Source organism: Pyrgilauda ruficollis, unplaced genomic scaffold (assembly GCF_017590135.1).
Source record: "Pyrgilauda ruficollis isolate IOZ18807 unplaced genomic scaffold, ASM1759013v1 scaffold77, whole genome shotgun sequence".
In the NCBI taxonomy this organism is placed as follows: Eukaryota; Metazoa; Chordata; class Aves; order Passeriformes; family Passeridae; genus Pyrgilauda; species Pyrgilauda ruficollis.
The window spans coordinates 394,644-501,978 of record NW_024529599.1 but is presented as its reverse complement, the minus strand read 5'-3'; the positions used below and the strand labels follow the sequence as shown (position 1 = coordinate 501,978).

Below are 107,335 nucleotides of genomic sequence, written 5' to 3'. Positions count from 1 at the left end.
CTTTGGCCGAGCGAGGCGCAGCGCCGGGGAAACGCTGAGTGCTCTGGAGAGAACAAACCTCATCACATGAGCCCCATTAGCTGGGATTCGGGGAATCGTGGAGCTGCTGAGGCTGGAAAAGGCCTGGAAGGTCGCCGAGTTCCCTGTGCTGGAGAGGGCAGGGGAGCATCCCAGGGCTGCGCCCCGGACACGCAGAACCATGAGAAACGCCCCCAAAAAGGCTGGAGCCGGGAATCGGCCTCTTCTCCCGGGTGACAAGGGACACGATGACAGGCAACAGCCTCAAGTTTCTCCAGGGGTGGTTTAGGTGGGATATTGTGGAAAATTTCTTCTCCAAAAGTTTGCCCAGCCCTGGCACAGCCGCCCAGGGCGGTGGTGGAGTCACCGCGGCTGGGGGCATTTAAAGGACGCGTGGATGTGGCACCTGGGGACATGGGTTAGAGGTGGGCTCGGCAGGGCTGGGTTGACCATTGAGCTTCATGACTCTTGAGGTCTTTTCCAGCCTGGTGATTCCATGGCTGGATCCAAGCACAGCCCACGGTCCGGCTTCAGCCTCTGCTCGCCGCGGAACCAGCTCCGTGCAGCTCGGCCCCAGCACCCCCTGCCCTGCACCCCTGGGCAGAGCAGCCTCCAGCACACGGAACTCCCCCGACAGCAGCCCGGGACACGAAATCCACCTGGAATCGTGTCCAAGAAAAGAATTTTATAAAGGAACCCTCCAAAAAAAAAACAAAAACAAAAAAAAAACCGGGCCGGGGACGGGAGCGGCTCCCTGGCACCACCCTGTGGGGATACCGGGAATTGCAGCCGGGGACCCCTGCGACCCTGGCGACAGTGGGCTGCTGTCCCCACTGCCCCCTGCGACCCTGGCGACAGTGGGCTGCTGTCCCCACTGCCCCCTGAGACCCTGGCGACAGTGGGCTGCTGTCCCCACTGCCCCCTGAGACCCTGACGACAGTGGGCTCCTGTCACCACTGACCCCTGCGGCCACTGACTCCTGTGACCACCAATCCCTGGTACCACCGACCCCCGTGACCATCAATCCCCTGGGACCACCGAGCCGTGTGAGCACTGATCCTTGCGACCACCAGCCCCTCTGACCACCGACCCCTGTGACAATCAGACCCTCTGACCACTGACCCTTGGGACCACAGACCCCTGTGAGCACTGACCCCTGCAAACACCAGCCCCTCTGACCGATCCCTGTGACTGCCAGCCCCTCTGACCACTGACCCCTGTGGCCACTGACCCCTGTGAGCACTGACCCCTCTGACCACTGACCCCTGTGAGCACTGACCCCTCTGACCACTGACCCCTGTGAGCACTGACCCCTGTGAGCACTGACCCCTGTGAGCACTGACCCCTGTGGCCACTGACCCCTGTGAGCACTGACCCCTGTGGCCACCAGCCCAGCGTGCCTCAGGCATGGGGCCACTGCAGATTTCTTCCCTGGGCAGAACAGATTGCAGGAGCTCAGGGAACCACCCACTGCAGGGCTCCAAGTGTTTGCAAAGAGGATTTACAGTCCTTTGCCTTTTAATTGACAGCTCAAAGCTCAGCATGCTGAGCTTTGCTTGGCACAAAGGCTTTTTGAAATCAAGGGGCTCCAGTGAGGAGCCCCAGCTGCTCTGCAAACACCTGTGTTCATGCCCTGCATCCTTCAGAGGATCCAGCCTCATGGTCATGCCTTTATAGAGCAGGGCTGCTGCAGAAAATGAGAGGAAAAGTGGGGTTTGTTCCCCTGGCACAAAGCTGTGCCCTGGAAGGGCAGTGCCCCCTGAGCCCTGGAGGGCAGAGTGGCTCCTGGGGCTGGGCAACCAAAACCACAGGAATCTCCACTCCAAGCCCAGATTTCACTGCAGAGCTGATCTCCCCATCCTGGCTCTGGCCTTAATCCCAGGGCAGCAGAATCCAGCATTGTCTGTGCTGTAGAAGCCTGATGTCCCTCCTGCTGCAGCCTTGGACCCCACGGGAACATGCCAAGGTGCTGGTAACCATTTCTGGTTTTGCAGACCATGAACTTTCAGAGATTTCCGTGATAAATACGTAAAAGAAAAAACCAAAAAAGCAGAAGAGTTGATAAATGCTCTGATTTGGTATTTCTGCTCTCGGGTCCCACACAGGACAGCAGCTGGACACACAGCTGACCCCTCTGTGGTGACAATAAAACCAGCAGAGCACTTTTAAGAATGCATCAACTCTTGCCAGGGGAATGCTGCACTTTAGATGTCTCGTATTGACAAGAACTCTAGGAATAACCCCATTTGAAAAATTTGATATTTGGCCTCCTAACTTTGTTGAAGGTCCAAGTAGAAAAGGAGACTTCAACCAATTCCCTTTAGACTCACTTCAGAAAGTTTTCCTTTCTCATCTAAAGTGGTGCCCACGGTGGGTTCCAATGTCCTAGAATACCTGAATTCTCTAAATCAGATCAAAAATCAGTGTTTGAGCTGTAAAGGCATAAGGATCACTATCTCAGCTGTGGGATGTCTGTATTAGATGACACAACCTCTCATCTTTGTACTGGTCCTGTTATTTTTTAATACTTTTAATGCTTTTCCTTCTGTCCCACCCCAATTAAGGAGAGAAGCAAAATTACCTACACCGTGTCTTAAATTTTGTGTTATGAGGGTTTAGTGTTTTGTGCTTAACTTCCACTAAATAACAAAAAATACTTTTGTGCTGCAGACAGAGTTTTAAAGCTTTATGCTCCATTAAACCCAGTCTGAGTCCCTGAATGGCTGTGCCCAAAAGCAGCACCAGGGGCTGTCCAAAGATTGGTCCTAGGCTGCAGTCACTGCTGCTCCCAAGTGCCCAACTTTGTGTTTTGCATTTCAGAAGAGCCCCCAGAAAAGGGATTTTTTCCAAGAAAGGTGCTGAAGCAGCCTGGGGAAATGATTTTGAAACTACTCCCAGCTGTGCTCCCAGCCAGGTTACTGTGGAACCCCTAACTCTCAAACCAAGAGGCACAGAAAGCTGAGGAGCAAGAAATAAAGGACATGACAGTGAGCAGGACACAGCTCCAGAACCACCTCACTGCATGCTCGTGTTTACATGGTGGTGCTGTGGAGAAATGCATCACTGAGCCAACAGGGAAAGCAATTTTTTTGTTTTGTTTTGGGTTTTGTTGTTGTTGTTTTGGTTAGTTTTTTTTTTTTTGTTTGTTTTTTTTTTTTTTTTTTAATTTGAGTAATTTTTAGTTCTTTCAGAACTGACTCCCCTATAAATGAGGCAATCCCTGTGCAATTCCCTCCAGCCCTGTCCCTGGGCTCTCCACCCTCCCCACAGCAGCTCCATCCCCCCTTGGATGCTGCAGGCTCAGGCTGCTGGGGAAGTGTGCTGGGAAACACAATCCTGGCAGTTTTTGGGAAAATACTCATCAATAAAGGCATCCCAGGGTGATCAGAGCTATTTGCAGTCTTTTCCTTCAGGATCTGTGATTATCCCAGCAAAGACCCGAGGGCTGCTGAGCTGTGGGGGCTGATGTCTGTCCCCTCCTCTGTCTTTCAGGTATTTTCTGCTTCTGCTCAATCTCCCACTGGGATTACAGCTCTAATTAGGCAACTTCCAGACTTCACACAGGCAGAAGCTGCCGTTCTTTACCTGTGGAATAATCACCTCCTCTGCCTTTATCAGAAGTTCCCTGGCATCTGTAGGTTAGGGAAGAGATGGGAGGGACAGAGACAAGTGACAGGAAAAGGCAGAAAAAGTGGGTCCTGCTTGAAATGGGACAAAATAATGAAAAAAATGTGAGCTTTTCCTGCTCTTGTGGGATATTCCTGTGAGTAAAACATAATTGTAAAGCCTGAATATTGCAACCAAAACAAGGAGGCCTACTGCAAAAATGGAAAGAGGATCTGCTCTTTCCCAACACCACCGGTCACACAAGTCTGCAGCCTGCCTGAATATGTTTCCAGTATAAAGGAAGAATAAATTCAGATAAATTAAGAAGTGGGCAAAGGATCCAGGAGGTGGAACAACAGAAAAATGACAGAGGAATCTGCCACAGTTGTGAATATTATCAAGACCATGCCTTGAACAAAATGAACATTTAAAATCATGAAGTATAACTCAGGACAGGCAGGTGGGACACACACACCTCTCCCAGGAGTCAGCAGCCCCACAGGTAGCTCAAGGCAAAGCCCCTTGGCCAACAAGCACATTTACTGAAAGCAAAGCAGCTCGTCGTGTTTGATCCCATTTTAATAACCCTGACTGCACCGGGACCACGTCTTCGTTTACAAGCGACTCGTTCCAACGCGTGGCGCAGTAAAAAACGAACACGGGGGGCACACACAGGACAAAAATCACCCCAGAATCATCTCCTCTGGGTGGAACATCCTCCGGGAAGGAGCACCTGGAGCCGCCGGGGCCTCTCGGGCACACGGAGGGCAGCGGGGCTGGGGGCACCTCATGGAGGTGACACGAGGACGTGGCGGTGACAGTCCCGGCTCCGCAGGAGCTCCCGGAGCCGCGGGGGTTCCAGCGCTGCCGGGGCCACGGTGGCACCGAGAGGGTGGCACAGAGAGGGTGGCACAGAGAGAGTGACACCATGTGGGTGGCACTGAGAGGGTGGCACAGAGAGAGTGGCATCGTGCGGGTGGCACAGAGAGAGTGGCACAGAGTGACTCCATGCGGGTGGCACTGAGAGAGTGGCACTGAGAGGGTGGCACAGAGAGGGTGACACAGTGTGGGTGGCACTGTGCTGGTGACATCGTGCAGGTGGCATCATGCGGGTGGCATGCGGATGGCATAGAGAGGGTGGCACCATGTGTGTGGCATCGTGCGGGTGACACCGAGAGGGTGACACCATGCTGGTGACATCGTGCGGGTGGCACCATGTGGGTGGCATTGTGCGGGTGGCACAGAGAGGGTGACATCACTGGTGGCATCATGCGGGGGACGACGTGCTGGTGACATCGTGCGGGTGGCACCATGTGGGTGGCATTGTGCGGGTGGCACAGAGAGGGTGACATCACTGGTGGCATCATGCGGGGGACGACGTGCTGGTGACATCGTGCGGGTGGCACCATGTGGGTGGCATTGTGCGGGTGGCACAGAGAGGGTGACGCCGTGCGGGTGGCCCCGGTCGGGTGGCACACAGAGGGTGACACCGTGTGGGTGACATGGTGCAGGTGACATCGTTCGGGTGGCCCCGCGGCCCTGGAGCTCCGCGCCCAAATCCTAACGTGTTTTCCAATTCCGTTTCCAGACTCTTCCAGCTCCATGTAATTCTTAACACATACAGATAGCCATATACATTTTTTTTTGTTGTTTTTAATTAAAAAGTTCCTTCACATACACAATCATATATTGAATTAGCAAGAACAATAATATATTTATTGGAGAAAAGCAAAACATCTGCTCTGCCAGTGCCACCCACAAACTAGACAAAGAACTGAGAAATCTGACAGTTTCAGACCACTTAGGAAAGAGAAATTCTCTTGGCCTAGACAGGGAGCCATGCAGTGAAGGTGCCATGGAGGGTACAGCAAACGCAACATACAGAAAAACACAAAGTGTTAAAAATGTTTTCTTGTAAAGATTCTGCGGCCAGAGGGTGAATCCTGATCACCAGGAGCTTTCTTTACAATTTAAGAGATACTGGATAGCATTGAAGCAGAGGAATGACACTGAAAAAAATAGCTATGCAAACATTGAAAGATTGATTTTGGCCAGAAGCTGAAATTTCTTTTAATGTATCGGGGGAAGTTCTGAATTTTAAGAGTGCATCTGGTTTACAAAAAGTTGTTGCTGCCAACCTCATGGAAGAACAAAACGTTTGACTCCATAAGGGACCTCAATGTCTCGGCAACAAAGCCCAGAGACACCAAAACTGAAAGCCCTCCTTGCCAAGGACAAAATGCCCAAGGCAGGAAAGAATCAGAGAAGGAAAAGGCAACTCTTTTTTAAGTTTCATTATAAACACCTGGAAGAGGAAAAAAAAAAAAAAAAAAGAAAAAAAAAAAGGGGGGGGGGGGGGAAGCAGCTTCCAGTAAAAAAGAGCTGTGTGATTTTGGGGCCAGATCAATCCAATTGGCAGAACAGGCTCCAGACTGGGAGATTTTGCTGCTTCCATAACAGAAATTACCCCCTAAGCTGGATTTGAGTATTTTAACTGTATCATCTCTTCCAGCACAACTCAGACCCAACTGCCCACTGGGTCCTTCCTGGGAATTTGGCTCAGGGACAATCCCAGTGACAGTGTGGGTGGGTGGTGCTCCAGGGCTGGAAGAACTCTCAACAACCCAGCTGTCCATGCCAGATTCTCCTTCCCCAGTGGATGGGGGGAATGAGCTCCTCTGGCCAGACTCACACCCCTGAGACCCGGGCCAGCCCTGCTCAGCATCACCCCACACCAGTGGCCCCAGTGCTGGGGGCTCAGGGATTGGTTTGGGGGAGGCAGGAAAAGCCTGGGAATGGGGCAGGGCTGGGGTCTCTCCATGGACCCCCAGCCCTGCACCTCCTCAGGTTGGCATCTCTGGGGTAAAAGAACCTTCAAGTGGTGAACATCCTCTGACACTCAAACCCTGCAAGGCCAAACGTGAAAACATTTTGTTTTTCCTCTTTTTAGGGGCTATTGCTCACCTCAGGAAGATCAGATCTCTAAACTGGCAACTGGGGACATCCAGGGCCTGAAAGTGGGGGAGCCCAGCCTGGCTGGAGGGGGGAACAAACTCAGCTACTGTGTTACTGGAGACATGGAAAAATGAGAAAAAACAGAATCTGAAGGCAAAAATGGGTTCTGCTGCTCCTGGATGAGACGTGCAAAGCGTTGATGGAAAAGCTGATGAGTGTCACCAGCAGAGAGCACAGGGGTGACCACAACAGGAGGGGTCTGCCTGTCTGTACACGGAATTCTCATTCAAAATTAAACTCCTTCCATGAAATACCTTCACAGATTTAACAATATATATATATCTAGTATCCCCTGCATAAAAGAAAAGTACACATTATTTCAACAGCCAAGAAAAAACTGCAATTTATTAAGTTTCAAAGAATCTTCGTACTCTTGAAAGCAACTTTCGGTGCATGTTCTTTTAACAATCACATTCTATGAGGAGAATAAACATTAAAAGCCACAATTGTTGGTTTTCTTTTTAATCTCAGAGTTACAGACATCTTTAATTCAAAAGGAAAGGCAAAAAAAAAAAAAAAAAGCCCCTAAAAACAAAACCCACCCATTCCCACCCCAACCCCTCCAACAGAAATTTTCATTCCCAATTTGAAAATATCAGGAGTTTTTCTACAACTCAATGCTAAACTTCAGCATGGAAAATTGTATGTAAACACGCACATACACACATACATATTTTATATAAGTGTGTGTGTGTATATATATGTATATATAAAATATATATGTAGGAGGCGTGTAATGGCAATGAGATGCAATTACTCTGAGGAAAGGTTATTCAGCTAAATACACTACTAAAACTTGAGGAAAAAAAAAACAAAACAAAACAAGTCTTGAACCCAGTTTGTGCATAGTTCATGATCCTCTATAAAACCAGCTTTTGTTAATTTGCAATCTTGCAGGACCCTTTAAATCTGATAAAACCATTAAAAAGCTAATCTTCCAAAAAAAAAAAAAATGTAATGCACAAGTTTCCTGATCCAAGCAGGCAGGGAGCACAATGTTCATATAATTTTTAAAACATACTTGAAGTGTATGTTATTCCATTGTCTTTCTTCCTTTCAAAACAATCAAAAACATTGATCTTTTTTTTAAACATAAAGCGATTTTTTAATATATAAAGCACTCTTCAAACATCTATTTCTTTTGAGTCCATTATTTGGTAAATATGTAACTGCTACACATTAGATTAGGTATTTTTCTTCTTTCTTACTGTCTTTTTTTTTTTATTTTATTTTGTTTTTTAATAATATCTTCAGTGCTAGGAGTTGGGTTTTAAAAATACATGAAATGGTGTGGAGTTGCTCCTCGGGAAACCCGGCTTTCCTGAGACATCTTCCACCATGTGCAAGATAGTGATCACAAAGTTTTCGCCACTTTGACGAAGAGGAGGAAAACAACAACAAAAATAGTACACAGCAATGGCCAAAGAAAAGGATAATACAACAACACTGTTCAATCCCAGAGCTCTGAAGTAGCATATCTTCATTCTGAAAATAGTTTTCTTTACGATGGAAGTCTTTTTTTTTTTTGTTTGTTTTGTTTTTTCTCTTTTTTTTTTTTTTTTTTTTTAAATTCCTTTTTTTATAAAAAAGTTTGAAGGAGAAAAAAAGGTCTGTAAACAGGTGGGAGCCAAAACTCCTGGCTCCTCCAAAAGCAGTCAAAACTTATGTCCAAGTGCTTGTTTCTGTTCCTGCTTGCAAGGGAACTATCAACTCTTTACAATTATCTATGGCCACAGTTCAACAAGAGTATTTTTTTTTTTTAAACTTTATATTCCGAATGGAAAAATGGTGCAATACTCCGGTAATAATTTTCTTGCATTAGTCCACAATAAAAAGCCGCTAAAGGTAGATATACATATTATTCTCCAGAGATACACACTGTAATTTTAAAATGCAATAAGAGTCCTTGAGTAAACATTTACACGTGAATTGTCGCCGGCCCCTTCTATCAGTTTCTTTCCTTTTTTTTTTTCTTTTTCCTTTTTTTTTTTTTTCTTTTTTTGTTTTTTTGTGTGTTTTTACCATTACAGGATTAGCTACAAGAAGGGCTGCGGACACTCAGTGCAAAGTTAGAAGCTAATAACAATTAAACATTTGACCAATGAGCAAATAAAAAGCATATACTGAACCAAAGGAAAAAACTTCACACGTTGAGTTAAACCACACGTGGGCACACGCACACACAGGCACACACACACACACACTCACATCTGTCCCAACAAAAACATAGAGTCTGAACTTTTAAAAAACAAAATTCTTAGAGCCTGTTTTTTGTGTACTGATGCTGACCTGGAAGTGTAATAATTCAACTCAGAAAGTGTTCACATTTTGTTATTGGCCTGCTGGATTCAAGTATTTGCATGTTGATATGGTTTGTTGCTTTTTTTTTTTTAAGTATTTTTTTTTTTTGTTGATTTTTTTTATTCTTTTTTTTTTAACTTTTTCTATTTTTTGGGATTAAAAAAAATGACATGAAAAAGTAATGAAACAAGGGTAATGTGCATAGGCAGATCCATGGGAGTAGTGGACACAGAGATACCCCAACCCTGCCCTCCCTCCCCCACTCTCAACCTGTACAGTCCAGAGTTGCCACTCGGAATCGTCACTTTTCTGTACCAATGGTAAAATATCACACTTCACCCTTTCTGATTATTGGGTCCGCCTCTGTAATGTGCATAATAGTCACAGGCTCATTTAAATAGGCTTTCATTTCCCCTTCCCACCCCCCCCAGTTGATAAAATAACCCTTTCCAGCCCAAATTCTGAAAAGTGCCCTTCATGATAGACCTATTCTAAGCAGCTTTTATACTTGGTTTTGAAAAATCACCATACAAACATAAAAAGACGACATAAAACAAAAACAAAAAAAAGCCATGAAAAAAGTAAAACCTGTCATTAGCATGTGACACTGACCAAAGGAGCCCATACTGTTTCAGGAACAGTTCACAAGGACTTCTGCAGTTTCAGATTCAATATTGGACAGAGGTACTAAGGAGGGCTGCCAGTCTCATGGGTTAAAGCTGGATTCTTCATCAAGCCCGGGACTGGAAAGGGTTACCATTTTATTCATTTTTTTTTAATTTTTTTTTTTTTTTTTTTAATTCTCTGTTATCCTTTAGTGCTGATGATTGTTACTTCCACCGTGTCTCCTAGATGGACTCCCCGCTGAGCAGATCCCCCGGCAGGAGGGTGTTGAGGGGCGTGGGGCTCCCGATGACTCTGCCGTCGTCGGCGCTGGGGGGTCCCCAAAGGCTGCTGGAGTACTGGGGGACCCCTCCCCACAGCAGGTCGCTGCTGCCCTTGCCCCCCAGGCACGGGGGGTTCCAGTGGCCGGCGTCGGGGCGCACCAGCCCGTGGGAGCTGCCCGAGGAGCCCAGGCGGCCGGGCGTGGATCCAGTGTTGGACTGCCAGCTGGAGGTGGGCGGCAGCGCCTGCCCCTGCGCCAGGAAACGGTTCACTTCTTCCTCGCCAGCAAACTCCGCCAGGATGGTGGTGTTGCCCAGGACACACCTGAGATGTGGGGGGTAAAGGGTGTTTTCTGTCAGGAATGGATGGATGGCTGAGGGAATTGGGATTGGTCAGCCTGATCTGACTGCCTGAAGGAGCTCCAGGGAACACGGACAGACTATGGACAAAGGGGAATGGCTTCAGCCTGACACAGAGCAGGGTTGGATGGGCTATGAGGAACATATTCTTCCCTGTGAGGGTGGGCAGGCCCTGGCACAGGTGTCCAGAGAAGCTGCCCCTGGATCACTGGAAGGTCCAAGGCCAGGCTGGATGGGGCTTGGAGCAGCCTGGGACAGTGAAGGTGTCCCTGCCATGGCAGGGGTGGCACTGGGTGAGCTCTAACATCCCTCCCACCCCAAGCAACTCTGTGACAGGGATCCACCTCCCCCCAAGCTGAAATTAAGGTGAAAATTTCCACCACGTCCACTCTGAGCAACTCCTGTCTCTTCAACCCAGCCTGCTCTGTCCTATTTTCTATCCACCTTTCTATACCCACAAACACCAAAATCCACAAAGGTGGAGACCACCCCATCTAACTGACACATCCTGGAGCCTCAATCCTCTTCAGGAACAAGGACAGAAGCTCTCCAGCCACATGATGCTCCCACTGCCTCAGTACTTTCATTATGCTTTCATTATGTTGATAAAGAGAATTGCTTTCCAACTCTAAATACCCAAGTAATTCTCCTGAAACATCACTCTCTGTATTCTTCATCCTGCCTAATGGCACTGATTTTACCTCTTGTGCCCTTATGCCAATTAGTCCCACTGATTTTAAAACTCCTAAAAAGCAGATTTTGTTGTCTTACACTTCTCTCATAACTCCTTTAAAAAAAGGTGACCACCATGAACATATTGCTTATTCAGCATTTTTTTACCCTCTCTGTTTCTTTCCAAAGCTAAAACCTTGTCCTGTGCTCTCCTTGAGCTTCCTTTGGAATCCTTATCACATCCTACAATTTCTTTGTGGCCTTACAGGTGACAAGTCCTAACTGAGGATTTTATTTATGCTGAATAAAGTTTTCTAACACCCTCTTATTCAGCATCCACCCCCAATTAACTTTTTCCTCTCTCATTAGGTAACATTAAAAATGAAGTTGAAGCAACTAGTGATCGGTTACGCCTAAGAAAATCTTTCCCGAGCTGGAACCGGCTTTGTACAAAAGAAAGAGGGAGCAGGAACGTACATGTGCAGAGACTTCTGGGCCTTGGCTGCCTCCTCCTTGGAGCTGTATCGGACCACAGCGTTGCCTTGGGTCAGGTTCAGGTGGAATGTGATGAGAGGGCCGTGCTGCAGGCACAGCGTGCGCAGCGTGGAGCCATCGATCTGCCAGGGCCAAGGGCAAACCAGTTACTGCTGCTTCCTTTTTGTTTCTCTCAGGGTTGGATTGAAGGGCTTGAGATGGGTGTTTTGTGTTTAGGCTTGGGTGTTTGTTGTTTTTTATCCATATTGTAAGTTGTGAGTTCTATGGTATTTTATTAATAAGTGACGAAATGGTTAATTATTTTTCTATATAAGGTTTTTAAAGGTTAAATTATCTCGTTAAGAAATGATATTTAAATTATTTTTACTTTTAACTCAATAACTAATCCTTCGAAGTCCACAATGAGGACTTTTCTGTCTAATTACAAAATATTTCCCAAATCCATGGAGAAGAAGGTGAAGAAGAAGGATTAGTTATTATCCTAAAACTTCTATTTTGTTTTCTATATATTGCTATATTTTAAAACTTTTACGTTTTTTGTCCTGTGATATTACACACTTCTAATTAAACTACACACCCATAATCCCAGTGCTATTAATTAATTTTGGAGGCTTTTTTTATGACCTCAGGTCAAATATAGTATTTTCTTGCGGGTTTCTGCCTTTTAGTACAGAAAGTTTAAGATTCTTAGCATCCAGGGTTCCAACAGGTTACCTGTGGTATTGTCATCTTATCTTAAATGCTTCATTAACAAATGCTTAAAAGCTAAAGAGTGAGTACAAGTGAAAGGAAAGTACTTAATTACACACTTATTGCTCTCTTCATTGAGGGAGATATCCTGTGTTTTTAAGAATTTCCTACAGTCCAGAGCATGAATTTTCTCAATTTAGGTTATACAAATTATATTTATCATTAGACGTCCACAGAAATCCAGAAATACGTTAAAGGGAAAACACACTTCATAAATGTAATTAAATTTTCCCAAAGCTTAATTTGGATGTCTGCATCCAAGGCTCTGTGACTTATGTTCTGCCTTTGGAATGACACCGTGAAGGACAAGTAGAGGATGTGACAGACATATGAGAAGAACCCAAAAAAACCCATAGGAAAATCAGATTTTACATCTCTGTCTGTGCTTTACAACATCATTCACCTCCAAACTTGAAATGGTGCCCACTGAATGACTAATTACAGGCTTGAAAGTTCATACTTGATTTGACAGCACTTTGAACACTTAACAAATTCCCTGCAGAAGACAGATACTTGTAATAAATGCAGAATAATTATTCTTCTTTCAAATGAATCAAATGGCCAGGGCTGCTAAGTGTTGTTCTCATCATCTCTTAAATTCAAGTGTTTTTTCCTGGGCAGTTTTGTACAATTGCAGTTACCTGGGGGGTGAGGTTCCGAAGAACCAGCCAGCTGCTTGTTCTCCCTGAGCTGTCAGTACTCCATGCAGAACCTGCAACACAAATTCCACAACAAAACATTTGAGCACAGTCTCTGGAGAGCACCTTACAGGCAGATTTATCTGGAATCACAACACACTAACAAGCCTCAGTGCTGCTGAAAACAAATCCTACAGCATTTTCCTCACATCTTGATTTACTGCCTCCCTTGGAAGGAAAGGTTGCAGAATGAAAAGCTGCTCTTGTTACATTTCTAAGATCTGTGGCATTTTTCATACTCCCACAGTAACTATTAGGGAGCTAACAGATGCAGGCATGGCACAGCCACATACTGGATTCTCAGGATGCATTAGAATTAATCTGGAAGACACATTTTAAAAGCAGTTCTGATGTCCAAGCTCAGATTGCTGCCTGCTAATAAAGATTTTTATAGCACTGCAGCACTCTGCTCTCTTGCCAATGACAGATTAATGTGCATGACTTATTCAAAACAGGTATTTCTGCACTGACAATGTTCTGATTGAAGATACAAGGACATAACAAAAAACCCTGCCCTTAACAACCTCAGCCTGGTGCTTTACAGCTTGGTGCTTTGCAGGAAGAAGCTGTACAAGCTTGATATTTAGGAGTGGCATTTGAGAGTCACAGTGCATCCTGTGGGTGCTCCAGAGAGAATCCTGGGAGCAGCTTTATCTGCTCTTCCAGGTGGGGGTTTGGTGAAGGAACATTCAAAATGAATGCCAGGAAGAGGGAAGAACATTTAATTCTCAACTTAGTGTAAGCAGATTATTAAACCAGCTTTATAAAATAAATACATATATACATCTATGTTTATATTGATAGAGGTATCTAAATACAGATAGATATATTTAGCCAGATCCATGGCTTCTCCTATTTGTATTAAACCAAACAAAGGCATATAAAAGAAGGAGCCAGCATGAAAAAATTCAGCCATTCCCTGAGGGCCCTGTAATGCCATCAGGTCCTAAATGCTTCACATCCATGTGTTCCATATTAAATTCCACGGGCTCCTCTTGAAGTCTTAGATCACACCACAGAACAGGACACATGTTTGAAAGACATTTTTAGAAATCAAGGAACTGGGGGAAAAAAATCCTAGTTGGGAGTTAAAGAAATTGGGCAATTCCTATGTAAAATCACTACCATGACCAGCTGAAAGATGCTTCATTTACAACTTATTCGAAGTGAAATAATGAGACAGGAGATGCATCCCCAGCACAGAACATCCAGCTGTGTTAAAGCTCTGGTTTCTGGAGCCTCACAGGCAGAGGAGAAGCAAACAATGCTGAAAAGAAGGCAGAAAAGAGAGCTGTGAGTACCAGAGGAGTAAGAGCTGGTCCAGCCCAGGGGACTGGCACCCCACGTGGAGGATGGCTTGGTGTTGGTTAAGCCTGGAGGAGGTCTGGTTGGAGCTGTAGTGTTTCTGGGTACCTTCCAGAGTTCGTGGGACAGAGAGGCTTGGGTGTGAGAGATTGGGCCAGAGGACCACGTGGACTTGATGTCTGACAGTTTACCTGCAAGAGAAAAACAGTACATTTGGGTGTTCTTCACTAATGGGCATCGTGGGCTACATGCTCCCAGCTTCTCAGGAGGAAAAGAACATCTGTCTGCAGCATCCAGTGCTATACATCCTACATTAAATATATTGGAATAATCCTATATTTGAACCTGCTTAAACCACTGTTCACAATTTTCAGTACTGTTGTGTTTATTGAACCTCACATTACCTGCTACATACAGAAAAGTTCCCTTTTCAAAATCTATTGTTTTGTTTTCTTGTAAAAGATGATACATGGAAAGAAGTCCAGAAAATGGACATAGGTATTTGAAATCTGATTTCATCAAAATTATAATGAAACACTTCAAGACTGTCTCTCTCAAAGGTTTAACAGGACTTAAACACTTTTTCTTGCACAACTCATTTTACCTAATATAAAGAATTCAGTATATCCATATGTTCTTCTGATGCATTATTAAAATTCTAAAGATCAAAGACCAACAAAAACTTTTTTTCTGAACATTTGAAGTAACCTATACTATTTTTTCCAAGTATCTTTGAGAGAAACTAAGTCTTCAGAAGATCAGACCATACCACAATCCTTCAGCCTTTATAACTTTCTGCTGTTGCTTGTTCTTTCCCTGATCAGTTTTCAAACTCTTACTGCTGTAACTGCCAATTCAAAGTTTTATAAAATAACACAAACCCAAGAACAGCAGACACATTACAGCATTCAGAGGGGCAGACTGGATTGATTTAAATAATGGATAAGAAAACAAATCTTTATTCACCTTTAGCCTTTCCACCTGATACCAACATGTGCTGTGCAATCAGAGCCCAATTTCCCTGCCACAGCCCAGTCCTGCTGTTCCCAGCACTGGCAGCACATGGAGGGCTGGAATGGACTGAAAGGGACACAATCCTGCATCTTCTGCCCCAGCAAATGATGCTGTGACTGTTTTAATGCTTATTGCAGAGAATAAGAAAATATTTGATCTGATAAAGTCCAAGATGTAAAGAGCTTGTGAATTTTTATAAAACTAGAAGTGGCAGATTTAAGTTTCAGTGCTTTAAGACTTCAGGCAGGCACTGAGTAATTTTATGAGTCCCAAAGCCAAATTTACCAGTTGCAAAATCCCAGACTCAGTTACATGCACACACATTCCTCAAATTGCCTCCATTTATCTAAATCGTTTAACTCAATTATTTCATATTGAATCATAACAATTTAAGTGAAAGGGCAACCACTCTCCCATCTTCTGGCAAATTGTAGCAACAAAAACATTTTGACAATGACAATGAGGACATTAATGAGTGTAAAATGGGGAGAGGAGAGGAGGAAGTCTTGAGTTTGAGAGCTCAGAGCAGCCCAGCCAGTGATGGGGCACCCAAGACAGGCACAGCACCAGAGGCCAGGTGTTGCTATGTCACTGCTTCTCAAGGGGTAACACAAACATTAGATGACACTGCAAAAACAACAAAAAAAAGGCAGCAAAAAAAGCAAAAATGTATGGCAAATAAAGAAAAGCAAGCCACTCCTTTCTTTTCCTTTCACTGGAGGAAAACATCCCAAACAAGTCCTTTTTGTTTTGCATTCTGCAGCCTGATCCAGAGGCTGCACCCTCAGAGAAGTGGGGTGGATTTCAGTGGATCAGCATTTTCTTTTCCCATCCATCTATATAGCCCAACACAATTTTAGAATGGCACAAACTGCATATTTGGATAGCCAGTTTGCGTGCAAAATTTTTATGTTTTGCAAAAAGAAGCTCCAGAATTTAGAGCTCAGTAAAGAAAATGTGGTAATTATTTAGCTCAGCCATACAGGGGAGCATCAGGCTTTGGCTTGACTATTAAAAGACATTGAAAAGCCCCAAACCCAACCCCCCAGAGCCATGCAAAAAGCACCCCTTGGAGGCACTACTGAAGCTTTTTCTGAGCTGAAGGTGTTTCACTTTTAACAGTGAGTACTTTCACACAAATTTCACATCAGCTCTTCCTGGAAGGGTCTATTCCTGCTGAGGCCCTGGGCAGCGTTCCTCCCCCCAAAGATCTCGATGCCAGAGTGACACCAAGTGGAATAAATCCATTTTTCCTCAGCACAATCCCAGGCTCACCATCCACCACTCCCCACCGCAGAGCTGCCAGGAGAGCTGCCACCTAGCACAGGGCTCCAAACACACTTCTGCCTGGGGCAGCACTCCTGCAAGCACTGGCAGAGCACTCCCTAGGGCCTTTTCCTGGGAATGCAGAAGCTGTGGAAGCAGAAAGGCCGTACCTGCAATGCTAGGTGCAGATGCAATGCTGCTGAAAGAGCTACTGTAGCCGGAGGCACTAAGCGGCCAGGCACTCGATGAAGGCAGCGTGGCATTCTGAGATGATGTTGGGGATGACCCTGCAGAACCAGCAGAGAAGCAACTAAGAAAGATGGGCATAATGATGTTTGGTGTGACATAAGCAAATCTGTTATGTGCAAATACAAACCATGCAAGGCATTCTCCTTAATTAGCCTGGTCTCTGAAGTCTAGGAATGAAATGTTGCTGGAAGCGTGATAAAGTGAGGCAGAAGTCTTTAGGGGGAAAGAGAAGGAAGCTGGCACAGGAACAATTCTAGTGCAGAAGGTAAATTCTGCATTTCCTTTAAGATACATGACTCAGAAAGTCAGTGTTAAAGTGTTTAGTCTCACAGGAACAGGCTTCATTTATAAATGTCCTCTGCCAGCTGACTTAGGCAATGGCAACTGTAGATGAGCAGAGATGTGTATGATAAACTAACCTCTTACCACGGGTGATCTGTCCTAAATTATTCAAGGTAAACACTTCCCCTACATCCTAATGCCCACAAGTATCTTTAAATTTTTGCAGACTTTCAGTAAAAGCAAAGATATATTTCAGCAATTTCTTCTCAAACTGATAATATAAATGAAATAGCACAAAACCACCTCAGTAAATCATTTACAATCTGAGCATCTATCTAAGCACACATACAATCTCCTTACTGGCAGCAAATGAAAGAAACTGAACACAAAATCAAAAATCTTCATTGCAAAGATCAGGAGAGCTGGAAGTATTCTCTCTAGCCACCAACAAAATCAAGTGTGTATCCTGGGTGACTTATCATTCCTGACACACAGAGATGGGCTGTGATACTGAAACATCTTTAACTGACTAATAAAAATAGGTGAGCTGTGTAGCAAAGAGCACTGTGTTGGGGTAGAAGGGAGAAAGCAAAAAGACAATCTCATCCCTCACAGCTCAATAAAAACACAGGCTTTGTTTTCAACTGGAACAGCAACCAACCAAACTTCACCTTAACCAGACTCCCTGTGCTCCAAGGGACACTGACACAGACATCAGTTTAATGCAACAGAACTCTATCAGGCTCTGTCTGGAAATAATCTATTCCCCAGGCTATGGAATTATATATAACTATGGAATTATAGCAGATTCAAAGGCCCACAGAGCTGAAAATGGTCCTGAGTCCTCGTGGCTACAACTCTTAGCTCACAGAAGCTGACCCTCCAAAGCTTCATTAGCAAACAGGGCAAAGCAAAAATGGACCCAAAAGCTTAAGTTTGACCTGATTTTAAGTGCACAGGGCAAGGACAGCACACCTCACAGCGTGACCCTTTACCTGGGGAGCAGCTCTGTCTGTCAGCACAAGCTCTGTGCTTCAGGCTGCAGTTATACAAGCATAGAGGAACAGATTCTGCAACTACAGTTTTTATTAAAATTCTATTATTACCAAGCTAAAAAGCTAATGAGGAAAAGAAGCACACACAGACCCCCACAGGCACTGCTTTTCAGAAGGTCTGACCTCTTGAGGGCCTGTTTACTTCTGCTAAGACCATCTCTGCTGACCTTTCTAAGGAGAGGAGTTATTTCTTCATTCCCCAGGCAGATTATGCACCAACAGAGCTCATGCTCCTTCTCTACAGCAGCAAGACCTGTAGTGGATATCATCTGATTTTACAGGTAGAGCTCTGTAGCTTTAGGCTTCTGGCCTGAGGAGTATTTCTTGGGTGCACTCTATTTGAAGTGTCACTGAATTAAACATGTTACAGCTTTTCTTTTTATAACTTCAAACCTGCCCGTCCCCTTGGAAGCACTTTGGAGTCATTCAAGCTAATTCAACCTTACTCATTACCCAAATACTTCATGTTTCAGCTGAAAGGAAGGCTGCTTCTTGCTAAGAGACAACCAAAATCACTGCAGGCAATCAACACTCTGCATTCCTTTCCCTCACGTTTCACATCCCTTACCTGAGGTAACAATCCCAGAGCTGGACCCCCACTTCAAGAAGGTCACAATCTGTGCTGCTATCACAGATGTAACTGTTAAAACAAACCCCACATTTTTACTCCTGACAGGTCCTTCTGAACAGCCTGGTTATATTATTCCTGTGCCAATTGCAGTGCTCTGACAGAGTGCAGATAACTTTGCTATTTTGGCACTCAGATCACAATTAACCAAGCCACCTTTCCCTTGATCAACTTCCAGCACATGTAGCTAATAAGTAGCACAGTCCCAATGCGTTCTTGTTTTATAGAATTCCCTTTTTATTCTGAAGTAAGCACTGCCAAGACAAAAGGAAAGGAAATAGCACTGGGAAATACTAGTTTACTAGTCAATTCCCAATTTTTTTTCTTTTATGGTTTTGGAGATAAACCAGTTCTAATTTATTTTGCTTATTGATCCTCTAACAAAGCTACAGTTAATTAGTGTAGCAGAAGCCTGCTGTCTCAGCAACAACTGTGGAACTTTGTATTGAGTCTTTGAGAATTTCACAAAATATGGAGGAGGGTGGGCAGTGTGGAGAGCAAAATATTGTTCAAAACCTTGTGACACAGGTCAGAAAAACTTCCAGTGACCACAGAAGTTTAAATTACATCTCACAGCCTTTTCCAATATAAAAGTATTTACGTTCCCATGGAAAACAAGAAATTTCTTAATCCCTTCTTTTAAAACAATTATTTCTGGATATTCAGTGACAGTTCTGAGCAGAAGCATTATTACATTAGGAGCACATGCAAAAAATATGTTATATCTGTAACAAATGAGGTCAACCCTTTTTTGGAAGGGAAAATAAATTATGCAGAGAGGTGGAAGCAGTTTGTGTGCTTACCTCCACTCTTGAGCAGATAGCGATTCACATCCTGTATCGTGGTGTTTATGGTAGGCCCAGTTGGAACACTGCCAGGAGTAACATCGGGGTCATTTTCAGGATCAATATTCTGCAGTCCTTTCCATGGCACTCCTGGGTGAAACTCTGTTTCCAACACAATAAAAAGGGAAGTGTGTGAAGTCGTGATTCTCCACAGCTCCTGAGCATCAGGAGGACTCAAGAAAGTGTGTCCCTCAAACACACTCAAGAATGTGTTTGAGGGACACCAGCCCAACAGCAAGGCTTTGTGTCACTACAGGACATGAAATAACACGATGTGGACACGCATCTCCCAAGGCAAAAAGGGCACTTTTCATTTCTGACTCCAACATTTATAGATTTCCAGAAGTGACAGTGGACTGGAGGGTGACAGTGCCACCTCTCCAATGACACTGGACAAACCAGCAGTCTGTCAAATTTCTCTTCCTCCATAAAAGAATGTAAACCAGTAAGTTATTTAAAGAAAGTGTGTGAGAAAGTTTGTGACAAGAATGTAAACATCAGAAGGCTTAGAAAAACTTTAAAAATCAGGGTGACAGGCTTTGGATTGAGTTACCTGGTGGCCAGTTGATGCTGGAGCCATTGGAAATCTTATCACTATCGGATTTGGCACGTGACCAGCTGTGAGGAACAGCTACAGGTGGGCTGGCAGGAGACTCACTGTTCTGCATCAGATCATAGCGGCCGTAGGAGTCATCGAGGGAGGACTTTCCCGGAGGACCAATGCTCAAACCTCCAGGGATAGCACCTGCAAGGAGCCACAGGGGGTTGGGGGTTTGGGATTTCAGCAGGATTTCTTTTGGAATTATTTGCTTTTTTTGCCCTTTCTTTCTGTATTACAAAGGTAAAAAGAAAATTACAATGCAAACACAGTAAGCAAGCTTAATGGCATCTGAGGCCTTAGCAGGGGCTACAGCTGAGAGACACATTGCTGGTACAATCTAGACATTCAAGTTAAAGAACTCTGCATTAAATTCCTGCCAAAAAGAGACTAAGTAATTCAAATCATCACACTGTTGGTAAATAGGAACTTGCTGAGGCAGCATACCAAGGAATATCCCTCATCTCATCCTTCCCCAGGCATTCAGTGCTGACAGGATGGATGATTTGAAATGGCTGTTCTCATGTTTCTACAAACTATCAAACAACAATTTGGCTTCGGCAGTACAGCCACTTGCAGAATAAAAAACTGATGTAAATGAAGTAACTCATGCTGCTCAGAATAAAATCCAGGATATAATAAAGTTAACAGAGCCCCATGTTCTAACAGAATAAATCTGAGACGGGAAATAAAGGAATAACTGGCTCAGGATACTGGAGGCATTAGGGATAAAGGTCACTTCTAGAAAAGGAGGAAGTTTTTACCCTTAACTCTAGGCTGAGTAACTATGTAACCCATCATACACTTTTGTACAGGGAAAGGTTGATGATACTGGAAAAACTGTGGGAGAAAGCCAATGTAAAGTTTTTTTGGATTGAAGGTATGCAGGTCTGGAAGAAGGGGAAGATTGTGGGACTTGTTTTGCCAACACTAAAGGCTTGTTTTACTTGAACTCCCTGTTCTCAGCAACAAAATCCAACACATGAAAAATACATTCCTACACTGCATGCACGGAGTGACAGCTGCAAGCCCTTCATTGCAGAAATCATCTATAAAATCTCACGGGCTCAGAGGTGCTCAGTACCAACCATTTGTGAGCACTTACACAAAAAAAGGAACGCAAGATAAATAATTCCAATTGCACTGTGGCTGGAATCACCAAAAGCCAGGCTGGCAGGGGGTGCCAGGGGACATTACCGTGCTTGCTGGAGTTCTGGTCAAGAGAAGAAGCAGCACTAGACAGATTATCCATTGAGTTGGGGTGTGTCCACTGAGGAAGGCGAGACTGGGACTGAGAAGTGTCCTTCACTGACAAACCACCAGTAATGTCCATGTTATTTACATTCATGTTCGGGTTCAGTCCAGCTGCAGGGGAAAGAGATCCTTAGATATCCATCATACAATGAGGGATTGAAAACCAACATTGATTTTCAGGTATCTGTATGCATGTGTGGCATTTTCAATTCACATTTTCAAGAATTTTTGCTTTTATGGAACACCAACAGAACTCCCATGAATTCAGAAAAAGTTAAAACCTTGCTAAAAAGGGGGGGAAACAAGATGTAGGGATAATGTTTTAAAGCTGTCAGTGATTGTATTGCAGTCTCTTCACTTGTTTTGGAAGAATGCACTGGAATGTTGCATTTAAACCAGTTTGCACCATTCCATGGCTAAGCCAAAATCTTCCTAATGTCTCCCCAGCACCCCCCACCAATGTCTGCCACTTTGTTTTGCTAAAAATCCCCCAAAAAGGAACCAATTAAAGGTCAGACAAACAGCTGCTGTTTTTCATAGCAGGTTCTGCAGTAACTGGTTTCTATTTTGTATACACAGAACAGAATCACTCAGACTGTTATTAAGGGAATAATTTTGAAATGCTTCTGTGACATGAATCTGGGTATTTCTTGATATATAATCCTTAGCAGATCACAGAAAGCTGAGATATCATAAGAACCTCTCAGACTTAGGCCTTTAATTCACAAATTTTTTTTGCCTTCTGATGCTGCCAGCCACAACAGCTCACCACAGCAGTCAGAATTACCTTCTTAACTGCTGCATGGCAGATAAAGCTTGGCAATACTATTGTATTCAGCATAAAGAGAGTCACAAAGAGATTAAATTAATTCCTTTATGTCAGAAAGGAAGTCTGCAGCACACATCAAACAATCACATAGCAAACAGGTCTGAAAGGTTGCTCTGTTCCCTCTGTATCCAGGCCCAATCAATTATTTTGACTTCAATCATATCTGACAGATCTCTGCCTAACCTACCACAAAATGCTGGTGAAGATTTCAGGAACTTCCTAGATAATTTATTCCAGTACTCTACTCTGCTTAAGTGATTCTTAATGTCTAACTAGATCTTCTTTTATGCAACTAAAGTTTATTACCTCTTGCATTAGGATATGCAAGAAAATGTCTTCCTAGATCTCCTTTATGTTTTTGAAGATTCTTGCATGTCTCTTACATCTTCTCTTTAGACTACTGAGCAGAGTATTTAATATTAAATATTGTTTATTAAATAAACAATATTGTTTATTAAATATTGTTTATTTAATAAACAAACAAATATATATATATAATTTATATATTTTCATATATTTTCTATATTTTTATATATATATATTTCTCTTCCTCTTTGTATATACCTATATCTAGATATATCTTTAGCTCTATATATCAATATCTATGTATCTATATCTATCCACCAATATATCTATATATATTATATGCATATCTATATAGATATCTATCTATATCTATCTACCTAGATAGATAGATATACATATATATATATATATATATATATAGAGAGAGATATATATGTCTGTGTATATATATATATATATGTATGTACATAAATATATATATATATATATATATATATATATATATATATAGATAGATAGATATATATGTATGTGTATATATATATATATATGTATGTATGTATGTATGTATGTATGTATTTGTTATGTCAACAAATGTATTTGATGTATTTGTTACATCAACAAATCATCAGTGTGGAGCCAAATCTGGAGGTGTGAATTGAGGAGATGGCCTCCCTGTGTGGAGCTGCTGCAGGAGGACACTCACCAAGAGGGTAAGGAGCAAAGGTGTTCGGTGAAGACTGTTGCTCTTTGGTCTGCAGGTCAGGAAGGCCGGGAGCCTGGGGATGGGGTGAAAAGCTATCCATGGCTGATTTGCCTGCAGAGGGGTGCAAAGATAGATGTGGAGGGGGAGGCTGCTGCTTCATGAGCAGGGCCTGGGCCAGCTGGCGCTGGTGCTGCTGGATCTGCTGCTGCATGTTATTGATTGTACGTGCAACCTGCAGGGAGAGCCAACAAACACTGTCAGTGGGCAATGCACAGGAACACTGCATTTCTCTACAGAGAAACAACACACTGCATCTCCTTACAAATACAAACTGCCTGTGTAAAGGGCTGAAGAGCTTTCCTCCAGCAAGGTTGTGGATCAGCTTTATTTTTTATTTTATTTTTACTCAGCACCTTCCCAGCCCAGCACTGCATCCCTGATTTAAGGATGCTTTAGCTGCTTTGCTGTAATGTCACCGAGCCTCTCCAAGCTACTGAAACCAACCCCTGAAGCAGAGATGGAGCTGGCAGGGACACCTACTTGCTGCTCCTGTTGTCTCATGGGTCCGGAAACGTTACGCTGAGCCTGTAACATCTGCTGCTGGATTTGTAAACGTTGGTACGCCTGTGGGGACAGGGACAGTCAGACACAGCACACTCAGCAAGCTCAGCACGCTCCCTCCAGCTGCTCTGTGTGCCACAGCACAGACAAGGCCAGCTCTGCAGTGCTCTGAAAGCACTCCATGCAGCAACAGCAATAATCCTGTTGCAAATGCATTTTATAATGCATTTATTTAAGTCCTGTGTTCATTTATAAAACAAAAACAACTAATAAGTCCACATGGCAAAAAGTGGTCATTAAAGATAGGAAGCTATTTTTTTTTCTGATATAACTGTAACACAAAGCAAAAATTAAAATAGAAGTTTATGATATTATACAAACAGTATAAATACTGATTGTTGTTTTTGGTTTGGTCATTTTGAGTTCTGCCAACCCTTTCTTGTTAAATCACTTGTGCTGCTTTATTCCTGAAAAAATCCACAATTTTCAAGTAACTGGCTTGGCAGCAAATTCTTTTGCAAAGTAAGTTTCTCTGAAACACTTTGATGAATTCATCAACAGTTTCATGAATTCAAAATCCATAGGAATCCTGTACAGGTATTTTTCAAGTAGCTGGGTACTGTTCAATTATTATGAGAATAATGTTGTGCTCCTCAAAACTAGAGAAAATAATCAGAAATTAGTAATAGTATCAAACACTGAATAAAAGGGTTTGACTAGACACTGAGATCAGCAACTGAACTAATCTATCATCTGTAATTTTATGTTTAACCCTGGCCAATACTGAGTTCACAGTATCCGATTAAGTATTTTCATATGCATTAAAAACAGAGATGTTTTTCAAACACATTTTCAAACACAGCAAAAGTGTTCTTATCACATGATGTGTTTAATATACACTCCATTAATTAAAGGAAATTCATCCTACACTTTATTTTTCAGTGAGGCAAGTGAAGAAGTTACCCTGTAGGTAACTCAGGTGACCAGCACTGCCAAGATTTGTCTCATTCTGTTGTGACACATGTGTCCAGTTTAATCTTTCCACTGCCATGTAACACCCAGGCCAGTGCTGTTTGAGAACACACTGTGTTATTCACACCACTAGGAAGACAGCTGATTTTTAGTTCCACTGATCAGCTGTAAAGGATAATTATTCCACAAATGACTATTTATAAAGCCCGAGGCAAAAAAAAAAAAAAAAATATTACTGTGTTTCTTTAAAAAGAAACTTTACCAAAGAAATCAGCAGCTGATTGTTTTGAAGATCTGTCATGTCATTTAAAAATTTAGTCATTCTCCTATTTTATCTTCATGCTTTCAATTCTGATTTAGAGCTTATCTGCCATGTCTTTTAACTTACCAGCTGCAGCTGATAGAGCTGGTTCAACATCGTCATATGCTGAGGATTATTAATTGGCGAGGTTAACTGTGCAGGGCTGAGACCAATGTTTTTTGCTGCAAACTGCAAAAGCTGTGCTTGAACCTAAAGGAGAGAAGAGTGTTAAACATTGTACATTTACTTTTAACAGTGGCAACTGCGTGAGCCATCAATAAGAGTCACATCAGCTGGAAAATGTTATTATCACCATGAACCATCAAAAAAATTAGCAAGAGGCTCTAAAACAATCACAATAACCGTATTCAAGTGTTCATTTATAAAAAATGAGATGAGCACAAATGCCTCAGAAACATCACTGTGCAAAAAGGAGCACGAGAACGTGCTCTTAGAGGTAATTATATGACATGCATGTGGGAACACCTCAGCCATGCCACATCTTCCTGCCGAGGAAACAAACAAATAACACAGACACAGCCGGGCAGCAGCGGCTGCAAAGCCTCAGGAGCATGCCAGAGCGCATGGGAGGAGTTGCAGGGAAAGGGAAAGCATATGAGTGAGGTGTTGTCTGACCTGAGGGGATAGAAACTGAGGCACTTGAGCACGAAGACTAGGCTGGGATGAATTAAGAGGTTGCACTGGCGGTTGCTGCGGCTGTTGCATGGTCCTGGCTTGTGCTGCTCCGCTATTGCCAAACATACCCAGATTGCCACTCGGTATCTGCAGCAGGACAACAGTGACACAGGCACTTAGTGACACCTCCCAGCACAGAACCTGGGTGCTACTTGTCTCTGCAGGCTTTATTCTTAGTGATTCTGACAGGCACGAATCAAGAGACCAGCACATACAAAGTTCAGAATTGGGCAAGGCAAAGATTGCCGTGTACCCAACATCCCAAACCCCCAAAACTTTGTACAGTTGACTGAACAAAAGGCAGCTGAAGTTGAAGATGGCTTTTATAAGGATGCAGGACTCTAGAGGGTCACAAGATGAACAATCAAAAGTACTTGCCAAAAATGTTTGTATTTGTATAGCAAGGGACAGGAGAAAGGAGGCATTAAACTCACAGTAACCCCATCCTCCAGCTGGCTAAGCAGTTTTTTTACTTAGTCATTTTACAAAGCTACTGATAATGGACATCTATTAGTAGAGACTGCTTTGGAAAGATGTGCTTAATGGGCTGTAAGTGCTGGACAAGTATTGCCTTAAGAAAACTAACTAAAAGAATATACATAATAAAGAGCCACAACAGAATGATGAAGTTATTCTGTGTTGTTATTTCATATCTTTGCTGGGACTTCAGTTTGATGGCAAAAATAACCTTGTCATAATCAACAGTACTTAATGGCTTCTCACTCTCATGGTGGTTATCAGTTATCACCCCCTTCATCTCCTCTCCTTTTCTTTCCCTCTCAGCCTGTTCTACACAGGGGCCAAAACACCCCTGAACTCAATGCCCTACCTAACCCAGGTGCTGGAAGCACAGTTTCTTTCTTATCACCTGTTAAAACCATGAGATGCCTTGACACTTGGTGCAAGAATGGAATAAAAAAGCCCCCACCACATCACAGAATATTTATACCAGCCAGGAAAGATGAATTAGAGCTATCTCACTGCCTTACAAGTCTGGGACAATTAGTAATGCCTCAAAAAAAAGGAGGCATTTTCCATCAATGAAGGCAGAGCCAAACAGGGTTCAGGGGTGTAAATCCAAAACACTGCAGACTCTTCTGGATGGATATGTGTCATCAGCAAGCTAATTACAACGACACAGTGTTTTATGTCCTGTAAGGTGAAACATTTACACAGCAGGCAGCTCCTCCTCTGATATTTCACATGAACAAAGCTGTTGCACCTCCAGTTTAAACCCATTTTTCCTGGGGAAGAGGCTGACAGGCACTAGCAGCTACTCCAAGAGAGCCAAATTCCCCTCAGCATCTCCCCCAACAGCCTTACCTGTCTAGAAGAATTCAAGTTTTGCATGCCCAGCCCTGAGGCAATCCCGCCCAGGGTCTGATTAGGGAGTGCACTGTTTGAAAGGGGGAGCTTCAGGCTTGGTGAAGGCAAAAATGGTGAAGTAGTGGGCTCTTCCACTAGGCCGCCATCCTGATTGGAGAAAGAAAGGGTGAGCTGTGTGCGGTGCCAGGAGCACACAGCACAAACCAGAGTCCCATGGAGACAGAGAAGGGTGTGGATGAGTAAAAAGAGATAGATAAAAGAAGAGATGAGTAACAGGGAATGGAAAGCATGGAGTGAAGGGAGAAGAAAAAGAGAAACAGGATTAAGGTACTGGTTTTGGTAACTTTGTTGTACTTATTTCCCCAAATGCACAATCACCCTCACCCAGCTTTCCAGAGGAAAGGAAGGAATTTAGCAGCTGATTGCAGAGCTATCATGTGGCCATTGTCTCCTCCCCACTTAGGTTTTCTCCTTTCTTCTCCACCAGACTAAAAGGTGGAAGGGGAGAGGCCCAGCAGATTTCAGGGAAGCCCTCTGTCTGTCTGGAAAACTCCAGACATAACCCAGCACTTTAACAAACCCAAAACTTGGGAAAGGCCACATCAGCTTGTTTGACACCAGTCTGGATTTAGTTCCACATCACAGCTCTGCTCTTAAAAACGCATTTTTGCATGAATCCCCTTTCCTAAGTGAGACACATGAGCCTCTTTTAATATTCACATAGCGCTGAGTTATTAATACCCCACTCTGAAACATCACACTGCAAGGCAGCCAGTGAACACAAACCATCAAACCCAGTAATGACAATATCAGCTGGGCAGCCTTCCTGAACATCCCCAGGAGGAGGCAGATTTTAGCAAGGCAGGAGGAGCCCTCTCTGCTAACTGGGCTGTGAGGAACCACAGCTGAGCGGGGATCTGATGCACAGGAGGCAGCCCCCACGGGGGGCAAACAGCAAGGCAGAAAATAAAATAAATTAAGAGAACCCCCAATCAAACAGGTAGATCTCTGCTCGTGTTTCAGTGGGGCACTGAGTTCTATCTCAAACTGTGCTTTGATGTCTGGGAAGCCTGGGGTAAGCATGATCAAATAACACTGTGTACAAAGTAGGGTTCCAAAAAAGCAGGCAGAGAGAAGAAGCTTTAATTTGCAATGTGCTGGGTTGGTGTTTTTCAGGCAGTATGATCATTGTAAGGAAAGGCTTTTTAAAGAGGTGAGGAGCTTTATTTCAGCCAATAAATTCAATGCCCCAGAAGACTGTGAGATCCTGGTGAACCCTTTTTGTTGAAAAAGAAGCCCAGTCTGCTTACCACACACCCAAACAGATGACCTAATGCAGCAAGCATGCTCAGTGAATTATATGTTTTAAGTTAATCCTGAAAAATGCATTTTTTACAGCTCTCCTTTGATGCAAAGGAAAAGTTTCTTTACTACCAGGCAAAGTGACACTTGACATCCTATCTGACTATCCTGAGGGGGACACTGACATTTTCTAATGATATCCCCAAGGCCTTTCAGCTTGAGATATTTTACATTCTACTGGACATCAGTCACACTCCACAAACAACTGCAGCTTGCATGACAGTAACAGGTTCAAGGATTTCACTTTAGATCACAGACACATGTTTACAATTCTACCCTTCCCCCTTCAAAGTGAAAATAATTTCAAGCTTGGTGCTCGCTCTCCCCTTCAGATGCCATTGTTCCCTATGTGAACAGACCTACTGACCATGAAAAACCCTCCCTACCCCCCAAATTTATTCAAGTCTTGCCTTACTGACATTATTTTTTCTCAATTTGGAAACAGGCAGTGCCAAGGATGGTGAAGGACAAGCCACACTGGAGACTCAGGAATTTCATTTCCAGACTCCTTCACAAGTGTGTTCTTTGGCTGAATTGCAGCAAATGGCTTTGTGTGAGTTTATAACATTTTATTCAAATTGACCTGGTCTATTTTATTTAATTTGAACTTGTTGCACTGTGCTGCACAAATCTGTGCTCTATAACTGAACTAAAATCAATTCATTTAACATCAAGTATTTTAGTTGGTCAAACTAAAGCACCCTTTAGCATTTTCAAGCCAGACCAGAGGACAATTTTACTGCTCACAGTGGTTTCTGACCCATTATTTCTCAGGATCCTTCATGTAATAATTGTTTCCTGAAGAACAATCTTTTCTACCTAACCTGTCCTCTTCAGTGATTTTCTTACAAATTTATGTTACACTTCTTCCTCAGGCTACTCAATTAAAAATTGAATCATCACATTAATGCTCAATCCAGCACTGCTTTTAACTTTTTTGAAGGGATCTGACACACCCATAAAATCCTACTGCCACCAGTGTTTTAGTTATTCTAACACAAAGTACCACACTGGTGTTTTTTAGGATTTTGGGAAGTCCCTCACAACAGTCTCACACATCAAATGTGACAGAATGCAAGTGGGTTACTCAAAGGTTTTTAGTCCTTTGAGATATGGACAATTTAGCAGAGGATGCCTGGACACTTTGGCAGTCACCTGCCAACAAGTGCCACTTCATGAAACAAAATGTCTCAACAGGCAGAGGAGAGGCTGATGAATCTGCCAGAGGTCTTTGTGTAAAGTCAGTTACAGAAGTAGCTGGCAGAAAATACACACTGAATTCTTTAAAAAAAGATTGAAAAAAAATCCTTTCTTAAAAGAGGAAGTTAAAGTAATAAAATCTCATCTAAAATAAAGTTATCTTCAAATCAAACAGGAATTAGGCAAAAGAAACCTGGAGGAAATGCAATACTCAACATGGTTTCAGTCACTGGATCACAGGTGGCAGAGATAGAGCAAAGTAGAATTTAAAAGAAAACTTTAAAATCCTAGTGATCATTATCTAATTGTGACATCTGAAAAAGTTTCTCCATATTAACACAATATTCTCCTTATTGTCCCAAAGATGAAAACCAATCACAATCCCCAGAGATTACTGGGCTCAGAATGTGAAGGATGAGGCTGAAAAAAACCCAACAAACACTATGTTCAAATCAGAAACAAGGAACAGGTCTAGTCAGAAGATTTTTGGATGAACAGGATTGCAGCTAAGAAGCATCAAGGCTTGTAGACCTGGATTTTGCAGCAGTAGAGAAAAGGAGCTGATCACTGACTATGAGGATAGCAGAAAAGGACTCTTCCTTTGTAAGGTGAGAATTTGAGAGTCCCAAGCCAAACTCTATACTTGGGAAAAAAGATCCCTTCTCTAGGCTTATTTCTGGTATTTTAAGGATGTTTCCAGGAAAATCTGACATGTTTTTCTTCCAAATCTGATGGCTCCAGAAGGCACCAGGTAACATCTTCATACAAACCTGACACCTAAGCACAGCATGCCTGCCATCAAGTGTGACATAATGTGGTTGAGATCACGTACCAGGGCTGCATCTTTATTCCCTCAAGGCCACTGGATATTCTCCCTTGTCCTTTTATGGTGCTACAGGTCAAGATAACATCCTGAGAAATAATAAATTAACAAAGCACCGAGTGCTGAAGATTGACTTGGTGTGACAAGGAATAAAGAGCACCTGCAGCAAGCAGAGAAAGCAAACACTCAAAGGTGATGCTGAATTGCACAGACCATTCCTGATGCAGAGAGAACAGGGAGTTCACTGGGTCCAGAAGCAAATGTCAGGATTGGAAATTTTCCCTCCTCAAATGTATAAAGTTAAAAAAATATTAAGTGCTGGCTTTAGCTGTTTAGAGAAAAATGATGGTGTCTCAATTCAGGTGAGCTGAGAGTGGCAACAAGGAGACACCACCCCAAACTACAACTTGATGAAGAGGAACCTTGCAGAACTTACTGAAGACTCAGCAAAGCCAACAAAAGGATGATGAGTTGATAAAGCAGTAAGTAAAACAAGGAATGCTGGCTGGAGTGCTCTGTCCAGCTGTGTGGAGAGCTTGCTCCTCACCAAGGATGACCTAAGGAGAAACAAGACAGCTCCAGACTCAGGCCCTGAAACAGTACCTCAAAGGGCAAAAAGGTTTTGGAGGAATTGCTTAACTAGCATGAGCTGTAAATCTGGAAAGAATTTCTTTGGAGGAATAAAAACTCTGTGTTCTTAGAGTAGAAACTATATTTATTTAATTCACTTAGCAAGTTGCTCAACACTGCGATAGCTAACAAATACAGTGTGGGATTATTTCCTTTGTTAGAGCCAAGTCACTGTGACAGATTATGCCTAGACTGATAGATTTTACTTACTGTATGAATATTAATGATTTTAGTACTCCCTTCTCAATAGTTGTGTTTAACATATGTTTCCAGAATTATGCATCATGCTGCACATAATGCACCTCTCTCTGGCAAGAATTTTACTGCTGAAGATATTGTTATCCAAGAAAAGGAAAGGCTAACTGGCATGCATGCATCTTTTGTGGCCTTCAATTAACACATTCATTAAAGTCTGCCATGGCAAAGAATGAGCTTTATATGAGTGGATTTCATTACTGCCTCACACCCTGTACACAGCTCGTGTGAAATGAATTGCTTTCAGCACAGTTTGTCAAAAGCACTGATTTCTGTGGTCAGAATCCTCCAGCACCCATCTGTATGAACCTTTCAATAACCTGTGAAATGCAGAATGACATCTGAGATTCTTCTTTAATTATCAATAATTTTCAGGGGGATTCTTAGGTGATTTGGTAAGTTTCTGCAGGATTTTCTGTCAAGGCTGTAAATCTCATTTCCTACTGAAGATTTGGCTGCACTTTTCCATGTATTCTTTTCTTTAGTAACTTTGAATCCTGGACATCACAAACTTCTGACTTTTCCTCAGTTATTAAATAGTGCTGGAAAATTTGTCATATGTGATCACAGAAAGGGAAGCTCATTGGAGAAGGTATTTATGACTGTGCATGTCTGCTCTGAGACTTAAAAAAAATACCTGAACTCCTCCTTCGTATTTAGGTACTGAACTTTCACTGAAATTTCTAAGAAGCTGAAAACTAAAAGAAGAGAAATTAAGAGCCTAATTCTTGGAAGATTCTGGTCTTGGTCCTGCCTGATTGTGAATGTGGGCATGGATCACTGACTGCACTCTCACAGATTGCTGTGGTTAATTTTTTTCTCTTTTTTTCCCATTTCTAGTTCCTCTGTGTTACTGATTCCTTAGCAAGTTTTCAAGTGTAAAACTGGGGATGATCATTCTTTACTTCTATGTGAAAATCAAACCACTGCTCCTTTCCACAAGGACTGAATCCCCCACAAGACTGAAAAAATGCAAGAAAAGGAACAAAGCCATATCCATCGTATTTCTTCCTACACTTTCTAAGCAGACAGTGAAAATTAGCAGCATTTCTACACTGTGCACACTCTGACTTGTTCCTGCTGCTGAACTTACCTTGTCAAGGAAGGTGGGGCGGTCCATGGAAGACTCTTTGGAGATTGGTGGTGGGCGGCAGCCAAGGGGTTTGGTGACCATTCCATTATAGTCGGTCACTCCCATTCCACGCTTGTCCATTTCCACCTTCTTTTCCAGCAGAGCACCTGCACAGAAAAGGGAAATATATTGGAAAAGGTGAGGCAGAGGGAGTAAAGTTGCCAACAGCAGTTCAGAGAAATTCATCTTGCTTACAAAAGCAAGGCAAGAAAATAAATATTATCCAATTGGTCTGAGTATAATCAAATGCTTATAATCATGCAGGGTTCCTGTGTTGATTTAAAGACAAAAAAGTTACTTACACAGATACTTACTCATGGCCTGATCAAGATTCATACTGTTGCTCTTCAAGGCCTCTTCCGCTGGCTCTCTCTGTCAAAAACAGGAATTTATGTTAAGAGGAAAAGTAATCACATTCATGTGATTTCAAAGTAACCTGAGAAAACAGACACATCTCTTAAATACTGGGCTTAATGTTTACTCAGCAGCCTAAATAATGTCTGTGTGTGGTTTTTTTCTGCTTTCAGCAATTCTCACAATTCAGGTATTTCAGTTTGTCAAGGAAGTACTGGCTCTACGAGGTGACACACATTGTTCTCTTTAAGCATCTTCCTGTTTTCCATGAACAATTCAAAGATCACAATGATATGACTTTCTCTAAGAAACAACCAGGCTATACTCTCATTTTACCTGTTTAATGAAAAAAGAGGAATGGGAGGTGATTACTGCAGCTCAAAGTAATACCTGTTGTTATAAAAATAGGACTTCAAAATATATAAATGCCCTCAAGGAAAGAATATTCCCAGTTCATCTCAGAGCATGGAATAGGTTTACAACAGATTTCTGAAATCACAGTATGTGTTTAAATGCACATCGGGGCTACTTGCTGGCCTGGAGACTGAAGATCTTGGTGTAGCTACAGTCTGAAACAGCCACAGTCAGAAGTACAAGCTAAAAGCTAAGGCACAGTGTGCTGGCTGAGCACTACTCACAGGGAAGCCCATGTCTGTGAGCTGTTTTATCAGACGGTTCATGATCCAGGCCTCATCCTGCTTGCTAGATGTCTTCATGCCCTTAGTAAATAAATGGGAGATTCCATTAATGGGCTGGCTGCCACGTTCATTGTAGTGAGATGTACATAAAAGAAATGGTAAGTGGTTTTTATTAATAGCACATGCTACTGAAAGATGTATTAGTACATTAATTCAGAAAGTATTGAAGAACCCTCCGAGCAACGCGACTACGATTCTCTTCCCCCAAAAGTGTAAAAATTTATCTCAGCTGAATAGGTGCTCAGTGTACTATTTAGTATTTGATTTGCTGGCCACTGAATTAAAGCCACCTTTGAATTTACGTATTTCATTTTAATCCTTGGCAGAAAAATATAATGAAATAAAGCTGAAATAGTACAACACTTCCTGAAAAACATTCCCAAAAACAAGTTTGCAACCTTGAAGTTAAGAATGTTACTCAGTGTATTTTCTTAAAAACAAACAAGAGCGTCTAGATAAACACCTTTAAAAGATCTTTGTGCAGCTTTTCTATCACAATATCCTTAAGAAGTCTCTTCTTTTCAGTTCTCCAGAAAGTACCAAGGGACAAGCGCGGATTTGTTTTGGGCTGCGGACAGTACAAGAAACAACCATACTTGATCAAATCACCGGCCTAACTCTTGGCTAATGGATTAACAAACAAAGTGGCTAAATGCATTCCCAATTCCTTTAAGTTACAGCCTGGCCTTGTCCTGAAATAAAGACTGTGCAATGGAAAATTTCCTCACACAATTGTCTACGTTCTCGGTTGAGTGCAGCATTAACACAAGTTTGCTTTGTTCTCACACACACACACACCGTCCTCACAAACAGAAAACAGCTTTTTGTGTTAAACAACTCCATCACAAACTACTGTTTGCTTTTCCACCACCATGGGAAGTGCCTGAAAGCCCCCTTAACACCTTCTCCTCTTTCTGTTAATACATTATCATTTCTTTAGAATACATGGACGCTTATAAAACTTAGAGAAAACAAAGGCAACAACAACAAAACTCTCAAAGCATCTGACATGCCTAAATTCAAAGATCTCCCGTTTTCCCCTGGAAACAAGGTAGGCTGTACTTGAACCACTGTAGTGGCAAGCTGTGCTTGTGTTCAGGTGTCAGAGGTTTAATTTCAGGTATAATGCACCAGCAAATTTGTGACAACTTATTCTACAAATGTTACATTAATTCCACTCTTGCTGGAGAGTGTCTTTATTTTTGTCTTACCTTTTGAAGTCCTTTCTTCGGGGCATTCCCCCAGGAATTACAGGATGAGCTGCTCTCTTGTGAAGCAGTATTATTCCACATATCTCCTTCTTCATCTTCCCACTGACTAGTACTGAGATTCACATCATCCCCACCACTGCCCCAGCCTTCTTGCATAGATTTTGAAGCTGGAGGGAAAGTGGGAGAAGAAAAATCTTATTCAGTTTCCTGCAAATTTTACAGAAATAGCCTTTTGTGCCATATCCAGGTGTGCTAATGTAAGTATTTTCAAGAGATAAAGAGGTTCATCAAATAGCTTAATTGGCATTAAAATGATAAGAATGTCTTCTTTGAAGCTAGTAAAAAAAAGGGAGTTCTCTAAATACTCAAGAGAAGAAAACATCCCGCAACTGCAAGTCCTGCCTTTCCCAGAACCAGTAAGATCTGTGCTCATGGCCACTTTATTCCCCCAGGAACAAGGAACCAAAATACGAGCACACATTTGTTAAGTGCTATTTTGTTTCCAATGAATCTCACCATTTTACCTACCACATTCTTCCATGAACAAACCAAATTTCAAAGTCATTAACGCTCAGACACTCATTCCCATCCTGAAGAATGGAATCTGAAAGGAGCTTGTGGGCTGCAGGGAACGCTTCATATTCAGTGACAAGGCTGTGTCACCTCAGTCCATTTTATTCTGTTTACTCTCTTTAAAGCTGGGATTACTCATCTTAAGAGCTCTCACTCCCCCTTTTATGTTTTCTGGGACTTCTAACTACATCTCACTATGGCATTTTGAAGGAGTGAATCTCTAGGCAACCTCCACAGCCAAGAGGAGAGTCTAAAGCAATCAGTGGCCCTCAGGACATTCAGAGGTGGAGGATATTTATTAAATACCACGAGTTAGGAATCACGAAGCAGGAAATAGTTCAGGATGTTCCTGAACCTGGCAACAGTTTTAACATCTGAAGAAAACACCCACTCACTCAGATTAACCCAACATGAGGTTGTTATGATTATTGGTTCTCAGGTGTTGCTTTTCCTACCAGAATCAATTCTATCTTGACTGTTCTCCACTGCTTCTCATCCCAATACAGGTTTCTTTTAGACACCAAGGGTTTACGTCCTAGTCACGTTCTTCTGCAGTTTCACAGTTTCCTGCACCTCTGCTGTGCTGCTTTCCAAACACACAAAACTACTCTCCTTTAAATTTCCAGATGGATGCCCTATATTCATATTTTTGAATTAACTTGGTGTTTGGATTAGCGTGGCCTTGTGACAGCTAACATAGTTTTGAGAATGAAACCACGAAGGCCGCCTGTGACTGAAATGCAGAGAAAGCAGAAGTGGCAGAAGCAAACTCCTGTGACTGAAACACACAGAAAAGAAGAAGTGGCAGAAGCAAACCCCCTCCCCTGCCAGGACAGCGGCAGCCCTGTGTGTACCTGGTTTGCACAGTGCTGGGGCAGCAGCTGGAGCGTTTGTTCTTCCATAGGTCCCTGCTGGCTCGGCAGGATTCTCTCCCCACCCGGTCCCACTGCTGGGGGGCTTCCCCCACGCCGAAGTGCCATTGTCAACTGCAGCAGAAGGGGAGGAGGGCTCTCCCCAGGAAGCTTCGCTCTTGGTGTGGACAGCAGGCATCTCTCCCCAGCCTGCTGGAGCAAGGCAAGGAGAACAGCGATGAGAGGAAAGGTTTCTTTATCAAATAATTCCAAAAGACTTTAAATTTTGCTCATGAGTTTCTCTGGAAAGAGCATGAGCCAGTAAGTACATACAGTGATTGTAGTTAAATGTGCTTAAAAATCCCTTAAATTTGGTTTTTTAAGAGTTTTTTCTTAATTCTATGCTAATGTCAAGTTGTCAATACAGAAAGAGGGTTCTTTTCCACAGCCAGGAGCAACCAGGCTGCCAAGTGAGCACCAAGGAACAGCTGCCCAGGGCCAGGATTCCAAAGACCAGGACCCCAGTCTGAGTTGGGCCTTGATTCACTGAAAGATCTTAAACTCTGTTAATTCCTTTTCACTGTTTACAAACTATAAAATCTCTTTTCTCATGCCCTGGCAGTAAGATGCAGTTTGATTGTTCCCACTTTGAGTGAAGATTATCTGTGCTGAAAGTATTCCTTAAAGCTTTCATTACAGCTCATAGCTACCTACCTATCCTTCATCACTAACCCTCAACATTATAATAAATATTATTTTAAGGGGAATTAATCAAGACTGCAATTAGGATCTGTAATCACTCCATGGGGAATGGCAGGTGGAAGCCATTGTTTTCCACAGAGTATTACATGAACTCACTGGAAGACGTAAGCTACTCCAAAGAAACAGCCTGGGCTTGAATGTAATGCTCTTAAATCCACCTGACAGGATTTCAGCCCTGCAGCTGAACGTGGCAGCAACAGCCAAAGGGCTCCTGAGCCTACAGAGCAACCTGACCAACACAGCACAAGGGTAAACTGAATTTACAGCCATCGTTACCAGAGATTTTCTGGAGAGAGGACTTGGATCACAGATGGAGTTCAAGGTACTTTGTAAACAAGCACAAAGAGAGGCACAAAAAGCAAGAAAACAAATTTCTTACAGACACCTGCCACTAACCTATTTTTCTACAATTGTAAAAAAAATTACATCCCATTACACGACAGCTGAAATCTTCACAAATATTGTAGAATTCAGTCTGCTTAAGACTTCCACTGGTAATTAGGCTGCTAAATCAGGAATTTGTTCTCTTTTCATTGGAGATGAATGTTATTAAGATTAATATTTTGTAAGTGAATGATCAGATGCTGCTCTGCAACAACATTATTTCCTTTTTTTTGCTCCACAATGGTATCTGTAAAAATACTCTGGAAAGGTTTCACAAAGCAGGTGCAATATTTTCTCCATAAATTGACACCCAGAATAGGTAGGCAATGGCAAGGGAGTGCCTAAGAATACCTTGAAATACACTGGAATAACCAAACAATAGTGGTTATCTGAGCAACAAGTCCTTGCAGAACTCACTGAATTCCACAGAATTCCCCTATCCTGAACCTGCAGCAGCATCCATTGCCAATAACAATTCCAAAATTGCCTGGCAGAGAAAACAATCAAACAGATGGGCCCAGAGCCGTGCATTGCTCCTTTGTTCCTGCACTATATATTTATTTTTGGCTCTATTCCTTACAGCCAGTGCAGCTCTCTCAGACACTGATGCAAGTGCAGATGGCACAGTGAGTGTCAAACTCTCCACTCGTGTGTTGCAGCTTCAGAAAACTCCTTCTCTACCAGCAAAAGGCACTGAATTTAAAGCAAGCTCCTGAAACAACCCAAAATGTCACTCTTTTATTCAAGTTATTTCCATTTGAAACAAAAACACCACGGTTTAGGCTCGATCAACGTACCTTACAATTCTGGTTATTTTAAGGTGTGTAAAGAAGATAAACTGGCAGATCCACAGATGTACCTAAATGAACCTGTACTTAACATGACAGCTTCCTTGGTGTTGCACCTCAAATGCTTAATTCAAGGTTCCTGCTCGTATTTTCTAGCCAGCTTTATTTAAGGGAGGCTTTATTTGAGTTTCTGCCTCACTACTCAGGAGGCAACTGGCAGACAACTGCGTGTATTAAATCACACTGGCAGCTGAAAAAGATTAACTGCAGGCAAATGAAACAGAAAACAAAACATCTCCACAACACCACCCAGACTGCAAACAGGGACAGGGCAGAGTATTAACATCTCCCTGGCTTCATGCAACCTCTACTGGAAACTCTACCTAATTCAATTCATGAAATCATCCTTAAAACACAATTTATACATTAAAAAGCTGAAGTGTGCTGCGCTATAGAGTAAAAACCTCAAAAAAACCTGGTTCCTCTGTTGCTCTTAGAAATTAAACAACTTCAACTAAAGGCCACAGATGTGTCATGTCCAAATTATTTTAAGTGCTTTTAAATGCACTGAGCAGGAAATAATATGGGATTACAAATAACGGGGGAACCAGCCTTTACTAACAGAAAATAGTACAAGTATATAAAAGCAAACAAAATAAATCTACAGCAAGTTTTCCAAACTATCTTAACAGATAAAATTAAGTGCAGGAAATTAGTAAATAAAACCTGAAGGCTGCTGGAAAAATAACCTGTGCACTGCAAAAACTACACTGTGTAAATTCTGGAGCATTTCTCCATTGCAAACCTGTTTCCCCTCTGTGTAAATACTCCTGTCCCAATGCTACTGTCTCTGTGCTATCTTCCTATGACTCCAAATGATTCTGTTTTAGGAAGTTTAAAGATGAATAAAGTTACATTTTTGAATGAATGGTGCAAAACTCCCCGTGGCTGTTGGGAAGGCAAACCAAGACCTTTGAGTAGTCTCAAAACCTGAACCTGCCAAATGTTTTCAAAAGTTCTGCTTGGAGAAAACTTCCTATTTTCTGATGAAAATGATACAGATTTAGGCTCTCCTGGTAAAAAGCTCCTTAAAACCCCCAGATCTGCAGAAATGTTGTTTGGCAACAGAACGTGCTCCATTTAAAGGCTTCTTTGGCAAGAAAGTGAGGTTTTAGTACTGAAGTTTTTAAACATTAGAATTGCAAGAAATGAAAGGATCACAGTAAGTAATAAACATGGACACACTGGCAGAGCTTTGTTTTATAGAAATAAAAGCATAATTAACATTGGGCCACAGCCAACAGGAAATCCTCAAGGGAAAGTGAAATGTTAACTAAGCTGTGGCAGGATGCAGTTGTTTTCCCTCAAAATAACCCTATAGCTATTTGGATGGCAGAAATTGTTTTCCTTCAAGTTGTTGGTCCGTGATAAATACCAAAGCACATGAGCACAATACAGGCAAACCAAAATATTAGAACCTTATATAAATTAAAAAAATAAGATATTAGGCAGAAAAGAGGTTGTTCTCTAATTACACACTAGTTATTCTGGGTTTTATATATACATTTAAGAGCTACCTACAATCTTTAATCACTGAAATTCTCATTTTCTGACAGGGATTCCAGTTCAACACTGAGCATTCAGAAAGCTCTAATTTGGGTTTCAGAAGTGACATCACCCTTGTGTGAAAATCGAGGGCAGCTCTCTCAGCATCACTTGGCTGCCCCCCAAAACCTGGCTATTCATGGGCTGAGCACCCACCAGAGGGTTTTAGGTTTTCACATGAGCACCCTAAAGGAGCCCAAAGCTGAGCTGCTTTCAAATCCATTCTGATGGAAGTTCAAAGTAAGAAAAACACTGCCATGTGAGCTGCCACTTAGAGGCACAGGATTATAAAAGGAACAGAGACGTTTGGAGCTTTCAGAACTTAGATCCAGTTCAGGTTTTTAAAACTTAAGCTCCTCACTCTCTAGTAACCACAAAGACTTTAATTTGTGACCTACAACCCCCACAGGGAAGCCTGTGTTATCTTCTGTTGTTTCTTTCCTCAGCTGGAGGATGCTGGAACCCTGCCAGGCTCTCCTGATGTAATGAGCAGGAAAGCATCAAGCCCACTCCTCAGCACTTGGAGGGAGGATATGATGCTGTCTGTGATCCAAAAATCTCATTAAATCATTTCTGTTTGCAAAACCTTTTCTCACTTCTTATTCCCCTCATATCAAAGCTGCATGAGTTAGAAATGCTAGGAAGAATTATGCACAAGTAATTTAGATTAAACCCCAATCTAACTCAAACCCACCAGCTTTCTGATCCTTTTTCTAAGTAATTCACCAGTGCCTTGAGAACAAGCTCCTAGAACCAGCAAGGACTGTATCTATCACATTATCTATCTCTTTCCCCCCTCTTTTTTTCCTCTTCTTTTCCAATGGAAAATGAAACTCCTTAGAGCATTCTTCATTTTCACCAAGTGTTTACCAACATCTGCTTCCCATCAATGGCTTTTAAGTTCTGCCTTCAAAGGATCTGGAGAACTTCTGGGGATGGGTGACAACTTGAATAACAAGACTGTAACTTGGCCTCTATTTCCAAACTAATAAAGCATACACTTCAATCCCAAAAGGAACTGTTAATCCTTTGTGAACTCCTAACTAGGGCTGTGCAGCAAAATTAAAATCCATTTCTTTGCCTGCAGGACATATGACTGTGACAACTTCCATCTGCACCACTCCTCCTTAGTTACACAGGAATGGAATCCATGATTCCTAATTCATTATAATCCCTGAAAGTGACTGGCAGAGCACGTCATGACCCACGCAGGTGACAAAATGCCCACGGTAACTACAGAGTTCAAGAGTTGCAGGATTTTAGATGAGCACTTAACTGTGCCCTGTGGCACGGGCTCTAATGACACAATCATGCTTTGCATGGAAAAGAACTGCTGCTGGATGAACTTCGGTTGTGGACTGCAGAAGTCTCCTGGTGACAGGATTCTCTGCTGAGGCTGGAAATGCACAGCAAAGTGGAGAGGGAATTGGAGTAGGAAAAAGAGTTAAACAGCACAACTCCAAAGTGCAGGGCCCTATCTGCGTGGGAGGCAAGACATTCACCACTTGCTTCCCATGTTTTGGCTGTCCCAGATGGGAGATGATTTGTGGATGTTTCAGGTCTGTGTACATTTCCACCCAGAGCACGAGGATGCTGCTGTGCAGCTGCCATGTGCTGCCTGCCCTGGGAAAAGGGGCCCTCCTGCAGTCCTGCACTCCAGGAAGCCACGGGGATCCATCCCTTGGAGCTGCACTGCTGCTCTGTGTGAGAGACAAGCACAGAGAGGGTCCTCCTCTGGCACAGCCACAAGCAAACACAGCAGAGCTCAAGACTGCTCCTCGCTTCCATTCAGACAAAAATCCGTCCAAATATTTCCATGTTTGACCTTTATACTTGTACTATACCAAGAGTTTATAATATACCTTTATACTTGCACTATACCCAGAATTGCTGTACTACACCATGTATAAGGTTTAATTTATGCCTGCTACAACCTGATCTAAATTTTAATACCTGAACCATATTTTAAATTGTCTTCACTATTACCCATTTTGTACTTTCTTGCATGCTGACTTAAATATATTCTGAGAGCTGGCTTTGCTTTTCTTGGAAAATTAAAAAAAAAAAAAAAAGAAGATAAAAGGTTTGCTTATCCTAAAAGATCTTAGAATCTTTCTAGCTCACATTTTTCAAGAAGCCCAACACTCACTTGAACCTGGTCAGGGTTGGTTACTTGTTCATAGGCAGTTTCTGAATATGTAAACATACTGCTTCAAAGAAACCCTTCCTTTGCTGCTGTTCATGCTCCAAAGGAATCACTGCAGATTAACACCAGCTTTTAAATTCCATTTTCAAAATCTGAAGGGCTCAGGACCGTTAAGTTTTCCTCTATAAGGTGTTAATTACTTGAATAACATTAACAATGCATTGCTGTGTATGAACAGTTTCACAAGCACCAATGTAATCCTCCAAAAATCACCTTAATGAAAAACAAAACCTCACTCAAACCCAAGCAAAAATCCACTTTCATGATACTTCCATTACAATTCAGGAATCTGAATTCGTGTTTCATGGGTAAAGTTCTAAATATGGATTAAATAAGCTAGTCACATATGTTGGCTGACCAAGTACAAAGCCATTTAAAGACTTCTCCTTCTGGAGCATGTTATTTCATTAAAACAGGTACCCTCTACTGTTAACAAACTTGACCAGAGTGGGAAACGTAAGACTATTTTTATACAGACATTAAAACAAATTTGAAACATTCCAAAACATCAAAGAGAAAAAGGATGGGCATGAGAGAACAAATCCCACTTGGAGAAAAACATGGTTAAAAAGTCAGTACTTAGCCATGACCATGATGAAACAAAAACTTGGAAACAAAACTCAGGTGTAGAATTTGAAAGAGTACTGCATGATCAGATTTATTTTGGAGAGGTCTGTGTTCATGATATAGATATGGGCTGCTAGTGTAACTGTTATTTAAATACCTCTCTTTTAAGCATTTTCCCCATTTTTAATGCATTTTTATTCCTTGCTGCTTGTCTACAACAGCACCTTGCTTTTGATCAGAAAAATTCCTAAATACCTAAACTTTGTCTTTGAAACACAGGAAACCCTAAATATTAACACCTTGAATCAGTCCTGCTTTTTGAGAACCACACAAAATCCAGGATGCTGCCTGTGCCCGATCCCTGAGAAGGGAACCATTTCTTCATAAAAGACAACAAGCTGGACAGAGAAACAGCAGCAGCCTAAATTCATGCAATTGTTAACCAACATCTGTTGCCAAGAGATGTTTTGCAGAAAAGAAACAGATGCAGGCTGTCTAAACACACCGAGCCTGCGCAGTGGGGACAGCAGGCAAATAACAGAAGAAAGGTTTGCCAAAATCCCCCAGCCTCTCAAATGGCTGAATTAAAAGGTGTTAAATAACTGTGGAAGAGACGTTAAAATGAACATGGATCCACAACCTACCACGCTGTTGACCAAATATTGTTTCAAGTCTTTCTTACATTCATTTAGATTATGGAAATTTGTGTCAGGTTCCATGGATTCTGTCCTCAAGACAAGACAGTTTCAGAATAAAGGAACAATCATACTCTGGACATAAACACAGGATTTCTACCCAACACACCAACAGGACAGACAGCATTCAGCAACTAGTACTGGTATAAAGTATCTCTTAAAGCTGTTTTATGAAATATTTCACAAAACTGTTGCCATACCTGGGCCAAGCAGCGGGGACCGGTTCGGCTGGGCACTTGACTGGTGCGATGGCTGAGGTTCAACCATGTTGGTGTTGATAATGGTGCTAGTGGTGGTGGTGTTGGTTGTGGTACTGCTCTGAATTATAGGATTATTTCTATCCCACATGTTTACAGTCTTGTTGTTGTTGTAATTTGGGTCGCCCCAAGCTGAGGTACCATCATCGATTTCCATCTTGCGGCGAATGGACGGTGGAGATGGCTCTTCCCAGCCAGTTGCCTCACAGTTCTCTTTTTGTTTGGCTGGCACTGGCCCACCAACCCACCCTGACCCCGTCTGTTTTACAGAAGCAGCTCCTCCCCAGTTACTCACATTGTTGTCCTGGGGTTTATTAGCCCAATTTTGTTGGGGGCCTGGCTTTAAAGATTCCCCCCAACTTGTACCTGTATTAGCCTTGCTGTTTGTGCCATTCCCCCACCCACTGGTCCCAGACTTTGTGGAATCATTCCAGCCAGACCCCGATCTATTGTCAGAATCCCATCCAGATCCATTCTTCTTCCCATCACCCAAGTGTCCAGGAACAGATGATGAATCTGTCCAGTCTCCACCTCCTGAAGTCCAGCTTGGATTTGATTTCTGTCCATCTCCCCAGTTTTGAGATTTGGGTTTCTGAGGTTCACCCCAGGTAGGTGATTTGTCCTCCTGATTTGCGGTCCCACTCCAAGTGTGGCCGCTTTTGGCAGCAGCAGCATTATTAACAGTAGTAGAGCTTGCTGACTCTCCCCACCCCCCTGGGCCATTTGGTGCTTTGTTGTTATTGTCTCCCCAACCTGTATTTGTTGGAACAGCTGCCGGTGGAGAGTTGACCCACCCAGATACTGAAGAGGTATTTGTACTGTTCATGATGGACCCATCGTTCTTCCCCCCTGAGTTTGAAGATTGAGTAGCTGCACAACCCCAGGCCTCAGTTCCATTGTCATTCTTCCGTTCAGACCTTGGGGACTCTTCAAATTCCCAGGCAGTGTTTTGCTTCACAGGGGTCTGTCCCCACCCCGTATTGGACAGGACCCTGGGGTCAAGGTCATTTCTTGGCAACTGAACTTGCCCTTGGTCTATCATCCCTTTGTCTCTCCTCCTGCCCTCTCCAGCCCCCTCCCTCCCAGTACTGCCTTCATTTTGACTCCCACCGCTGTCGTTGCTTCCTTCACTAGCCGTGGTGCCAGATGCCGCAGCTTTGGCCCAAGAGTTCATTTGTTCATTGCCCTGCTGCATGGCAGGATTCGGACTGGTAACACTCGAGCTATCCCACCCTGTTGATCCTTTCCCATTGATGTCGCTATTGGAATGCTGGTTTGGGGGCTTGCCCCACTCCCCGTTGACACCGTTGCTGGCGCCGCGGTTGGGGTGGCCCCAGGCTCCAGAATGCACACTGCCAACCCCGCCACCGCCCCTGCCCCAAGCCAGGACCCCGGGGCCAGAGGGAGGCCCCGAGTCCCACGCGTTCGCTCCGTTTCCTTCCTTTTGCACAGCACTGCTGGATCCGTTTTGTTTAGCACTTAATGCTGAGTTCACAGTGTCTCCATTCCCCTGACTGAACCCAGAATTGCTGTTTCCTGTGGCAGGATTACCTGGGGACATCCCCCATACTGAACTGCCCATTCCTTCACCACTGCCCCCGCTGACTTGAGAAACCGCTGTTCCGTTAGCACCAGGAAGGCCTTGCAGGTGGGGCGGGATGATGGCCCCCATGCCCACGGCCATCCCCCAGTTCGGCAGTCCGTTTGTCTGCATTGCATTGATAGGGTTTGGTGAAGAGTTCATGGGGTTAGTGTTATTTGGTCCATCAGTGTTAAGGTTCTGAGGTTGTACGCTGAAAGACACATTCTGAGAAGTGGACGTTTGTGGTTCTGTGCTCTCTTGCGGCAGCAAGTTTCCCCAAGCACCTAAGGTGCCTGTTGGGTTCCCATTCTGGTTGCCCATGTTCTGACCTATGGCACTGACTGGACTGCAAATACTGGAAGGGTTGCCTGCTCCCACAGTTCCTTCATGTCCAAGTACAGGCCAGGCAGCTGGATTGGCATTAGGGTTAAGGTTAAGATTAATGCCAGCATTCGAGTTGGAAGCACCCCAGCAGTTCTGACTTCTACCGTCTCCCATCATGTTGTCCATCTTTCCATCCCCACCACTGGCAGAGCAGTGAGCTAGGCCAGAGCTGGAGCCTGCAGCCACCCCCCACACCCTGGCCGAGCTGCCGTTGCCGTTGGCTCCACCAGCTCCAAGGGCACTCTGGTTAGAAGTGCTTTGGACGAGTGCTCCGTTGGCGCCATTATTGCCATTAGTTTTCTTTGTATGTCCAGTGAAGTTGCCTTGGGCACTCCCTGTAGCCATGCTACTGTTCTCTGAGCCACAGTTGGAGGCAGAGTCAGTGTCTGTAGTACATTCTGAGGCAGACTCAGTCTCAGCTCCGGTAATGGAAGGCCACGCTTCCTTGTCAGTCCTGTCTATTATCACTTTATCCCAGCTGCAGTTGCCTTCACTCCTGAAAGCGGGCTGCTGTCCCCAGTGGGAATTCTCATAATGGTCTCCCAATCCACTGTGGCTGAGATCTGAAAGGATCCAAGGTTAAAAATGAGTCCACTGTTCAAGCACTGCAAAAGCCCTGTATTAAAAGCACTGCTTTACATCACTACTTACAACACTACATTCTGCTAAAATTTAGAGTGCATTCTCTAACATAATACAGCAATTTTCCTCACTACAATGGAGCACGATGCTCACATTAACTTGTTTGGTTTTTTTTTTAATCTGACAAAACTCTCAATTAAAATAACTGAACAAATTTATTTTAGAACAGAGCAAGTGTTTTGTAGGCCCCAGTGTACCAGTAAAAATAATAAGCAGGCAATAAATAAGAAGAGTGTGTGAAAAGTCTAAAAAAGCAAATTTGGAAAAAACACAGAAGAGTACCTAGCAGACTCTTACCATTTATTTTGACTCAATTTTCATTCTTCAGAGAAACACAATGAAAGTGCATCCAATAAAAAAATGTAAAATGTCAGCCTGCCTTGAGATATTACATACACACCCACATCACAACACACCAAACTGATACTGCATTTAGGTTTGCAACCCTTCCTGGAAACAAAGAAACAAATACAGACAGCAACCTTTACTGTTAGGTGCCAATTATAAACACCACCAATGTATATTTTAGCAGAGAACTTGGGCATCTCTAAATAACTGACAGTTTTGTCAGCAAACTTACCTCTCACATGCTTTACTCGTGGTTTATACATCATTTGGGATTTGTACACACAATCCCCTGTGTTCCCAAGCCTATGAAAAGTGATGCTGTGTCTTTTCAGCACTGTCACATCCTCAAACACAGACACTAACCCAAAAAATTAACCAAAAGCTCTTGAGCATCTGCTTGCTCACCAGGGTGTGACGATAAACCGGAAGGCACAACACATCTCATGTTAAGAACTCAAGTTTGGTCAAGGTTTTGCATTTCCTTTCCATCCCAATTGCTCTGTACAAGATTATTTCTCTTAGTTTCTTTTGACAGGAATTTGATAACAAGTATTTCAGTCTGATACAAGAGAGCTGTATGGGAGACAATCTGCAGAAGAGCTCCTCTAACTGCTTGCACATATCAAAGTAACCAATTCTGGATGTCAATTATTTTTACTTGCTTTCAATCTGCTGAAACATGGCTTCTACTCTTTTTGTGAATAGAATGAATATTTTTGTGGGGGAGATTGATGTAACAAATCTCCCAAACAAGTTGTTAACAATGAATGCCTAATATGAATTAATTTAAATCACAAGTATGTTGGTGCGATTAGCTCCTCTAATTAGAGGTGTTCTGATACTGTAAAGTTTACTCCCAAGATGAGAAAAAGCTCTCTCTCTCTCTCTCTCTGACAAAGTCTTGTTCACACATTTCACCTGTAGCTTTTTAAGGTGGTTGCTTAGTTGCCTTATGGAGATTTTGCAAGATGAAGAAATAACATGCTAAACCAACCCAGATTGCTTTAAAAAAATTAATTGAAGCAGAAGAAAGGATTTTAGAGAAAGAAAAGAAAAACAGTCTTAGTTCATCACCCATATTCTCATGATACCAGGAAAATACCTAAATAATCAGAAAAAATAGAATTGTTTGGGTTTGAAGGGACCTTAAAAGTAATCTCATTCCACCCCCTGCCATGGGCAGGGACACCTCCCACTATCCCAGGTTGCTTCAAACCCTGTCCAGCCTGGCCTTGGACACTGCCAGGGATCCAGGGGCAGCCACAGCTTCTCTGTGCCTTACCACCCTCACAGGGAAGAACTTCTTCCATAATAATTGACAAGCACATGACAAATCTGAAAGAATGTGAACAGAACCACTCGGATTTACCTGGATTCCTTCCTCTGCATGCAATGGCTGGAGAGGAAGAAAGCATCCTGTTATTCCTGGATACAGCCACTGCTACAGCACAGAGCTGAGGAAACACGTTGAACATTTACCTGATGATCTAGATTTGCTACACAGGTGTTAAACAGAGACCAGAATCCCAGATAAGACATGGAAGGGGAAGGCAGGCTGTGCAAGGACTTAAAAAGGGTCAGCAGGGTCAGAGAAATGAGCCGAGGAACATTCTTAGCAGAGCAAGAACGAACAAAGGGAAAAAAGCAGCAGCAGGCCAGGCCAGAAGATAAGAAGTTGAGGCAACCAAGGAATCAGATAAGAGGAGTTATAGGAGATTTTTTTTCAACCCTGTGGGTGGTGCGACTCAGGGCTGCCTTTGAGCCTCGACAGGATTTGAAAGGGCCTGGAAATACATTGTTCCAATGAAAGGTCTCCTCAAAGCTGAAAGCTCAGCTCTGTGGGCTGGTGCTGCCCGAGCAGAGCCCTGCAGGGCAGGCTGGGGAAGGAGGATCAGGAGGGCGCCCAGGACGTCTCCACACTCACAGGAACAGCACCATGGCTGATGAGATGAAAGGGAGCTGCTTGTTTAATCAGTTCCTTTCTCCTTTCCCCCCAAAGATGGTGGTTAAAGCGGTGCTCAAATTTGAGAGCACTTAGGAGACAAAATAAAGGGAATGGGTGGGATTGAAGATGAAAAAATAGCTTAGAATGATTGCTGAGAGTAGGGAGCAAAACATTTCGTTAAATACGAGACCAGATCTTCAGGAGCAGTAAGAGAAACCAAGAAAAAAAGAAAATGATGATGAGAAGAACTATAAAATCCAACAGATGTCCATATTAAGAGCAGAAAATGGCCAAATGCCTGGGCTTGGTTGGCCAAGCACAGCTCAGCAGGACCCCGCCAGGAACGTGCAGCTCCAACCCTGGGCTTCCCAAGGCTTTACAAATCCAGGTGCTCCCCTTCCTGTCCCACAGTCACGCTTCCCGAGGTTCAGATGATTCCCTGAACAATACCCATGGGCTAATCAGGCAGTGAGGCTTTGGTAGGGGTTCCAGTGATTCTGTGTAGGGCTGTGAAATCTGCGATCCCCGCTGGAGCAGCGGGCGCTGTGCCGCGCCTTCCCCGCTCCGCTGGCAGCGGGATCCCGCTGGCACCTTCCACAAGCCACGGTTCAAAAATGACAGAAAAAAACGATGCAATAAGCTCAGAGTGTCCAACACCCACTGGAACAATCGGGTGAAACACCAAGGCTGCTGCCACAAAGCTCATAGGAAAAGGACAGATGAAGAAAATGGGAAAAAAAAATTCACAACATGAACAGAAACCTGCAAAAACTGGGGCTCAGCTGCAGACAAACCAAGAGTTTGAATACAGATCTTGAATAAAGTTTGATATTCTTGTCTCTAGAAGCAAATAACAAAAAGGCATTTTTCCACTTTCTTTTAACTAAAAGGGGCTTGCTGCTATGAAATGAATTATGAGTAGCACAGTCTCACTTAATCTGTAACGTCCTTAAACATTTGGGAAAAATGCAAAATATTTTCTATTGTTAAATCCAGAGAACTCTTCTGTTTGTTTGGGCCTGGTGTTTTTTTTTTTTTTTTTAAAATGCATATTTCCTCCAACTTTCTAGGAAACTAACTCTTCACAGAAATTCACAATATTTTCTTTTCTTTTCAAAGTTGTTAAGATCGAAATGTGAAAACCATTTTAAAAATTCTTAAGAATCGGTTCCTCTTTATTTATGCAAATATGTGAAATAAAAGCACTGAGTGCACCAGAAGCATTTCTATCCCTCCTCTGTGAGGTGAGCAAAGACTGTAAACAAGGCACAAGGAACAGGAACCACAGGTATTCCATGTTAGCAAATCCTAGTGCTGGGACACCACAAAGTGAAAACTATTTTTAAATTAATACTTTGTGTTTCAGTATCTTAATTATGCATCTTTTATAAAATATCATTCCCCTGATCAACAAAATTTCTTCAGCCATCAGGAAGGAAATATTAATTTGAGGATAATGGCTTAAATTTGTTTTAAACAAGCACAGAACTTCTGTCCAACTGCAACCATACACATGACCTGGAAAATACACAGCTCTCATCAGTATAACCAATAGCATGAGGGGGTTGTTTTGTTTTGGATTGCTGGTTTTTTTTTTTAAATAATATCCTTAATGGGGTGGGAGGAGATTGCTGGTGTTATTACATACTGTAGCCAACATACTTGACCAGCTTCAATTCAGTACTTATTAAAAACAGAAAACATTTTTGGCTGTGTTGGGTAATGAATAATTAGTTGCAAAATCAGTTTAGTGTTTACATAGATTACAAATGCAAAATATGAGTAGAGTGAAATGGGAGAAGCTGTTGCATGCATTTCTTAGAAATGCAAAATACGTCGCATGCACAAGCAACTGACCCCAAACATCCCCCTTCCTCTGAAAATTTCATTTACAATCCTATTTAGTATTTTTTATTCAGGTGAGTTAAAAGTAACTGTATCTTCATAGCTTCTGTTGCAATAATTTGTTCAAATGCTATCTCCCCAACTATAACACAACATTCAGCTGACTTTGGAACCAAAGTACCAAAGGATACAAAATGGCAAAGCCTGGGACAAACTTTTAATGGAACATTATTAATAAATTGAGCTCACCCCATTTTAAATCAGATCTAGCAGTGACTCCTCTCTTATTACTCGTGTTATTTTTCAGCCCACGTTCGTCACGTAACAACAACCAGACCCCCTGGCTCGCCCTGTGCTGCCCAAAGGACAGATGACAGACGGTGCTCCCTGCTCTGACACGCAGAACACAGAAAAATCCCAAGGGCCACTGACAGTCCCACTGGAGATTTTCCTTGGCACACACAAAGGTTAGTGATCCTGAGTCAGAATATGAGAAAAAAAGGGCAAATTACTTTCTATCCTCCCATCAAAATACACTTTTCAATTCAACATGAGCAGATCTTTAAAATACTATAAATGAGTTTTTCCAAATCTGAATTAGACAGAAATCACCAGAACATTTTAAGTGCTAAATCAAATGTAGCCTAATTTAATAAAGAAAACATGACATAAGCATCTGTTCTGAAGCACAAGATATAATAAAGCAGAAATTTGGGCATTGTAGTGCTAACATTTCAGGTTACCTGCTGCATCCAGCTCTAGGCATAGAGACAGATTTGAAAACTGGCATCTATCTGAAGCCCCTAAAAAGCTCACTCACAAGTCTCATGGATTGAGGAAGCTGAAATCTTGCACAGCACACATAATGTGGAAAGGCAGAAAAAGAGATGGAAGCATTGAATAAAGCAGCTTTATTTATTTTAAAACTAAACCATAGCTAAGCCCACACGGGGGAAAGCCTGTTATCCCCTTTTCATTTTCTGCACTACGACATTCAAACGTAGTTCCTTCCCTCTGATGCTGAAAGCTTTCAAATGCATTAAGAAAACAAGCAAAAATAAACAAGATTTTTCATTATTAGTAGAGATTCCACTAAATGCTACCTCTCCGACACAAAAGCAGCAGTAGAAAACACCAAATCATTGCATTTTTCTGCTCAGTGCAACATATCTTTACAGGCAGCTCGCTGCGAAGACGCCATTTTATCAAACCTGAAACGCAGCCAAAAGCTCAGGACGCTGTGCTGCTGCTCTCTCGCTGAAATGTTATGTAATAAATTGATTTAACAGAAGCAGATGCTATTTTCTCAGGGTTAGGGTTACTTTCTCTCTTTTTTTGGCTCTAAAAAGGGCTGATGGGTAATAAAATACCTGAAGAAAGGAGCCGCCCAACCATCCTAGGAGACGCTACATTGTGTGCAGAGCTGTTTCTACTCCTGCCTCTACGTTCTCCAGGGCTCCCGGCTTCAATATGTCGGCTGTGTACAGTGTAAGCCTCATCCTGTAGAGCTGCCAAGAAAATCTCTCTGTGCGAGCGCGCGCCCAGACAACCTGCGAGCTCGGCCGGGCCTCGGCTGCACTGGCTATGGAAATGCCCTTTCCACGCACAGCCCTCCTCCCCCTTCCCCGAGCTCCGCTCCCCGGCTCTAGGTGAAGGTATCAACAGAGCAGGATTTTTAAGCTTTGATTATCTAATTGCAGCTGACACTAAACCGATCTTCCTTCCTCTTTAAATTCTTTCAACTGTCACAAAACATTTTCACTTCGGGACCCGGCTACAATTAGCGCCCGTAGCTGCTTTTCTGCCGCTTTTGAAAGTCAGCCAAGAGAAGACGCGGGCGCTGCCGAACGCCTGCCCCTGCTCGGAGTCCTCCTCCTTCCTCCTGCCCCTGCTCGGAGTCCTCCTCCTTCCTCCTGCCCCTGCTCAGAGTCCTCCTCCTTCCTCCTGCCCCAGCTCCTGCCCAGTGCCCTCTTCCTTCCTCCTGCCTGGCATCCTCCTGCCCAGTGTCCTCCTCCCTCTCCCAGCCCCATCTGTGTCTCCTGCCCAGTGTCCTCCTCCTTTTCCCAGCCCCATTTGTGCCTCCTGCCCAGTGTCCTCCTCCCTCTCCCAGCCCCATCTCCTGCCCATCGCCCTCCTCCCTGCTCCAGTACCAGCTCCTGCCTCATTGCTCTCCTCCCTGCCCCAGCTCCTTCCTGTTCCAAGCGTCCTCTCCCCTGCCCCAGCTCCCGCCCGCCGCCCTCCTCCCTGCCCCAGCGGCAGCTCCCAAGTCCCAGATGTACCCTGGACTGCTGCCAAGCCCTTAATGACTTCCCTGCCTCTATCTAAACCAGCTCTAAGTGGCAAATGCGAGCGCATTAATCAGCGGCGCGGTTGTTTATAGAGGCAGGGAAGAGCTGCCCGAACAATGCGGCAGGAGCGGGCGCTGGCTGCGCCTGCACAGCGGGACCGACCATCTTGGAACACCCTGGGCTGGGAGCCTCGGCTCCCTCCAAGGCACAGGAACACTCAGAATGGGGTCAGCTTTACATTTTTAGGGCCTAAAGATCGTCATAAATGCCAAGATTGCACGTAAAGGGCTTTTATCCGTGCCCACACGCTAATCTCGAAGGCTAATTCAAACGAACTTCCAGCATGCCCAATACTCTCCTTCACGATTATTTCCCCTCCTACCTGCCCCAAATACATATTAATGACGTGGTAAATGGGGCATGTTTCAACTGTGCTGTTTCAGTTCCTGCCAGGGGCTCATCGGAGCGGTGTTGCCCCTCTGTCCTGGATCTCACCACCACCACAGCTCTTTAAAGCTTTGGCCACACTCTCGGGGTCGCTGCCACTCCAACACCGAGGCACAATCGCTGCTGCTATTCTTGGCTTGAGAACTGCTCCACTGAAGGACTCCTGAAAATAGTCGGTTTCCTCCTGAAGACATTTTTTCTCTGTTTCTCTGCAATAGTCTCTGAATACTGGTTGGGTTCAATCTCATTTCAGAAACAACAGATAAATGGAAATCAAATCTGTTTGGTTTTTTTTCTATTCAGAAAATGATTTCAAATGCACCCAGGAACTAGGCTTGAGAGTTAATTTTGCAAGAACAGTTTTAAGTGGAACTATTGTTGTGGTACATTACATTCCTTTAAAACTAACTATACATGATGGAAATTTCCATTAGTTAAAATGATTTGTCAAAACTGGGCTCCTTGTATTTTTCCTATAAATAACACAAACTTCCTATAATCAACTTCAATTTATGAATGCAAGTACTTATATAGGGCACCTATTGAAGGGAACTGTTTTTGCCAGTCAGGGTACACAGACACGCAAAGAAGAACCCCAAGAAATGAGTCACAACCCAATAAAAAGCTTGGGAGCAAAAATGAAGTGCAGCTTCCAACTAACTGTGCTGGCAGAGCACATCTGTTCCCTTCCTATCTTGGACCAACTTTGATGGGGAATGTGTCTCATAAATTTGAAATTTGTAATTATTAATTACAAATGAAGACTAAAAATGGGGATTTGAGAGGCGATGCAGGCTGCTCACCTGGTCAAAGGAACTATTCCTGATACACACAAGGTGACATTAGCCCAGCCCAGCAAGGAAGGCCTCCAGCAATGGAGCCTGCACATTTCCCAAGTGTTTTATCTCACTTCTCAAGATAGCTTTCATACCAGCATGATTTTCCTAATGTCCCCCCTCAATCTTCCCTGCTGAAATTTTAGCCCATAATTTCTTATCTGATCCATCACAGGCACATAGAAAGTATAATTTCCTTCCCTGCAGCAGCCATTCAGGTATCTCAGCATTTATAATTCCAATCTTCCTTTCACTCAGGAGCTCAGATTCCTTCCCTCTTTGCAAGGCTTTTCTCCAAGATCTCTACTCATTCCTGTTGCATTTCTCTGCTTCTTCCAAGTGGTTCCTTCTGAAGCACAGTGCCTCCAGCTGGAAAGTTCAGAGGCCTTACCCACATGTCCCCCAGGAACAGTGCTGCCTCTATCCCTCAGTGTCTGATCTCCTTTTAACACATTAATCAAGTTTACGGTGTGACCAGACCCCATTTTGCACTGTGAGACCCACACATCTGTATTTGGGTACAGAGCTGCTCTGGTCAAAATAAAAGAAACTTTCGTATTTCTTTATTTCTTACCCAATTACACAGTTGTGTCACCAGTATTCCATACTGGAATTTTGCCTTTCTGTTGCCTAGCACTCTTCTCCGGTCTGTCTCAACCAAAAATTTATTGAAGGCTGCTGTTTAACTAACCCCTTTGGCACAATCTGCTCTCCACAAATCCCAGTGACTCTGCATTTCTCTCCTGAAAAGTTCAACATGCACAGAAATGGCTGCTTTGGTTTTCCCCCCCTGCCCAGGATCATTGTAACAGTTACTCTGACTGATTTACACCTCCTCAGTTCTAACTTTCTCACCTATTAACATTGGTTGGCTTTTTTCTCTTTTGTAGTTTTCATACTCTTGAAGTGACCACATTGCTCCAATCCATCCTCTGCTTAGTCTGCTACATGATGAACAATGCACATGATGACATGTCAGCATTTCCAGACAACTGGAAACTATTTCCTGAAGGCTCTATCTCACTGTAGCTTTAGTTCTAAGTTTACAGATGATGGGGGAAAGTATTTAAAATATTCCTGATGCCACCCATCAGTGGTTCCCTCTGTCCCACTGACCTTGCTCTTACTAATGACTCACTTATGAAAGATTTAGCTTTTTGTTCTTTGGGGCATTTTTCCCTCAAAACTGCTACAGATGTCTTTATTTCTTTCTAGTAGCATTATATATAATTCCTGAGCTGTACAAATTCAGCTTTCCTGTAGTTTTCACATAACCTGAGTGTGCATCTGAGCCTTTCTCCTCTTCCCAAGGACTAAACTCCTACCTATCCCTGGTCACTTTGACCTTAGTTGTGTTGTACCTTTTACTTCACCACCACCAGAAAGGGTCCTGCTAACTTGGTCTCTTCACACACTTTGTCAGCAACTGCCACCTGCACATTTGACCACCTTGCCAGGCTGTTTCCTGACCTTTCCTTCCTCACAGACACCTGACCAGGGCAGTTCCTGTCCCTGCAGCACAGCCACCCACAGTGAAGCTGGAGAAGAGCTGCAGCTCCTGAAGCAAAAGCAGACACCCTTGAGCCATCAAGCTTTTGCACAGCCCCACTCTCTGAAAGTGAAGACAGTAAAACTACAAAAGCACCTCCGTTATTTATCCTTCCACAGATTTCTATTTTTCTTTCTCCCTATGCAAAATTCTAATCACTGTCAAAGAGATTTGAAGCAGCAGATTTATTTTTCATGCTCTGCTGCCTGATGTCAGATAACATCCACAATACAGAAAAATTTGTTCCAAAGATTAGTTTACTGATGAGTTTTTACCATAATTTTTCATTCCTAATGTCCATATTTGGGCTACACAGAGATTGCCACTTCCTTATATTCAAAGCATTATAAGGAGTTTTTGAAAATTTTGATGGGAGACAAACTCTAAACCAGCTGAGACTCACTTTCCACAAATTTCCTGTCACTGCAGTTCAGAAATTGTTCCTCACCCAGGAGACAGAACCATGGGTTAGATCCCTTCTCTGTCTTATCTGCTACATTTATTTTTGGCTTTGTGTGATGTTTTAACTTCCTTTTGTCTGAACCTACCCGTGGCACCTTTGGGAACACTGCCTGATTTCAGGGCCACAGATCACACATCAAATGCCACCAAATGCTGAACAAAGCCCTGAGAAACAACATGAGAAGACAGAAACACAATCACCTCTTATACCTGAACAGCGCTAACTGAGACTAGTGGCAAAAAATGGAATAAAGTAAAATACTTGATTCTGGTAATTCTTCAAATTTCTGGTAATTTTTCACATTTTTCCCATGTTTTGATCCCAGTAGTAGGAAAACTTTTCCACAGCCACGTTACAGAATTGTGTGTACAGTGATGAGCTGTACAGTGGCCTGCTCTGCAAATCATGGCAAACAGAGGAGTGTAAGGACTGAAGCTGCCAGGAGTTTCTTGCAGGACGGAATGGTGTGTTTGTCATACACAGTCACCTTCCACTGAAGCAGCATGAAGAGCCAGTTCCTGTGTTTCCAAAGAAACATCTCCATGCTGCCTTCTTCATTTGAGATCAACAGCCATGATACCATGAAGCACATCATCCAGGTATTATGGAGCACTTTTTTTTTAAAAGTGTATTTTCTATATAAAGTGTGAAATTATATACATAGGAAGTGTGCAAACACAATGAATGGATATTACCTAATTTCTACTTTAAAGCTTTTAGTGTTTTAACTATTACATATTAAAAACTCTGCTCTGGGAGATCCAGAATAAATCCATTTTTAAAGTCTCTGGTTTTAATTGTGTAACTTTCCAACTAAAAGCAAAAACACAGTAATGTTTTGCCAGCAAAGATATACTGCTAATGGAATTGCAGAATATGAACCCAAAGAGGTGAAGTTCAGCAAATCATTTCCATAAAAGCACTTCTCACATGTGCTTTGTTTGTCAAGGCTCAGTCTGTTTGCAATGCCTCCAGGAGATCAAGCTAAATCTTATTTCAGACTTTGGAAATTAAACTTTATTAATACATTTCAGAACTGCTTTGGCACGTGCATGCCTTACCTACAGCCATCACAAATCACAATGAGCTGAACTGCTCAGGCTGAATTCTTCAAGCATGACTTTAGCAGAAAGGTCTCTATCACTTTGCTGGATCTGATGAAACAACTGTATGCCAAAGCTTATCAGTGTTTTCCAACTCTGTTGACTGAAGGTATGATAATGTCTCTCTAAAACTTTTCTCCAAATTTGACTTTACAACCATATAAAATTCTGAGGGAATTCTGAAGTAACTGCAGTTAAAGGATTGGATGTTTGGAATGAGTAGTGTCAGACATGATTTTAACAGTAACCAGCATATTTTAATCTTGCTTCCTAAAAAAATCATCAAAATAAAAGTTAATACAAAGAGATTATAAGAAGAGTTAACCTGTCACAGAAGAGCACTCGGCAACTTCCAGCTGCCACTTCAAGGTGCACACCACACCATGCCATGGGCATGAATCTCTCAACTGCAGCTAAAGAAATCTTCAAACACAAAATAAACCTTCCAGCTCCAGAGAAAAGAAGAACAAAGTTCAGCATAAAATCTGGCATCAGCCCACACATGGAAAATAAATCTCTGTTTCTAACTGCTGTCAAATTTTCAATTCACAACAAACAACAGATAGAACAAATTAAGAGTGTAACTCGAGTTCCCACAACACTGGTGTGTTTACTCATTCTGATTTACTGCAGGAGTTACTTGCTCTCATTTCCTTCTGGACTTTGGAAACAGATAATATGGATCTGTTCTGCAAAATATTCTACTTGCCAATAGAAAGATGGGCACCAGTTCCACCCTGACTCCTGCAGGACGTGGTAGGTTGCTTTTGAGTTGACAGATGGTGATTTCACATTGCTGAACTTCAGGGAAGTCAAATCTTGGAGGAGAACTGATTATTTCTTTTGATCTCTGCTCTAACAATCATCAAACACACTGGTTGCCTGGAAACTCCTATATGAAATTCATCATTTGTAAAGAAACCAAGAAATCTCTCTTACTTGTTATTTTTAATCTCCCACGGTAGCTTCCAGAAATGATCCTAATTCTTTTAGATTATGTGGCAAAGGATCATTCCAATAATTCAATTAATTGGAAAATGGCTCACACCTTAATGAGGGGAAGTTAACGACTCACCTGTTTACTGAGTTAGATGACAAAGTGGGGAGGGAACAGATAAAAAGTCCCAACTTTAAAAATAACAAACTAGACTAGATAATAGAATACTGCTCATAAATTAGAGATACAGCTTTCCTTCAGTGTAATCCTGGAAAGGATTACAGAGGGGGCAGGTCAAGAACAAGCTCTGTAGCTCAAGACAGACATTCCAGACAAATAACTATTCTACTCTTAAAGTACTTCAGAAAACAGTTCCATAATTGTTAATAATGAATAAAAGACTTTTTCAAGGGGTAAAATTTTTAAAATATTCTATGCAATTCAAATTGTTTTAATTTCATAACAGTTTGTCTGGTTAATGTTTAAGAGATTACCTTATGAGAGAAACAAAAAATCCCTACTCTCATCCACTTCACTGATACTTCTAGGTGATAAACCTGACAAAGAATATATTAGTGGCCATTAATTCCCACTTGCCTTACATTGGCAGAACATCCTTTTTAATTCATGACATTGCAGTAAAGTTCTGATAAGTGTTTTGGATAGGCCAAGGCAGTAGATAACAGGGGCTGCCGATAAGAGAATAAAGAGATAAAATAGTGTGATTTTTAGGGTGGAGAGACTGGCAGTGACTCTCTAACAGTATTCCTTGTACCTGGGTAGTTATAAATAAGGCCTGAAAGGAGCATGGAGGCATAATTACAAATTAACTCTCAAGGGATATGATGCTGTGAGAAGAAATGCTACAGACTTGATGAACTCACATCAAGAATCTTCTGGGTACAAGGTGCTCATGTAGGGCAACCCTGACTCTTTGATTACACCAGATCATCCATAAAAAGGAGCTGCTGAGGTTCATGATGAGCCTAAAGAAGCCAGCCCGGGTCTGAGGGGCTCTGGGCAGGGCAGGACAGGGAGGGAGCCCCGAGCACAGCTCCACCTCTGCCTTTGCACCCTGGGGATGTCCAGCAATGCCCCTGCAGGGATCCCTCTCCTACATTGCAGGTGCTGTTCAGGCAGACAAAATTCCACGTCACACATGGCTCAGGCACCTACACTGACTCTTCTGGACAAGTTTGACTTTTTGTTCCTTCCCATCATTCCCCCAGAGAACTTTTACCTGCAAAGACTCTTCAGTAAATGAAATACCCAGGGAGGCAGAGACAGACGTTTAAAGGAAAACAGTTCCTACTGACGCTAAGAGGAGGATGGGAAAAAAGCTGCCTTTCAATAAAGTATTTCTTAGTGAGAATTCTCCTGTTTAAAATTCTTCCTTTTCATATTCACAAAAACACACCAGTTGAAGATTTCTGGGGAAATTCTCATGTTTACAGGACACAGAATTCCCTATTTTTTTCTAAATCTAACAGTCACTCAAATCCCAACAGCTGAGATGAAAAGGCTTTGGCCTTCCCTGGATACTCTCCCTACTTCTTTGCTCTTTATGCTTGACAAGATGAAAACAAAAGCCTGTATGAGAGACTGAGTAAGACTGTGGATATGTGCAATTCATGGCTACAAAGGTCTCTCAGGAGAGAGATACTCCTCCCTTGGCCTCCCAGGGCAGCCAGGCACAGAGCTGCTGTCGTTATAAGCTGAGCTGGACATTTCTTTTTTTCCTCCTGTGCCTGCAGTCAGTACATGAGCTGATGCTCCACCTACTGGAAAGAACTACGTGTGCTCCAGAATTCAGCAAGTTCTTTCTGTGTGCAAAAGGTCATCACTGAAATCTCCAAACACCACCTTGTGTCAGCAGACAAAAAGGTAGCCAAGATTTGGCTTGTTTAAGATCCTGTTCCAAGGGGTCTGTTCAGTGTGCAGATTTTGTGGTGCCTTTGAAACCTTCTGTTTTGACTTTACAGAGTAAAGAGCAACAGGACAACTGTGACTCTATGGATAAACTGCTACTGAGCAATTAAAATTGCAGCTTTAGATTTGAAGTGAGGAAGAAATTATTTACTCAGAGAGTAGTAAGGCCAGGAGGCCAGGGAAATGCTCCAAGGGCTGGAGCCCCTCTGCTCTGGAGCCAGGCTGAGAGTGCTGGGAATGCCCAGCCTGGAGAAGAACAGACTCCAGGGAGAGCTCAGAGCCCCGTCCAGAGTCTGAAGGGACTCCAGGAGAGCTGGAGAGGGACTGGGGACAACGGATGGAGGGACAGGACACAGGGAATGGCTCTAAGCTGAAGAAGGGTAGGATTAGGTGAAATATTTGAAAGAAATTCTCCACTCTAAAGGTGGTGGGACATTGGTGCCAGGTTGGACAGTGCTGGGAGCAACCTGGTCTGGTGGAAGGTGTCCCAGCCTGTGGCAGGGGGTGGAGTGAGATGAGCTTTAAGGTTACTTCAGCCCAAACCATTCCATGATTCTGATGCCAAGTAACATTTTTACAAGAGTTTGATCTGTGTTAACTTGTTTGGGGCAAGAATATAAAATGAAGCTGAAAAGCTGCTGCACTGTTTCTTTTCCTCTCATTTCTACAAACCTTACTGTCCTCTGAATTTTTCCAATGCTAACATAAAAGAAGCAAAAAAACAAAAACCCCTGAATGAATTCAACAGTGTAAAACATCTGCTGGGGGCTGCCAATACTACACATACAGCAAGTTAAAATAGGAATTGGGAAAAAATAAAGCCTCAAGGTAGAAATGCATCTGGCAAGATCAAAGTCAGACAGCTCGTACTACACTCTTACAAGGAAAGTTCTTTTATGAGTTATGTTATGATTTACAGTGGCCTTTGTTTCATTAAACTCAAACACAGATGCTTCAGATCCATCTACAAGGATGCCTGGAAGAAACCTCCTGACCCTCAGGCAGCCTGAGCCACTGCAGTTGGCTGCTCTGTGTGTGCCACATAAATAATGATGAGAGGGGCAGCTCCCATCTCTGCTCCCCAGGACCTGAGGGAACGGCTGGGGCTGTGCCAGGGGAGGTTTGGGCTGCACACAGGGAAAGGTTCTCCCCCCAGAGGGTGCTGGGCACTGCCCAGGCCCCCAGGGAATGGGCACTGCCCCGAGGCTGCCAGGGGTGGCCAGGGTGGGGTTGTTGGGGTGCCTGGGCAGGGCCAGGGGCTGCACTGGGTGATGCTTGTGGGACCTTTCCAGCTCAGAATATGCTATGATTTCTATGGTTCCAGAAGTCTGAAAATAAAATAATAAACATATCTCTGACACAGAACATTAGTCTGACAGTTAGCAAACATTTCCCAGTCCAGAAGAAGCCAAGAATGTCAGAACCATCCCTGATGAATTGGGATTTGCAAAGAAGATTGCTGTTAGAAAAGTTAGAGAACTGCTGGGAAATTATTACTTTCCGTCTCACTAAAGCCAAATACTTGAGAATACAGAAGCAGAACCTCTTCCCTTCCCAAAAAAGAACCACTTTAATAAATAATAAATGGTTTCATTTTGTCTGTTCAGTTTTAAGTTTCTAGGGAGTAGCTGAGTGATATTTTCAAATGTATTTCGATAACCATAGAAGCTGTAATTTCAGAGACAGATTATTCTCTTATCTAACTACAACTTCTAAGGACAACACCAAAGAATTTTCTCTGTTGTAGTTCTTCTCAGCAGCAAAAAATAGTGAAAGATTCGCTAATGCCCAAAGGGAAAAACTGCAGACAGTTCAGATCCAAATTTTGTGATGTTTGACAGTGCTAATGAGTGATAATGAGCAACACTTGAGATCACACAGAAATGACTAATATTCAAGTTATCAAACCCCTCCTTTATGATTTAGTCCAGATAACTTTTTCAAGCCATGGATAACTGTATGCCAGAACAGTCCGTGCTTTGCCTGACATCCACACAAAGCAGAGATGGAAAAGGGGATGTGCACCATTGAGTCCATCTCCACTGCAAAGCTCACACCACTGACGAGAGCTGCTTATTTCCCATCAGCAGCTTCAGGAAAACAAAGTTAGCAAGAGACTTATTCCTCAACATCTTATTTCCAACAGCCAAAGAAAGGCCTGTGTGTCTGTCTGAGAGCCCACCTCAGTGCTGTGTCCAGCTCTGGGGCTCCCAACATCCAGAAGGATGGAGAGCAGAGAGAGTCCAGCAGGAGAGAGTCCAGAGGAGGCCATGGATGCTCCAAGGGCTGGAACCCCTCTGCTCTGGAGCCAGGCTGGGAGAGCTGGGGGAGCTCACCTGGAGAGGAGAAGGCTCCAGGGAGAGCTCAGAGCCCCTGCAGGGCCTGAAGGGGCTCCAGGAGAGCTGGAGAGGGACTGGGGACAAGGATGGAGGGACAGGACACAGGGAATGGCTTCTCACTGGCACACGGCAGCATTAAATGGGATATTGGGATTAAATTCTTCCCTGTAGGGTGGGCAGGCCCTGGCACAGGTGCCCAGAGCAGCTGTGGCTGCCCCTGGATCCCTGGCAGTGCCCAAGGCCAGGCTGGACAGGGTTTGGAGCAACCTGGGACAGTGGGAGGTGTCCCTGCCATGGCAGGGGCTGGAAATAGCTGTTCCCTAAAGTCCCTTCCAACTCAAACCATTTGTGACCTGCAAAGGACAGAATGATGTGGTAAAAAGGCCTAAGACACTCAGCTACTTATCCCAAACTATTCTTTTCCTAAGGTGAAAATAACAACTGAAAGTATAAACAGGCAAAGGTATAAAAATGTCACAACAGAAAATAAGCGAAGTTACTATTCCTTATTTACAAACTTACAAAACATTGTTCAAGGAACATTAAAATTATCAGGATAGATATAACCTGTAAATATACAAACTACCAATGCTTCTGTAACAATCACCACTAAATATTTACACTTCCTAAAGATTCATTATAGCTACCAAAGAAACACAAAAGGGGAAAAAAAACAAAGCAGAGGAAGACCCCACAGCTCTGAGCAAGAGAACAAACAGTAAAATCTTTTACAAGTGCATGCCAGAAGTGGCACATTGTGTCAGAATATGAGTATATAGCCAGGGATTACAAGTAATCCTCAAATAGGAGGATATTACGAGTAAGAATACGAGTAATAGGCGAGGATCGAAATTTTTAAATGGCATTTTGAAACTAAATTTTAAAATGGCATTTAAAACCAGAATTTTAAAATGGCATTTGAAAACTAGAATTTTATAATGGCATTTGAAAACCAGAATTTTTAGATGACATTAAAAAAAACAGAATTTTAAAATGGCGTTTTGAAACGAAATTTTTAAATGGCATTTTGAAATGAAATTTCAAAATGGCATTTTAAAACGAAATTTCAAAATGGCATTTTAAACCAAAGTTTTCAAATGTCATTTTAAAACTAAATTCTAAAATGGCATTTGAAAACAAAATTTGAAAACGGCATTTTTAAAGCGAAGTTTTAAAATGGCATTTAAAACCAGAATTTTAAAATAGCATTTAAAACCAGAATTTTAAAATGGCATTGTTAACGAAATTTTAAAATAGCATTTCAAAACGGCATTTTGAAATGGCAATTTTAAAACATCATTTTAAAATGGCAATTTTAAAACGGCATTTAAAGACCACAATTTTCCAAAATTTTAAAAATGGCATTTTAAAACGGCATTTTGATATGGCAATTTTAAAACATCATTTTAAAATGGCAATTTTAAAACGGCATTTAAAGACCACAATTTTCCAATGGCATTTTAAACCAAAATTTTCCAATGGCATTTTAAACCAAATTTTTAAAATGGCATTTAGACCAGAATTTTAAAATAGCATTTCAATCCAGAATTTTAAAATGGCATTTTAAAACAAAATTTTAAAATGGCATTTTTAAAACGGCATTTAAAGACCACAATTTTCCAATGGCATTTTAAACCAAAATTTTCCGATGGCATTTTAAAGCAAAATTTACAATGGCATTTAGACCAGAATTTTCAAGTGGCATTTAAACCAACCCCACCAGCGGAGCAGCCGCTCCCCCGGGCACCGCTCTTGGGTACCGCTCTTACCTGGCTGCGCCTTGCCGGGATGCTGCTGTGCTGCTGCTCCCTGCTGAGGAGGAGGAGGAGGAGGAGGAGGGCTGGCTCCCGCTGCTGCTGCCGTGCCCGGCGCCGGGCCGGGGGCACTCAGAGCCCCGGCGGGCAGTGGCTGCCCCCGCTTTAGGAGCTGCTTCTGTTCCTGCTGGCGGAAGCGGGGAGGCACCTCTCGGGGCAGGTATCGGGACGCCGCAGGCTGCTGCCCGTTGGCAGACGCGCGCTTGCCATTGCTGCTGTTGGTGAGAGTGCTGGTGGAAGTACTGGTACCGGTACCGGCAGGTTGGGGCTGGCTTAAACTGGTCTTAATAGGTTCTGGCACTAGGGTGAAAGAAAATAATCATCGTTGGTTTAAGATCTGGAAAGTTATCGGGTTTTTTTTTTTTTAACTGTAACGGGTAAACTGATGGTTTGCAGCCTCTGAGAAGTTGGCGGTGTGTTAATTTTTGTGTAGGTTTACTTTGTGTGATGGTACTGGAAGCTTCTATACCCTACTGAAACAAATCATCTGTATGGTTTAAAACAGGGAGGAGGACAAAAGAAAGCTTTGACAATTCAGTATTGAACAGAATGCTCATTTCTGCTGCACCCACCTTGAGCCCCCACTGCTTTTACAGTTCAGCAGTTTTGGAGGCGACCTTGCCAATATTAACATCAAATCCCAGGGCCTACAGCCATGAAAACAAACATTTTCAGGCTCCTAACAAGCTCCCAAAAAAACAAGCTAAAAGACCTGATCCACCAGCTTATTCAGCACTCACACAAACTTTGGGTTTCTTGTGGTCTTTATCCAAACCTTTGCATCAAACACTTAGGACATCCCAGCCACCAACATCTGCACTCCGGGCATGGATGTGATACCTCCCTGAACAAGCCAGGCCACCCTGGAATGTGCCTGCACACCTGGCACCACTGACCAAAAGTGCCAGGTCCTTTGGGCCAGGCAGGAGGGAGTGGGCATGGCGCTGGAGGATGGCAGCCCTGGCTCAGCTCACCTGGCAGCAGCTGCCAGAGCTCTTCGGTCACCCAGAGAAACTCTTGGAGCTTCTGGGATGAACAGAAGCAAGCACTGCTCCAGCTCATCACAAGCCATGTTGAACAAGTGCAAAATTGCAGCTCTTCAGTCACAGAATATGCTGAGTGGGAAGGGACACACAAGGATCATCCCCCAAATGCTGGCCCCGCACAGGACCCTCCCCAGGAGTGCCACCTTCTGCCCAAGGACACTGTTCAGATGTAGCCTGAACTCTGTCAGTGCCACTACAAACCCACAGTCAGCTCTCTCCAGGCTCTGACACACCTAGAAAACAACAACTTCTACAGCTGCAGCAGTGAACAGCGCCAAGGGAATGCCGAGGGTGGCTTCAAAACAAGCAGGGACTTGACCAAGCAGAAATATGCCAAAACATCTGACAGAACCATCAGCACTTCACTTCTCCAAGCTATTTGTTTTGGAAGCCTAAATAATTTCACCTGTGATTCTGTCTGCACAAAAAAGGAACTCTAAGTATATAAAAAAATATGAAGTACCACTAATACCTGAAGAGCAGAGAACAAACCTTCCTTAGCTTTTCAAAGTACACAATCACCTTTGGAAACAAACAGTTTATCCTTATTCTGAAATTTAAAAAGTAGATAGAAAGTATCGTGGAATGCAGAGTAATTATTTTCAAATACCAAATCCACATATGCATGTGAAAACTATTCTGTTTCCACAATACAAATAGATCATTCACCTGATAGAAAATAAGTCTGATTTCATTGTACTGTGTTTATTTTAGCTCCTACTGCTTTTGCTACTACTGGTACAGCAGTGTAAGCATTTACCTCTACTACCACTAGCATCACAGAGATGCAAACATTTACAAACAGTGAGATCTGAAGGACTCAGGATTTCTGCAAAGTCATTTACCACAAGGTTCACCCAGAGCACTGCAGACACCGGCTGATCAACCAAAAATAACCCAGCATGGCAGCCAGGGAGCTTCTCCAGCTCGGCTGACAGACCAGGCACACACCCCCTGGTGCCAGCAGATCAGAGGGAATGCCAGGGAGGAGGAGGAAAAGGACAAGAGAATGGAAACCACTCACTGGCACGATGCCAGCAGAGCTGGGATTTGTCTGGCCCCAAGATTTTCATAAGGAATATTAATTAATTGGAAACATATTTTAGAGAGCAAGACAGGCAGCTTTTTAAACAACATTATATTCTCAATATTGTGTATATATAAATCACATCTGATATTCCCAAAGAGGTGTGCATATATCTATATTTTTTTTAAATCACTAATGCAAGTCATAGAATAGACAACACTTTTCACTTCATTGTAAACTAACAAACGTGTTTCATCACAAAGGTGAGGCCAGAGAAACCCATTTTCCCAGCGTTAGAGACAATGTTCCCTCTACATATCTGAATCACAAATGAGAGAAAAGAACAAAGAAAATCAAAATATCACTGTGCTTTAGAATTAAAATATTTCTGCATATTCATGCTACTGTTTTTTCTCTAATCAACACAGCAAAGTAATTTTGATTTTGTCCATCAAAATCTCTTTAAAGAGTACCTAAATGGAAGCTCTTGCAAGAATACTATGTCTGCAAATCATGGTAGCTGGAAAAGAACTGTTTAATTACAAAATGACAGTGACAAAGCAAGAAGAGCGAACAACATCACACAAATGGGCTTGAGCCCTAAATTCCAGTTTCATACCAGGCTGGAATTCAGACTTCAAACACAGCAACAATACTTTGAGAATACACATTACAAAGACAATATGATTGTGTTCTAAAAGCCATCCTCAGCAATGTTTAACCAGCAATTTTCACTTGATATGCACTGTGAGAAATACCAAATGTTCCAAGTGTCTGCCCTGGATGTCCTAATCCTGCATTGCTGTGTGATATTGGCAGTAACAGCATCTTTCTACAGCCTTGAGCCATTCCCTCTCCCTGCAGGGCTGCCCCCTGAGATGATGGGTGCCCCTTGCAGCACCCACAAAGGTTTTTCCCCGCTGTGGGCACAAGGGCAGGGCAGCAGGAGCCTCTCCCACTGGGAGCTCTGCTCTCATCAGCCCACAGAGAGCCCTGGCAGCCCCAGGAGCAGCCTGCCCACCCTTCCACCTGCAAGGAATCCACTGTCACTGCTAATGGCATGTGGGCAGCTGCTGGAAAGCCGGGAATTAAAACACAGAATTTAGCCATTTTATGGCTAAATTTGCCCGAATGCAAAAAATGTTGTTTAAATTGTGTGGGGGAAAGGATTTAACAGCCAGTGATTTTCATAACCAGCACGTGATTAAAGAGCTAAAGCAAAAACATTTAAGTGGAAAGGCTCTTGCAAAAATACAATTAAAGGCGTAAAATGAAAGCCTTGAGATTGCTTGCTCTTAAGATGTTTGTGATGGGTATCTGCTTACTCTCCATTCCGAGCTGTACACACACTAAACAATGAGCTTGCTTGTAATAATTATCAGTACTTAATGGTATCTAAACTTCTTAATCCAATTTTACCCAAACAAATCCAATAATTACTCCATATGCTTTTTGATGATTACAATCTCGGGAATCCCAACTGCATAAAAAAGTGTTACGAGCAATTGTAGGTGGATTTTATTAATATAATGAATAGGATCAGTCTAACAGATTTCAATTACAACAATAGCTTTTAAGTACATTTCTATGACATAAGGAAAGAACATGCATAAATGAAAGAAACTGGTTAAGCCACATAATACTGATTTATGGCAGCTTTTTCCTTTCATTCACCTCATTAACATTTCTCTGTATTTCAGAATCCCCCACTCCAGCTCTACAAAACTTGCATTTCTAAAGCCTTCGAGGACCAGACATTCCAGAAGAGAAACAGTTAAACCCAGAAATGCATTCTTGGCTGCTACTGTGACAGGATTTATTTACAGCTTCTATTAAACACAGCAGCTCCATTACAAAGTGCTGGATGTGAGGAGAATTTTTGATTATACAATGCCAATGCCTCACTGCGTTAAACATATCATGCCAGTGTATTATTTTTTTCCTTCAGCAATTCGTTCAGGTCATTGTTTGATGGGTTTATGAATTCATTACAGGAAACAGATGGATCCCATAATTCAGAGCTATTCTCCCAGCCAATCATTTGGGCAATTTTTTTCCTCATCTTGCTCCCCCCTCCAAATCAACCTTAATGAAGCCACTTCCTCCACGGCCAGTTCACACACACACACACACACTGCAGCACATCACTGCTGGTTTCACCTCCCTCCAAACACTAAAGGCTTTCCAAATAAAGCTGAGCAGGAGCACAATCCCACAGACACCCCCTCCGAGGTCACACAGAGCACCAGGAACTTACCCAAGTCGGGTGAAGGCAGCCACCAAACACGGCATTAGAGTGGGCAAAACCACAAGTCCTCATTAGTGAGAAACCCATTTTTATTTGCTCACAGAAGTCTGTTGCTGGGAAAATATTCTTGCCTCCCCCCCCGGTCTACTTTCAAAGGCTGAATTTTCATTTAGCAAATTACCTCCTTTGTCTCCCAAGTGCTGGGATTTGCTATCCACAGTGACATCTGCTGGCAACAGCAAAGGTGCTCAGAACTATTGCATAAAGCCCACTTCTGATGTTTTTACACATAAAATGCCAAATTTTCTGCCTGGATCATCCCTTCCCCCAATATCATGAACTTCTGGGGAGAAAAAAACTGCAGTGTAATGACGAGATAATCCCAAAACTTATAACAGCTTTAATAATGTAACCAGAAGCTGCTGTTTGACATCAACGCCCACACTGAATAATAAAAGTAAAAATACACGAGTTATTGTGCCTTTAGAACTTTGTCACCATTTATTTAAAGAAATGCCTTGACCTTGGGCCAATTCCTGATGATATCATTTATCTAATACCCAGAACAAATAAAGTCTTTTCTATGTTTAACTTCATTTCCCCCCTCACAGTTGACCACAGTGCAGCTTCTTCTGCTTCCTCTTCCAGACGTTTCCTCTCCACTTTCTTCTCTTGTCCTTTACAACACTTCCTTCCTTAGTCTTTCACCACCCCAGTTTGAAAATCTTATCTAAAACCCACTTCTCTTGACAGACTTCTCACTTCTACCAACTTGGACCCTATACAGAACTTGATTTTTTTTTTTTTCTTTTTCTTTTTCCAGGCAACTGGAAGTCAGAGTAGGAATTAAAAGAAAGCTGCAAAGTTCATGGAAAACTTCTAAATCAGTTACTGGAATTTCTCAACAATAGAAGGTCTTATGTTCTTAAGTGCTGGCTTTATGCAAAAGTATGAAATAGAGAAGCATTGAGGATGTCATTCCCCACCTCCACTTTGACCCTAAAGCAATGTATCCACAAATCCAGCTGACCCCAGACACTCCTTTGTTCCTCCTTCCCCCCAGACCTGTCATTCACCTCAGCTCAAACAAGTTCTGTCTGTTTGCTCACATTTCCCACCCATGTCCCACCAGCCAAAGCTTGCTCTACGTATCTTAACTATGTCATGGCTGCTGAAATGACATTCTTACTTGATATTGTCATAAGCAAAGTGGGGAAATGTGAGTAAAATGTGAAATTGGTTGAAATGTTCTCTGGGAGAATCAATGGCTTGCTGTCAAAACAGAAGATGTTTCAGAAGAGATTCCATGGGGACTTGATCCGAGCCTACGCTGTTCAATATTTCGTTAACAGCTCGATGATGGACTAGAGAATATCCTTATTAAATCTGCAAATGACACCAAGATGGGAGAAGGAAGATGGGGGTGGTCAGATCGCTGTGTGACACGATCAGAGCTCAGCAGTGAGGAACTGGAGAAGGGATGTGACAAAACTACTACAATTCAGTAAGGAAAATCACATCATTAGCAGGAGGAATTAAATGCAGAACAGCAAACAACTCGCCCCACAGCAGTTCTGCAGAAAAAGAAGCAATGTTTTAGCAGATCATAAACCAAAGAGGAGGAAAAGATATTCAAGAAGATTATAAAAAATCCAATTTGGAAATATTCCAATCGGTGGAATGGGATAAACACCCAGCAACCCATCTACCTGAGCCTGGCATCACAAAGCCTTCCCTGGTTGTACCCACAGCTCTTCCAGATGGAGCTGGACCACCTGAAAAGGGCACAAAGGAAATGGGAATCTGGAAAAGGGAACTACCACAGCAGGCAGAGGTAAGGGAGTAGTCAGTCTACAAGGCACTGGGTATACAAATTTAAAAAATACAAAGAAAGAGGAGGAAATAATTAGCTCCACCCCACAGCGAATAAGGCAAGACTTGCTGGGTTTAAATGGCAGTCAGGGAGATTTGGACTTACATTTCCAACAATAAGGATGATTAAGGATTATCTGCAGACATGATACAGGTTTGGTGATCTTGTCTTGGGGCAAGAGGATGGAATAAATGACCTCTCAAGAACCTTTAGAGCACATTTTCTACCACTCTATATGTAAAACAGAGCTCCAAATCCATCTTACTCCGTTCTCCCACTTCCCTCAGCCATGACAAAGAAATCCTCTTCCCCTCTGGTTGATAGTCACAGCACTCTCACCAGCTTCTGCTGGTTTTTAAATAAGTTTCAGATGTGGCCTTTCTTCACTAGCCCTGCTTGCAGATCCTCTCCATTTTGTTCTTGATTAATGTGAATTTGAAATTGTATCAATCCTGAGTGACATTTTATCCCTTCATCACCACAGTGAATCCTCTGTGTAAGGCCAGCCCAGCCCACCCTGAGGCAGAACTTCTGTGCAGCAAAGGGTCAGAGCCCAACTCTATTCACAAATGGAACTTTTTTCTTAAGAGCTGGACAAGCTCCTGACAAAAACACAGATTCTTGAGTACTTCAGAGCTCAGACACAGGATTTTGTTTCCCTTTCTGGAACAGCATCTACATTTTTTTCTTTCAGATCTGTCAGCAGAGATGGTGACAAACACTTCTTTTGACAGAAAGATACAAAACCTGTTTTCGGTGACTCAACATGTATTTTTAAGGTTTTTTTCAATCCTATTCTACATTATTCAGGTTGGTGTCACATGCAGCAATCTTGTGAAGAATACTTATACTTTTAACAGTTTTAATATTTTCCTCACTGCTCTCCTCCATGTTAGCACTGATTATAATTTTAATTTTAAATTCACAATTAATTAGCTGTGCCATTAAAAATGGTACAGCTAATTAGGTTGATAGGTTGTCATCAACAATAGATTGATAATCCAAAGTAAATATGATGCTCTCCCACTGCAAGCCAAACTCCCTCATGTTTATTGAAAGCTCTGAGTGCACACACATGGGGTTTGCCATCAGCTAATTGATGAGCAGAAATTGGACTGTACACACCAGGCCTCAAGCTCAGCAGCCCAAGCTAGGAACCAGGACTGTGGGCAATGGAACAGTTAAATTCTCAGAGCAGCATTCCTGCAGGACGTGAACTGATAACAGATGGTAACTTTCAGGAATTAACAATTCATCTGCTGCCTTTCAAGAGAGAGTGCTCCAATACCAGCATTAATCATGGACATCTCTGCACACAGACCTGCCCAAATGCCACCCCCTGAAAAGCAACAGATAAATAAATGAATTCACCTAACTAGAAGCTGCTCTCTGTCCTGAAGCCTCTGACATCTCAGCACAGGAGTATTTCCTTTAACACACCATCACATTCAACTTGGAATTCAGACTCCTGCAAACCCAACTCCCACCTCCAGAGCAGGGCAATACAAGCGAACTTGGCTATTTTAAAGGAAAATAATGAAGCTATTAGAAGTTTTTAATCACTCATATTAATAAAATCAAGAAACAACAGCATTAACAACTGTCTGAAAAGGACAGGAGGGAGATAAGAGTCATTGCTGAGACAAATTAACTGGTGCAGGAAATTACTACTGTAAAATTTAAGTGAGAGGGCAGCTCAGAATTAAGAGACGGATTCTTAGCAAGTGGTTAGAAATGCTGGCAGAATATTTTCAGGTTTCATAAGACTCCTATAGAGTGTTCAGAACTCTTCACAGAGAATTCACATTTTCCATTCCTTCCCAGAGTATTTAGGAACATCTGAACTCCACCAATTAATTGTATAAAGACCCACTAGGGAAAAATATATAAGTTCTATTCCACCAACAAGACATGAGAGCATCACAAACAGAATCCCAAACACAATCCCAACAATTCAGGAACACAGCAGAGGATGTCAGGAGCCAGCCACGGGCATGGGCTCCCCCCTTCACTCCAAACCCTCCTCAGTGATGCTCCAGGCAAGGTACCCCCAGCAGGAACCACACAATAAAAGAGTCAGAGAAGACAGGAAACAGCTTAAAGTGAAATTACACAAAACCAACACTGTCATCACTGTAAGTGCCAGTGGGAAAATTCAAGCATATAATAACAGATTAAATAACTTCATACAGAGTGTTTAAGTCTGTATACAGAACTGCAGGGGCTGGGGTGGAGGAAGAAAATACATTGAACTTTAAAATTGTATTTCAGTTCTTTTAATACTTCCTTTTAACCTAAACATGACATTTCATATGCAATAGTGTTTTTCTGAATGAGCTTCTCAATGCTGGTCTCTTTCCTGGAAGGTTTTTGTTTGGAACTCTGAGCTCATCTACCTGACAGTCAAACCTGGAGAGTCAGAAACAAACTCTTCATTTCTGATTCAACACCAAATCTGAAGCAAACTCTTCGTTAATTCAGTTATAGCTGAACAGATTTTTTATGTCTGCAGTGCCATTGTGCATTAATGCCACATATGAAAAACAGGATTTAAATTATTCAGAAACGTGAAGAAAGCACTCCCAGCAGTTTACACACCTTCTCCTACTCAGGTTCCTCAGGAAAATTCCTTAAAGAAAAGCAGACTAAAAGCTGGTGGGGGCTCAGCAATCGTTTCCCTGCAGATAAGGTGGGAGCAAAGAAAACTCCAAGTGAGTTCATTTGCTGAGCACACCCTGCAGGACAGCCCAGCCCTCCAGTGAGCAGGGCCAGGGAAGCTCTTCCTGAGATTCCAGCACCCACATGGAGCAGAAGAACAAGGCCAGAGGATCCATCCCGTGTTTCCAGCAGGGTTGTTGTCCCAGTGACAGCCCTGTGTCACCATAGCAACTTTCACCAAGAACTCACAATGCACCCAAACGAACTCCGAGCTAAATTAACTTATTGCATGTCACCAGTGAGAAATGACTGTTCAGAGGTAATTTTCTGTACTAATATGTAATAGAGTTAACTCTCTAAATTGAATTAAATTAATTAAATGCCACTCCCAGTAAATCAGATTCTATTACATGAATGTTAAAAGAAATTAAAGATGTTTTAATAAAGATTACTAATAATAACTTAATATTATTACTTCATTTTAATTCAAAAATTCTGCTCAGTTTATTTTAGACACATGTCTCCCCCTCACTAGGAAGGAATACCTAATTACTCCACATTCATTACACAGTTATTTCATAGAAATGGGCTTAGACTTAGCTAAAAGAAGTAACACCAGCACTTTAAGAAGAAATGCAGCTTGGTTGAATGAGTGACATCCTAAGATTCTTCCTCCCCACTCACACTTTGGCAAACTCCACATTTTCAATGAGTGTGTCCAGTTTCCAAAGAGTTTCATTTCTTCTTTTTGCAGAAGAAAATGAAAATGTCTTGCAGTAAAGCCAATTGCAAACAAAGAGGAAAATACTAGGTCTGCCTAGGCAAGGTATAAAAATAACAGCCCTTTAATGGCTTTGCAGATCTATCTAACAATGGGTTATTAAGTTTGTTTTTTAAAGTAGATTCTTGCACTTTGGAGGACAGACAGCTGGGAGGCAAATCTATAATGCTCCCAATTTCTCATGTAAATAAAATAAAATAAATTGCCAGCTGATGGTGTTTGTGCTGTCCCACCACCCTGACTTCAACTCATAACACACCAAGACACTTCGGGCAAAACCAGGGGCTATTTAACAATAATCACTTCCCAGAATGATGAACCACATGATTCAGTTTTATCCATTACTGAGGTTTCAGGAGGAAGCTGTGCTTGTGCTGAGAAGGCAGCTGGTGACAGCAGAGGGAGCACACGGAGCTGTCACATCTGCCACTGGCCACAGGGTGACAATGACGTCACCCCAGTCACCAGCCCAGCTCAACACCCAGAGGAAAGGCAGCACTGCCACTAAAAGAATAAATACGGTAAATAAGGAGTAAAACATTCCCTGAACCTCCAGCAAATGGGAGTTAAGGCTGTGACAACCCTGTGGGGTGGAACAAGATGAGCTTCAACATCCCACCTACATTGCAGGTATCAGTAAAATGGGATTATGGATTTAAGTGTTCAATGTTACTATGCATCTAAGTTATTGGCCACAGATTTTAAGTTAGTATTATATATTTTTAAGTCTTAGTAGCCATAATAAGGCACCAAATCACAGAGTCTTCTACAGATCTTTTCTGAGAAGGAATAGCTGAACTACTGAGGAGGCTGAAGACAACCTCTCACCTGATTTCCCAGAGTGATCACTGGACAAGACTGGAGATAACTATACAACAAAGGAAAAAAAAAAGAATTATTGCTCTTGGAAACTGGCAGGAAAATATGGAAGCTGTAGCAAGATATGAATTACGATGGAGCCTGTGTCAGAAAGGTGGCACTGAACACATTTTCTTCCTGTTTCACTCTGAAGACTTTCTCCTGTTTTGGAAGGAAATGCAGAACTGCCAGTGCAGGACAGGACAGCCTGACTCCCCCAGCACCTGCAGGAAGGGTTCTCATGGTTTGTCAATCAAGCCTAAACAAGTGCAGTGGAAACTTGGGGAAATTAAAGCAAGGAATATATTTAAATGTATACTTCAGGGAACTACTTGCAGGGGGAAAATGGGTAGTGATTAAACAGGAGAAATGGGGAGTGAAAAAGAAACTGCACATTATCAAATCAACATCTTTATGGGATAAGGTATCTGAAACTTGGGAGTTTTCATAGCAAGCTGAGTTTAGGGATAAAAAAGTGAAAGAGAAGAATTAGCACTGCCCTGAACAGCCTGGATTACAGAGCTTTGCAATGGGGTGAGCCTGAAAGGCACAGACAATAAACCATCCTTAGGTTTTACTTGTGAACAGCAGCAGGTTACTGCCCACAGATTAACTCAGGGGCTTCTTAATAACTCTCCAATGACAGTGTGCTGGTTTTGGCTGGCACAGAGTTAATTTTCTTACAGGAGCTGGTGTGGGGCTGTGGTTTGGATCTGTGCTGATAACCCAGGGTGTTTTTGTTACTGCTGAGTGGTGCTCACAGAGAGCCAAGGCTGCTCTGCTCCTCACCCCAGCCAGGAGCCTGGGGGGACACCAGGAGCTGGGAGGAGACACAGCCAGGGCAGCTGACCCCAGGGAATACTCCACAGCAGATGGTGCCATGATCACCACATACAGCTGGGGGAGAAGGAGGAAGATGGGGAAGTTTGCAGCGGTGGTGTTTGCCTTCCCCAGGCACTGCTCCCTGGGATGGAGCCCTGCTGTCAACCTGCCTGCCATGGGAGTGGGGAATCAGCTCCCTGCTTTGCTTTGCCTGTGTGTGTGACTTTTGCTTTACTGATTAAACTGTTTTCATCTCAACCCACGAGTTTTCTCACTTTTACTCCTCAAATTCTCTCCACATCCTGCCAGAGGGGAGTGAGCCCCAGCTCCTGCCTGGGGTTAAACCACAATACACAGATACTGCATTTATTAAAAGTAATTCTCCACTAACTGGAAGGACTTCCAAAGAAGAAAAACATAAATTAATATAGTTTGAAAAACAGTCTGAAAATGGTAGCACCAGGGAAAACTGGATGGGCTGTTCAGTAAAAAACAGGAGACACAAAGAGGCCTCTGCAGTGGAGGGGAAGATCAACTCTCCTGGGCAGAGCAGCCAAGAAAAAAGGGGCTTAAGTTATAACAAAGACAGACTGAATGTGAAGATGCCTTTCCAAGAATAATAAAAACATCTTTCAAGAACATCTGTTGGGCCTGTCTGAGAGAGGGGAGAGGGTTAAGACCATCCCTTTTTGCTCACTAAAGAGATATATCTAGTGGTGTGACAGTAAGACCTCAAAGTGGCATTTGAATTTTTAAGAGTTGAAGAATCATCAGTTCTCTCAATTAGTAACTCATGTGCTTCAAAACAGAAGTTCACGAGAGCCTGTCTGGCCTCCTAAAGGTGAAAAAAACTTGGTTTATGAAAAAAAGACAGTAACAGTAGCCAAATCAGAAATTATGCCTGAAATGTTAAGAACATCCTGGTTAACAGGAGGACAGGTCCTTCAGGAGACTATGCTAAAACAGAGAACAACTTCTGTTAACATGGGCTGAGGCCAGCAGGAGCCTGAGTCACACCAAGTTCAGCTGTTTCCACTGGGCAGGCGACAATGACAGCGGTGCCACGCCCTGGCAGGATTCCGTGGTGCTGTTAAACACTGGTCCCACAAGGAGCTGAGCATGAGCCACAGGGGCAGGATGCCTGCAGGGAAAATCACCTCCTCTCTGGATGCTAATGCACTCTGCACTGCCTGAACCAGTTCAGGAATAACCTGAAGGATCAGGTGCACATGCACACCTGAGCAGAAGCTTCGGAGCATTTACCAGAGTGTGAGCTGGTTAAACAGACATTTTAAGTAGTCCTGTAGGATTTGTAAAGCATGAGCTACCACCTTTAACAACTCAGGAAAAACATTAAAATAATCTAGCAAAACACAGGGAAGCCAAGGGTTCTCAGAGTAGAGGAATGTCAACACCAGACAGTCAACAAGAGAACACAAAGGTCCCTCAGGCCAAACGCTTCACACACAGCATAAAAAAATCAAAAACACGTTTTCATTCCCTTCCTTTTCCCAAGATAACCCTCTGCAGCATTTGTACAGTAACTATTCCAGGAGCACCTACTAGTGTTACAGTTCAAAGTGGATTTCATCCTTCCCAAGGAAGGGATCAGGTAACCTTAGAAACCCAGCATGTATCTCAAAACAATCATTACCAAAGAGAGCTAATGCATTTCCTGATGAACCTCTCCTCCAGCTCACAGTTTGCAGATCTTATCAACATTATATTTATATGCCTTACAAGCCTCCTCCAGGTAGCAAGATGATAATCTAATAATGGAAAGTGGTCAGCACGCTGCAGATAAATCAAAGCTGATAGGTCATTTTTTCATGAGAAACTGTTAGCTGCCCTCTCCATGAAAACTTGTGTGAGCCAGGCCTCAAGACAGAGCAGAAACTGCCTTCACAGACATGTTTCTCTAAAAGAACAATAAAAGTGAACAGCAGACTATAGTTCAGAAAGTAAAGGGAGAAAGAAGCACACTGATGAGCAGCATGCTTATATTTTTGCTATGAAATCACTTCCAAGGAAACAAATCTCAGGCTCTGCAGGGTGGGGAGGAGATGTGGGATGGGTGTTTGTTGCCATCAGTAGATACAAAAGTGGCATCTTACAAAGGAAATACTGGGGCATATATGCTCTGATGGAGGGCAAATATCAGACAACATTCTATTTATAACTGGAAAACAGTTACTTTACAAGCAGACTGACAGAAGAATAGAGCATTTGCCAATGCCTGAGCTGCTGCAATGCCAAAAGAGCAGCAGTTTGGCCATTTCACAACCCTCGTGCTCCCCACACTGCACTGGGGAACAGCAGCAGGCAGCAAAGCACCCACTGTGGGCAGATAAATACCCACAACCCAGCGTGCAGCTTGATCATAACCAACACCATTATCACTGTGAAGCTGGGTTAAAATTTATCTGTTAAAATACCCATTTGTCCACAACTGCATTGGCAGTTTTGCTGCTGGGAAAGCAAACTGGGATTTATCTGAGAGCATTTCCCACCAAGGGGCACCCTGAAAATTAGTCTAGACTAGAAAAGCCTAGCTGGTGTTACCCAGTCTGTGCTTGCTCTCTCTTCAAAAGGTATTCTGGGAGAGATAATGTTCTGGGCTAGAAATGCACCTGACAATGGACCATGTAAAGAGAAATCTGATGATGCACAGCTTGTCCTGCTGCCCTCAAGCAGGATATCAACCCTTACAATCTAGAGCACTTGAAAAGTGCTTTTAACCAACTGTGTCTAGTGTTGGAAAACTCCCATTTTTATCTAATTCTAGAACTAACTACTTACAGGTCAGGCTCTTGCAATCTTCAACCTGATAAACCCATCTCATTCCTAACTGAGGAACCAGAAAAAGCAATATTCTGCTGGTGTTTATATTATGAGCACATGCCTAAATTTGCAGAACAGCAAACTACAACAGACCATCTCTAAGGAGAATAAAAACTACCTCAGGAGCACTAGGAGTATCTACCTGAGCCCTTACCTGCTTTTCCATTCCCAGAAGAGGAATTTGCAAAGCTCACAAGGCAAGCACAGACCAGTGATGCATTAAGTTTTAGCTTTCACATTTTCCAGATTCTGTACTTAGTGTGTGACTTTGTGTGCCTTAGTGTGTGACTCCGAACTTCACATAAAGTGTTAGCAGGTTGTCTTCACAGTTCAGTCAGACAAAACAATACTTTTCCAGTCCCAGAACACTGCTGGAGCTTTTGGGCTGTTTCAGGCCCAGAAAGTGTAAACAACAGCAAACTGAGGAGAGAATCTGGGAGGATGGGACTGCATAACCTGGAGCTGTAATTGGACTATTAACCCCAATATGGAAATGGACCAAAACTTATAAAAGTGTGAAAACTCGTGACACGCTGTCCATCTTGGGTAGAGCCAAGGCCAAGAGGTGTATCCCCTGAAGGCCTTTTAATAAATCTCTATTTTATTCCTTTAATTCTGTCTAGCCTCTGTTCCAGGCAGCCTCTCCAGGCATCACCAGGACTGGAGGTGCTTCACTGGAGCAAAGCAGCAGCAACTCCAGGCAAGGACATCAAAGCACCTCTGAGGGAGCAGCTGTCCTGGAAATCCAGCTCAAGCTTGGAGTACCTTAGGAAGAATAAATTTCATGCTTACTTCTTTTATTTTCAAATAACCCCAGAGTTGTATGTTTGTTTGTTTTACTTTAGGAGTTAAATGCTTTTCCCCAAAAACCTGTACTAATTTTTTGTCTGAAAAGGGCATTTATTTGAAAGCTGGGGAATCTATAGATTCCCAGGAGCTACAGAAAATTTAAACCTTCTGAGATGTCAGTGCTTGCTTGCAGGGCTCAGGGTGTCCAGCCCTGACAAACGTCTCTCCTGCAAAAATTATCAATGCAAATCTCTCTTTGGGCACCTTTGACTTGTAAACCAGCAAGATGCACACAAAAAGAGCTACAAACTCAAATACAGTTTACCAAAGATTATTCATACATTTACTGTTTATCTTTTCTCCTTCACAAAGGCAACGTTGAAGGTGTTCATAATATTTCTTGCACTTGTAAGAGCAAAAAGCTTATTAAATACCTCTCAGTCACTCCACCTGAAAGAAAAGCAGGTAGGAAACCAAAGTATTTTTCTTTAGTATTTTAACTCCAATTCTCCCAGCTCATCCTTCTTGCTTTGTCTCCTTGACTATACAAATTGCTCCTCCTGTCTGCTTCACTCTTTTTGCATTTTCTACTCTTCTTCACCCAGTACTGGATCCACAAATTACCTCCATCCTCTGTTCTGTGCAGGCTGTAAAATGGTAATTACTCCTCTATCAGAGAAGTGATATCTCAGTGGGTTTTATGAACAAATTCATGTTTGTTTAGAGATACTTATAGTAGCAGAACACCCCCATGATAACGTTTATCAAAAAGAAAACATTTTTGTGTTACAAAGCCTTAACGTATGGCCACAGGTTATCATTAAGTTATCAAGTGACTGCATATTAAGATCTAATTGAAGAACTTATTGCAGGGCTCCCCCTCCTTCTGCAATGATGATTTATGGCACATTTTGTCACTACAATGTGCAGCAGTTCAGTACAAACACAGCACTTAACTAACAAGATGACAGAGGCAGATATTCAAGCACAAGCTATAAATACTCAAATGAGTCAGAGGTTGTAAATCTGTTGTAAATCATACCTGATTTGTAGGCTGGAACACATTTTCTAATCTTATGGAAAAAGCCTCTGCTGGTTCCTACAATAATATGACACGAACGAGAAAAACTCAAGACTTTTCTTTTTAAAAAAGACTGATTGTGTTACATACTGTCAGAATTCTACTTAAAATCCTGATGAGATTCTCTAAAAAATTTCATTTTCCCTTTTTTCCTATGGAACTACCACTAAACATCAGTAACATCCACCACAGCCAGAAGGAGCACATTAACAATATACACAAACTTCCTTTCTGTATGAGCAGAATGGAGGTTACACACACACAGGAGCACAGACAGAGAACATTCTAACAGCCCATTTGGGCAGGATAAGTAAAGAATCAACTTAAAAATATGCAATAATCTACAAGGCTGATTTAGAAATGAAAATAACCCAGCTTTGAAAACAGGTATGCTGCAACTTCTGTCATCCCAACAGAAATGACAGAACAGAGGATGGATCTCAGATAGTTTCATCCATTCTTTTTTTCCTTTTAACTCCATTTTCTAATAGAGCAGACCATGTTCCTCCAGGTAAAATATACAGCACTGCCTGTGGGATAACAGATAACCTGAAGGAAGTATGCCAACATTTGTGACACCACAATGGTTTACCCAGCAACCACACACTGTTAAATGTTTTCTGTTCAGTCCCCCAAAATCAAATGTATGAAAGCATAAACGTTGGCAGAGTAATCTCCCAGCCTGCAGACAACCTCCCTGACTCTGCGAGCTGCATATTAAAATCATCACAGCCCGAGGAGTCCCAAGGCACACAGCCCAGACAGCCTGGGGGAGGGGACAGCTCCTCACCAGACCACAGATGGAAGGGAATGATGCTCAGCTCAGGAGCCACTGCACCACTGGGACAGAGGACAGGCAGTGCTGGACAGGCTGCTGAGTCCCAGGATCACTGCAGCCATCCAGCTCCTGCAATCCTGCTTCATCATTGCCCAGCAGTGAGCTCAAATTCCTTTTTCCCCTTGGAAAGCCCAGCTCTCCCTGCCTGTCCCATGCCATGAACATGCCAGACAGACCTGCAGGGATCATGGAGGTCCAAGAGGCACAGACTGACCAGCTCTGCTTTACAGTAGAGGGATAAAAATATTTTCCAGCTAACATTTCTAATCAAAATATTTACCAAAATACTTTTTATGTTAGACTAACTGCAGAATATAGACTTAACTGTTTTTACTTCTCTGTTTGCAGATTTAGCACTTACCTTTATTGCATATAATGCTGGAGGGTTGGATGGATACTCTGCCTTTCAATTACCAGGGTGGATGTTTGAGTAACAAACCACTTAAGTTATTTTATATCAGCTTTAAACATGCACTCAGCTGAGGTGGGAGTGGAACAGGCAAGGAGCTGATCACCTGTGCTGACTAAACCTGCAGGAGGATGGCTAGAAGAGAAGCAGGCAGCAAAACCCACCCTGATAGTATTTATGACAAGCACAGCTCCCTTAAAGCCCCTGTAGTTATTAAATAACAGCCATTCCCATACTAGTGATCCTTCACCATACACAACAGAGCTCACAATTACAGCTGAAGGTTTTCATTAGAAAAGCCCTTATACACAAAGTTTCTTGATCAAGTGCACATAAACTGGCAAGAGTTTATACATGTAAAATAAACACTAATAGCCTGTGCTCAATAGTCCCGGTCTCAAAAAAATTACCATAAAAGAACAACAACTTGAATGTGCAATAAAAACCTGCTAATTTCCCACCTCATCTAATTCTGCAGTGCTTCTCTCCAGCTGAACAGGAAGACTACTTTCATTTGTTTTCAAGTAATTGAGAAACATTTCAGGTCTTTATCAGCTCTCCAATCTTTCTTCTTTTCACATTCCCTAGAATTGTTGCCAACAGGGTATTTATAAAAGATCCAGCCTCACAAAAATACTCAAGCAAACAACGTTGCAGGGGGAAAAAATAGAAACTGAAGGAGCTGTTAGGTAGAGAAGATTTAAAGGGTTGGACCATTGTTAAAAAAGAGAAAATAATTTGTTTCAGGGGATGCAAGAACTCTGTGAGAGAGCACTCCTAGCCCTGGGCTCCAGCAGCAGGCACATACCTTTCCCCCAAGGGTGGAAATACATGTTTATTTTGGAAGGGTTTGTGCTCCACATCACAAATGGAAACATTCAGCTGGGGCTGAGGCCTCAGAGCAAGACTGAACTGACAACAACCACAAACACACCCCCACAGGAAACCTCCTTCCTCTTGCTTCCCTTCTCTTTCCTGAGGCCTCAGACACTGAACCTGCAGCAGCCCAGATCAGCTCAGAGCTGCACGTACAAAACACGAGCTCATTACTGGCCAGGACAGCAGCTCCACACCTCTGTGACAGACAAATCCATGAAAAACTAACTAGTAATCAAAAAGAATCAGACCTTGGTCACAGGTTTCTAGCACAGAAGAAGCCAACCCAAAAGGCAACCCCTCCCTGTCAAGGCTCACCACCTGGCCCTTCCTGCCCACTTGAGCAAAGTGCCCTCTCCTCCACAAGCACTGCTGAGAGCAAACAAGGGGCTGCACAAACACCCTGCCCCAGGCAGCTGAAAAGCAAACTGAAAAACCCTTCCAGATCCCACCTGCACTTGGCTGATTTCTTTTTCTCCAATAGGACCCAACTAGTGCAAGCACCTCTCACTGCCATGGCAACCCAGTTGCAGAACTCAGTGACACACACATAAAATTAAGCAATTTTTTTTAAAGTTACCACAAAGAGCTCCATTAAGTCATATTTATAAAGATCTCACCTACTAAAAACTACATTTTGCAAAATGCCCAGCTCCAGTCCAAATCTCTGATTTAATATATCCTGTCCACTGGCATGCATTACCTGCTGCAGTCCATTCACTCAGTTTTACTGTGCCATCCTGTCATCACAACTAATTTAATTGCTGTGTCCCAGATAGGAAATAAATTAACTAAATTCAGTGATAATCCCTGTGCTGCCTTTTAGTTCTAGTAGCATGTGTCACTTATCCTTGAAAACGTATCCAAATAAAGCACTTGGTGCAGCACTGCAATAAAATTTACAGTCAACTCTGAATATTGTAGGGGAAAAGTTCAGATTTTTCCTCTCATTAATTTTGTATTAATATTTTATCTATATTAAGAAATTCCTCCTATCTCTCATAAACTCATGAACATCCCTCCTAAAGATAAATGTAAGGAACTGCACCACAAAGTGGAAATAAAACATTTCCACAGAGCAATCGGAAAAGCAATGAGTATTTGCCAGACAAGGGAAATTCAAAGAAGGGTCACTTACAGGACCATAAATAACCCCTGGCCCTTGCCCTGAGCATGAACAGCAGGTTTGGGCTCTCTGTAGGACAGGTCCCCCCTTCCAACATTGCTGAACCACAAAAGCTGCATCACTGCTTCTGACAGATGAAACAATAAATGCCAAAGCTGCTTAATCTCAAACAAAACTATCCTTATCCACTGCTGTCTTCTTGCTGATCCATATTTTATAGCAATAGAAGATGCCTAAATACATGGATAATGGAAAAAAATCCAACAGATGGAGAAATGCAGTCCCTAAATTTGAAAGAAACAAACTCACAAACATACCTGAAAAACTGAAGTTATTAACTAGAAACTTAAAATGTGGCAGCTTCAAGCAATTAAAAGCAAAGCTGTCACAACACAGACAGAAATAGTAACATCCCACAGAGGGAAAGCAGAAGGCTCTGTGTCTCACTCGTAACAGAAATGAAGAGCCACTGCATTACCACGTGAAAATGAATTTAGTTACCCTGACAGCAAAAACATCTGCTGCTGAATTGTGATATTAAAAAGTCATTATAATCCATTACAGAATAGTGAAACCTTTTCACACAGAAATGAGCTGATACAGAGAACAAAACAAGCAATACTGTGAGAACAGAAATATTCCATTTAGATAGAAATTGCTCTTATGTATCTTAATTCCAAGGTTTTTCATGTACCTAAGTTTTGGTGGGACTCACATACCTCTGCTCCCTTCTCCTGAAAGTAAAATTCAGTGTTATAATAAATGACATGAGATCTCACAGTGCAGGTGCTCCAGAATTCAAACTAAAACTTTCTGACCTCTCCCTTTCTAGACAGGAAAAACTTAGAAATAGAAGGACAGAGTTTCAATAAATTACTGTTACAGTACCTTCATCATGCAGTTATTACTTTATTTTTCTGAATTCATATTACTGAAGTAATATTTAATTTCTCCTGTATGTATAAATCATAAGAAGTGTTTGAAACATAAGTTTTTTAGTCCAGCCCTTATGTTAGCTCTTTTCTAATTCTCATTCTGTGGGTCTCTGGGAAGCTCCACTTGCGTGTCTGTCACCTAATTCCCCACCAAGAAATGACAATGCATTTGAGCTGGCTCACAACTGAGGCACACAAAGATCTGTAAGCCATCAGCTGCAGTAGACAGACATTCCCTTGCCTCTTTTCCTCACCTTTCTGAAAGCCACAGCTTCATTAACTTTTCTCCCAGGGAACCTGGCAGCCCACTGCCCCCAAAGGGGAAGGCATTCCTTACCTCTGCTGCTTCCTGACCCTGCTGCAAAGCAGCTCCACTCTTCCAAAGCAGAAAACCCACACAGAAAGAAAAACTGTGGCAGCAGGGGAAATAGTTTCTTCTAAGCTCCATGAATTGAGTTTACACATTAAATTGAGTTGAATTGTGCAAGGGGAAAGGGGCAATTACTTGTCTTTGAAACAGATAAATAACTACTAACAACTAAAAGGAAAACTGCATCTGTCTTGACAAAAGAGATGACACATGCTGTGTTATGGTTCACAGAAAATTAATCCATATATTCTTGTCAAAAGGCTGCCACAGAACACCCAGCAAGATAAGCCAAAGCTTATGCTGAGAATCCCAACAAAACTTTAGGAACATAACAATCCTAGTAAGATATACTCCCCTCATTAAACAGACACAATGAATAAAAAGTACAAGCAGGTATTTTAAACAAGCTTATAAAAATATCAAACATTTCACAGAGAATAAACATGAATTTACCTTTGGTTTTTTGTTCAGCAGCCTGAAAGAAGAGAAGAACAAAACAAATCAACTACTTGTCAATACTGCAAATGATACCTAATAATTACAGGGCTGCAGGCCTAACTTTTTGCAGAAACTACTTACATAAATCAGGCACTTGTTTCATTTAAGGACTGGAGACTCTTAGTTTAACTCCATGTGATAGAAATGTCTGCCTGAACCAGAAGCAGGTGCCAAAGAGAAGTGTAAAGAATGACAAGAGAGGGCAGCAGCCCCCTCCACCCACCCAGCCTTCCCTCTCCTGAGGGGCAGAGTCTTTCTGGACCCCCACTCTGTGTGTGAACCCTTGAGCACCCAACAGAATTAACTTCTGTGACTCTGTCCAGCATCCCTTTGAATCCACCCACACTATCAGCTTTCACAGAAGACCTGTTTATTTTATAATCTCTTTGGAATTTTTTATGATGCCTGATTTTTATACCAGAAAAGACAGCGATCAATTCTTATTTCAAATTAAATCCAACTGTGCAATGCAGAAAATTAGGGAGAATGCCCAGCAGTGAAAATGAGCCTGGGATCCCAGAGTGCCTCCAGCACCTGCTGGGCTGATCCAGGCAGGTGTGGCTGAGAAGGGCCCAGGTGTGGGAGCAGCCCCTGGCCAGCAGGGCATGGTGAGCACGGGCAGTGCCAAAGCCCTGGCACGGCTGCTTGGGCAGGATTCTGTGACCACAGCCTGTCCCCAAGCCAGTGGCAATGAGCCAGTGCCAGGCTCACTCCCAAGGTGAAGCTGCAGCACCAGTACCCACAGGCACATTTAAAAGTGAAGGGATCAATCACAACAGGAACATGAACAAACCTTTTTCTGAGCACCTTCCTTCTTTTTCTTTTCTTCCTGCTTTTTCTTTTTCTTTTCTTCCATCAAATGTTCCTCTTCTTGTGTTTCTTGTTCTTTCTCCCTGATAAAAACAAAAGTTAGGAAGAGCTTTTCAGTAAGATGAAGTTTCTCTAGGAAGGTGAATAATCCATATTTGCATTGCTAACTTTCTACATCTCGTGTCTAAAAAAGGCTGCTTCTAATGCTGCAATAAAAGTACTAAAAAAGAGCTGCTCCAAAATTGAAACCCACAACAAATAAAATAGCAGGCAGTGAGAATTCAGAAAGGATAGATTTTATTTGGAATCTCCTTCCACAATCACTCATAAGCACTGGTTAATATTAGCATATTCTAGGGAAAGAAAGTTTGAAACTGGAAAAAAAAGGAACAAACCCAAGTAATTAATGCAAGTTCTGCTGGCTTTCAGCAGCTGTGATTCACAATATACCTTGAAGATCATGAGCAAGTACATTACTTTGCAACTATTTTTCTCTTTTTGATCAAACACATGCTGCATTAATTTTCCATACGCATCGATTTTGTTCTCAAGAGTTGTAAACTAAGGCCAAGATGAATTCCAATAATCATATTTTGTGCTCATCCTATAAATTCTAGCTGAAGAATTTGCATTAATTCAAAACCAGACTGTTCCAGTATCATCCTGATTAAAAATTAACCTGGATCCTTCCAAATCAAGAAGAAAACCTATGTGAAACCTTCTTTCGCCTGCTTCCTCTGTCCATCACTGAAATAAATGGCTATAGCAATGACCCTCCCAACATCCCTTTCAATAAATACCAATGCAAATAATTCATTTACTTCTCTAGAACTGCTTTATCTTCCTTGACAGCTCTTCAGGTCCTGATCATTTATCAGCCTTACAGATCTTCTGAGAAGGCTGTTTCTGATGGGCTGAAGCCATTACCATCACTATTATTAGATTCAAAGCCTTCCAATTACTCCTCAAGACCACTTTTAGCCTAATTTACTATTGCTTTACATTTAACTTGCCAAAACCTGTAGCCCCCCCCTCCCTTTTCTTTGTTTTGATCTTTGTTGTTGTTTTAAAAAATAGTTTTTTAGTTACAAAACTCTTTGTTTTTGGTCACAATCCATCAGACTGCTCTTTACCTAAAGGAGAAAACAACCACTCTTCAGATTTTGCACATTGTGTCTTCAGACATTCCCCATGAAACGTTTTGCCTCTTAACAAGTTTGCATTTTCCTACATAGTTTCCCTTTGTTATAAAAAAAGGAACATTGTAGCCGTTTGATATTTTGGTGCTGAGGGGCATTCTGGGATTTGGCTTTTTCCCTCGTCTGAAAATACTGATCCTGGCCACTGCAGATGCTTTAATGCTTACACAGATCCTGTATGGAGCTCCAGACTAAATTAAAAGCAGATTCCCGTTCCTTGTGTCACCCCAAACTATAAACACTACAGAAAGCAATTCACAGCTCTAAACTGAGGTGTTAGTGCCTTTTTAAGGCACTTTACAGCACTCAGACTATTTACAGAAGTGAGAGATATGGCAAGAGCCAGGGTCTGGAATAGCAGCCAGAGGTTGGGCACATCTGGGAGCTCTTGGAGCACCACTGGAGGTCCAGACAGCTGAAATGGCATTAAATATCTGTTTTTTAACTACTGATTCACCTTCTGTCATGGCCAAAAATTCACCACCTGCTCAGCTTACGCCAGTTCCAAAGGGCCACCTTTTAAACCCTGTAGACTGAGATTTGGGAAACATCCGCCCTGAGGAACTGCAGGTGGGGTTTGCATGACCCTAAAAAAAATGTTAGCTCACACTTAAGACAGAGGTGCTTGAAACTGTACTTTTAAATGGCTTCTTCTAGGACTTTGCAAAAAGTGATGACTTAGGTTGCCAAAAGAAACTGAGTTGAAACTGTGATAGATTTGCCTTTATCCCCGTTAGCTCAGTGGAGAACAGAAGTCCCCAGGACCTCAGAAACTACAAAGAAACAACATCCAGTCCCTTCATTTGCAGCTCCCTACCCAAGTCACAGCAGACTCTACAAAGGCCCTGTTCCAGTGAACTCCCCCAAGCTCTCAGACTATTGCCAGAGGAAGTTCAGCTTTTCCTGGTTTTTGAAAGCAGGTGAATGAAACAAGTCCATGTAAAATGAGAAACTTTTTGGTTTCCTCTTGCTGGTACTTAAGAAACCCCATGCCATTACAGCAATTCCAGAACACCACAGTTACATTGAAATCCCCCTCAATACTCAGGGCAGTATTTAAAAACAAAAACAAAAAACCACACACAAAAACAAACCACCACCACTTTGCCTAACATGCAGAGTTTTCTTTAAGCTATAAAAGTACTTATTACCCAACTTCCTTGTTAGGCCTCTTTTTCAATATCAAGTTCTTTTCCTAAAATACCAGGTTGAAAGGGATTTTAAGGATCATCTGGGCTAACCTTTCTTGGTCCAGCCAAGCCTTTAAAGTGTCCAACCCTGGGGATCAACTTTCACCACTGCCGAAATCCTTCCTTACACTGGACTCCATTATCAGTCTTTGTTTCCAGGCAATGCATTGGAATTTCCAAATATTCCAAATTTCAGGCCAGTGGATTTTCCAAATCCAGGAAGAGCAAACATTTTGCTCCACTAAGAACACATCATATTTTATCACCATATTAGCACAGCAATTACAACATCAGAGGTAGAAGTGCCGCTCCTCACAAAAACCTGAGGTTTGGTTGTGGGGTTATTTTTTCATTTCTGAGATTAAAATAGCCTCGGATTAGCTCAGAAAATGATACTGCAATTTTTAATGGAGCTCAATTTTCAAAACTGATTTACATAATGACACTTCTGAATACATGTGCTTTAAATATGCTTAAAATAGAAATAAAGCTCCAAGCGGCCTCTCAGATGGCAACTCTTGCTGTCACTTTTAGGCAGAAATTAGTCATCTAAGAGCAAAACAAAAGGAAAACAATAAAAACATGGCTATATAAAGTTTGATTACGTTGTCAAAGGCACATGTTGCAGCTTTACTTCCTGAGCGACAATTTAATCTTTATTGCAGGAAATAGGCTAAAACATTTATGAATACAAAGCTCATGTTCTAAAGCAGGAGTGTCTCAGAATATCCCTGTAGGAGTTTGCCTTGTTCTTACATATGGATCTGAATGGGGAGGGATTTTTATGAGCAAGGAGTTTTACTACAGAATGAAGTGGTGTTTTCACAGATTGCAAATCGCTTATGAAATCCAAGCCTAACCCAAGGTTATCTTTAAAGTGCATGTGCTTGAGAGCCCTCAGAACAGGAAAGCAAGAGGAGCTCAGGTCACGGCCACAACAACTCCAGCACTGTGGCTCTGCTGAAAGGTTTATTAATCCCTTTAAAAAATTAACAAATCTAGGTTGATTTATTTATTAAGCTACGTAAGAACTTGAGTTTTCTAGCTGGATTGCTCCCACAGCTTAAGGCACAGCTGGTATTGTGGATCAGCACTGAGGGGACATTCTGGATGCATTCTGCAATATTCCTTTTGGGAACAGTGTTCTTCAACAACCTCCAGGTAGAGACTATTTGTATCATTGCCCATACATTGTTTTAGAGCTCAGAAGTTCCTGCAGTAATTGAGGGCTAAACACAGAATTGTCTCTCTTCTCATTCTATGTCACACTGCTCCTAACCTCAACAACCTATTAATTTTGTTGTATAAGCAAGATACTGAAGGTTTATTTAACAACATAGGAAAACTGCCTTTTCAGCACAGCATTCCTAATCTTTGCCTACAGATGCCTTTGTCTGGTTTAGCCACCACACTTTAATTCCAAGATACCTCTTGTACCTTAAATCCTACTTTATGCTGGAATAAACTCCCCTGACAGTGGTGGGAGTTGCTCTTACAGACAGAAATCCTACAACGTGCACACAGCTGCTCAAGCACTGCCCTGGTTTTCACTTCCCTCACCATACAAGAGGCCATCATGCTTTCCTGCACATTTTTCCTAGGCATTTTTCCTAACAGCGATGATGGGAGGGGAAAAAAGAAAATCTTATAACTAGAATTGTGAGGAACTGGCAAATAGTCATCCAAATGCAGGCTGTGGAGACTTTATGGAAGGAATTAACAGATTCATGCATTGTTACAGGTGATAACAGATAACAGAGGGTTTGGACAGCACAGACATGAGCTCTCAAAGACAAGTTCTCCAAATCTGGTATCATACAGTTTCAAACAGAAAGGAAGAAAATGACTACTTAGGAAATTCTTCAAGATCTGACTGTAAGAAAGAAGTGGCTGAAATCTTGGAGGCAGAAAAGAGCTTGAAGGGTGGTGATGAAATGGGATGAAAAATTAACATCAAAATAAGAACAACAAACTCTGGAAAGGCAGGCTTTGATTCCTTCAGGACACCTGAAATACTGTCCCATTTGAAGAGGCAGGTGCTGTTTGTTGGAAGTCACCAGGAATCTAAACAACAATGCAGACAGCCACACGTACAGCAGGAATCCTACACAAAGCAAGAGGTCACCAGAGCATCTGCAAACCTTGTTTTCACAAGTGCTGGAACAGATAAGCTAAAATTCTGTATTTGCCTATTGCTAATTTTGTTTCCTGCTTCATCTTTACATGGTCCAGCTCTGTGACCTTTGCAGAGTAAATATGGGTGAAGGGAAGGAGCTGGTGTGACTGTTAAAGTGCCAGCTTTGTTCCCTTGATATCCAGGCTCAGTCATTAATCAAAAAGAGTCAAGCTGGTCCCTAATTACAAGCTCTCCAATCACCTCAAAAAAGAAAGCAGCATGCAAAACTAGGTCAAACAAGTAAGAAGGAAATATGAAAAAAACCCAGCACAAACACACGGGGACAAACTGAGAAAAGCCAGAAAAATACGAGCACTGTGCCTGCAAAAAGCAACAACAAACCAACCTTTAAGTGCTCCATTAATACGCAGGAGGAAATATTAGTTTTGATTCTTGGTGGGGAAGGGGGAGCAGTGACAGATGACCCTGCGAGGGCTGAAGTGACAGTACTTTTCTTTCTGTTTCAGCCTCCCTAAAGAGGTCAGCGGGGAACAGATGGCCAACAACGGCCGGCGCTGGTGCGGAGCCCGCAGATGACGACACTGATTTCTCCCAGGGATTTCTCCCAGGGATTTCTCCAGGGATTTCTCCCAGGGATTTCATGGGGCTCTAGCCAAGCTGGTGCCAGGGGCAGCAAAGCACCCACAGCCAGGCTGCTCCAGCCCCACCTCCACCCCTGCAATGGTGCATTCTGGTTTCCTCCCCAGAGGGCTGATGAATACAGCTCCAGGATGTGGGAATTTAGGGTACAGGGAATATTTTTGTGTCTGCTCTATGGGGTTCTAACCCCCAGAGAAGTACCGTGGCACACTGCAACAGAAATTCAGCAGGTCCCTGCCTTGTGGGAGGAGTTTTGGGGGTTTTTATTGGAATTTTGCTACACTCCAAAGAGGAAATCAGGCCAGCAAAGGCAAGAACAGCTGACAGAAATGGGATGTTCCCCCCAGCTGGGCCTGCTGTCATTTGACCATGTCTAAGTCATTGCAGGTTACCTTAAAGCACGAGCAGGTGGATGGATGGCACTCTGGAAGAGCAGCAGATGGCAAAGACTGTTCACAAAACTTAAAAGGGAAAACAGAAAAACAACAAGAGCTAACAAGGATTTGTGGAGGAGAAAAAAAAGCCTGATTTCTTTTTTTTCCTACAGCACAGTTCCAGGTATTTTTGGAAAAGATGAAAGAGAAGCAACCAAACTGACTTTTCAATCCACATGGAGATTTTTGTTAGTAAGAATATGGTTGCTTTATTATTTAATAGTTTTTAGAACTACTATTTAATAATTTTAAGGTACACAACAAAATTCCAATAAAAACCCCCAAAACGCCTCCCACAAGGCAAGGACCTGATGAATTTCTGTTGCAGTGTGCCACACATCCAGCAGCAAAGTTTTTATCAACCGTTTTGCTGCTGGAAAAATGTGTCCACTTATTTAGTATCCAGAATATATCAAGTCATGGGGCTGGAAAACAATTAAGGAGGGACAATATTCAGGACACTGTGATGAACTCAAAATGCAGGGAAAAGGCAGAGAATTAGTGAGAAAAGCACAGGGTACCATGTTTGGCAGGAAAAATCCTATATAAATGCAGCATAGGGAACAAATGGCAGACCACCAGTTTTGGGGAGACAAAAAAGCAGGTGCTACACTGGATTCCACTCCAAAGACAAAGCAACAACATCAAGATGGTCAAAAGTTCTTTAGCTGATGTGCTGTGTCCAGCTTGGGACTTCTACAGGAAGAGAGACAAAGGTCAGCTGGAGAGAGCTCAGAAAACAGCACCAAGGAAATCAAAAAAGCACAGCCCCTCGGAAAACACTTCACTTAATCTGAAGAGATGGCAACCCTGTTATTCAAAAAGGTGTTAAAGACAGAGGTAGAGAAGCACAGAGTAAAATCTTTCTCCTTTAGCTGTGGTAAGTAGCACTGAATTTAAATTGCAACAAAGAAGATTTGGATTAGGTAAAGAAAAATCCTCCACACTGCAGCATTTTAAAAAAACCCAACATTAAAATGTATACAAAGTCTTTATAAATATACATTTGGAGAAGAAAAGAGGAAAAAACATAAAAAGAAAAGAGATTTATTTTTTTATGAAGCAACGCTGATACAAGGCCACACCAACTCCTAGACACAAAAACAATTAGACAGAGAACTGGAGGCCTCTACCCATTTACAAAGTGAAATCCTACAATCTCCTTTCCAGGGAATTAGTGGGGGAAAAGCCCCCAGTCACACCACTGTGCACAACATAAATCTATGGAGGAGTTACATGTACACTTGTGAGCACACAGCTTGAAACTACACCCTGTAATTTGAAAGTCTGGGTGCAAAATTTTTTCCTATGGGGAGTAATTAAAGTTCAATGAGAGTTTTTGTTTGACTTCAATTTATGATTTCTTGATCTCATGTTTTGGGGTTTCTCACTGTCCAATTATGTCCCTGTCCTGCAATCAACCCTGCAATTAATAATTATTTGCCTTGACAGGAGATTCCTTCCTCTGAAACATCAAGATATCATCCATTCTAACAGATGTGGGCTGGGACTTTGATACCTCCAGTTTCTGGTGAACTTATCTTGAAATGTGTAACAGAAAACTGATCTGAACAGGGGCAGCAGCCAGATTCCTGCAGCCACTCAGAAATTCCACCAAATCTGGAGTCTCTGCAGGAGCAGAATGTAGCTGCCATTCAAAACCAACCAAGAACATCACAGCATTAGCTGAGAATATGGTGTGAAAAGCAACACATTCAATTAAAATTGCTGAAACTAGAGGCAGATTTTAGGTTGTCCAAGAGATTAAATTAAAATCCTGCTCCTACAAAGTGTAAAACAGAAATTCCAGGATCAGAAAGAGTTTCTATGTTCCATGCTCTGTCTCAAGGCTGTGTTTCTAGCAGTAGCACACAGTGTTTCTCTAAGATGTCACTTTGGAATATTGGTTGAAGAGCAATAAAATCCTGGCAGGACCCCAAGGAGAGAAAAGGAGAATTCCAGCTGGTGTGTGCTGCAGGACCTGGGCTCCCACTGGAAGTTTCCAGCTCACCCAGTGTTAACTTACTGTGACCCTCCTTTGTGTACACATAAGGTAAATAACCACTCAAGCAGATTAGATTAGAACAAAAATAAAGCAGAACAGGTAGTTACTATCATTCAATTTGAGATATTTTTCAAAAGCACACCGACCTGGTCTTTTTTTAGCTTCTGCTGGTTATTACCAATGACTGGAAGAGGGGGAATTCCAGAGAAGGAAAAGTTTTATACACTAAAGATGCAGATGAACTATGACTGACAAACCAGAAGTTTGAAGAGCCAATATTTGAACACTGCCAAGTCCCAGTAAATGTTTGCAGGGCTTGGAGTTGGTTTTTGTTTTTGTTTTTTTTTTTTTTTTTATCTTCCTTTTGGTTTTGTTAAACACTCCAGTTTCTCCTGGTGTGTTAGCTGAGAGGGATGGGTACTGAGTAGAGCACTGGAGTAAAACCAGGAATGTTGCAGGTGTGTAGTTACCCCTTCATTACTGAGCAGTGCACACCAGAGTGATCTGCAGAGCAAAACTGTCACTGCAGAGGATTTCTTAACTCACACCATCCCTGCTTCAGGTGGAGCCTGGCTCCAGCCTGCTCCCATGCAGCAGGAAAGCATTAACTGCACCCTTGGAACTCATCACCCAGTGACATTTTATTTAAAAGGAATCTGATAACTGCACTCCAAGACACATGACGCCAATCAAAGCACAGCAAGTGGGGACAATCACCTGATCAGTCATGGAAGTTCCAATCCAAATGAAGAGATTCATGTAGATAATCCCACAGGGATGTCACCACACAGGTTCACCCCCTCTCCTGTGGAGGTGCTGCTCTCCACAGTGCAGGGACATTAGTGTACATACAAGCTCCAGCACGGGGCAGCTCAAGGAGTCAGGAGGTAAATGTGGCCGTGGGCTTGAACTGTACACCAAACCTCAGCCAATTTATGCATTTCAGGCATGAACTATATCAGAATTTACTCCCTCAGTCTGCTGAGTACTCCACCATGGGCACCACTCAGGCTATGCAAGGATCAAAAGAAAAAAAGCCCCACGCCCCCCCCAAAAAAAAAGCTTTCCTTAAATTCATCAACTCAAAGCAGGCTACAAACAGCAAGAAACATGCTATGAAAAACAACTCTCCTCCCCCAGCAAACACAGAGCGATGGAAAAATTAAGCTACACACTGTGAAGGGTGCAGATAACCAGATTTACATTCCCAGCACCCTCCCTCCCAGGCCTGATGATAGTTACCAGCAGTTGATCTGGCATGTGCTCCACAGCTCGTCCCCAATCTTCCTGGGACATAATGCACAAAGGAAAACAGCTTTGGAATCCAGCAGCTCAGCAAGAGCACAGCATGTTTGTCTCTCCAGATACTGCTGGCTATTTTGGTTTCTGGAATTACTTCAGAAGATGAGAGCCCTGTGCCAGTCCCCCTCACTGACCAAGTGTCACCCTTTAGCTGACCCAGGAGCAGAGCAACCCACAGACAAGATGCTGGCCCTCTTTAGCTGAACTCCAAGAACACTTTAGAGGAGCACTGCTCCCTGGGGCAGCTGCACAGGGATACTGCAGCGTAGGAGGCCAGGAAATTGGAACAGGAGCAGCAGCTCCACAGGATGTTTTGCCACGCAGGCTCAGAGCTGACCACTCCCAGGGACATAGGCTGGTGGAGCCAGTCAGCCACCTGTCATCCTGAAGGGACAACGGGGTCAGGAGGGACAGGCCACAGCTGGGAGCACTGTGCAGCAAACCCTCAGAGCCCTCCAGCAAGCAAAGCTAAGCCTTTATGCTCCTCTGCTGAAAAAAACTGAAAAGCAAGTTTGTGTAACTACAATGATGCACCATGTTGCCTGTAAGGATTTCCAACAGGCCTAATCCTCCTTTCCCCTTCCATCAGTTAGGTGCCAGTACTCAATTATTTCTGAGCCCAATCACTTTGTCAGCAGCAGGTGAAAGCACAGCAAACTTATTTATTGCCAGAGCTGAAGACCAGGTTGGTGCTGTCACACAAGTGGGGCCGGACAACACAACCTACAGCATCAAAAAAAGGAAACAGAATTTACCCCGAAGACAGGGTTTATGGTGCTGCCCTGATGCTTATTCTGGGAATAAGGTGGTGCTAACACCTTCAGCAAAAGACCCCCAGCTTACAGCAGCCACAGGCACACAGGTCCATTGGGTGTCCATGCTCATGAGTGGTTCCAGTGTGATTACACAGGCCCGAGAAGGTGAGCAACACCTCCCCTTAGGCAGAGTGGAAAAACGCACACACACTGCCCTCATTCCTAGCCACAGGCAGGGAAACTGTACCAGGCACGTCCAACAATAACACCAGCACACCAGCAGGACAGTGAGGAGCAGCAGTGACCTGACACACACGTGTCACCCAACCTGAACACTCATCTGCCCATCTGAGATGACCTAAGGTCCCCTGCAGCTTGGGCTGTCCTGTGCTATTAAAATCATTTCCTGCATGTGCGGCAGAAGCTGTAGAAGCCAATCTCTAGGAAGACAGGGGTGGGCCTCTGCTGCCTCAGCACTGAGATCTGCAGGTGTCACTTGGAGGCACAAGTGGGTGAGATGCAGGACCCAGCTGCTGCAGCCCCCAGGAAGCTCATGGAGAGACCTGGGTGGGGGAATCACAGGACAGCAGCCTCGAAGGGAAGGGCTGTCCCCAGATCCACCATCAGGAGAGAACAAGGACACTGCTCCTCATGCTGTAGAGCCCAGGGTGGGAAGGACGAGGTGCTCTCTCCCCACACTGCCTTGGGAAGATGAAGTCCCTCTGGGCTGTGTCACCTCATCATACCTGCTCCCACATGGACAGGTAATCTGAATGCACAGCTGCTGACACAACAAGGCAAAATGAGATGAAAAAGGGAAAAGAGATGTCAAAAGAATTCCTAGGCTTAAAAAACCAAAAGGGAAATACACTTAAAGCAAATATGATGATGGAGATCTAAGTTCTTGTAAGATGTTTATTCTTTTAGAAGATTTCAGAATACACAAACCCATAATTTCCTTCTCCTGCATTTTTAAATTTGCTGAGTGAGCTCATTGAACATTCAAGCTGTTGTCTTCAAGTTTTCCAAATACCATTCTATTTAAAGGCACTGTGAATAGGGAATTCAATTTATCAAATGAATGAAAGAAGAATTCTTAGCAGGAACCCTGGTGAGCTAATCAAGAGTCACAATAAAATGTCAGGGGTCCTGGAATTCTCGGCAGGAGGTTAACACCAAATTTGATCTGAGCCAAGGAAGACAAAACACACTATAGACTAATAAACTGTACTGAAAGTTGTGCACTGCAAATCTCTGAAAGTTTTAACACAAATGAAGAAAATCTGCTTGGTTTGTGCACTTTATACACTCCTAGTATTTCACTACAAAGATCAAAACACACTGATCCCCATAATCATGTCATTTAACTTACAGAAAATACTTTTTGAAGCTTTTAAGTTTTTGTTCCACTGCATCTTCAGCTGAGTGCTGAAAATTAAGATGGCAGCATAATTTGAGTAAGATAAGAAACAATTACTCTGTACTTATCTTTAGGCTGGAAACTGGATTCAGTTCAAGATTTATCCTATCATCCAAAATTAAGGTAACAGCATAATCCATCCACCTTTCCTTCCACAAACCTACCAGAGTTTAAAAGATTAGCTCTGCAGTGCTGAAAGGGTAATCCTTAAAACTTGAGCTTAATGGAAATAAACTTCTCAGCTCCTCTCCTCACTTTCCATAGTAAAAGCACAAATTAGAATATCAGACCCAGCATCAGAATGGGCCATCACCTATTTTTCAACTTAGCAAATGAATAGCAGCTCCATGGGGGAGGAGAGACAGGGTGGGGGAGAGATGGGGAAAGGAAACAGCCACAAATGATCTTCCAGGACAGGAAAACTAGTTGCAGTAAATACCACTTTGGAAATCAATTTATGGTCAATTATGATCTTAGTAGTAACTATTTTATGCCTTCATTTAGTGCACGAAATGCCCAGGGGAGCAAATATTCTCAGAAATATATCCAATATGTCTCCAAGTATGTTATCTGATCAGTAGATGCAGACAGAATTCCAGAAAGAGCAGCTCTTGCTTGTCTGGATGCTGAGGGGCTGGGGATGGGACAGGAGGGAAGCACAGTTTCAGTGCAGGTGGACTATCAGTGCTCCAATATCACCCAGATAAAAAAGATTATATCTATCAGTCTGGGCTGTTGGCTTCAAAAGCAATGAGTCTGTCATCACTGCAGTATTTCACCTGGAAATTTGTGAAGTACATTTCATTCTCACAAATACAAGAAAAAATTAAAGGGTGTTTTTTTTAAGGCAAATCATTATGTAAACATCCATCCACTAAGCCAAGCATTGCTTTATTCAATTATTACATGTAAATGTGGTAGCAGAGTATAAAGACTGACATCTCTAATGCACTATTGGTGTAATGAGACTTACTCGGACCATTCTTTTCTCAAGGAAAGGAATTGAGTTCTATGAGATTGATTAGAAGAATAGAAATAGTAAAAATTATACATTCACCAAGCTCCACTAAGTCCCAGAGAATAAATCTGTCACCCGAAACACTGCTATTTATACAGAGAACTCCTTAACAGCAGCAGTTCTATTACTGTGAGACACCAAATTTAGCTCCACACCTGGATCAGAAATATATTTTATTATGATCATACTAGAAAACATTAAATAGCATTTAGTTTGATACCACTAGGCTCTCCTCCCTCCTTATCAGAAGATGTTGCATCCCCCATATTAATTTATTTTTGAAAGATTCAAGATAAACATATACTTCATTATAGTTTACATCAGCAAAGAGAAACCAAATCATTTTACAGGCGTCAGAAGATGTTGCATCCCCCATATTAGTTTATTTCAAGATTCAAGATAAACATATACTTCATTATAGTTTACATCAGCAAAGAGAAACCAAATCATTTTACAGGCAGGAAGATGTGAACAGCACACAGTATGCCAACAGGTTATTTTTAACTAAAAGGAATTTCTTCTGCATCACAAAACAGGAATGAGTACTGGACACTTAGAGCATTCCACCATAAGGAGATAAGGATGATTAGATTTGCAGAGATGGAGCATCTTTTGTAAGAGAAAGAATTTCAAGCACAGCACCCATTTCAAAGCTGACGATGTGGTAACAATTCAAACACAAACACTGGAAGCAATTCTCCTCTGTTAAGTAAGTTTGTGCACTTGGTAAGTGCAACTAAAAACACTGAGGGAAGAGGAAAGTTGAGACCTGCGGATGGACAGAATGACGTTAGCAGAGGGATAATGAGGGATCCTGCTCCTGCCTTTGGTAACACACTCGTGTAAAGAGCAATTTGCTTGATTTACACACACACCCCCTTAGGTTATACTCGTGCTACTAAAGTTTTTAGCTTCATATTTCATGTGCAGGATCACCCTCAAGGCTACTGTGAACATACACTGAATTCAAATAAAAACATTACAAACACCACCAAGACCACCTTCCATGCTCTATTAATGACCTTGTAGGAACACAGGAAAATGGCAGTCGGCACGTTATGCATCTGTACAGCTGAATTATTTTTTTTTCCTTGGCATTCTCCCTGAACTGCTCCTTTTTTCTAGAATGGTTTGTGTTAAAGCACTGGGCTGATGCTCTTTTGTTTACCAGTAACTAGCTACTGTTTAAAAACAAGGATCTCCATTGTCAGCACCAATGAATGACGTGAGCATCAGCCATGAAAACACTTTGGAATTCTGAAGAACTAAAAGACCTGAGAGTCGGAGGCTTGAGCAGCACTGAAATCAAACTGACACAACACAGATATCTGGCTGAGCTTAAAATAGACTTGGCAGAAGTCAGCCTGGACTAACAATCGATCTGTGGACACACTGACCACCCAGAATGTGTTCAAGCCATGGATAAGCACTCCCTACCCCTCCACCAAAACAAACAACTCTCCCACTTCCCATCAGGAAGCTTTGGAAATGCAGGATGAGAGAGAAAACTGTAAATTCTGTGCATACAGGACACAGGAAGGGAAGAAAGGAATAGGAAGGAAAACAGCACATCTAAAAAAAAATCAGGTAATGCCACTCTAAGAGACAACACCTTAACAAAGGCAGCACCATCCCTTCAGAAAATCAGCATGGGAAAACATGCAGACCTCAGGAAGAAGAAGCTGGGGGAGAAAAGTAGAGGGAAGAATGGATCTCCCTCTGAAAAGACCCCTGGGCAGCAACTAAACATAGCCCAGGGTGGTTGTTTTCCTTGCGGTGGAAGGGGGGTGGCTGTTGTCTTTTCCTAAATGAGCCTATAGCTGGTAGCTGCATGATAACTATTTTGAGATATATAAACATATTTTTCTCTGGGGCTTAATTACCACAAAGGATGCCAACCGATTTGACAAGTCAATTTTTCTCTCAAAAAAAAAAAAAAAAAAAAAAAACCCACCTGAAAAATCTCATTGTCTAGCAATACAGAGCTCAAAAAACATCCCAAACATCTAAGGGATACATATTAGGTATTTTCAATACAAAGCAATAAGCAATTGTTATCATTTCTCATAACAGAGTTCCAAAAACACAGAAGTTCCGGACTGAAATCTAAGTAAATGTACATCTGCTTTGCAATTTTTTAAATGGCTGTACATTTCAAACCCCAGAAAAAGCAGGCTGCAGATAGCTGTTTATTACAAATGACTTCCACCTCCTCCACAGCCCTCAAAGGCAAACTATAAAGCTGTGTGCAAAGCCAGACAATCTGGGCACCCAGCCATAAAGCATCACTGCTGCAGCACAGATAACTGTTCTCGCTCTCAGCCATCCTTGGCTGCAAACCCACGGGGAAGGGCTCCAGAAACCAGACCTCAGGACCGTCAGGGCTTCTAATATTTTATGAACTTGAATTACAACTACGTTCAGGACCTCAGTGCTGAAAAATTACAGCGCAGATTCACACCCAGGGTTGAGACCAAAACTCACTCGGATTTGCTTGGTACCCTGAATCTTGAGGTGCAACAACAGCCAGTTATTTTACAGCTGCCTTCAGTGACAGAAGCCTTTTTATTGGGAGGAAGAGACAGACATGCTACTCTCTTCAAAAAAAAAAAAAAAAAAAAGACAGAAGAATCAGATGCATATTTGAGAGTATTGCTGCATTTTCCACCATCTTTGACACGACCTCAAAGAGCAGAGAGAGTGTTCTGTGCCAGAACAGGCAGTTTGCTCATCATCAAACCCAGACATTTGTATCTTGGGCGGGACATTTTAAAATATGTTGTGACAAGGTAGAAGGAGCACAAATGAAGTTTTGGAAAACATAGTTGTCACTGTATTTGGGAATCCACAGTGAAATTAACCATGATTAAGTAATGATAAAATAAGCCTAAGTACATCTCCTTCTGGCATTTAAGATGTACAACTTAGGCATGCTTTTGGTTCACAATTTTCCTAACTAGCACAGATTCCTAAAGGGAGATCAAATAATACTTTGATTCCTCTGCTTTCATACATTAAGAATAACCATCTTTCATTTTACCAACAGCATTTGCCAGTGAAGAGACGGCACAGAGCACATAGATCATTTAGTAATGCAATTTACTGTCACTTCTAGATCATCTCCTCCTTCAATAAAGTATACTTCTCTTCTAAACACTATTTGCCCTGGCTGATATCTTCATAATACAGCTGAAAACCTCAAGCCATTATCACTAGAAGGCATCAGCTGATCCTAAATTGGCTAGACTGCACCGTCACAGGCATTTAAAAGGTTTCCTTATCATTCATCTTTAATACTGAGGGATCGACACACTCCTACCTGCAGCTTCTAGGCCAAGGGGAAACCTAATGGTATTACCATTATCTTGTAATCTGAATTTTAAGCAATTAAAACAATAGCACTTTTGTGTTGCAGGTCTCTACTGTTACCAAAGATTAAACATATTTTATCAGTTGTCATGTTCAAAGTCTTACATAAAACACTGATTTTTTTTTTTTTAAAAGCAGAAATATGCACTCTGCATTGAAGCTTCTGAACCTCTAAAGAAAAGCAGCACCATAACAATGCACTTAAATTTAAGCCATCAAGAGAGACCATTTGGTTTACTCAGAAAAGGTTTGGTCATTTTATTTTAAATCTGCAGTTCTTTTAGTCAATACGATCTGGCAATTCTTTCCAAATGAAAGCCTCTTTTTACTGAAGCAGGGGATGGCTCCACCCCTGACCTCCTCCTTCAGCTTGTTTTGGAAAGGGGCCAGATGACAGCATTTGGAAAAGCGCATGTTTATCTCGGCGAGGCCAGCTGCTAAGTTAACATATTACCCGTTCCCACATCCCCCGCTCTTGGTTAAGTCTTCACAGCTAAAACTGAAAGTAAACGCTGCCATTGGGCTTTTAATAAATGTAACATGAAAGAGAAAAGGAGTCTCCATGGCGTGGAGCGTCTGAAGGGGCTGCAGAGGTCCAGGTCATTTTGAGTGAACAGCAGGCAGTGACTCTGTCAATAAAATTCCTGGCCTTTCTGAATGAAGTGAATGAAAAACTGAAAAATAAGCGGTTTTGCTTCTAGAATAATTTAAAGCTATGCTCTCTTATGAGACTGCCACTCAGCAACAGTTTGCTTGACTACACAAGGAGATTATAAACCCCCGCTTGACAAAACCTTTCACTTTATCTTGTTTTATTGTTAGTCCATACTTGGCAAGGTATGGAACATGTGAGCTTTGAGAACTTTAACAAAGAATCTTCAGATTAAAGGTAGTCATGCCCAATTATGTTTTTCTCATTTTAAGGAAATTCCATCTCATTTTCAAAGTCTTTAAAACCTCTTTAAAGCAAAAAGAATACAGAATTACCTTACTTCCCACAAACATCAGTGAAAATATCTCAACTTATCAAAACAAGAGTGTGTTATCTTGTTGGAAAAGACAAATCCTGGAGAAGAAACCAGACATTAAGGCGGAGGTGGGGTTTTCATTGATCCCAGCAAGGTCCAGCAGGCTTTGCAATGGGCAAACCCATCCACTCACAGGTGATCAGAGACAGATTTTGGAGGAAGCCAAGCTGCCATGGCTGAAGGTGAACCTCCAAATCCCCAAATGGTTTTTAGCCCAAGGGCAGTGCCCCAGAGCAAACTCCACTCTGCTGTGGCCAGCGGGGAAATGGCACAGCCCAAGGCTGCCCACAAGGACATTCCCAGGCACTGGGACTGACGTCCTGCACCACTGACAGCTCCAAAATAATCCATGTGCTGCAAAGCTGATGTACAGCACACACAAACCACCCGTGTGTAACACAACAGCTCTTAGTCTGACGGACACCAGACTTAAATCTGTCAATATGGGAATCCACACACAGAACAGGAGCATTAATATATCCGGCTGCAATCCAGAGCTCTCAATAAAAAGGTTTGTCTGTCTTGTTTGTTTCATTGCTACGAACAAAACCTTCAGACAAAAGTACAAAATACTGCCTAAAATTAGCCTCTACCGACAGCCATCCCTCCTGCCCTGGAGCAAGTCCTGGCTGCAGCAGTTTTCCCCAGGGCAGCACCTGTTCTCCGGGGGCTGGACTGTAATGAACCTTCCTCATCTCAGGGAGCCAGGCAGATCACTTCCAGACAGAAATGATCCGTTCCCCTTTGAAGATAAGGACAAAGCCACACAAGGCATTATTACACTACTGCTGCTGCCCTTAAGCATTCATTTTCCAAAAAAAAAAAAAAAAAAAAAAAAAAAAAAAAAAAAAAAAAAAAAAAGTTGAAATTAATCTGATTTACTACAGCTTTATTTTTGTCACAGACCGAGTCCCGGGCTCGGAAGCAGCCAGGTTAGGTTATCCACCAGCAATCTCAGCCAAAAAGCACCACAGGGCTCCCCAGAGCAGACCGAGCTTCCAGAGGCTGGAGCAGCTTCCTCACTGGGGTATCCAGGGCTGGCACTGATGCTTTCACGTTCTGGAAAGAATTCCAGAAGCCACAGCAGGGACGCCAGCGCATCCGGGGGCTGTTGCTCAGCACACCATCTTGAGCTCACAAATAACACACAGGAGCAGCAAGCCAGACATCCCAGGGATTCCTGAATCCCAGAAACTCTGTGATGTGCTAAGCACAGGTTGCACCCACTGCAAGTCACCTCCTATTTCCTTGCAAAACACCAGGGGAAGCAGTGAGAACCCGTGTGTAAATTCCCACTATCTTCTCGAAATTATTATTTTTTTTAAAAAATGTAATATCCGAGCGGAAACTCCATTTAAATTCTCGGTCGTGGGGAATCCAAAAAAAAAAAAAAAAAACCCAAAAAACCCACCCACGGCAGGGAAGGAGGGCAGGATTTGGAAGCCGTGCCCGGCTCCCCCAGCGCATCCAGCAGCAGTGCAGATGTTCCCCTGCTCCTCCGCTCTGGCATTGTCCTCAGGTCCACAGCACCACCGACACCCACCTGATTTAAAGCTCTGCACCACCGGCCAGCCCACTAACAGCGGGATTTATTGGAATTTTAATTACCTTAACCGGCCTAATGTCCACAGCAAATTTCTGTACATAAATTAGCATAATTCGCCAGATACATACATATGCAAACGAGAGGGAAAAAATATGCAACAGACACGGGTATGACGTCCCAAAGATTATTTCTAAATTTAAACTGGCTGTTAGAATAATTGAATAGACCTCTTCTCGCAGATACACTCGAGTTGTAGCAGAAAATAAACTAGTCACAAAGACCTGCAGTATTATTTTTAATGGGAAAAGAGAGGGGGAGAACCCAATTGAGTTCAATAAATCCCATAATTGAACCTTCAACTAATTACATATTAAGAAGATTAACCTTTGACACAAACTTGTGATACAAACAAAGAAGCCTCGAACAATTAATAAACTTCCAGTGTTTCAAGATTTCTCAGGTTAACAACTGAGCCCTCCCCATTTTCCTCCCCTTCTGCGTCGCAGTTAAAGGAATAAACTCTGTTTAATATTCTCTCTCCCCCTGGACATTCCAGGTTTAGACGAAGATCTCTCCGAGAATACTCAGGAGAAAATTACTGCGGATCCTCACAATCTCATTACGCGGGGGGGGAAGAGGAAAAATAACCCAAAGCCAGATATTTGAACTTTTAAGAGAATGCAGCCATGAAGGACAAAGCTGGAGCTCATGTGCTCGCCCACAGGGCAGCACTGCTGGCCATGCCCACAATTTTCCAGCCCTGGGATCATTTCCAAGCCGCTGTGCGATAATTTTCACACGTGTAAGTTCTAAAGCAAGAGCACACGGTCGTGCCTTGCAGCAGAAGCCGCCTTCGTGTCATGTCTGAATGGCACAACACGCTCACAAATGGCACTTTCTGCTCGCTGTGCGGGGAGAAACAGCGATTCCGGACACAGAAAAAACACCGAATAATTCTACTGTTAAAACAAAATCCGGAGGTTGCTCGCATTTTTTTTTTAAATCGTATACAAATAAAAGGGAATTTGAAATGTTTTGGGGTGTTTCTTGCTTCGCTAACGAGCAGTTTAAAAATAATAATAATCTAGTTTAGACTTGTGAAAAAGGAGGAATGCATCGGCTTTCGCAGGTCTCTTCCTCTGCTAACTTCTACCGTGCCCGGATTAAGAGAGGCTCTTACCCCTTCTTACCTTTTAGTCTTTTCTTTATGGGGCTCTTTGGCAGCTTTCGATTCAGTCTTGCTGTAAGGAAACAAGTGAGTATTTTGTCTACCGTGTAGGGGTCTTTCTGACGTGTTCCTTTCTTATTTTTAATGCTTCTTTTTTTTTTTTTTTAAGATTTTTTGTAAGTGTACCCGTAATTTCACGAATATGAATACGAAAAAAATCTCACACGGCCAAAAAAATTAAGTTTTTTGATGTTGTTGTCGTCGTTTGTTTACCCCCCTCAGGGAAAAAAAAAAAAGTCTGCCACACAGGAGATGAAAAAAACCCAACAGATCAACAGGAAAACACTATCCAAGTAGAAAAGCAAAGAGCTTCAGTGTTATCCAGCCCAGAGGAGAAGTGCAGCAAAAGCAGGTCCAATTCCAAAACAAGCTTTTGATTTCCAGTGAAGCAAAATAATAAAAAAAAAAAGAAAAAGACAAAAAATAACCAAGACCAAGAAACCAAGACAAAATACACGTTCAAGTCCCCAGCTAAATTTCTGCACGAGTGTGTCTTAAATACAAGTTTGCTTTCATGTGTTGCAGCAAAACCCACGGAAAGCCAGGATTTGGAGTTGATCGGGATGAGTTCTCGTGTGTGTGCCTTGATGGGTTCTCAGTCCACATGGAGGAGCATCTGAGGGATTTTCAAAAAGTGCAAATCAAAAACGAGAAACTGGGATCCAGAAAAGAGTTTTAAGATGGATCCCCCCTTCAAAATAAAAGGAGGAGGGGGTGGAAAAAAAAAATAATAATAACAAGTGAACCACCAGCGCGGAGGCACGGGGGGATGCGGAGTCTCACATGGGGCTGCGGGCAGGAGGAGGATCCCGCCGGGAGCTCCGGGGGCGGAGGATCCAGCGGCGTCTCTGCCAGGGGAGGAGGGTCCGCGGCTCCGCAGGGACCCCGCGGGCGATCCGGGGCGGGAGGAGGATCCGGCAGCCGCTCCCGCAGGAAGGAGCGAGCGCGGGGAGGGGATCCGGGGAGGAGGATCCAGCAAAGTCTTTCACGGAGGGAGGAGGGAGCGGGGAAACCCGACAGTCTGTGTGCCTGGCTCGCAGCGGGCTCCGCGGGCAGGCGGGAGGGGGGCGATCCCGCGGCTCTCTCCGTGTCCTCCGCAGGGATCCGGCGGGGAGCGGGGCAGCCGAGGCGGCGGCGTGTCCCCGGGGAGCCGCAGCAGCGCCTCGGGCAGGGTCGGTCGGTCCGCCGGGGTGCTGAGGGGGAGGGGGGGGGACGCAGCGCCGCTCGCCGTCTCTCCCGCTCGCTCTTCGCCTCGTCCGCTCGCAGGGCAGGCGGTGCCGGGCTCAGTGCTGCCGGGCCGGTCCCCCGCTCCTCCGCGCCGCCGCCGCCGGTGCCGCCCTGGGGAGCAGAGGAGCCGCTGCCGCCGCTGCCGCCGCCGCGGCCATTTTGTCGCTGACTGACAGAGCCCCGCCAGGCAGCGCGAGACCGCGGGGCGGCTCCGCGCGCGCCCCCTCCCGCGCTGGCCGCCAACAGGAAGTGCCGCGCTCCCCCCCACCCCCCCCCGCTCCCCCTCCTCCCGCCAAGGCGCGCGCGCCCTCCTCCCGCCACCGCCGCGCGCCCGGCCCGCGCCCCGCGGGGGGAGGGGGAGAGGGCTCTGCACCCCCCAAAACCGGCACAGGGGGGTCACCCAACCCCCAGCCCGGCGAGTGGGTGCCGGTGCTTTCACACACACACAGAGCCACCCCCCGTGCCCACGGCAATTCACCCCTCCCTCGCACACACCCGCCCCCCCCCGTGGGTGGGGGAGAGAGAGATGTGTCCCCCCAAAAGAGGTGTAGAGGGGCTGTGTCCCCCCGGAAGGGGTGCGAAGGGGCTTCACGTGTGTGCACACACACACAGATACACACAGCCGTGCATGTGGGCGTAGGAGCGCTCAGCCCTCCGTCGCACACCCCCGCGGAGAGTTGGGGGGCGCGCAGAGCTGTGCCCCCCCCCAAAAGGCACGGAGGGGCTTCACCGCCACCCCCGTGCACATGGGAGTCACACACACAGCCACACACCGGCAAACGGCGATTCACCCCTTACGAACCCTGGGAAGGGGTGGCAGGAGAGCTGAACCCCCCAAAGGGGTATAAAGGGGTGCAGAGGGGCTCCCCCTGCAAATGGGGGGTCGGTGCCTTGCCCCCTCCTCGCACACCCGCGGGCTGGGGCTCTGCAGGGGTGGAAAGGGGGGTTACACACATTCCTGCTGCACCCCGAGCTGCCGAGACCCCCCCGTTTGTGAGAGGTGTGAGCACACACTGCTGGGTTACACCCTCGGGTACCCAGGGACACGGCCCAGCCCTCCAGGACCCCTCCAGCCCTGCCCTGCTGGGCTCCCGGCCATCGGAGGGGATCCCTCCAAAAATAATCCCGGTGTTTGAAATGCACCCGTGGCTCAGCA

General features: G+C 43.0%; 1 protein-coding gene across 12 annotated transcripts; it reads right to left on the bottom strand.

The window, feature by feature from the left end:
* Nucleotides 1-6,956: 6,956 nt before the first annotated feature.
* On the bottom strand, nucleotides 6,957-105,050 carry TNRC6C (trinucleotide repeat containing adaptor 6C). Of its 12 annotated transcripts, none has more exons than XM_041486460.1 (24): nucleotides 104,915-105,050; nucleotides 85,666-85,765; nucleotides 84,828-84,849; nucleotides 63,752-64,096; nucleotides 43,289-45,874; nucleotides 36,085-36,294; nucleotides 34,658-34,824; nucleotides 33,910-34,014; nucleotides 33,387-33,467; nucleotides 32,709-32,766; nucleotides 32,356-32,501; nucleotides 26,990-27,163; nucleotides 25,607-25,753; nucleotides 25,058-25,180; nucleotides 23,677-23,760; nucleotides 23,137-23,368; nucleotides 21,239-21,406; nucleotides 19,997-20,188; nucleotides 19,402-19,545; nucleotides 16,555-16,671; nucleotides 14,101-14,295; nucleotides 12,743-12,813; nucleotides 11,334-11,473; nucleotides 6,957-10,149 (listed from the first exon to the last, which is right to left on the bottom strand). In XM_041486460.1, exons 2-24 carry the CDS (start codon nucleotides 85,726-85,728, stop codon nucleotides 9,789-9,791), a joined length of 5,931 nt encoding a protein of 1,976 aa, XP_041342394.1. In that variant the 5' UTR covers nucleotides 85,729-85,765; nucleotides 104,915-105,050; the 3' UTR covers nucleotides 6,957-9,788. The 12 variants fall into 12 exon arrangements, with proteins under 12 accessions (XP_041342394.1, XP_041342396.1, XP_041342395.1 ...); XM_041486462.1 differs by having other exon boundaries at nucleotides 26,990-27,139; XM_041486461.1 differs by having other exon boundaries at nucleotides 36,085-36,291.
* Between the last annotated feature and the right edge of the window lie 2,285 nt (nucleotides 105,051-107,335).

Excerpts from the sequence above, each read along its gene's own strand:
- TNRC6C (XM_041486460.1), bottom strand. The coding sequence starts at position 85,728 with ATGGAAGAAAAGAAAAAGAAAAAGCAGGAAGAAAAGAAAAAGAAGGAA. Across the intron at positions 45,875-63,751 it reads TCCCGGCAAGGCGCAGCCAG|ATCTCAGCCACAGTGGATTG; the intron begins GTAAGAGCGGTA and ends GGATCCTTTCAG. Across the intron at positions 10,150-11,333 it reads GCCCAGAAGTCTCTGCACAT|GTGTGTCCTGGGCAACACCA; the intron begins GTACGTTCCTGC and ends CCCACATCTCAG.